Source organism: Engystomops pustulosus, chromosome 10 (assembly GCF_040894005.1).
Source record: "Engystomops pustulosus chromosome 10, aEngPut4.maternal, whole genome shotgun sequence".
Lineage (NCBI taxonomy): Eukaryota > Metazoa > Chordata > Amphibia > Anura > Leptodactylidae > Engystomops > Engystomops pustulosus.
This window is the reverse complement of record NC_092420.1, coordinates 85,085,415-85,192,254: the sequence shown is the minus strand read 5'-3', so window position 1 is coordinate 85,192,254 and position 106,840 is coordinate 85,085,415. Positions and strand designations below refer to the sequence as shown.

The 106,840-nt window shown below is 44.6% G+C and overlaps 5 protein-coding genes and 1 pseudogene across 5 annotated transcripts; all 6 read right to left on the bottom strand.

The window, feature by feature from the left end:
- Positions 1-5,668: 5,668 nt before the first annotated feature.
- On the bottom strand, positions 5,669-17,553 carry LOC140104759 (cytochrome P450 4A4-like). The gene is made up of 12 exons (XM_072128430.1): positions 17,062-17,553; positions 15,236-15,380; positions 14,756-14,800; positions 10,091-10,218; positions 9,895-10,019; positions 8,973-9,124; positions 8,609-8,715; positions 8,076-8,266; positions 7,380-7,513; positions 7,216-7,280; positions 6,828-6,910; positions 5,669-5,996 (listed from the first exon to the last, which is right to left on the bottom strand). The coding sequence occupies exons 1-12, from the start codon at positions 17,320-17,322 to the stop codon at positions 5,807-5,809; spliced, it is 1,626 nt and encodes a 541-aa protein (XP_071984531.1). The 5' UTR covers positions 17,323-17,553; the 3' UTR covers positions 5,669-5,806.
- Positions 17,554-18,341: 788 nt separating this feature from the next.
- LOC140104760 (cytochrome P450 4A4-like) lies at positions 18,342-33,056 on the bottom strand. Its single transcript, XM_072128431.1, has 12 exons — positions 32,795-33,056; positions 30,748-30,892; positions 29,379-29,423; positions 29,112-29,239; positions 28,490-28,614; positions 27,951-28,102; positions 27,363-27,469; positions 24,492-24,682; positions 24,199-24,332; positions 24,014-24,078; positions 22,644-22,726; positions 18,342-19,340 (listed from the first exon to the last, which is right to left on the bottom strand). Exons 1-12 carry the CDS (start codon positions 32,975-32,977, stop codon positions 19,175-19,177), a joined length of 1,524 nt encoding a protein of 507 aa, XP_071984532.1. The 5' UTR covers positions 32,978-33,056; the 3' UTR covers positions 18,342-19,174.
- An 8,101-nt stretch (positions 33,057-41,157) lies between these two features.
- Positions 41,158-62,787, bottom strand: LOC140105242 (cytochrome P450 4B1-like; annotated as a pseudogene).
- An 890-nt stretch (positions 62,788-63,677) lies between these two features.
- On the bottom strand, positions 63,678-73,985 carry LOC140104761 (cytochrome P450 4A6-like). The gene is made up of 12 exons (XM_072128432.1): positions 73,739-73,985; positions 71,649-71,793; positions 70,709-70,753; positions 70,459-70,586; positions 70,174-70,298; positions 69,661-69,812; positions 66,636-66,742; positions 66,050-66,240; positions 65,634-65,767; positions 65,468-65,532; positions 64,342-64,424; positions 63,678-64,018 (listed from the first exon to the last, which is right to left on the bottom strand). The coding sequence occupies exons 1-12, from the start codon at positions 73,919-73,921 to the stop codon at positions 63,853-63,855; spliced, it is 1,524 nt and encodes a 507-aa protein (XP_071984533.1). The 5' UTR covers positions 73,922-73,985; the 3' UTR covers positions 63,678-63,852.
- An 896-nt stretch (positions 73,986-74,881) lies between these two features.
- LOC140105240 (protein kinase C theta type-like) lies at positions 74,882-77,957 on the bottom strand. The gene is made up of 5 exons (XM_072129187.1): positions 77,887-77,957; positions 76,832-76,894; positions 76,579-76,717; positions 76,272-76,463; positions 74,882-75,016 (listed from the first exon to the last, which is right to left on the bottom strand). The coding sequence occupies exons 2-5, from the start codon at positions 76,876-76,878 to the stop codon at positions 74,882-74,884; spliced, it is 513 nt and encodes a 170-aa protein (XP_071985288.1). The 5' UTR covers positions 76,879-76,894; positions 77,887-77,957.
- A 1,272-nt stretch (positions 77,958-79,229) lies between these two features.
- LOC140104762 (cytochrome P450 4B1-like) lies at positions 79,230-96,265 on the bottom strand. Its single transcript, XM_072128433.1, has 12 exons — positions 96,023-96,265; positions 94,925-95,069; positions 92,573-92,617; positions 92,318-92,445; positions 92,029-92,153; positions 91,148-91,299; positions 84,178-84,284; positions 83,250-83,425; positions 82,275-82,408; positions 82,084-82,148; positions 81,844-81,926; positions 79,230-80,092 (listed from the first exon to the last, which is right to left on the bottom strand). Exons 1-12 carry the CDS (start codon positions 96,197-96,199, stop codon positions 79,927-79,929), a joined length of 1,503 nt encoding a protein of 500 aa, XP_071984534.1. The 5' UTR covers positions 96,200-96,265; the 3' UTR covers positions 79,230-79,926.
- Between the last annotated feature and the right edge of the window lie 10,575 nt (positions 96,266-106,840).

Genomic DNA, 106,840 nt, shown 5'->3' with positions numbered 1-106,840 from the left:
TCACTAGTACAACAGGGTTGATTCTCAAATAAGTGCCCCTCCCACAGACACAGAAATAATATTGACTGCATTAAAGGGGTTGTCCGAGAGAGATAAAAATATCGGTGACGCTGAGGGGGGAGGCAGCAAAAAAAAACAAAAAACAAAACATGAATTTATCTCCACGGTCCCACCCGGTGTCCTGCACCACGGTCTCTCCATGCTGTGCCCCTATAATCAAACAGCTCAGACAGCTTGTCCCCTATCACAATGCCCCAGCATCTGATAGAGCGATGGGACAGGGGACGGGTGAGTGACCCCTTTACAGGGCTTGTCGAATATATATATTTTTTTAAATGTGACTGGGGGGGGGGCTGTAAAAGTAATAGACCTCTGCACAATCCATCAGACCACAGTCGTCTGCTACAGCAGTAGTTTCAGGCAGTAGCAGGACAGCGCCTCCGCCAGAGACCTGGCAGTGATGGACTGTGCAGAGGTTTACAGACTTATATAATTTTCTTTTGTTTATTTCTGGACAATCCCATTGTTAACAATGTTACATAACTATATACAGCTATGACTTCCACATATGTAGTGGGAAATTTTATATATATATATATATATATATATATATATATATATATATTCCCCACTATATTCTTATACAGGCACATATACATTTACACAGGGCTGGCGCCAGCACCCGTCATATCCAGGCTAGTGTCGGAGCCCAAAGGTACTGGAGGGGCCCACTGATAAAAAAAAATGCAGGCCCCCTGATAAATTGTACTTGTGTTATTTTAAGACCATGGTACAAATGACACCACGGCTGTTGGAGTTGCAAATGTTCTAAAATCCCTGCAAGTGCTCTGGGCAGCCTGAAGAGCTTTCTGCTCTTTCCGATGAATAGTTATAGCATTCATTAAGAGCAGAGGGGAGGGGCTGTCGATATATCCAACCAAAAGGATATATCTCCTACTCCTAGCAGAGGGGAGGGGATGTGGAGCAGCGTGGTGCAGGAAGCAGAAAGCTCTTCAGGCTGAAAGACCTGCCCAGAGCCATTGTAAAAGCTTCAGAGTTGGATTCTAACTTCACTTCTCACAGTCCTGTTACTACTACTACTAACAACATACATAAAGGTAAAGTAACACAGCTCTCCAGGGCCAATACCTAACACTGTTTGCAGCTTTGTATGGTCAAACCTGCTGACAGATTCCCTTAAGGATAGATGGTTGGTTCTACTGTACTTCACTGACTTTTCTCATATGTGTACGAGGCATACATTGTTAAGTGGGACACTCCCAGATTTTGAATGCTATTCCGCTGTCTGTGGAGGAGCAGGAAAAGGTGAGTATTCTTAAATTTTGTTTCCTTGATGAAAATGGGAAGGGCAGTGAGAGGTGAATGTACTATAGAAGGACTACATTGTAATCTATGGAGGCAACAAACCCCCACCTTTCAATTTTCAGACATATGAAAAAAATAGATTACAAAAAAAAAAAAAAAAATGTAAATATTGTGTTGTGGAGCAGCACATTTGCTGCCAGTCCTGGACACTTCCTGGGGTCTTGCCCTATCCGTCCCCAACCTTCGGGAAACGCCAGCACCTAGGGTTCTTGGGAGAAGCGTCCCTAGGTGTGAGCAAAGCTTCTCCACGTTTGATGATACCGGTGCTTCTCAGCGTGGGCACTGGCACCCAGATTCAGGTCTCTGCCTTCTTGGTCTCAGGCTCCGCGGGGAACTTCGTGGATGCCGCCTTGGTCTCCCGGTATCACCTTCCTGTGGTCCGTCTTGAAAGGCCGTTGGTCATCTCCTCCGTCAGTGGACAAATCCTTTCTGACCCGGTCCACTACCGCACCAAGCCACTGTCCGTGCAAGTCGGTGTGCTGCACAAGGAGAACCTGTCCTTTTATGTGCTTCCACGTTCCACGTCCTCCATCCTGTTGGGTCTACCTTGGTTGCAGTTCCACGCACCCGTTCTTGACTGGAAGACGGGGGAGATCCTTCGGTGGGGACCCGACTGCCAATCTCGCTGTGTGGATTTGCCTCGTCCTGTGCCTGTTCTGGCTTCTTCTGTGTCCCTTAAGGCCCTGGAGGGTCTTCCGGCATGTTATAAGGACTTTCGTGATGTCTTCTCAAAGAAGCAAGCTGAGACGTTGCCACCTCACCGTCCCTACGAATGTCCTGTGGATCTGTTGCCGGGCACTTCCCCCCCACGGGGTCGTGTGTATCCGCTTTCTGTACCAGAAACCACAGCCATGTCGGACTATATCCAAGAAAATCTGCAGAGGGGATTTATTCGGAAGTCTTCCTCTCCGGCTGGTGCAGGTTTTTTCTTTGTGACCAAAAAGGACGGGTCACTCCGACCATGCATAGACTACCGCGGTCTTAACAAAATCACGGTTAAGAACCGTTATCCGTTGCCATTGGTCACTGAGTTGTTTGACCGCCTTCGTGGAGCCAAGATCTTCTCCAAATTGGATCTTCGTGGGGCTTACAACCTCATTCGTATCCGCCAAGGGGATGAATGGAAGACCGCCTTTAATACCCGTGATGGACACTTTGAATATCTGGTGATGCCGTTCGGACTCTGTAATGCACCAGCCGTCTTTCAGGAGTTCGTGAATGACATCTTTAGAGACTTGCTTTATGTCTGTGTGGTGGTCTATCTGGACGATATCCTCGTGTTTTCTCCGGACCTTGAGACCTTGAGACCCACCAAGTACGGCAAGTACTCAGTCGATTAAGGACCAATCGTCTCTATGCCAAGCTCGAGAAGTGTCTGTTCCATCAGCAGAGTATTCCATTTCTCGGCTATGTCATCTCGGACAAAGGCCTTCGTATGGATCCTGCCAAGCTGTCGGCGGTTCTTCAGTGGCCTCGCCCAGTGGGACTGCGCGCTATACAGCGATTTCTGGGCTTTGCGAATTATTACCGTCAGTTCATCCCACGTTTTTCCTCGCTGGTGTCTCCAATTGTGGCGCTTACCAAGAAGGGTTCCAATCCCCGACTCTGGCCTTCGGCAGCTGAGGAGGCCTTTAAGAACTTAAAATCTTTGTTTGCCTCGGCTCCAGTCCTGGTGCGTCCCGACACTGAAAAGCCTTTTCATCTGGAAGTGGATGCCTCCTCAGTAGGGGCCGGAGCAGTACTTACGCAGAAGGGTCCCAAAGGCCGCACAGTCACCTGTGGATTCTTCTCCAAGTCTTTTTCCTCCGCAGAGAGGAATTACGGGATAGGAGATCGAGAATTATTGGCGATCAAGCTTGCCCTAGAAGAGTGGCGTTATCTCCTGGAGGGAGCTCGGTTTCCGGTCAGCATCTATACAGACCACAAAAACCTCCTCTATCTCCAGACCGCTCAGCGACTCAACCCACGCCAAGCTCGTTGGTCACTCCTCTTCGCCCGGTTCGATTTTCTCATTCATTTTCGTCCGGCCGAGAAGAACATCAAGGCAGACGCCCTTTCTCGTGCTTCGGATGTCATTGGGGAAGAACCGGTTCCTCGCCATGTTATCTCTCCTGACCGACTTGTACTGGCCGCGCCAGTGGATCTTCGTCTCTTACCTCCTGGCAAGACATACGTACGACCTGCGCTACGGAGGAGAATTCTGTCTTGGGGACATTGCTCTCGTGTGGCTGGGCATCCTGGGGTGCAGCGTTCTATCGCCCTCATCACCCGATTCTACTGGTGGCCAGACCTGGCCAGGGATGTCCGGGATTTTGTGGGTGCCTGTACTTCCTGTGCCCGGAATAAGCCTTCACGTCTTAAGCCTGCTGGTCTTCTTCTGCCGTTGCCGATACCCAGCTGTCCATGGACTCATATTGCTATGGATTTCATCACGGATCTACCTTCTTCTTCAGGCAATACCGCCATCTGGGTGGTGATTGACCGGTTCTCTAAGATGGCCCATTTTATTCCTCTGCCAGGTTTGCCAGCTGCTCCATGTCTTGCCGACCAGTTCTTTCACCACATCTTCCGACTCCATGGACTTCCACGACATATAGTCTCTGACCGTGGAGTACAGTTTGTCTCAAAATTTTGGCGTTCTCTCTGTAACCAACTACAGGTAAAGTTGGACTTCTCTTCCGCTTATCATCCCCAGTCGAACGGGCAGGTGGAGAGAGTTAACCAGACTTTGGGATGCTATCTACGCCACTTTGTTTCTGCCCGTCAGGACGATTGGTCCCAACTGTTGCCTTGGGCGGAGTTCTCCTATAACTCCTTGGACTCTGCATCAGCGGGCTCTGCTCCATTTTTTATCAACTATGGACTCCATCCTCGCCCGCCTCTACCTCTACCCGTGGCTTCTGATGTTCCTGCTGTTGAGGAGTTGGTACAGGACTTAAAAACCATCTGGGAGCAGACCCGCCTTTCCTTGTTACAGGCTTCAACTCAAACAAAAATTCAAGCCGATAAGAGACACAGGCCTCCCCCCTTCTTCTCTCCTGGTGACAAGGTTTGGCTGTCCTCCAAATACGTCCGGCTTAAAATTCCTGGCTACAAGCTCGGTCCTCGTTTCCTGGGTCCCTTCGAGGTGATGCATCGCATCAATCCAGTCTCATATAAGCTGCGCCTTCCTCCCACCATGCGCATCCCGAACTCCTTCCATGTCTCTCTGCTCAAGCCTGTCATCTTGAACCGCTTTTCCCGACAGCTGTCTCCTCCTGCTCCGGTGGCCGACTCTTCTGACATTTATGAGGTAAAGGAGATCCTTGATGCCAAGACTATAAGGGGTAAGCGGTTCTTCTTGGTTGACTGGAAGGGGTTCGGGCTGGAGGAGAGATCCTGGGAGCCCGAGGACAATATCCTGGACCAGGACCTCCTGCAGAGATTCCTCCAGCCCAGAAAAAGGGGGAGGCCGAAGGGGGGGGGTACTGTCACGGGTGGTCCCGCGATCCCCGCCGCGGATCACGGGCTCACCCGTGCTGTCGGTCCCCCGCCAGCGCGCCGCCAGCGCTACTTACGGGTCCCGGCTCCTGCCCCGCTGGCATCGGCTCCGTCTGAGGCTGCTCCGTCCCCTTCGGCTGTGCGCGCGCGTCCCCGACAGCTAGGGCGCGCGCGGGGCAAGTTCTGCAAATTTAAAGGGCCAGCGCGCCACTAATTGGCGCTGGTCCTTTCCCTTTAAACTATTTAACCCTGCCTCTTCCTGTTACCCTTGCCGGATCTTTGTGCCTTGCGCCCTAGAGAAAGCTGTATTTGATGCCTTGTGCTGTTCTTGAGATTTCCCGTTGTGACCCCGGTTCTGTTTCTGACTACGCTCCTTTGCCGCCTGTCCTGACCTGTTGCTACGACTCTGACTACGAACCTGTGCTGCCCTTCCTGACCTCCTGCCTGACCCCGACTACGAGATTGCCTGCCGATTCTGTACCTCGACCTTGGCTGCCACTGCGGACAAGTCACGCCTGTGGAACGACCTGGTGGTACCACGCCGCAGCAAGTCCAACCCGCTTTGCGGCGGGCTCTGGTGAAAACCGGGTGCCACTTAGACTCCGGTCCCAGGTAGTGGCTTGTGCCATCGTCCGCAGTGGTTCAGAGGATCCACAACCTCTAAGCCTGACAACAATAAGTATCAGGGATCTCATTCACAATTAGGGTGCAGACCTCATGTTATACCCAACTCCCAGGTCTATAAAGTTGTGCAGAAAAAGAGAAGCCGCAATCCTGGAAACTTTATTGATGTTATTCAGTCTTGGTGCAATGTTTCAGATTCTCAAGGAACAAAATTTGAAAAAATTATTTTTTTAAAAATAAATATTTAGATTTTACAAAATATATTACAGAGTTACAAAATATACGGTATATCGGTAGAGTTTAAGCTGCTCCATTTTCAGACTTTCCTCTTCTTGGCGCAGTCTATTCTCTTTAGATGGAGGTGAATCCCATTCATGGAGCGTAGAACTATCTGAAACAGTATCAATGGCTCCTTCCCCGGGACCGTGTGTAACTCGTATCTCTGTAACGTCAGAGCCACCGCAACTTTCATTTCATTCATCGCAAAGTTCTGACCAATGCAGTTCCTGCAAAAAGAGGCAATGACACTGTGAAATATCTCATCTACTCCAAAATGACTAATAGATATCACCAATATTTTATCCTCATGTTCAGCAGAGGAGCCCGTACAATGCACCAACAGTGACACAACTAATCGGAATAGATGTGTTATCATTATGTACATTGTAGTATTCTATATGTGCATGAGCCCCGCCACGGAAAGTTCTACTCTACATGCAGAAGAACATAAGTTCCTGAACTTTTATCCTGCTTTAAAGCAGATCAACTATATTGATGATTTCTAGAAATCATGTTATAGAGCAGGAATTGAAGCTGATTAAACGGTACATATAGAACAGTGTTGAAAATCTGGTAAGCTCCTCCTGCTCTATAACATTCTTCTTGCACATAGTATTCAATGTACATGGTGTCCTAAGTAAATTATTCTGAGCTCCTCGTGCTCTATAACATTCTGCTTGCAGATAGTATCCAATGTACATGGTGTCCTATCTGCAAGCAGAATGTTATAGAGCAGGGGGAGCTCAGCAGAATTTACTTAGTATCTAATGTGCATGGTGTCCTAAATAAATTCTGCTGAGCTCCCCCTGCTCTATAACATTCTGCCTGCAGATAGTATCCAATGTACACAATGTACTAAGTAAATTCTGCTGAGATCCTCCTGTAAGATTCTGCCTGCAGATAGGACACCATGTACAATCTGCTCAGCCCCTCTTGCTCTATAACATGTTGTCTGATGAAGGTGGTGAAGAGCAGCTAGGAGACATTTGTGCCCTTTCCTACCTGGATTCAAATTTAGTATTAACATTAATAGAAGTAATTAATAGACAAGGATTTACCTTCCCCCTGCAGAGAAGGGCAGGAAGGCGTGGGGGTGCCTATTAGATGTATTTTCCGGAGAAAACCTCAGAGGGTCGAAAACCTAAAGAGAAATAAGATAGAATGTTAATATCAGCCTTTATGATGGTAACTACAACATTTCAGCTGCTCATCCTCCTGCAGCCTAGATTTACCCTTTCATAAAATGATACCGTAGTATAATATAATATACATTAATATTCCTGCCATGAAAATAAAATAGAGATTTGGATCACTCATACTTTGTTTTGGGGTATTTTCATACCATCTGGGCCACTGGGGGGCAGTGTAAATTCACCAAATTGTGCATCCCTAGGAATGAGATCCAATTATTATTCTCCAAAACTTTGAGATTTTGAAGTTACTTACTCCTGGATTTTCCCAGATACTGGAGCAGCGGTTTATAGCGTAGATACTAATAAAAACGTCCACCCCTGTATAGAAAGAAGAAAGATTGTCCACATCCTCCAACACATTGGTAAATCCTGATAATAGAAATGATATCTGAACTGATATTCGGTAAAATGACCGACCTTTGGGAAGCCTCCGCCCATCAAAGAACGTGATTGGTTCCTTAAGTTCCCGAGCCACTCCTGGTACAGGCGGGAAGAGGCGCATGCTCTCCTTAATGCACATGGTGGTGTATGGCACCTTTCCCAGGTCCTCCCTGACACATAAAAGCCAAAAACATTGACTATTCCATAAAACCTCCACACTATAAAAACTCTGAGACATCCATCCAGATTATGAAGTTGATCGGTATTTGTAGGATATAATAGACTATCAATGTGTGTCTAGTCTAAAAATATCATGAAGGTTAAGCATGTCATACTGCGGCTTATTTACCAAGGATCACACTTTCCTCAGATTTTCAATATTTTCAGGATTTGGCACCGCTGTGACAGGTATTTAACTGGGGATTGTGTCGCACACGATCAGATTTTGGCACGGCTGCACCGGCTTTCATGCAACAGAAGTGTGGGGACGGGCTGTCCGACCATCCAGACTGAGCGCGGGGTTTAACTTTCAAATTGTGACGCAAGATCAATCACTTACATGCACCAGGAAGAAGAAGGTGAACTCTGGCGGACCTGAGCGGGGAAGCGACACATGCAGGATATCGGGCGCACAATCCTTGTGAATCGCGGCACAGTGCATTCCGGTCGGACAACGCACTTTCGGGGATTGCGACAGGACAGGTAAGTAAATGTGGCCCACTATGTTCTTACCATTCTACTATGTTTCTCCCTTCCAGAACTTCTCTGATCTCCTCCCGGCATTTCTCCTGGTGCTCCGGGTTTTTGGCCAAGCAATAAAATATCCAGGAGATGCCGCTGGCCGTTGTGTCATGTCCCTCAAACATAAAGGTGTCCACCTCAGCCCGGAGGTCTTCATCAGACAGACCCTGACCATTCTCATCCTATGAATGCAAGAACATGGCACGGCTGCTCATTGTCCAACATTATTTTTATTCTAAAATGAAGACCATTTCTTTAGGTATGGACAAAGAGTGATCTAGACAAGACAATGGACTCCCTACTAACCACAATGGTCATGATACAATTGACTTGGGTTAATAAAATATATTTGATTAGGCCATGCTGATCCTGGACTTCACCATTTGCTCCATCGGACCTTGGGCCCATTCAGGCCTTGGATTCCTGGACACTCAACATGTAGCTAGTCTGATGGCTACAAACCTTTTCTTTAAGTTTGCTTTAATATTATGTAAAGAGAAGCTATTAATGCCACCATAACCCACCTTAGCACAGAGGAGGATATCAAGGAAGTCCAGGTGCCTCTTCTTCTGGATCTTCTCCAGCTCCATCTCATCCTGTAGGGATTGTTTCCTCTCTTGAATTACTTTATCTGAGTGATGTAGATATGAATAAAATGACGGTAAAACATCCTAAAAACTATGACTCCGATTTTAATAATCAACGTTATTATAATTTACTCCACAATAGTAATTTTATCATATCAGAAGACATCAGCCTCACCCGTGTGCTCATGCACTTCCTAAAATCTTGTACCTCATAGACTCTGGTCTTTATTCATTGGTAACATCACATAGTGTAGCATTATGTATTATTTGTATCCATAATACCAGAGGACATCAGCCTCACCCGTGTGCTCATGTGCTATCCTCAATGCTCTTCGAAAACGGTATCCATGAGGGCTCAGGTGAAATATCAGATCATTATGGTAGGGGAGACAGCAAAATCTGTAGTCCGCCAGATAGGAGAGATCAAAAACAGCCTTGATGTAAGCACTCTCACTGTGAGGATAGAGAATGAGTATGAGTGTCCACTTAGATAACAGAGTATTCTCTAAAGGTTTGCCCTAATTGGGATAAGGGTTGATTATACCTAAAACGGTCAGTTCATCGGTGACCATAAACTATTCGCCTGTGGTCAATATTTGAAGGAGTTCTTAATTTTTTTGTACGAGAATATGAATAACTAAATTTCTGTTGCCTAATAAATCATATAAACCAGGCAATGCCCCTTGAGATCGAAGTAGCTTTCCACAAATATAAAGGCCACTTCTTAGCTACTCAAAAAGTTAAGGTCTAAAAGGTTTCAAAAGTTAAGTAGCACAGCTACTACTAATATGTCCAAGCTCAGGATAGACCTGGAATTATCTAGACTGGATACAATCTTATCCATACGACTGCTGTAGGCCAAGGGCTAGGAAGCCAATTGGATATATCTTATTATAATCAAAAAATATCAATGAGTATCAGGGATCCAAGCACAATTAGGGTGCAGACCTCGGCTATACCCAACTCCCATGTGTAGAACGTCAAGTAGAAACAGAGAAGTCGCACTCCTGGAAACAACATGGATTTTATTCAGCCATGGTGCAATGTTTCAGATTCTTCAAGGATGAAAATAGCTCCATGGAGGACTGAAACGTTGCACCATTACCATAGAGAATTTAATCACTGAAGTTTCCAGGGGTGTTGCTTCATATTATAGTCATATACATCTTATGCTGCTCAGTCAATACCTGCAGGAGTCATTCCCAGTGGATGTGTCCCCTTACCTGTCCATCTGGCAGTTACTTTGGTAGCTGAAGGCACATTTCATGATGGTGTCCAGGGTCATGAGGCTGACATGATGGAAGAGCTCCACTGGGTTCTCATCTGGGATAAGACGTTCCCATTTGTCCTAAATGTTGAGAAGATCAATAGAAATGACACTCATAAAGGAATACTATGAAATACTATGTATAGAATTACCAGCATGATGGTGACACAGTCGGACATCAGTGTGACATAAGGCTTCAGGACATCGTAATGGAAACCTGGAGTCAGTAGACGGCGGTGACAAAACCACTTCTCTCCTGATAACACCAGGAGCCCCTTCCCTAAATTGTAAAAATTTTATGTGGATTCACACAAGAAAATGGATTAGAGTACCCCAAAGTTCTGTGCTGGGACCACTATTATGTAACTTGTTTAGTGTTATAGAGGTTGGAATAAATGGTGTCTATTTTTGCAGGTGACGTCAAGCTCTGTAGTGTGATACAGTCTATGGAAGATGGGAGTACTAATACAAGCTGTGTAGTGTAATACAGTCTATGATAGGCTGCAGGGTGACTGAGTGTTTGGGCATCCACTTGGCAAATCAGGGTTAATGTAGATAAATGTAAGGTTATGCACTTAAGGACTAATAATCCACATGCAACATATGTCCTTGGGAAAGTAAATCTAGGGAAGTGTCTTGTCGAGACCTGGTTGACTACTAGATCATAGATTAAGTAACAGCATGTAATGTCAATCAGCTGCCTCTAAAGCCAGTAGGATCTTGTCATGTATCAGCAGTGGTCCGGACTCTCGGGATAAGGATGTAATATTACCGCTGTACAAGGCATTGGTTTGGCCTCACCTGGAATATACTGTCCAGTTCTGGGCACCGGTCCATAAAAAGGATGCCCTGGAGCTGGAGAGGGTTCAAAGTAGAGCCACAAAAATGATAAGGAATAAGGAGGGTCTCCGTTATGAGAAGAGATTAAAAGAATATATTTAATCTTGAAAAGAGACGACTAAGAGGGGACATGATTAATTTATATAAATATATGAATGGTCCACACAAGTGGAAAGCTGTTTCAGGTTAAATCAAAAGACAAGGGGGCACTGTCTCCATCTGGAGAAAATGAGATTTAATCACCAGAGTAGACAGGGCTTCTTTACTGTAAGATCTATGAATCTAGGAATAGCTGAGCTCAGGTGCTGGTCACAGTAGGGAGAGCAGAGAGCTTCAAGAAGGGTTACATTTAAATAACTTTGATGATTTGTTTTAATATAGAATTGTTTCCCTTACATCCCTTCCCATTCTTTCCTTTGTTGAGCTTGATAGACGTATATCTCTTTTCGACCATGTTAACTATGTAAGAGTACAAGGACCAGTTATCAATCTTAGAGTTATTCAGTTTGGTAAAAAGATGGGTACAGAGGGAACAATAAATGGACAGTACAGAGATCTTTCTAATGATCTTCTCACACCTAGGCCTGTAACAATGACAATAACCTAGAGGAGAGATGTATGGATGGGATTCTTTACTGTAAGAGCAGTCACACGATGGAACTCGCCCCCCACAGGTTGTTGTGATGGCTGATACAGAGTCCAAGCTAAGGATAGACCTGGAAGACCCTTTTGAAAGAATGAATAACACTTTTTATGCGTACTTGGGATGGGATGTTGATTCAGGAAATTATGGTAGTAATGATAATTATACTATAGACTTTGAGGGTAACAGGTACTTTGAGCATGCTGCATGAAATGAATTGCAGGCAGTCCCCGGGTTACGTACAAGATAGGGTCTGGAGGTTTGTTCTTAAAGGGAACCTGTCACCTGGAGACCCATTTTTAGCACTCCCCCAGTCCCCACAGAGTCCCCCCTACCCTTGGGAAACTGCTTCTCCATGTGACCTTTTCAAATATACGAAAACACCCATCACTCGGGATTGGGTGTAGAGGCGCAGGGGGCGTCGCTAAGCCAAGAGATGGGTGTTTTCATATATTTGAAAAGGTCACATGGAGAAGCAGTTTCCCAAGGGTAGGGGGGAAACTGCTCCTTTACAGCCACTCCCAGGGGACGAGTGCCTAGTCACACACCACATGGTATTGAAAAGTGCTATATGACATATCTTTTTTTCTGTAAAACCTATTTTTTTATACAAAAACACTTTGGCAGTGTATGTACTATGCTCTGTGGGGACTGGGGGAGTGCTAAAAATGGGTCTCCAGGTGACAGGTTCCCTTTAAGAACAAACCTCCAGACCCTATCTTGTACGTAACCCGGGGACTGCCTGCAATTCATTTCATGCAGCATGCTCAAAGTACCTGTTACCCTCAAAGTCTATAGTATAATTATCATTACTACCATTAATGCACATTGCTAGCCTTTCTTTATCATCGGCCATGAACAACAGGTGGAGGAGGGTCCAACTCTAGGAAAACTCTTTAGTCATAGATGGAGATACAAGCGAGTAGCAGACTGTGAAAGTATCTACATGAATCCTGTCAACCTGAATACATCATCACCAATAATCTGCAGATTTGTCTAATGTAAGAAGAGTGTGATGGAATATTAAACAAAAGTGTGTACAACTGGTAAACTGAAGGGCAACTATCGTCTTTTGAAGGGTCCAGGAAGCTTTTAAGACATCCTGGAGTTTTTACAGCTTGAAAAACTCTGAACTGAAGACTGATATTCGCTATGTTCAAAAGACACATAGACACCCCCCACTCCACCTACCCTTCCTCCATTAGGACTTTAGTGACAAACAGCTTTTTAAATATTCGTTAACTCTCCCCTTCATTATAGGGGTTTGTACATGAAAGAAAATTCTCAAATGATAATCTCCTAGCAAGGGTTACAAAATAAAGATAATTTTTAAACCTTTACTTTACAATTTTACTCAGTTTTATTGCTGTTTTAGCCCCTATCACTCAGTGATGGTCATTGTAAGATTCCAGAGTGTGAGCGGGGACTCTCTAAGCAAACGCTTCATGATTTCTCTAGTGCTATGAGATGCTGTGTGCTGACAATGTGCTTAGATCATCAGGCTCCAGGGTTTATCTACACTTTTATTTACCTTCTGAACATTGTACTAGTATCTGACACATAGAAAGAGAGATGAGACAGATCAGAGATGAGAGATGATGAGATCCATGAGATAGATATAACACACAATGACTATTTCAGCTCTGCTAGCTCACCTATTGCACCCACAGTTAGCTCTGCTATATGCTTCCTCCCCCATGCGATAAAGATCTTATCTTGCCTACAGCTTGTAGAGTAAGTCTGTGCACACTGCTTGCCCCGCAGGAAGTGTCCATGTGTGTGTGAACTCGTCTTGTAATACAGTGGGGAGGGGCAGAGATTACACTGCATGGAGCAGACAGGAGAAGCTATTCATGAGAATAATCTGTCCTGCTTAACTATAAAAATCAAAATATTTGCAATTGGATCCTGGGGCAACCGAAATTGTACACACCAGGACTGATAGAGGCAGCCTGGAATTATATGTGAAATGCTGTATATTTGTTTATAACAGTATTAGAGAATGTGTTACAGGCAGTCCCCGGGTTACGTACAAGATAGGGTCTGTAGGTTTGTTCTTAAGTTGAGTTTGTATGTAAGTCGGAACTGTATATTTTATCATTGTAATCCCAGCCATAACTTTTTTGGTCTCTGTGACAATTGGATTTTAAAAATGTTGGGTTGTCATAAGAATCAAGATTAACAATAAAGCTTCATTACAGACGCCTGTGATAACTGTTACATCTGATCATTGTAGCCTAGGACTAGATACAATAAATTACCAATATCCAGAGGTCCGTTTGTAACTAGGGGTCGTATGTAAGTCGAGTGTTCTTAAGTAGGTGACCGCCTATATTTTGTTATCCTGAGTATATATGAGAATCTTGTCCCTTTAACCCTTTGGTTAATCATGAAAGACACTGTTGACTAATTAATCAATGGGAGGTTATGCAATCTGAACCAAACAGAGAACATATATAATAATGTGATATATGGAAAACAAATGTTCACATGCTGGAGGCAACTTTACAATGAAAATATTCCATATTTCGCCAACCTCCAAGGAAATCAGGATTTACTTTAATTTGTAAGTTTCTGTTATTGTTCTCCTTTTTACTGTTCTGTTGTGTGTCATTTAATTTTTTGCTTTTTAACATTTTTTTTAAGCACTGAACTTTTTGTATTTTACTTTAATGTTGTGTAATGTAAAGTGTGGTTAGCTGTGTGACTTCTAGTGTGCTGAGCGTGCATGTCTAACGGGGCAACACGGTGACTGCTTGAGAGACAAGAGCGGATGTAGAGTGTGGGGCCTATTCATCCCAGTATTAATCGAACAGGTGGTGGCAGCATATATTCATAACTGGAGAGTAGGGACTGGTTGGGGTGTGATTTCTGTCCATCTTGTGTCCTGACTGAAAGGTGAGCGCAAGATTGAGTGAACTGAATAACTTGAAAGACATCTACCATCAGGATGAAGGATTGTAAACCAAGCATACTAACATATTGGTGTGTGCCCCCTCTGGCAAGATCTGCTCTTCTTTAAACTTCCTATGGCCATGTTTTTAAGAAAAATGCTTTAAACTAATATGCAAATAGACCAGTGGGGCTCCAGGTTGCATTACCACCTATGGAGCCTGGAGCCCCTCAGGGTGTATTTGTATGATTTTAAAAGCCTTGTTTTGCAAAAACCAGGGAATGAGTAGCTAAAAGAACAACGGATCCTGGCAGAGGGGTCACACACCAGTGTGTCAGTGTGCTTGGTTTACAATCCTTAATCCTGATGGTAAATTTCATTTAACCCCGTACAGTCGGGGCAGTTTGTCACTGTGACAAAAAGTTTAATCAAATTACATACCAATCCATGGAGTAATAAAGTAGTAGCCAAGATTATCCTTTGGATCTGTACAAAGAGAAGATTTTGCATTACAATTACGGTAAGTCCGAACTGTTTGTAAGACAGTTTTAACGTAAAATTCACAATTATGGGGCGCAAATATGCAACTTTTTGTGATGAAAGTAGTAGGAGGGACTTAGCAGAAGGGAGATTATAGTGAGATAGTGGATAGTAAATGTAAGAACGTTTCCATGGACACACATAGCGGTACAATAGCCGTGCACAGGAGTTTCAGGTAGGAATAGAAAACATTTTTTAATCAAAATTATTTTCAAAGTTGCTTTATTTTCTACTAGAGATGTATTGTGTCAGTATGATTGGTGGACGTTGAGGCTTCAGTAAATGTTATTAGATAGATCCCCTTTACAACATTAACAATAGAAATGATAAATAAACAAATGTGTAATAAAATACATTAGATTCCCCCACTTATGTTCTTACCTTGTCTGGACAGGACGGCCTTCGCATATTCCGGATGACATATGATAAGCCATGCAAACAGGTTTCCCAGCCATATGGGAAAGGCGTATGGATATTCCTCAGCATATCCAGCTATAGTGTCCAAGAACTTCCCATTTCCACTGAACTACAGATCAAATAAAATAATACAAGCTACGAATACATCAAGAGTTTGATTCAGGATAAAAGAACATGACTTATCTGCCAGAAACCTCCTTGAAAATATTGTACATTTATCTACAGTAGCATGTTATAGAGCAGGAGGATCTGAGCAGATTGTACATAGTGTCCTATCTGCAGGCAGCATGTTATAGAGCAGGAGGAGCTGAGCAGATTGTACATAGTGTCCCATCCGCAGGCAGCATGTTATAGAGCAGGAGGATCTGAGCAGATTGTACATAGTGTCCTATCTGCAGGCAGCATGTTATAGAGCAGGAGGATCTGAGCAGATTGTACTTAGGGTCCTATCTGCAGGCAGCAGGTTATAGAGCAGGAGGATCTGAGCAGATTGTACTTAGTGTCCTATCTGCAGGCAGCAGGTTATAGAGCAGGAGGATCTGAGCAGATTGTACTTAGTGTCCTATCTGCAGGCAGCAGGTTATAGAGCAGGAGGATCTGAGCAGATTGTACTTAGTGTCCTATCTGCAGGCAGCATGTTATAGAGCAGGAGGATCTGAGCAGATTGTACTGTACATAGTGTCCTATCTACATGGAGCATGTTATAGAGCAGGAGGAGCTGAGCAGATTGTATTTATGGTGTTATCTATAGGGATATTTACTTACCTGTCCGGAGGAGTTCACCGAAAGTGCATTGTCCGTGTATAACGCACTGTGCCCTGATTCACTAAGATTGTGCGCCCGATATCCTGCATGTGTCGCTTCCCCGCTCAGGTCCGCCGGAGTTCACCTTCTTCTTCCTCATGCATGTAAGTGCATTGTCTGGTGACACAATTTGAAAGTTAAATACCGCGCTCAGTCCGAATCAGTCGGATCGTCCGACGGACCCACAGCCCCCGATTTTCGCCACATGAAAGCATCACAGCTGCGCATCAATCCAATCGCGTGCGCCACAATCTCAGCGCACACACCTGTTTTATACATGTCACAGCTGTGCAAAACTCGAAAACATCAGAGAATCCGACGAAAGTGCGTCTGCGTACCCTTAGTAAATAAGCCCCAGTGTGTTTGAAACTCATACACGCATCAGGTTTATCACATCGGTTAGCACTATAGCTTTGCAGCCCTGGGGTCCTGGGTTCTAGTCCCATCCAGGTCAACATATGCAAAGAGTTTGCGTGGGTTTCCTCCGGGTCCTCCAGTTTCCTCCTACACTCCAAAACATTCTAGTAGGTTGATTAGATTGTGAGCCCCATGGGGACAGGGACTGATGTGGCAAGCTCTGTGCCACCCTGCTAAATCTATATAAATAAAGGGATTATTATTAATATTAAATGGGATACCAGACAGATCATGGGGATCCTACTGTTGGCCCCCCTCCCCCTATTCATAAAGACAGTTGAACATTCATTGTCTAAGGGACTAGAGATAGCAGAGTACAGCGCTCAGTTATCTCCGGTGGTAGCATAGAGAATGAATGGAGTGACAGGGCACATGCTTGAGCTGCTACTTCACTCTATCTTTTAGGATATACCTGGACCTACAATAATAAAGGATAGGCTAAAAGTCTATACAAATATAGAGCACCAGTAATGGCAGTGCAATGCTGTTTAAACAGTACAAAAATCTTTAGATTATAGTTATAGTTTACGTAACATAGCGTAGAAACCTATACATTACACATATTTTACCTCGTGGGCATTACCATACAGCCAGTGACGCTTAGGACCTTCAAAGGGCCTCAGGGCTTTATCCAGTTGCCTCCATGTCAGGTAGAGTTTAGAGGCTTTTACAAGCACATAGAGGAGCCCGAGCCAGAGCACCCAGGACCACAGATCAGGGACACCCAGTCCATAGAGTACAGGAGGTGACATGACGGGTGCAACCTGAGCTCTGCTACATGGGGCGGTGAGTAACAGGAGGAAGAGTCTGCACTGATCAGACAGGTTCATAGGACATTGCACAGATGAGGAAGAGGAGGAGAAGGAGGGAAGAGGGCGGAGAGCTGGGACAGGTGCATATGGGAAACATGAGACGTCACCGACATATATCTTTGGAATGATTTGGTGTTTTTTTTGCTAACTTTATTGAGGCAGGTTTTGCAGTATACTCACATGGAGGAGAATGGATATTACAGGAGTTTCAAAGAGTTAGGATAGATTCTGTATATAGATATTGTATTTAGTTAGATAGATAGATAATAATTCCTTTATCTATATAGCGCACACAGATTACGTAGCGCTGCACAGAGCTTGCCAAATCAGTCCCTGTCCCCAATGGGGCTCACAATGTAATCCACCAATCAATGGGGCACATTTACTTACCCGGTTCAATCGCGAACCAGCGGTGCGTTCTCCGACGCTGATTCGGGTCTGCCGGGATTCACTAAGGTCATGCACCAGATATCCAGCAGGTGTCGCTGCTGCGCCAAGGTCCACGGGAGTTCACCTGCTTCTTCCCGGTGCATGTAAGTGCTGATCTTGAGACACAAATTATTTTTTAAATTCCACGTTTTTTCCGAATTCCTCGGTTGTCCGATGGCCACGCCCCTGATTTCTGTCGCATGAAAACCGGCGCCAATGCGCCAAAATCCGATCGCATGCGCCAAAATCCCGGGGCAATTCAGGGCAAATAGGAAATCGTCGGGAAACACGACGAAAGTGCACGATTCGGACCCTTAGTAAATGAGCCCCAATATGTTTTGGAGTGTGGGAGGAAACCGGAGGACCCGGAGGAAACCCACACAAACACAGAGAGAATATACAAACTCTTTGCAGATGGTGACCCTGGATGATTGACATTAATAGACAGACATCGTGTTCTGCTTCTCCCATACATATTGAGACACATTTACAGCTCCCGGCCCATGATGGGTTTGTGCTGACTTCCCTGGTGGCCTGAATTGGAAAGAAATTCATGTGGACATCGCTGATTTAAAAAATTAAATAATTGATTTCTCATCAAGTTTCTTATTTGGTTAACAACTTCATTTTTATTAAAGGACAGTAAACGCAATATAGTGCAACACTAGAAAAACACATAAATCTGTAAGCTTTTTTGCGGACTGAGCCTCCTATCTTTCACCTCAACAGCCAATCATCCACATATTCCTGACCATAAAATGGCTGCAGATTGAGGGTCATGTGACCTCTATCTGTCGATGAGCAATCGCCCTGCCAGGACCTTTGGATAGTACAGGCGGTCCCCTACTTAAGAACACCCGACTTACAGATGACCCCTAGTTACAAACGGACCACTGGATGTTGGTAAAATAAACAGCTATAACAGTTATCGAATGTATCTTTAATGAAGCTTTATTGTTAATCCCGGTTCTTATGACAACCCAACATTTTTAAAACCCAGTTGTAACAGAGACCAAAAAAAAATTTGCCTGGAGTTATAATTATAAAGTATAAAGTTCAGACTTACATACAAATCCAACTTAAGAACAAACCTGCAGAACCTATCTTGTACGTAACCCGGGGACTGCCAGTATTCATGAATGTAAGATCAAGGTCCTGGCAGGGCGATTGTTCATGGACAGTTAGAGATCACGTGACCCTCCATCTGCGGCCATTTTATGGACAGTAATGTCTGACTGATGAGGTAAAAGACAAGAGGCTTCTCTTTACATATCAGGAAAGCGGAACAGAACTATTACTAGATGTATATTGGTAAATTCCTTACTATCTTTACATACACATTACAAAATGCAGAGCTTCCTGTGGAGTATAAACATAAAAATTGAAGGCTTATAGGTATAAACTGGATTCTTAAAAATCCTAAATGATCAAAATTACAAAATCACAGCTTCTTCAGATTGATGTAAATCCCGTTCAAGGAGCGTAGGACTAATTGTGAGACAATTTTGGGTTCTCTCTTAGGGTCCGGACGGAGCTCAAATCTCTGTAAGGTCAAAGCGACGGCGACTTTCATTTCATTCATCGCAAAATTCTGTCCGATGCAGTTCCTGGGAGTGAGAATACACACATGTGAGGGAGAAATAGATGTAATATAGGGAATAAAAAGGTTGTACGGGCCAATAGTACCAAAGGATCCTCCAGTCGGCCCAGGCTGTTGAACAGTAATGGTCCCCAAACAGAAGGCTACACCGACTAGAGGCGATAATAAGTCGTCACTATGGTCTATAATTTATTGGTTACATTACAAAGAACTAATTTAGCCTTATTGATGTTATACATTTATCAGAAGTGTCTGAGGTAAAACTGTTCTAGTTGCCCATGGAAACCAATCAGAACTCAGCTGTAATTTTATAAACAGCTGTGGAAAAATGAAAGCTGAGCTCTGATTGGTTGTTATGGGCAACTAGAACATTTCTGCTCTTAGACACTTCTGATAAATCTTCCCATAGACAAAATGACAATCAGAGACAAAAACAGTCGGAGACGGAGACAGTCAGAGACAAATACAGCGATGTTCAGAGACAGCCACAGGCAGAGAAAAATCATATACACACATATCCTGTGTAGATAAGAGGATAATTTCCTGATGGGTGCATGGAGCCATGTCCAAAATTACCAAATGATCTACATTTTTCTAATAAATACAGTAAATATACATTTAAACAAACACTACGGGCACATGTATCATAGTTTTGTCTCTCTGAGGGGAATTTTAGAGACTTTTGGCGGCTAGTTTTTGCGCCTTATGTACGATCCTGTCTTTTTACTTGTGATACATGTTCAGTTTTTCCTATCCCGGCAAGTCGCAAATTTTGGCTTCTTTTTGAGACTTTTTGTTGCACATGACTCAAATCCACATTGACTTAATTTGGGATTTGAGGCCGTGTCCTGCATTTTTAAACACTCTAGTCACACCCCAGGGTGATGACGCCACATGAGGGTGAGGTCACACGTTGCGTTTTGATTGCGTTTTGAAACACATTACAACAGCTGATGAGAGGTGATTTGCCTAATTACATTACTGTTAACATTTGCATTTACAAAACGCACAGTAAACGCAATGTAAACACATGCATTAACCCCTTAGCGCTCTGCACCGTAGCTGTACTGCGCTGAGTCCCGCGAATAGCGCTCAGCGCAGTACAGCTACTGCGCAGAGACGATGCCGGTTCAGCGCTGCATAGCAGCGCTGCAAAGCATCAGATGATTGCTTGTTCATATCCCATGGTGGATCATGTAAAAAAATGTAAAAAAAAATGTTTTTCAATAAAAAATTACTTTATAAATCACTAAAAATGCCCATAAGCCCCAAAACATATAAAGAGACATATAACGCTCAAAAAATCATAACACAAACCTCACATATATAGTATCACCGCGTCCATAACAATCCATAGAATAAAACTAAATAACTATTGAACCCATATGATGAACGCCGTAAAAAAAAACCTTAAAAACCCGCCAAAAATTATGATTTTTACCTATTATATCACACAAAAATGCAATGAAAAGTGATCAACAAAACATATGTACTCCAGAATGATACCTTTGCAAAGAACAACATGTCCCGCAAAAAACAAGCCATCAACCAGCTCTGTAGCCAAAAACGTAACAATGTTATGCCACTTGGAAGACGGCGATGCAAAAATGATAGATTTTTCCCCACATTAGGGTTTTATTTGGCAAATTTATTAAAACATAAGAAAAAATATTCATGTCTGGTAATCGTATCGACCCATAGAATAAAGATAACAGGATTATTAGGATATACGGTGAACACGAAAAAAAAAAAGTACAAAATCCTGTACAGAATTGATGCTTTTCTACTCATGACCTCAAAAAAAGTTCCTAAATTTTCAACAATAGGTGATACCAACCCCAAAATGGTAACACTGGAAAAAGCATCTCGTCCTGCTAAAAAAATGCCGTCACATGGCCCAAATAACGGAAAAGCGAAAATTTTATAGCCTTCAAAAGGGGGCAACGAGAAAACTAAAATCCTGGCAGCTGCAGGGTGCTCCTTCCCTTCTGCGCCTCGCTGTGCCCCCATAACACAAGTAACGGCCACGTGTGGGAGGTCGCTGCACTCAGGAGAAATTGTAGAACAAATTTTATGGTGAGTTTTCTCTTTTTATCTTTTGGAAATGTGTACATTTTAGGGCTAAATGAGCGTATAACCGACAAAATTTGACCATTCTAAATTTCACCGCCATTTTGATTCAATTACTATGAAGATCTCAAGGGGTTAACAATCTTTGTAAATGCTGTTTCTGATAGTTTGAGGGGTGCAGATTTGAAAATGGGTTGGTTAAATATGGGGGTTTTTGTTGCTAAATATGTAAAATTTGATTTCAAACAGTATTTATCCCCAAAATAGTCAATTCTGAAAATACGGAAAATCGCTATTCGATTTGTAGGCCGCGTGACGTCAAAATAAATTCTCCAAACATTTCAAAAATTATGAAAATGTAAAGTAGACAAATGGGAAATGTTATTCTGCAAGTTATTTAGGTGGTAAATCGATCTGCCTGAAAACGCGGTGATTTTGAATTTCGAAAATGGCAAATCTTTCTAAAAATTCATCATTTTTTTCTTTTTTTTGTAAATAAACGCAAAACTTATCAGCCAAAATTTACCACTAAAATGAAGTACAACATGTGGGGAAAAAACAATCTCAGAATCGCTTTGATAAGTAACAGTGTTCAAAAGTTATAACCATATAAAGAGACGCAGGTCAGAATCTAAAAAATGGGACTGAGCCTTAAGCTGTAAAATGGCTGCGTCCTTAAGGGGTTAATGTTGTGTTTATATTGCGTTTGTAAACGCAAATGTTAACAGTAATGTAATAAGGCAAATCACCTCTCCTCAGCTGTTGTAATTGGGTTTGAATGCAATTAAAGCGCAATAAAATGCTATGTATGACCTCACCCTTACAATTAAGCAATATATTTTAAAAAATTGTAAATGCAAAAATGTCAGAATTTCATAATTCCAATTTATGTGTTAAAACAGGGTCCATGAAAAAAAATCCTTCCTTTGCACCTGCCCTGGACCAGGTGCAGATTTGCGCCTAAAAATAAGCTAAAATAGTGATACATAAGTGAAAAGTCACATGGAACATCTGTCACAAACAAGTCGCAAATACGACAAAAGTCGCAAAAATGAGACAATTTGCCTAGCAGAAATAATGATACATGTCCCACTATGTAGTCTGATCCTGCAGTCATCCTCCCTTCCCTTCTCTCTAGTAGAAGTAGAAAATGGACATGTAAGATATGATCAATATGCTTCCTCCTATTATCATTTACATGGTGTCTTATTATTTAGTTTCTTTCACAATTTTGCTTTACCTTCCCCCTGCAGAGAAGGGTAAGAAGGCGTGAGAGTTTCTTTTGAATGAATTTTCCGGAGAGAACCTCAGGGGATCAAACACCTGAAAAGACACGGGACATGTAATCCTTACTACAACACATACAACAGATTATGGGTTTACAAATTGTGCATAGGGCACCATTGACATATGTAATGTGCAATAGAATAGAGCTAATGAGCCCCATGGGGCTATATACTGTATGTTATTTAAAGATAAGGTGATTAAGGCTACACTTGCATCTCATTTTTTGGACAAGTTTAGCGTTAACCCCAAAAAGGGTATACGCTGAAAGTGTCCATAGACACATAGGGGGTCATTTACTAAGGGACCAAATCGCATTTTTACGTCGGGTTACCCGAATTTTACCGTTTTGTGCCGATTTTCCCTGAATTGCCCCGGGTTTTTGGCGCACGCGATCGGATTGTGGCGCATCGGCGCCGGGATGCACGCAACGGAAATGGGGGGCGTGGCCATCGGAAAACCCGTCGGATTCGTAGAAACCGCCGTATTTTTTAAAAAAATGTGTCGCTTGACACGCACTTACCTGCACCCGGCCAGGTTTGGTGAACTTCAGTGAACTCCGACAAAATGCAGCGCAGCAGCGACACCTAGTGGACATCAGGCGCACTACCTTAGTGAATCGCAGAAAGACCCGAATCCTCCACAGAGAACGCGCCGCTGGATCGCGAATGGACCGGGTAAGTAAATCTGCCCCAAACTGTTAGGCTACATTCACACGATGTATGCCCGCCGCACCGCTTCCATACAGGGCCGTGAGCCCATACAAGTGTATGGGGGACGTATATACCTCCCCCATAGGTCCATGTGAATGTAGCCTTAGACGGAGACCTCCTTTTGTCCTCTGTTTGGTGAGCATACGTAGCTTCCAACAGGAAACACAGGACTGAAAACAGAAATTGATTAAGCCATGGTGTAAAATAAAATGTAGATTATATTCAGCAGAGGCCATAAATGCCTTCGGCCAATGGATGTTTATCCATGACATCCATCCCAAGCCTCCGCTGAACATACATTGTAGGTGTTTCCGGTGATGTCACTGTCCATATATAGAGACACCATGAAGAAATCACAGCCTACTTCTGATTTCCAGCAAATACTGGGATATTTTGCAGCTCTTTGTTGTAAGTTTATGTCGGGGATCCTCCTGATATATGCTTACAATGGATTAATAAAACGAGATGTGAACACCATGCCATACATTCCCTATATCAATCCTTTCTTATAGAGATGATACCAATGATACCACTGGCCGTTGGCCAGACCCTGTTAAGTTGACAAGAAAACGACTTTGGGGAAGGGACATATGAACAGTGAGTGATCTGTTACCTCTGGGTCATCCCAAATGCTGGAGCACCTGTTGATGGCGTAGATACTGAGGAAAATATTGATTCCTGCAAACGAAAGAGACAATAATTGTTCACATATACAATGTATAATATACTGTATTATAGCATCACAACACACAGTTATATGTGTGTCACAAAAACAGAATTATGAATTAGATAATTGACCTTTGGGAAGGCTCCGTCCATCACAGAAGGTGATTGGCTCTTTAAGTTCCCGGGCAATTTCTGGTACAGGCGGGTAGAGGCGCATGCTCTCCTTAATACACATGGTGGTAAATGGCAGCTTACTCAGATCTTCCCTGGAAAACACAATACAAAAACATAACTTTATGAAATGCAGATAACCATAAGGATGGGTAAATTGCACCCCATAGCCATGTGCCATACATGTACTATAATAAAAGTCTGTGAAGGTGCTATGGGTCTCCTGGTAAATTATAGAAATTAGATCCTCTCACCATTCCACTGTAGTCCTCTCCCCCAGGACGTCTCTGATCTCCTCCCGGCATTTCTCCTGGTATTCGGGGTATTTAGCCAAACAATACAAGGTCCAGGAGATGCCACTGGCCGTTGTGTCGTGTCCCTCAAACATGAAGGTGTCCACCTCAGCCCGGAGGTCTTCATCACACAGACCCTGACCATTCTCATCCTAATATTAATTTTAAAAAAATTCCATATTATGCCTTAACATGAACAATTAAGATGCCTATTTATAAACACATCCACCTTGACTATATCACATGTAGATCAGAGTAGAAAAGTCGTTATCCCTGGTAAAGTTGATGCTTTCACTGTAAGTTTACATATCCTGAAACTAAGGGGCTCTAATGCTGTTATTAATAGAGGCAAATCTAGTATACAGCATCTGTGTATACTACAGTTATCAGTGTACTGAACACTTCACTTTCTTAAGAGAATTCCGCCCATGGCAACAGGGTGGGCCAGTCGTCCTGTCGGGCGGAGTCAATATGGCGGAGATAAGAGCCCAGGGTCTGATTAAGCCTCTCAACTTGTCTGTTGGACAGCAGATGGTACGCAGGTGCAGGGAGCTGCAACCACGGAAGACCCAACAGGAAGGAAGACGTGGACCAGGTAGCATATATAAAGACAGTCTCTGTTTATGTAGTGCTCTATCTTGCAGGAACAAAGGCGTTGTGCGGTACCGGACCAGATTGGAGAGGATTTAGGCACTGACAGAGAAGATGACCAGGGGTTTCTCGAGGCGGACCAGAGGGAAATGATGCTCGGAGACCAGAGCAGCATCCATGAAGTTTCCTGCATAACCAGAGTCCAAGAAGGCAGAAACCTGGAACTGGCTACCTGTGCCAGAGCTGAGCAGAACGGCAATGTTCAGCCGTGGAGAAGCTTTGTTCTCACCTAGGGACGGACGCTTCTCCCAAGAACCCTAGAAGCGTGCGTTTCCTGGAAGCTGGGGACGGAGTGGACAGGTCAGAAGGAAGTGTTCCGGGCTGGCACAATAGAGGCAGAGGTTCTACTAATCTACTAACGTTTCTGGGAAGACAGCCGAGCTCTGTCCACCTGCATCGGTTCCTCTGCAGCTGTCACGGCAGGTGGCCAGCTCCATTAACTGGATATCAATCTGAGTGGACAGAGAGATAAGATCACCCAGAGTAGTCAGCAATTCACGTGCAGACAGCGCGTCTTTAACTTGTCCCTAAAGTCCCTTTTTAAAGGTCGCAATCAAGGCTGCATCTTTCCAGGCTAGCTGAGAGGCCAAAGTACGGAAGTGAACCACATAGTCACTGACAGATGAGTCCCCTTGACGCATCTTCAGCAGTGCAGTCTCAGCTGAAGACGCCCGTGCAGGTTCCTCAAAGACAGACCGGAACTCAGCGATGAAGGAGGTAATGTCAGCATGGAGCACTGGATGATAAAGCTCCTGCACAACTTGGGATCCTCATCATACTTAGATGGCATGGAAAGTCTCAGCCTAGGTTTAGCGGCAGGCAGGCAGACCGGAGTAGCAGGAACTTGATGCTGAGTAGCCATCAATTGCTGCAACTTGGCGGTGACTTGTCCAAGCTGTTCACCTTCCGTGGCAATCTGCTGGGACTGCTGGACAAAAATGGTAGTAAGATCAGCCAGAAGTAAGATCAGGACCTTGGCTGGGTCCATGGCCGGATCTTACTTTCAGGCTTCAGGGATAGTGGACCCCTTGGACCACCGCGGACGATGACGTAAGCCGACACCTGGGACCGGAATCTAAGTGGCACACAGTGCTGCAGTGTGGTACCACTAGGTCGTTCCACAGGTACGACTTTGTCCGTGATGGCAGCCAAGGCGAGGTACACAAACATTAAGCAGGATCGTAGTCGGGGACAGGAAGGAGGTCAGGATGGGCAGCACTGTGCCAGAGTCAGGGACATAGCAATAGGTCAAGGCAGGCGGCAGAGGAGCGTAGTCAGCAACGGGACTGTGGTCACAATGGGAAATCACAAAAACAGCACCATGGCCATGAGACAAAGCTTTCTCTAAGGCAAAAGGCACAAAGATCTGTTAGGGAAGACAGGAAGGGGCTGAGAATTTTTCAGAATTGGCAGCCAGTCAGCGCCAATTATCGGCGCACTGGCCCTTTTAATCTCTAGAAACCGGCATGTGCACCCTAGGAGGCGGTCACGCGCCCGCCAGACCACGCACCCAGCGTGGCAACGCGGAGAGGTAAGCACAGTGGCGGGGGTCCGGGGCAAACTTCAGTAACATTTTCAATACTTTTTCCCTCTGTAATTTTTTCCCTCATTATTACACTTCAGTTAATTTATGGACATCTATTGCTTTATTTCTTTGCCAGTATGGACTGGACTGATTGTTACTGACGTCTGGTGAGAGGTTCTAGACAATAGCACCTTCATGAATTGACAATTGGTGATGTGTTGAATACTTATTTGATCTAGTGAAAGGCAAAATACATCCCCATCAGGGTTGCTGCCAATCCTATAGTGTGGAAAAAATACTCCTTCCCGACTCCAAAAATGGCAGCCAGAATAATTCTCTGATCAATGTCCCATCCAATAGTTCCCATACAAACTCAAGAAATGCTTGCTAGAAGGGTTTCTCCCACCAAGAGAACTAAAATAATAATAGCTGCTCCAATTCACCTGCCATTACTTGAGGATGTCTTCTCTGGCCAAGTATGAAGATGTTGTATTACACGACATCCATTCACATGAAAGAAGATCGTGTGATACACAACCACAACCAAGAGCACTCCCACTTTATAATATAATGGGATTCCCATTGGAGGACCCACTTTATATGATCATTAGCCCTGAAAGGGTTTGCATTGCATCGCATATATTTTTGTACCCTACCTTAGCGCAGAGGAGGATATCAAGGAAGTCCAAATGTCTCTTCTTCTGGATCTTTTCCAGTTCCATCTCATTCTTGAGGGATTGTTTCCTCTCTTTAATGACTTTATCTAGAAATAAATACATTGCATTTAGAGTTTAATTCCCCCTATAAACCTAATACATTAGATCATTGTTGGCTGGACCTCCAGATTGGGGCAGAACAATTCATCCATCTTACATGTATGAGGATGACCGGACCTTCCCCCTTAAGCCAGATGTTAGGAGGAAAGAATCTAGGGGTTGGATTTCAGCATCTGGTAGATGTTTTTGGCCCCTTTCTCAGCTATCGAAAGAGTTTGACCAGAGTCTGACCCATTACTAAAGGAGTAGGTATTGAAATTACACATGAGCTTTAGCTATTTTGTTGGATCTACTGTTTGGCTGTCCTTTCTCTTATGTCATTAGGAACCTTAGTTGACCTAATAACAACATAACAAAGTCCAATCTATTATATTTATCTGTAACTTCAGAGTTCAAGATTAATAAAAACACAATTTTCTCATTAAATCATCTGTAACTACAACTCCCATCATGTCTTGTAGCACTCACCCGTGTGCTCGTGTGCCGTCTTCAAGGCTTTGCGGAATCGGTAGCCATGAGGACTCAGGTGGAAAATCAGATCATTATGATACGGGATAAAGTAGAACCTGTGGTCCACCAGACGTGACAGCTCGTAGACAGCTTTGATGTAGGGGCTCTCACTGTAGGGGGACATCAGAAAGTTATACTTTTAACGAGATCTAATATACTTGGGGTTGTAGACCCATTGTAAGTTCTTCATTGTCATTGTTTGACGGCTCCTTGTGGCCAAAGTTGAGTGTCAACTAATAGACTCTAATGTCTATCCTTACAGGACTATTGAGTCTGCATTGCTCAGACTCCCTCTTATTAGTAGAATGGGAGCCCCAAACCACCATTCTGGCGGGGATTGACTTGGGTATTGGTCATGCATACAAACTCCATGGAATCTCTAAAGGATTGAGGACAATACAGTAGCTGAGCTCAATTCTTAGTTTTCTTTACATTCCCACCTATTTGTCCATAGAATATCATTGTTATTTTACGTTGTTTAGCTGAATGTTACCTACCTGTCCTGCTGGCAGCTGCTGTGACTACTAAAGGCACATTTCATGATGGAGTCCAGGGTCATGAGGCTGACATGATGGAAAAGCTCCACTGGGTTCTCATCTGGGAGTTGACGTTCCCATTTGTCCTAAAACAATAAGAATCTATGAAATATGTCTCCGATGTGAATATTCAGGCATTATGGTACATGTACAGTACTATGGGAATAAACTTGGATCTGTTCTATACTTGCGGTTACCTCTACTACAATGTCGGGACTGGGGTCAGCTTCAGGTTTCAAGAGGCCCCTTGGTGACAGAACCTCAGTAGACCCCTTTGCAGTGAACTGATGTGGAGGCATTAAAAATTCTGAAACTACAACAGTCTCCTGTTCCCTAGTTTATCATACCAATCAGCCCCCACTTTGGTTACTTTATATAAGTCCCCCTCACACCCTATCGATTCATTAGAGACAGCCCCCTCTCCCCAATGGATTCCTTATGTACAGCCCTCCTAACCCCCATAGGTTCTGTATGTACAGCATTCTGTGGGGCCCCCCAGCAGCTCTGGACCCCGGCACTTGCCCAGGTATGCCCAGTGCTGATACTGGCCCTGGTTGAGAGATTTATAATAACGTATAATTACCAGCATGATGGTGACACAGTCGGACATCAGTCTGACATACGGCCTCAGGACATCGTAATGGAATCCCGGGGTCAGCAACCTACGGTGTTGGAACCACTTCTGTCCCGACAACACGAGGAGCCCCTTCCCTAAGTGTCACAAATGGTAAAAATGGGTTTGGGGAGGATTTCTATAGACGTGTTCCATAGACATGAGGCATGGTAGAATATTCAGCAATCCTCCACTATCTACAGACACAGCGATAGGTTTTTGTTCTGAATTACATACCGATCCATGGAGTAATAAAGTAGTAGCCAAAGTCATCCTTTGGATCTGTAGGAAAAGAGGAAGATTTTGAAACTTTGAAAGGAAAACCTAAATATGCTCCATGATGAGACCTCATGAAGCCAATGATAGCTGCATAATCTATGCAGGTACACTTCTAGCTTTCATCTATGTAGTATCTCTTGTTTGGTGGAGACCTAGCTGCTGTGACTCACAGCTCTATCTTCCCTCCGCGTAGACTTATATGTAATTACTTGGACAATAAATTCTGCCGAGATTTCAGATTGAAAAACAGATTCGGGGATTCTTATGTCTGTGACAGCACCATTCTCAGGCAGTGATATGAGACTGAGGAAACGCTGATTTTGTCTCTGCATTTTATTTTATTTTTTTGTGTGAACATGGATTGCTGGTTGTTTAAGAGTTGATTGCACCCATATCCTCCTACAGTTTGCTCTGGTCTAGCAATGATAATCTATGGTGACTGACAGAGCTATAGTCCAATCAGCCTGAAGCCAGGGTTCCCATAAGTGTTCTGCTCACATTCAGTCCACTGAGTTCACCGCAGGTCATAGTTTTTCTTGACCTGCTCCTTACCTTGTGAGAAAGTCTCTGCTTGTTGTATTTCAGGGATTTCAAACTTGGCTCCTGTTTAGACCATACTCCTTCTGTGTGGTTTTTGTATTGTGTTGTTATCTCTGTTGTAACCTGGCTTGTTGACTATTCTTTTGTGTTTTTGTTCTTTTACGAGTTTGCACTTTGGCGTAGGAAAGGAACGCACCCAGATACTGGCCACAATTATGGGTGGAATGAGTAAGTAGGTAGGGCTTGTTTGGGGGGCTTAGCATCAGGGCTCACTTTTTTGTTTCCTCAATGTCCCTTTCATTACATTGTGAAGGTGGGTGGATGATAAGAGTCAAAAGTAAACTGAGAAAGAAGCAATTTTCTCTTAGAAGATTTCTTTTATTTACTTGCGATATAGAATTCCGCAAACTTTGGGGAAAGTTGGTCACACTACAGGTGAAACTAGGACACTGCTTTAACCAACTGCAGGGCAGGGCTTCAAGGGGAGGAGCATAACACTGATAGTCAATGAACCCTGACCCCTTCACACCCACTTAGTAGTAAAAAACTGATTATATTTTTGTGATTTTATCTAAAGTCCTTTGAGTTTCACTGTGACATTAAATGGGTTCTCCCAGACTATAACAATTAGTCTATCTATAATTTGATAATTGATGGACTGGCCTTCAAGACCACGATCGACTCAGAAGTAGTTTACATGGCTGCGGCCTGGTACTACAAAACTCCACAAAATAAATACATTGTGACGTGTATGAGTTACCAGCAAATCTTCATCAGGGGCTCTTACCTTGTCTGGACAGGATAGCCTTTGCATAATCCGGGTGGCACACCATCAGTCCTGCATTAAACTTTCCCAACCATAACGGAAAGGCGTATGGATATTGTTCTGCATAACGAACCACTACCTCAAAATCATTGCCATCTTTAAGGAACTGTGGTAGAATATAGAAAAATTGGTAGTCAACACTGAGACATTCTCAATCAACAGCAATGGATATGGTTTAGTGAAGGTGCCCATGACCATAAGAAGAGAAAAACAAAAACAAACATACTGAGGACAGCCCCTCGGGGATATAGATCCAGTTTAGACTCCCCTGCTGTACAGGTGCTCACCTGAAGGCCACTTGGTAAAGGCACATTGACTGCAAAGGTAAAAATAAAAGAAACAAACTCTGTGCAGCCTCACCAGTCACGGGCACGGACCAAACCTGAGGCTCACGGGGTACAAGCAGCATAAAGAAGAGCCAACTCCAGCACTCATGGACGGATTCTTCAATATTCTTCTTTTTATTGACTAAAAGCCATCATCCAGCACAACGTGACGTGTACAAAAACATAAAGCAGATTGACGCATTTCGGGGATCTTAAAAGGTATATAAAGGTAGATCGGGTGGTAGGTGAAGATAGGTGATGATAGCCCTTTTAAGGGCTACTCCTTACATCCCCACATTTTTCTGATAACTTTTATTCTCGTAATATGTAAATTTTGTAAAGAGGTTACTGGGGTGTGGAGTAGCCGGAGCTGAGGTTACACGGCGTGGCTCCTCCACGCCCCAGTAGTCTCTTTGTTCCTCCTGCCCTCATCTGACGAACCTGCTGTCTGCGCATGTGCAGAACAGCAGGCCCGCGTCTGTGCAGCTCCTGCTGTTTGCGCATGTGGAGACGGCAGGTGCGTCGGGCGAGGGTGCGCAGCTACGAGGAGCTGCGCGCTGAAAATTTCAGGTAGTAGGAACAAGGAGGCTACTAGGGCGTGGAGTAGCCACGCCGTGTAGCCTCAGCTCCAGCTACTCCACGCCCCAGTAGCCTCTTTACTAAATTTACATATTACGAGAATAAAAGTTATCAAAAAAGTGCGGTGACGAGAGGATTTGTCCTTAAAAGGGCTATCCTCATGTCCTATTGATCCACCTACCACCCGATCTACCTTTATAGGTAAATTCGTAGTGGTAGGTTCCCTTTAAACCTTAGTCTTGATCTCAATATGATTATGATAACTAGTCTTTCAACTGAGGAAGGGTCTATAGACTCGAAACGCGTTATCTCCAGATTTATAATGTGATAATATTTTTGTATACGTTTTAATAACTTACTACTGTTTAATTGGAGACTAGTTGGTGGATTATATTCTCTGTGACGAACCTCCGTCCAAGGTGATTGCACCAACTTGTTCTCTATTATTTTTTTTTTTATTTCCTTGATCCATTAACAGTCGAAACGCGTCAGATTTTGGATGAACCAGCTATTTATGTTATGGTCATCCTATCCCCAATCACAGAATAGCTATATTAACCTACACACTGGCTACTACACTGCATGTAGTCTGATAGTTTGTGAACCAAGAAGGGGAATACATAAGAGTCAACTATTAGTAGTTACAATAAAGATACTAGATAAGTAAAAAATACACAGGGATGTAAAGGTAGGTTAAGGGGCAAATTTGCAAATGAAGTGTGCATTAGCTCTCTAAGCTATGGCAGGAAAGTATGAGACAGATTATCAGACTGAACACAACCCAAGACCTATAAATAGATTGTAATACAACAGTGAAAAATGTACGTGGGTGATTTTAGGACAGATGCATATAGTACAGATTTGTGCCCATACACCACACAGAGTCCATACAAGTTTGTATTATGGTACAATAGAGCGAAGAAACAATAAAATCACAAATTTTGGTTGACATTACTGTAACATATTGTATTTATTCTAAAATATTTAACAGGTGATTGTTTCTGGGATTTTTGGAAATTTTGCCAATAAGAAGAACTTTTTCGTGGATGTGCCAAAAGAACCCCCCCCCCCATGGTCTACGTCGTACATCACACATCTCTTACCTCATGGGAATTACCATACAGCCAGTGACGCTTAGGACCTTTAAAGGGCCTCAGGGCTTTATCCAGTTGCCTCCATGTCAGGAAGAGTTTAGAGGCTTTTACCAGCACATAAAGGAGCCCGAGCCAGAGCACCCAGGACCACAGATCAGGGACACCCAGTCCATAGAGTACAGGAGGTGACATGACGGGTGCAGCCTGAGCTCTGCTACACGGGGCGGATTGTTATGCTTCTCGGATCCCACAGTTTATTAGGACATTAAGAGGAGGAGGAAGGGGAGGAGGAGGATGGGGGAACGTTAGAGGGAGGGAAGGACCAAATGTTTGCTCAGTAAAACCTGGAGCCAAAAACTGTTATTCAGTTTGTACAAAGTAACTTTTACAATCAAAAAGTAATTATATCAACAAGTATTAGCAAGTCACAGCGTAGTAGGATATCATCCAAAGCCTCAACTACTGGGATCCCTGCCACGTGTATAAGTAAGGTGGATCCGCAAGACGTGTGAATTCCCCCTGTGTGACGCTTCCTCTGTGTTAGTGCACAGTATGGGTACTGTATAGTACGGCCTTATAACTTGTATGGCTATTGCACTGCCTTATATTTTGTATGGGTATTGTGCTGTCTTATAACTTGTCTTATAACTATTGTACGGCCTTATTACTTGTATAGATATTTTACCCATACTTGTATGCCTATTGTATGGCCTTATAACTTGTATGCCTATTGTATGGCCTTATAACTTGTATGGCTATTGTACACCCCTATAACTTGTATGCCTATTGTATGGCCTTATAACTTGTATGGCTATTTTACACCCCTATAACTTGTATGGCTATTTTACACCCCTATAACTTGAATGGCTATTTTACACCCCTATAACTTGTATGGCTGTTGTACGGCCCTATAACTTGTATGGCTATTGTATCGCTTTATAACTTGTATGGCTATTGTATCGCCTTATAACTTGTATGGCTATTGTATCGCCTTATCACTTGTATGGCTATTTTACACCCATATAACTTGTATGGCTATTTTACACCCATATAACTTGTATGGCTATTGTACGGCCCTATAAATTGTATGTGTATAGTACGGCCTTATATTTCATATGATTATTGTTCTGGCTTATAACTTGTGTGGGTATTGTATGGCCAACATAACCTCATGGGCATTACCATACAGCCAGTGACGATTAGGACCTTTGAAGGGCCTCAGGGCTTTATCCAGTTGCCTCCATGTCAGGTAGGATTTAGAGGCTTTTACCAGCACATAGAGGAGCCCGAGCCAGAGCACCCAGGACCACAGATCAGGGACACCCAGTCCATAGAGTACAGGAGGTGACATGACGGGTGCAGCCTGAGCTCTGCTACATAGTGCTGGATTGTTATGCTGCTCGGATCCCACAGTTTCATAAGAAACAAAGAGGAGGAGGAGAATGGGGGAACGTTAGAGCGAGGAAATGACTAAGTAAAACCTGGAGCCAAATACATTTTTCTGTTTGTACAAAGTAACTTTCATCATTTAAATGTTATAATATGAACAAATGTTAGCAAGTTACAGAGTATATAGGATATCATCCAAAGCCTCAACTACTGGGATCCCTGCCATGTGTATAAGTAAGGAGGATCTGCAAGACGTGTGAATTACCCCTGTGTGACGCTTCCTCTGTGTTAGTGCACTCTTGTATGGGTATTGTACGGCCTTAAATAATGTATAGTTATTGTGCGGCCTTATATAATGTATAGTTATTGTACGGCCTTAAATAATGTATAGGTATTGTACGGCCTTATATGATGTATAGTTATTGTGCGGCCTTATATAATGTATAGGTATTGTACGGCCTTATAACTCCTATAGGTATTGTATGACCTTATATAATGTATGGGTATTGTACGGCCTTATATGATGTATGGGTATTGTATGGCCTTATAACTCCTATAGGTATTGTACGGCCTTATATAATGTATGGGAATTGTATGGCCTTATAACTCCTATAGGTATTGTAAGGCCTTATATAATGTATATGTATGGGTATTATATGGCCTCATATCTTGTACGGGTTTTGTATGTGTCACTCATGCCCCCGTGATCCGTGACATGGCGCACCCTTGCCCCTCTCCGTGGCGCTCCACCCCCTGGCCTGCACTCACCTCTCCACGCTCCTGCTCCCATCTCGGCTAGTACGGCTTTAATACATTTAGCACATCTACAATATAAGTCTAGCACTGCTCTCTAATGATAAGTGGATCTGAACACACGTCATTACTTGGGATCCGGGTCCGTGTTCAGGAAAACGTACAATGCTGCCAATCAAGCAACTTCCAGCCACTTAGCAATCACAAGTATATCCTCTGTAGGCATGCCTGTGATTGGCTGAGCTGGACATGTGACTCTGCTGTAAAAGAGAAGGGTCATCTGTCCAGACTTATCATAGGGTCACTCAGCTAAGCAGGGACTTGTAAGACAGCAGTCATTGCCCTTTTCAGGGCACTGGGGTTTATAGAAGGGGTTCCTTAATTAGGAACAGGCAGGTGGAAATCTGAAATAATTGCTCTTATAAGTGCACTGCGAATAATTTCATCAGCGCAGGGATATTCTTACCGATTATTCAGGATTTTACAGCAGTAATGTTTACACAAGCAATAGTTGGCACTCTCTGCAAATGTAAAACTTAGGTTTTTTTTATTTGAAAAAAACGACCACCATGAGGGGTCTAAATAGCAGGGATCAATGTAAAGGAGTTGCTTTGCACTACACAGAGCGTTCATCTTGCCTAGTTAAGACCATTGCTGCTATTGAGTTAGAGCACCCCCCGAATATCAAGTCACTGCCTCAAATGTACTAAGGCCCACAAGGAATTTCTCAGAGATCAGATTATTGATAGCGCCCCTGACTATACTATACGAATTATACAGCAATACTTTCAAAGACCAGACCTGATTATTAGCATGTTCTGCATCATCCATAAAGATCGTGAAGATCCTGTCTCTGTATAGTATTCAGCCACAGAAAAGTCAAAAATCCTAATCAATCACACTTTATGTGCAAAGTTATTCCTGTCAGAGAATATTGCTTTTTATACCTAGTTCAAAAAAGCATGGTCAGAGAATATTGCACTTTAATTTAAGGTTCAGAAAAGTGTGCTCAGTGAGAATAGCGACTTTCCCAGTAAGGGCCAGGGATTTTGGGTAAGATGGGTCAAACTTCTGCTGGGCTGGTGTGGACAACAGACAACAGAAGCAGCAGAGGGAACCACAAGCGTTTCCATGTTTTTTTCTTTTTGTGTCATCCACTGCAGCTCACGTTTTGTTTGATGGGGCCATACACGTGGTTCTCAGATTGTTGTTTGCTACAGGGACTGTTGCCCCAAACCCCTGAGGACGCCACGTTAGGTGGTGAAACATGTTGGGGGGGGGACAATAGGTTTTAGCACAGAGACAGAGAGGAACCTAATGGAATAGAGAGTCAGGTCAGGCTCTAATACGGAAGACAAACACCTAAGAGAGGTAGCTCAGAGAGAGGAGGGGAAAAACAGCAGGTATGGGATACCGCAGATGGATGCAGTGGGATGTATGCATGTGCAACACCCTCGCCGATGCAAGGCAGAGGAGTGGTTGCGAATACGTCCCACCATGTAGCTTGCAGCCTGTGTAGGGTCTAGTCAGCCCCACAGCATGTCACTACATCACACTACATAGTCCTTATAGGACACAGGGGAACATTGCAGTGGTAGATCCTGCCTGGTAAGGCAGGAGTTAACTGTTTTATGTGATGTCATATGTGTCAGCCAATCACATGTGTTACACCTTATGCCTGTGAGCTGAGAGGTAATTGGAGGAGCAGCCACCACCTGACCAGTGGGAGTAATAAAACCCCTGGCCAGGAATGTTCTAGAGAACACTTCTAGTAGTCAGTCAGACCTAGGAGTCTGCAGAAGCAGACTGGAGTCACTCCAGTACAGACTCTGCGGAGTCTGAGCAGCTAGCATACCAGATCTGAGCAGGAAGAGCCTAGCCCCTGCCTGAAGAGTGGAACTAATAGCTAGTTAGTGAGGAAAGGGGTATCATCCTACTTTCAAGGGTGATACCTGAAGCAATCCAGGATAAAGCTGAAGCATCCTTCCAGGACACAGCTACCTCCCAGCCTGCCATCGCATCCAGGCTGGTGATCTACATCCTGTGGCTCCCTCCAAGTACCTCTCCAGTACTCCACCATTCTGTTAAAGGCACGTTGCTGATGTTCCTGTCGGTTCCAATAAAGAACTGTAAGTGTTTCTGTTCAACCTCTGCCTCTGTCTGGTCCCTGCTACTCCGGCTGTCACCATCACGGGCACCCTGTCCACTACACAGAGGCTCATACTCTAGACACCAAAGGGTTGCCCCAGGGAGATCCGCTATAGCAGCCTCTCCCTCATCATTTCTTGCCAACACCACCCTGCTGGAGACCTGCCAGGCTGTAGGACAGCCCTCCGGTTCCCCATACCAAGCACCGTGACACAAGCGTGCTTAGGCCGCAACCGCCAGCCACTGAGGTACTGTGGGCCCCGGCTTACTCCAGGCCCCAAGAAAAAGGCTAGGCCCCGGTGGGGGATGTTGCACATGGTGTGAACTACCCTACCCCAATCCTAAATTTTCCCCTACCCTACTAATACCCTCTGTTTGAAAGCTGACCAGAATGAAAGACTAATACTAATCAAAGCATCCTGAAAGGAATGTGATAGATCAACAAGCCAAAACAGGTTAACCTCCAGATCTCTGATAATTTTAGACAACCAAATCGGGTCAGAAACATCGTTCATTCACACACTTTTTGTCTTTTCACTCTATATTTTTAATGCATGAGAATTAAAAGTTAAATTTTAAAGAGCAAAAAAGGGTTTAAGCGGCCGAGTGGCCCTATTCTGTCTTATATCTACAGGGACTGTTGGCACAGAATGCCAATGACACATTTAGCCTTTTGAACATTGCTGTAAAGAAATCCTGTGGCAGGGAGATGGTTGGTGGTAGCAGGACACGTCATGGCTATGGGCTGCTTGATGCGCCTTTCCACTCTTCCGCAGCTTCTGCTGCCTACCTCGGAACTATCATTGCTTTTGAGCCATGTTGGGTCTAGGACAGTGATGGCGAACCTTTTGGAGACCGAGTGCCCAAGCTACAACAAAAACACACATATATGTGGCAAAGTACCAAAATGACAAAGAGTAACTTATTGATCCTTGCTGTATCACAGGTTTTAATCGTATACAATAGAAAGATGGGGAAAATTGTATTGTAGCTTTTCTCCAGGGTCCCCTGAAGAGGAAGAATCAGGGGAGCCAGGGCAGGAGCTTCAATGACAATCCATCTCTATCCACATCTTCTCGCTCTTCCTGTAGTTCTGGCAGCCAAGGATGTTGCTTTAAAATAGCACTGGGCATGGCACTTTCTGGTCTGTATTGGACCACAGAAGAAAGTCTTGAGTCCTATCTGGCAAACTGTGTTGGGTTGAAGGCCTGGGTGCCCACAGAAAGGGCTCTGAGTGCCACCTCTGGCACCCGTGCCATAGGTTCGCCACCACTGGTCTAGGACATGGTCATCACCTTAGATCTTATTCTACCAATCTCTCACTAATGCCCTCCTTGTCAGGCTCCACATTGTAGAAAGCCAACACTTTGTTTTCATCAAAATCATGGTAGATGTCCTGCGGCGGTCAGCTGTCCACATCCTCATTCTCCAACACAAGTTGTTGGGAATCTTGCAACTTGGGCAGGGCAGGTGGCTGGACCATGGAATTCCAGGAAGGAGAGTTATAAAAGAGCATTAGTGACTGCTCCACAACCTGTGGCTGAGAAGTCCCTGCTGGTTTGAATGGAGATGAGGTGGAGGGCTTTGCGCAAAAGAGGTGGGGCAGGTTGATGACAATCCAATGAGGCAATTTTTGCGATGTAATTAACCAATGCCTTAACTTCGTCTGGCCTCTCCCTTCTGGGAATACACCCGCAGTACTTGATACTGCCTTAAAAAGGCCACTTATTTCAAATTTCTAGCTGCCCCTCACTGTCATTCTAGTTTCCTTCTCCACCACAGAGAGTGCTGGTAGGGTCTACACATCACCACCCATACTGTCTTCTACTGCTGTGACATTAACAGCATTTTTTTGTTTCTTCTTATCTTCTTCTTATTTTTTATTATTTCTTTGTTTATTTTTTTATGTTATGTCATTTTTTCAATTGCCTTGTTATTCTCACCATTTCCCAGCCCCCTAGCCTGTCAGGGTTCGGGGTCAGTGGACCCTCTGGATCACTGCGGGAGATGGTACTAGCCGACACCTGGGAACGGAATCTAAGTGGCACCTGGTCTTCACCAGAGCCTGCCGCAAAGCGGGATGGTCTTGCTGCGGCGGGGTGCCACCAGGTCGATCCACAGGTTGACTAGCCCACGGTGGCAGCCAAGGGTACAGTACCGAATCGTAATTCAGGCTCGTGGTCAGAAGCAGGCTTGTAGTCAGGGCAAGCAGCAGAGATGCAAGGTCAAAGTCCAAATCCGGAGTCAGCAACGGTAAATCACGCAGGAACGGGAACGGAAACACAGGAACGGAACGGAATGAAGGAAGCTTTCTCTTCTCACCATGAAGTTCAAAGATCCGGCATGGAATGATGGGAACAGCCGGACTTTAAGGAAAACCCGGAAGTAGCCAGCGGCAATCAACAGTGTGCTGGCCCTTTAAATCTTCGAGTGCCGGCGCGCTCTCTAGGGAGCAGGTACATGCGCGGCCTAGCCTGGACGGAAGCAGGATCTTGGAGAGGTAAGTGAGGGCTGGGGGTGCTGTGCCACCAAGATGGGCACCTGAGACATGGATCGCGGGGGCACCCGTAACATAGCCCTTATTGGCCCCATTTTATAGCAATTGTAGGTGTTAAAATCCATTGACTTCATTGTTTTCAACTGAACGTCCAGGTCCCGAACCGAATTTTGTTGTGAAATTCAGACAAATTTGTTGAACCCAAATTTTGACCAACTCGATCATCTCTACTTCTGTCCACTGCTATTGGTTTTCAGCAATTTGTGCATCTTTTAAAGAAGATCCCCCATCCCCATCATAACTGACCGAATGGTGTAACAATCAAAAATGTTACAGAATGAACTCAATGGAGTACATTCACTTACCCGTCCCTCTGCGTTGCCTGAGGTGCGTTCCTTGACGAGTATGCACAGTTGCCGCGATTTACTTACATCGTGGGCCCGATATCCTCCATGTGTCACTCCCCGCTCAGGTCCGCCGGAGTTCACCTTCTTCTTCCCGATGTATGTAAGTACATGGCTTGCGACCCAATTTAAATGTTAAATCCCGCGCTTAGTCCGAAACAGTCGGATCGTCCGAAGGCTCGCCCTCCCGATTTATGTTGCATGAAAGCAGTCGCCGATGCGCCAAAATCGATGGATATTCTGCGAACCCTTAGTAAAGGAGCCCCAATAAGTTGCAGAACAAGTCAGAATTTGGAGCTCCAGGATTTAAATATTTTCCACATTGTGCCTGTGGGTTAACTGGTGGTTTTCTTAAGTGGTTCTTATTGAAAATTTTGCATGAAAATAGTGGTCTTTGCTCAGATGGGGCAGTGTTTAAATCTCTGCTTTTAACAGAATCAGAATTTCCTTGAAAGCCTTGAAATTGCTAAACTGAGATCTGTTTTTGTGAGAGGGACTCATCACCAAAAGGTAATAGCAGATTATTATACAATCCTATAGTCTATATTCACATGGATGCTGATACTATAAAATACTGCAGATCTTCTGCATGAAAATACAGACTAAGGCTGCATTCACACTAACGTATGGGGGACGTATATACGGCCGATATACGTCCCCCATCGGCAGCAATGTCATGGCATGGCATGTTGCACCAGAGATTCTATAGCTGGTGCTGTCTCAAACGTGCCTTCTTCTAATAAAGAAACTATGACTATCTCCTCTACGTAGTGTGTGCCTCTGGCTTATAACTGCACATGATCATGGGCCTCCCCTTTAAAATAGGCCAAGACCCACCATATACACCATGAATGCCTCAGGAGAAACCTTGTCAACACGCATGTGGGTATGGCAGAGGCCCAAGACCAGGAGAGAGCTACCATGACATCCATCAGGCAGACACTCATCTCCTAGGAGTCACATCTGCTCCCCGATATCCCTAGGCAATGGTGGGGTGTGGTGCACTAACAACGGTAAAGCACAAGTAAAGAGGCTCAGACCATAAAAGGAACCACCCTAGTTAGAGAGACATGAAAGAGTTAGTTAGAGGGTGCCAACTGCAATAATGTATGTTCATAGACGACACCCTTAACAACAGAAGCCAACGTACAGATGTGAAGAGGAAAAATAACAACACAATCTCAAGGTGAGGGACCAGCTTCAACAAGTCTATTCACACTTGTTGAGCCTGGGATATAGAGACCAGGAAGAACCTACAGAAAAGAGACCATAGGGAATCCAGAAGACCTACAAATAGCAAGTGCTAAAAGATCTTAGAGAAAGAGAGAATACTGAGGCTACTACAGGACCTGTGGAGGTGCAACATCCCCACCGGGGGGCCAACAGTATATGGAGGCAGCTGTAGACGAGGAACTGAGTGGCCAGCTTGATGATGGGGACTGTGTGACAGTAATAGTTCCCCCTCTGGCACTCCTGGTGTAGGTGACAAAGCCTTGGCTGAAGGTAAAAAGTGATAGTAGGGGCAGGCCAGGGATGCACACTGAAAATGGAGATGATGTGAACTCACGGTATCTTTATTAGCACAACTTGCATGAAACAGTCCAACAGAGGCAGGTAAAAAGAATGGTCAGAACTCCTTCTGCCGAGGGCAAGTAGAATTGTTATTTGGCTGGCTGCGGCAGGGTAATAGTCCAATGGACAAGACAAATTTGCAGTAAGTACCTCACCCTTGATAAGGGGTCAGCTAGACTGGAATCAATCTCCAGGCAGACGATTTGCATCTGCTGCGTAAGAAGCACGACTACAGCAACCTGTCACCAGGTATATCATTTTAAGCTTGGGCAGGTTCCAATACTCTATAGTCAATCTAGTCAAAAGTCTGCTGGGCCTAGTAGAGTAATCAGTCCTACTGAGTCCATTAAGCAAGAACTCCGGGCTTATATTTAGGAATGGCCAACTCCAGGACATAAGAGAGGGATTATCCAATCCAGGATTGTGTCTCCCTGTGCATATTGACAGCATAAACACATGGACCTTAAATATACAGGACCATTTCTGTGCCTCCATTTTAAGGACAAATTTAACTTTAAGTAAATTGAGCCATGAGTTTGCGTGTTGGATCACCTCTCCTCCTGATCCTTATTTCTATCAACATCAAGTCCACCCCAATTGCCCTGAATTTTCAGTGGACTGAGAGATAACATACAAGTCCAGTGTTTGCCTGATCATCCTACACCCCCTCTTTACAGGAGTGAGCCCCAAGGAGCCAGAATGTATAATATATTCTGTTACTGTATATCTATAACTTAGTGCATAATAGGATAGATGTATCATAACCCGTCAGTGCCAAAGACCAGAAGTACCGGAGGAACACAGGAGATATTGATGGAAAATTCTTTGGCTTAGCCAAATATTTGAATAATATTAACCTTTCATTTTAAGAAATTTTTGTAAGCTCCGGAGCGCCCTCTAGCTGTTGCAGCAGGTGACCAGAATTTCTTTCGGAAAACCCTTGGAGGTGGTGAAAAGTCATATGTAACCCTATTGCCAGGCAGAGGATTTATAGCCTATAAGATTTTAATCTAGATTTTCCTCCAGGCTTACCAGTATAACATCTTCTAGGCTTTATTCCAGAATTTTAAAAAAACATAATGGGCCACATTTATCACTTGTTTTTTCTGTTGTTTTTGCGCCTTTTCGTTTAGGCGCACCGTTTTTGCGCCATTTTTGCGATTAAACGTCAAATTAGCCGCGCAGCTAAAATAACCACCTTTCCCTCATCTATCGTTCAATTCCAGATGTTTTGCTGCGCCTAATGATATTCATCACGTGCGACTTTTGCATTTAGGCGCAAAAACGGGCGCAGAAACACTCCAGCCCAAAGGTGGCGTTATCTGAGAAGAAAGCACTGAGCCACTTTGCAGACCAGCTCATTTCTAGCAGCAGAGCTCAGCCAGACACTGGAACATATAATAGATACATGAGATACTCTGCAGACACTGGAACATATAATAGATACATTAGATACATTGCAGACAGGAGCTGCAGACTCTATTTACAGTTCATCACCTTCTATTTACAAAATATTCTGCAAAACGCTGAGCTCACAGCAAGAGAGAGGAGAAGTTTGCAGAACTTTGCAAAAGTTTGCAGAATGTTGCAGATACTACATACAAGTGTCCCCCATGTAATTCTGCACAGTATCTGAGGGGATTACTGGCCCGAATTACAGGGGTGCAGCAGGAGACCGGCACTGGGGGATCCCCTCCAGGAGAAGCCCCTGCTAAGGAGATCACTGGGTGCAGGGTGTCACACACCTGGGTGCTGCTGTGAGTGTTATCTTCATTCTTGGCTGTGGGAGAAGCAGAGAGGAGCTTGTAGGAGGATCACATGTAAGTGCCCGAATCTAACATTGCGCCTAAACTGCGCCTAAACTGTTTTAAAGTAAAGTGATTAATAAGAGGCAGGAAATTACCTTATCACAGATGGTTGTAGCTTGTAATAATTCTGGCAAAACAGTGTGCCTGAATTTAGGCGCAACTACTACACTTAGGCGCACAGAAAAGATAAATGTGGCCCAACATGTACACAATCAAAATAAAAATTGACGCGTTTCGAACAGAATTACAACCTTAATTGTAAAGATCAGACATTTTTCTTCTGGTCACAACCTCCTCAAATTAAGGTGAATCCCATTCAAGGAGCGTAGGACTAATTGTGACCGCTTTTTTGGTTCTCTCTCAGGGTCCGTACAGAGCTCAAATCTCTGTAAGGTCAAAGCGACGGCGACTTTCATTTCATTCATCGCGAAATTCTGTCCGATGCAGTTCCTGGGAGTGAGAATACAATGAGGTAAGGGACAAATAGATCTCATACAAGGAACAAGCAGAAATATTCATAAGGGTCAGACTGGTCTAAAGGAGAAACAAAGTATCTTCCAGTTGGCCAAGACTGTGACACAGCAGTGACCCCAAAAGAAGATAACCCCAACTGGAGGTGACTTTGGAGTCAATCTCTAGTCATCACTGGGGTCATTGAATTATTGGTTGAATCCCAAATAACTAATTCAGCCATATTGATGATATGCTCTATGTGAATGTTGGTAAAATATTGTAGATATATATTTCCTGTACAGGTTCCTGTAAGGAAACCCAGTCCCAAATTACCATAATTTCTTAATTTTCCTACTATATACTGTAAATTTATATATTGATATTATGAAAAATATTAAAGCACATTTCCTCTGGTTTTGTTTCTACTGCTTCAGTACAAATCTATTTGTCTCCATGGTAACAGACAACACTTTGTAGTCTGGTCCTGTAGTTATACTCTCTTTCGTCTGCCCTCTAAGCTAAGATGTAGAAGGATATATATGATAAAACATCTTTACACCTACCTATTCCTCATACAGAAATGTGTACATAGTGAAATGACTGTGATGTGCTAATGACCCCCCTCCCCCCCAATAAAAATTATTACAAATAATAAAAAAAAAATAATTTTATGCTTTACCTTCCTCCTGCAGAGAAGGGTAAGAAGGCGTGAGGGTGTCTTTTGGATGAATTTTCTGGAGAGAACCTCAGGGGATTAAACACCTGAAAAGAAAAAATATACATACTCGAGTATAAGCCTAGTTTTTCAGCCCAAAAAAATGTGCTGAATACCCAAACTCGGCTTATACTTGAGTAAAAAACGGCTGATACTTGGGTCGGCTTATGCTCGAGTATATACAGTATATATATTTTTTTTAAAGGTTTGCAACACTGTGGGGGTCATTTATCTTATCTCTGTTTGTTTCGACTGGTTTTTGCCTGTCTTTTTTTTGTCAGCTTTTTTTGGTAATTGATCAATCTCACTTTTTCCTTGTGCTGTTTTTTTTTCTGCATCTCGTTTTTGCAACATTTGTTACGAATGCCTCAAAAACGTTGCACAAATGTCTCAAGTCACTTCTTTCTAAGTTTTTTCTCAAGTAGGGTTTCGTCTGGATTTTTTTCCGATAAAAAAAAGTCGCAAATTTTAGACAATTTGAAAAGATAAATGTTATTTAAGACAATCAGCACATCTGGAATAGAAGATAAATATGTCTGACTGACCATAAACAAATGTCCGGCGGACTTCAGTGCATATTTCAAAAAGTCTCCAAAAAGGCTCGAAAATTGCAATGTGCCAAAGAAAGTAGAAAATAAAGAAGAAAAATTAAGATAAATGACCCCCAGTGTTTTCTGAACGATGACTAAGTTTGCATTGAGCACCAATAAAATATGGAACAAGACATGCAGTACAGGAAGTACCCGGGTTATGTACAGCATAGGTTCTGTAGGTTTGTTCTTAAGTTGAATTTGTATGCAAGTCGGAACTGTATATTTTACAATTGTAGGTCCAGCCAGAATTTTTTTGGTCTCTGTGACAATTGGATTTTAAAAATGTTGGGTTGTCATAAGAAGCAGGACTAACAATAAATCTTCATTACAGACACCTGTGATAACTGTTATAGCTGATTATTGTAGCCTATGGCTAAAGTACAGTAATTACCAACATCCAGAGGTCCGTCTGTAACTAGGGGTCATCTGTAAGTCAGGTGTTCTTAAGTAGGGGACCGCCTGTATATGAGCAGTACTAAGGAGCTGTGCGTGACTACATACTGTATGTAACCAACAAAACTGTGACTTACACAGTTCCATACAGGGACCATGTAAAACATTTCCTATAAAAATAGGGCCAATGATATCTGGTTGAGTTCCCGGTTACTTGTGAGTGCCAGACCCGGATAAGTCAACCAGAAAATAATCATTGGAAAAGAATGGGGTGACAATTTGTTACCTCCGGATCTTCCCAGATGCTCGGACACCTGTTTATTGCATATATACAGAGGAGAATATTGGTTCCTGTAGACAAAAGAAACTCAATTTTAAAAAGTTACTCACAAACAAATACTGTACATATAACAGACAAATAGAATATACAATCAGTTACGGTAACTAACCTTTAGGTAGGCTTCGTCCATCACAGAAGGTGATCGGTTCTTTGAGTTTACGAGCCACTTCTGGGACGGGTGGATTAAGACGCATGCTCTCCTTAATACACATGGTGGTGTATGGAAGCTTACTCAGGTCTTCCCTGGAACGTATGATATAAAGATTTACCTTTCAAAAAGAAGGATGGGTAAATAACACTCCTTAGGCAGCGGTATATGTACTATAACAAAAGCCTGTGCTATGGGCCACCTGGAGAGAGATGGCCAAGGCAACGTCCTACTAGACTTATAAGACCAAAGGAAAATGACCATAGATGGAGGAAAAGTCAATGAAACTAACAATCAGATTTACGATATAAAGTAAATTTATGACTCCCACAGTTGATACTTATATATATGCATAACAAAAAATGTAGATACTGAAAGAAGATCCTCTCACCACTCTACGGTAGTCCTCTCCCCCAGGACGTCTCTGATCTCCTCCCGGCATTTCTCCTGGTGCTCGGGGTATTTAGCCAGGCAGTATAATATCCAGGAGATGCCACTGGCCGTTGTGTCATGTCCCTCAAACATGAAGGTGTCCACCTCCGCCCGGAGGTCTTCATCACACAGACCCTGACCATTCTCATCCTATTATTAACAATCATTATATGACATGTTACATCTCAAGATGAAGGAGTGAGGCGCCCACTTATAAATACAAGTCCTCCTTTGTCATATCAGATGAAGGTTAAAAAAATCCTGGGGAAAACAATTATGGCTTTTGCCTTTTTCTACGAACAGGTCAACCGAGACTATTACTGATACTAGACAAGAGGGATATCCCATTTAATCAACTAAAAAGGAAGTCTGTAGAGATAGAAGATATCCCTTCACATAGAAAGGAGATCCAGGATGGGAACAGCCTTTATTCCAACAAGAATAACAAAATGGGATTTCCATAGGAGGTGGTGATAAGCCCTAAAAAGTGTATGGAAAAGGTTACGTTGTATGGTATATACAGTAATTTTTACCCTACCCTACCTTAGCACAGAGGAGGATGTCAAGGAAGTCCAGGTGCCTCTTCTTCTGGATCTTCTCCAGTTCCATCTCATTCTTGAGCGATTGCTTTCGCTCTTGGATTACTTTATCTAAATAGGAGTATAGATAATTAGTGGTTAATTTCCCACACAAAACTGGCGTACACATTAGATGATTGGTACCATGTAACCATGTAATATGTATGAGACTTTCCCCTAATGTCTGATGTTGGGAAGAAAGTATCAAATGGTTGTATGTAAGTTGATGGTAGATGATTTTTTACCTCCTTTTGTTTGATACGATAAAAGGTATCCATACATCTATCACCAAGTGTCGCTGTCACTGGTGCTCCCGTGCTCCATGTCGCGGATCGCGGGTACACCCTTGCTCCGCTGCCTGCCGGTCCCCGTCCCCCTGCCCTCACTTACCTCTTCTGGCTCCTGTCTGTGCTCCGGCTCCCGGCATGTAGGCCGCACGTCTCCCTCCCTGCAGTCGCGCGCGGACTTTTCAAGCCTTAAAGGGCCAGCGTACTCCTGGTTGGAGTTCGCTAATCCTGCTCACCCTTTATAATCCGGCACCTCCCTTCCTTCCTGGCCGGATCTTCAGCATTTGTTCAGCATTGTGGTTTACAGCATTTGTTGTTTCAGCATTGTTGCAGCATTCTAAGGAACTTCCATGGTTTCCACAGCGGTACCTGTTGAAGAAGAAAGCCCATCACTGTTCCCAGACGCTCCTGTCTCCAAGCGTTCCCAGACGCTCCTGTCTCCAAGCGTTCCCAGACGCTCCTGTCTCCAAGCGTTCCCAGACGCTCCTGTCTCCAAGCGTTTCCAGACGCTCCTGTCTCCAAGCGTTCCCAGACCCTCCTGTCTCCAAGCGTTCCCAGACGCTCCTGTCTCCAAGCGTTCCCAGACGCTCCTGTCTCCAAGCGTTCCCAGACGCTCCTGGTGGTTCCTGTCTTCCAGCGTTCCCAGACTCCCCCAAGCCACCAGCTCTCCTCCAAGGACTTGTCCGTTCCTTCCCGCCTGGGTCCTGTGCCAGCTACTGCCTGCTTGCCTGCCGTGAGTTTCCAGCTCATCCTTCCAAACCGCACTCCAGCTGTCATCCCAGGCTCGGACTGTGTCCTACATCCCTGGCTGCCAGCACGGGCCTAGTCCCGCCGCAGCAAGACCATCCCGCTTTGCGGCGGGCTCTGGGGTTCATATTCTTTTATACTTTCTCTATTTGGTTCAAGTGATTAATTAGTCAAAGGTGTTGTATGGAAACATCTACAATGTGTTCTTCACACATATTGTTCTTCATATACTATTGTGAAGAACATCGTTCTGCACGCGTGTCTTCCGATCAGTTAGCAGATGTACGGAACATCTGCAATGTGTTCTTCACTGTGTTCTTTCAATGTGTTCTTTCAGTGAAAACATCTGCAAACATCTGCAATGTGTTCTTCTTTAGCGTTCTTTCAATCTGTTCTTTCAGTGAAAAATGCTCGAGTCTCCCATTGACTACAATGGGGCTCGTTATTCGATACAAGTACTCGAGCATCGGGAAAAGTTCGACCTGAGTAACGAGCACTCGAGCATTTTAGTGCTCGCTCATCTCTAGTATTGAAATTTTGAGGGGGTTGGCTTTCAACAGATACACAGTAAGTTGATGGTAGATGTTTTTGGCCGCCTCTCCAAGCTTTCAAAAGGTTTAATCAGATAAAGGATGTTAAAACATCTTCTCACCCAAAGCAGTGTATTGAAAGTTAACATGGCTGAGCCTTTATAAGACACACGGTCAGGTCTGCCCTGTATCAACATCCGTGCAATTCAGTCTAGAAGATCACAAAGTCCAATCCATTATATTTACCTACAACTCAAAGGTCAAGACTAATGTAAAAACACACATACAGCTACAATATGTGTAATTATGCCTATACATGTAGGTAAGATCACGTAGTTTTTCTCTTTGACTACAACTACAACTCCCATCATGTCTTGTAGCACTCACCCGTGTGCCCGTGCGCGATCTTCAAGGCTTTGCGGAATCGGTAGCCATGAGGACTCAGGTGGAAAATCAGATCATTATGATACGGGATAAAGTAGAACCGGAGGTCCACCAGACGTGACAGCTCGTAGACAGCTTTGATGTAGGGGCTCTCACTGTAGGGGGACATCAGAAAGTTACTCTTCTAAAGTGAATACGGTTGAGGGGACTGTAGGCCATTGTTCATTTCCTCCTGTTTAAGGCTTCCTAGTGGCTTAAGCTGAATGTTATCCAACAGACTCACAGGACAGTGAGTGAGCACCTCTAGGACCCCAATTGTAGTCCCAATTGAATTGGAAATTGAATTGGGTATTAGTCATACATACAACCTCCTGTCAATCTCTAAAGGAATGAGGACAATACAGTAGCTGAGCTCAATTCTTAAAAGATGACTTTTTGAAAACAATTTGTGGATTAATTATATTTATGTTTCATTTTTTACTTACCTGTCCAGCTGGCAGCTGCTGTGACTACTGAAGGCACATTTCATGATGGTGTCCAGGGTCATGAGGCTGACGTGATGGAAGAGCTCCACTGGGTTCTCATCTGGGATGAGACGTTCCCATTTGTCCTAAACCAATCAGATTCTATGAAAATTGAGGCAATATAATACCTGTACAGTATAATGGGTATAAATTTGGATCTGTACTATACATGCGGCTATCTCTACTACACTGTCTGGACCTTTCCCTATCACGTGTGGCTCACAGTTTCCCTGCAGAAGATCAATAATTATGTAGAATTACCAGCATGATGGTGACACAGTCGGACATCAGTGTGACATACGGCTTCAGGACATCGTAATGGAATCCCGGGGTCAGCAGCCGGCGGTGATGAAACCATTTCTGTCCTGACAACACCAGGAGCCCCTTCCCTATGTGTCACAAATTGTAAAAATGAGTTTGGGTAGGATTTCTATACACATAGAATATTCATCAATCCTCCACTATCTACAGACACAGCGGTTATATGTATTTGTACAGAATTACATACCGATCCATGAAGTAATAAAGTAATAGGCAAAGTCATCCTTTGGATCTGTAGGAAAAGAAGAAGATTTGAAACTATTGAGAGGAAAGCCTAAAATCGGATCTATGATGGCCGTCCCTCCCTGTGAGGCAAATAACAGCTGAATGGTAGGTATAGTACCTGCTTTACTACGCAGTATCTGTGTTGGTTGGGGGAGACCTAGCTGCTGTGACTCACATCTCCCCCTCCCCCCTGCATAGACTTCTATGTAATCTGATATCTCAGTGACCTTCTGTCTGTCTTACTTGGGAGACGGAATTCAGGAAAGATTCCAGAGTGAAAAGTGAATTAGGAGGGAAAGAATGAGGATGATAAGAGTGGAGAAAGAAGCAATAGAAGGGTTTTCTGTACTTGTACTATACATTTATGCAAACTTTGTTACCAAACTTAGAGACCATTTAAATGAGCACTCATTAACCTAGTGCATGACTTGAGGGGGGAGGAGCATGACACAGGAAGTCAGGGAAACCCGATCCCTACACTTCCACTTATGTTTTCCCATAATGTTTCTTCAGGTTTTTTTAATAAACAAACATCCTGATATTTTCATGACTTTATCTAAGGTCCTTTGAATGTCAGTGTGACATTAAAGGGGTTCTTTAGGACTATAACAATAGTAGTCTATCTATGATTCATTATTGGTGGCCTGACCTTCACAACCACCACCGATCGAGTAGTTTAAAAATGTTTTTTTGAACTAGGAACTCAGATCACCCCTCAACATAAATTCATTGTGACACATTAAGGTTGGTCAACAATCCAAGGTTTTACCTTGTCTGGACAGGATAGCCTTTGCATAATCCGGGTGGCACACCATCAGTCCTGCAAAAAACCATCCCAGCCATACCGAATAAGCGTATGGATATTGTTCAGCATAACGAGCCTTGATCTCCAAGTTATTGCCCTCTTTAAGGAACTGTGGTGGGAAACAAGAGAGGAAAAGAGAGTCAATGCTGAGAGATTCTCAATAAACAGTAATGTATGTAGGGGATTTAATGTGCCCATTCCCAAAAGAAGAGAAGAACAAAAACAGAGAAATAGAGGAGGGCGATTCAATTGTGTGAGACAGGGTACAGACCCCCCCCCCCCATGCTATAGAGCTGACCACATGGTAAATGCACATCAACTCTGAGGATAACAATAGCTGGAATTGTCTCCAAGAGTAATCCCTGTGTTGCAGTAGTAATTGAGTGACCTTCCTAAATGGAACCTATGACCAGGGACCTAATTTTCACTAAAGACTGGTTGCAGAAGCCCATTACAGTTGGATTATAAATCTGCCTTTCTACCTTTTCGGAGCATTTCCATTACAATATAATTGTGTGTTTTAACTTACTATGCAAGTGTCCTGTTCTGAGTCCCAGGGCTTGGTTTGGGTTTGGATGCCTTTTACAAAAAAAATGTGACTTGTCTGTGCTGCAGACTGCTCAGCTCTTGGCACCCACCTTTGTGCTCCTGTACTGCTCCTCCCTCCTGCTCCTTTACTCACACAGGGACAGAGCTCACAGTCTGGTGACATCAGTAGGGGAGGGAGGAGCTGTACAGGAGCACAAAGGTGAGGGCTGAGAGCTGAGGAGTCTGCAGCACAGACAAGTCACATGTTTGTTTTTTTTAAAAAACATCCAAATCAAAGCCAACCCCTGGGACTAAACAGAGGATTCTGTCAGGGTGCAAGGTAAATTATATCACACAATTATATTGTAATGCAAATGCTTAGAGAAAGCAGAAAGGCATCTGTGCAATGCAGATGTAATGGACTTCTGTATCCTGTCTTTAGTGAAAATGAGGTCCTTGGTGACAGGTTCCCTTTAACCCCATATACTGATTATCCAATATAAGGAAATATCAAGGAAATGGCAAAAAAATATCACACAACCAGGCACCATTGCATAACGCGTTTCAGTTCTATAGATCCTTATGATAACTAGTGCTTTGTCTGAGGACTTTGTTATAATCATATTTTTATAGTTTTTATCAAATCAGTAAAGATTTATTGGAGTCAGTGGATTTTTTTCCCTGTTACGAACTTCTGTCCAATGTCTTAGCACCCGGTTTTGCCCTGATATTCTTGCTCAGAAGAGGCTATGTACAAGGCAAGACAGTCATCCTATCCCAAACTGAGACACCTGACATAGGGGACAATGATTGCACTAACCTACACACTGACTACTATGCTGTAAGTAGTCTGATAACTAATGAACCATGGAGGTGAAGATCTGGTCATCAGCCAGTAGTAACTACAATCAAGATACTAGATAAGTAATAGAGATGAGCGAACATGCTCGTCCGAGCTTGATGCTCGGTCGAGCATTAGGGTACTCGAAACTGCTCGTTGCTCGGACGAATACTTCGCCCGCTCGAGAAAATGGCATCTCCCGCCGTTTTGCTTTTTGGCGGCCAGAAACAGAGCCAATCACAAGCCAGGAGACTCTGCACTCCACCCAGCATGACGTGGTACCCTTACACGTCGATAGCAGTGGTTGGCTGGCCAGATCAGGTGACCCTGGGATAGACTAGCCGCTGCCCGCGCTGCTCGGATCATTCTGTGTCTGGATGCCGCTAGGGAGAGAGCTGCTGCTGGTCAGGGAAAGCGTTAGGGTGTTCTATTAGCTTACTGTTAGGCAGGAGTGATTCTACAAGAACCCAACAGCCCTTCTTAGGGCTACAATAACGTTCTACTTTTTTTATTTTAATTTGCATCTAGTACCATTTTGGGAGGAATTAGCAGGGGGACTTGCTACCGTTGTGTTTAGCTCTTAGTGGCACACATATCCATAGCAAAGACCGAAGTGGGAAAATTTAGTAGGGGTTGGATTTCAATTAGGCACTAACTCAGTGTCATCTCATCTGGCATAGTAGTGTGCTTTGATACTTGGCTAGAAAATAGCCATAGGAGAATACAAAGAGCTTACTTACGCCTACAGTAGCGTTCTATATATTTGATTTCTGGTTGATCTGCTGGTGGCTGTACTTTCTGCAGTGCATGTACTAGCCAATTCTGAGCAATTTGTAGTGAGACTTGCGACCGCTGTGTTCTGCGCTTAGTGACGCACATATCCATAGCAAAGACCGAAGTGGGAAAATTTAGTAGGGGTTGGATTTCAATTAGGCACTAACTCAGTGTCATCTCATCTGGCATAGTAGTGTGCTTTGATACTTGGCTAGAAAATAGCCATAGCAATAGGATAGCATTGTTTGGTTTTAAAAACTCAAAAAAAAACAAAAAACACAAAAAAAAACAAAAAACACAAAAAAAAAACAAAAAAAAGTTAAAAAAAAAATAAAGTTATAACTCTCATTTTAAAAATGTTTAACCCGAGGGCTAGGGGTAGAGGACGAGGGCGGGGACGTGGGCGTCCAACTACTGCAGGGGTCAGAGGCCGTGGTCCTGGGCGGGGTGAGACACCACCTGCTGATGAGGGAGCAGGGGAACGCCGCAGAGCTACACTCCCTAGGTTCATGTCTGAAGTTACTGGGACTCGTGGTAGAGCACTGTTGAGGCCAGAACAGTGCGAACAGGTGATGTCGTGGATTGCTGACAATGCTTCGAGCAATTTGTCCACCACCAGTCAGTCTTCCACGCAGTCCACCCATGTCACCGAAATCGCCACTCCTCCAGCTCCTGCACCTCAGCCTCCTCCCCCCCAGTCTGCCCCCTCCCAGGAAAATTTGGCATTTGAACCGGCATACTCTGAGGAACTGTTTTCTGGACCCTTCCCACAGTCACAAACCACTTGTCCGGTTGCTGCTGAGCAATTTTCCGATGCCCAGGTTTTCCACCAGTCACAGTCTGTGGGTGATTATGACCTTCTTGACGTAGTGGAAGTGTGTAAAGAGGTGTCCGACGATGAGGAGACACGGTTGTCAGACAGTGGGGAAGTTGTTGTCAGGGCAGGAAGTCCGAGGGGGGAGCAGACTGAGGGATCGGAGGATGATGAGGTGACAGACCCAAGCTGGGTTGAGAGGCCGGGTGAACACAGTGCTTCTGAGACGGAGGAGAGTCCTCGACCAGAACAGGTTGGAAGAGGCAGTGGTGGGGCCAGACGGAGAGGCAGGGCCAGAGCTGGTGCATCAGCGCCAAATGTGTCAACTAGTGAAGCTCCCGTGGTGAGGGCTCTTGCGGCGAGGGCTAGATCTTCAGAAGTCTGGAGGTTCTTTAAGGAAACACCGGATGACCGACGGACTGTGGTGTGCAACATTTGCCAAACCAGGCTCAGCAGGGGTTCCACCACTACTAGCTTAACTACCACCAGTATGCGCAGGCATATGAATGCTAAACACCCCACTCAGTGGCAACAAGCCCGTTCACCTCCGGCCGTGCACACCACTGCTCCTTCCCCTGTGTCAGCTGCTAGTCAGCCCCCTGCCCAGGACCCTGCCACAAAAACCCCATCGTCGCCTCCACGATCCTCCACAGCATCCACCAGCGTTCAGCTCTCCATACCCCAGACGCTGGAGCGGAAACGCAAATATAGTGCAACCCACCCGCACGCCCAAGCCCTTAATGTGCACATCTCCAGATTGCTTAGCCTGGAGATGCTGCCCTATAGGCTAGTAGAGACCGAGGCCTTTCGCAACCTCATGGCGGCGGCCGCCCCTCGGTATTCGGTCCCCAGCCGCCACTACTTTTCCCGATGTGCCGTCCCAGCCCTGCACCAGCACGTGTCAGACAACATCATCCGTGCCCTGACCAACGCCGTTTCTGACAAGGTCCACCTGACCACGGACACGTGGACGAGTGCTGCCGGGCAGGGCCACTATATATCGCTGACGGCACATTGGGTTAACTTGGTGGAGGCTGGGACCGAGTCTGACCCTGGGGCTGCTCATATACTGCCGACGCCGAGGATTGCGGGGCCTACCTCGGTCCAGGTGTTTCAGGCCTACTATGCCTCCTCCTCCTCCCACCCCTCCTCCACCTCCTCCTCCGAACTACCATCCGTGGGCACGGCGCCATCAGTCGGTAGCTCTAGGCACAGCAGCAGTGCCGTCGCTAAGCGACAGCAGGCGGTGCTCAAACTGCTGAGCCTAGGCGACAAAAGGCACACCGCCCAAGAGCTATTACAGGGCATCACGGCGCAGACTGATCTGTGGCTGGCACCGCTGAACCTCAAGCCGGGAATGGTTGTGTGTGACAACGGCCGTAACCTGGTGGCGGCTCTGCAACTCGGCAGACTGACACATGTGCCATGCCTGGCCCATGTGTTAAATCTGATAGTTCAGCGTTTCCTCAAGACATACCCCAATCTGTCTGATTTGCTCACGAAGGTGCGCCGCATCTGTGCGCATTTCAGGAAGTCCAGCCCAGATGCTGCCACTCTCAGGGCAGCGCAGCGCCGCCTCCAACTGCCCGCTCACTGTTGTGCGACGTGCCCACGAGGTGGAATTCAACACTGACCATGTTATCCAGAGTTTACCAGCAGCGCAGAGCGATTGTAGACTGCCAGATGTCAACTTCCACCAGAACTGGTAGTCAGGTCAGTCAGCTTCCTCAAGTCTACAATGAGGAGTGGACGTGGATGTCTGATATCTGTCAGGTGCTGAGTAACTTTGAGGAGTCAACACAGATGGTCAGTGGCGATGCCGCCATCATCAGCCTCACCATCCCGCTGCTTGGCCTGTTGAAAAACTCTCTGGTCAGCATGAAGTCGGAAGCTTTGCGCTCGTCACAAGAGACAGGGGAAGAATATTCCCTTGTTGATAGCCAAAGCACCCTCAGGTCTGTTTCTCAGCGCATATCGGAGGAGGTGGAGGTGGAGGAGGATGAGGAGGAAGAGGAGGAGAATGTTGGCGAGACACAAGAGGGGACCATTGTTGAGTCCTTCACTGTTCAGCGTGTATGGGCAGAAGAAGAGGAGTTGGAGGAGTTGGAGGAGGAGGAAATGGACAGTCAGGCCAGTGAGGGGAGTGAATTCTTACGCGTTGGTACTCTGGCGCATATGGCAGATTTCATGCTAGGCTGCCTATCCCGTGACCCTCGCGTTCAAAGAATTTATTCCAGCACCGATTACTGGGTGTTCACTCTCCTGGACCCACGGTACAAGCAAAATCTTCCCACTCTCATCCCTGCAGAGGAAAGGAGTGTGAGAATGCATGAATACCAGCAGGCCCTGGTGCACAAGCTGAAACAGTATTTCCCTTCTGACAGCGCTAGCGGCAGAGTGCGTAGTTCTGCGGGACAAGTAGCGAGGGAGAGTAGGCGAGCAGGCAGCTTGTCCAGCACTGGCAAGGGTACGCTTTACAAGGCTTTTGCCAGCTTTATGTCACCCCAGCAAGACACTGTCACCTGTCCCCAGTCTCGGCAGAGTAGGGCTGATCTTTACAGAAAGATGGTGAGGGAGTACGTAGCTGACCATACCATCGTCCTAAATGATCACACAGCTCCCTACAACTACTGGGTTTCAAAGCTGGACATGTGGCACGAACTGGCGCTGTACGCCTTGGAGGTTCTTGCCTGCCCTGCCGCTAGCGTCTTGTCCGAGCGGGTTTTCAGTGCAGCTGGTGGCATCATCACCGATAAGCGTACACGCCTGTCGACTGACAGCGCTGACAGGCTGACGCTTATTAAAATGAATAAAGGCTGGATTTCTCAGAATTTCCAATCTCCACCAGGTGAAGGAAGCTCAACCTGAATAATTGATCCACTCCTCCTCCTCCTCATTTTCCTCCTTCTCCTCCTCTTTGTACAGTAAAGCAGAGGAAAATGGCTATTTTTTGACAGGGCCCACTGGCTCTTGCTATAGTACTTCATGCATTTAATTTTTCTGGAGGGCCACCTACCCGGTCCTCTGTTTGAAACAATTTTTGTGAGTGCCACATACAGGCACTCAATCTATTCCATTTTACTGGAGGGCCACCTACCTGCTCCTCTGGTTTGAAAAATTTTTGGGACTGCCACATACAGGCACTCAATCTATTCCATTTTACTGCAGGGCCACCTACCTGCTCCTCTGGTTTGAAACATTTTTGGGACTGCCACATACAGGCACTCAATCTATTCCATTTTACTGGAGGGCCACCTACCTGCTCCTCTGGTTTGAAAAATTTTTGGGACTGCCACATACAGGCACTCAATCTATTCCATTTTACTGCAGGGCCACCTACCTGCTCCTCTTGTTTGAAACATTTTTGGGACTGCCACATACAGGCACTCAATCTATTCCATTTTACTGGAGGGCCACCTACCTGCTCCTCTGGTTTGAAAAATTTTTGGGACTGCCACATACAGGCACTCAATCTATTCCATTTTTCTGGAGGGCCACCTACCCGGTCCTCTGTTTTAAAAAATTTTTGGGACTGCCACATACAGGCACTCAATCTATTCCATTTTACTGGAGGGCCACCTACCTGCTCCTCTGGTTTGAAAAATTTTTGGGACTGCCACATACAGGCACTCAATCTATTCCATTTTACTGGAGGGCCACCTACCTGCTCCTCTGGTTTGAAAAATGTTTGGGACTGCCACATACAGGCACTATCCAAATTAAATTGTCTCCATAGCAGCCTCCACACGTTGTCTCCATTGCTACCTCCAAAAGTCGTCCATATAGCTGCCTCCATACATCGTCCCTTTATCAAACGAGGTGTGTCAGGCAGAAATTTGGGTTGTTTTCATGGATTCCACATCAAAGTTGTTAACTTTGTCGCCACCCTGCTGTGTTATCCACAAAATATACTGGCAAACTTTTACCATTTAGGGATATTATTTCAGCGCTTCTTGCGCATCTGTTTACATTCCCCTCACCCGCCATATCCCAAACTTATAAGAACGCTACTACACTTAACTTGGTGCAGGCTGGGACCGAGTCTGACCCTGGGGCTGGTCATATACTGCCGACGCAGAGAATTGCGGGGCCTACCTCGGTCCAGGTCTCAAAGGCCTACTATACCTCCTCCCACCCCTCCTCCACCTCCTCCTCCTCCGAATTACCATCCGTGGGCATGGCGCCATCAGTCGGTAGCTCTAGGCACAGCAGCAGTGCCGTCGCTAAGCGACAGCAGGCGGTGCTGAAACTGCTGAGCCTAGGCGATAAAAGGCACACCGCCCAAGAGCTATTACAGGGCATTCCACATCAAAGTTGTTAACTTTGTCGCCACCCTGCTGTGTAATCCACAAAATATACTTGCAAACTTTTACCATTTAGGGATATTATTTCAGCGCTTCTTGCGCATCTGTTTACATTCCCCTCACCCGCCATATCCTAAACTTATAAGAACGCTACTACACTTGATCTTATACAAAAGGTTCTTAGAAGTGCTGTTTGGGGAGTAGCCTAGAGACAGGGGCTTGGATTGGCGAAAGCTCGCCTGGCAGCAGAGCGCCAGCTCCATCCCAAGATCCAACTAACATAGTTGCAGCACCTTTAATCTACTACTAGTTCACTGCCTCCATAATAATAATAATCTTTATTTATATAGCGTCATCATATTCTGCAGCGCTTTACAAATCATAGGAAACAAATACAAATGTAATGTAACAGAGCACAACATTTGTATGGAACAACAGGAGTGAGGTCCCTGCTCGCCAGAGCTTACGGTTTATGAAGATGATGGGGTAACACGAGGTAAAAGAATATTTAATGGTCAAGCCATTCTTCTTAGGGAATAGAAAAAAATATAATAAATGGAATTGCTGTCGCTTGAACCACTCAGCCGTCATCTTATATACCAGGTCCAGGGTGAATGGGACTGCAGAGAAGTCTGGTGCCTGTTGGTTGCTGGATAACAGATGGGAGGACGACACAGGACGGGTTAGTAGAAGAGTTAAAACTTCATGCAGTTAATGAGTGTTATAGGCTTGCCTAAAGAAATGGGTTTTAAGAGCACGTTTGAAACTTTGGAGGTTAGGTATTAGTCTGATAGTCCGGGGCAGAGCATTCCATAGAATTGGTGCAGCTCTAGAGAAGTCTTGGAGACGCGAGTGGGAGGTCCGCACTAGGGTAGAGGTTAATCTAAGATCACTGGCGGATCTAAGAGCACGGGTTGGGCGATAGACTGAGATAAGAGAGGAGAGGTAGGGGGGTGCAGCATTATACAGAGCTTTATGGATGAGGGTTATTATTATTTTAAACTGTATTCGAAAGGAGACTGGCAGCCAGTGCAGCGACTGGCATGAACTGTAAGCATACATGGTCCCCTTATCAAACGAGCTGTGTCAGGCAGAATTTGGGGTTGTTTTCATGGCTTCCATGTTAACTTTGTCGCCACCCTGCTGTGTAATCCACAAAATATACTGGCAAACTTTTATCATGTACCGATATTATTTGAGCGCTTCTTGCTCACCTCCTTTGGTTCCTCTCTGACACCCATTGGTTTGAAGCCTGAGTCCATTTAGAGTATGTCGCCATGCCACTCTCTAGCCTGCTGCCGCTGCCTCTGCATGCCGTCCCCTATAGTGTCAGGGTCAATTATTGGATGTTTTAGATGCTATCTAGCTTCATTCTGTCACTCTGTCATGGCCATGCTGTTGCCCATAATTTTGGCATAATGGTGCGATTAAGCAGCCTCAGAGGCATCCATGCATGCTGCCCCTGCTGTTTCCTGTCCATTTCCGTGGTGTTTCCATCCTTTTCTGAGGTTCCCAGGTGTTTGGCCAAGCTTCCCTGTGCAGAGCCTTGGTCCCCTTGAAAAATGCTCGAGTCTCCCATTGACTTCAATGGGGTTCGTTATTCGAGACGAGCACTCGAGCATCGGGAAAAGTTCGTCTCGAATAACGAGTACCCGAGCATTTTAGTGTTCGCTCATCTCTAATAAGTAACAAAACGCAGCAACATATATCTGGGTTAAGGGGCAAATTTGTATATGAAGTGTCCTTTATCCCACATAGAATATGGCAAGGAAATATAAAACAGGCTGAACATGAATCAGGGGCCATGGATGGAGCTGTCATTTTAATACAATACAAAGGTATGTAGGGGATTTTGGGATAAAGATGCATAATACCATTTGTATTATGGTACAATAAATTATGGGGCAGATTTACTTACCCGGTCCATTCGCGATCCAGCGGCGCTTTCTCTGCGGTGAATTCGGGTCCGGCCGGGATTCACTAAGGTAGTTCTTCCGACGTCCACCAGGTGGCGCTGCTGCGCTGAAGTTCCCCGAGGCCCGCCGGAATGCACTGCAGTTCACCGGCCTATTCCTAGTGAAGGTAAGTGCAAGTCCCGCGACACTTTTTTAAAAAAATGCGACGGTTTTTCCCGAATTTGTCAGGTTTTCGTTCGCCCACGGGACACAAAGAGGAGGAGGAGGAGGGAATTCTATCGGGAGGGAATGACCTAATGTATAGATTGTATAACAAGGAAGCACATGCATGTATTCAATATGTATCATTTTATCACTAAAATTTTATAATATGAACAAGTTTCAGCAAGTCACAGGGTTCTAGTAGGATATCATCACAAGAACCAACTACTGGGAGTCCCTACAAATGTGTAAGTAAAGAGGATCTGCAAGACTTACCCCTGTGTGGCTCTTTGTACACTCTTTAATAGAGATGAGGGAATTTGTTAAAATTCCGTTCGTCCCGATTCGCCAAATTTTTTGAAAAAATTCGACCCAAATCGAATCATGACGAATCACGTTAAAAAACAGAATTGCTTCACTCTTCACTTCCATGTGCACTTACAGAGGCCAACTTCCCCAAATAAGCGAAGCGGGAACGCAGCCTGACAAGGTAAGGTCTGTGCCAGCTCGAAAGGACCGAGGTGAGGGCCAAGATCCCACTATAACATCAAAGAGTGCACTCTTCTTACACTGACATCAGATGATTCCATAGATTACGACAGAACCTGTTCTGTTAAACGCGGATACATGTGGAAAGCCCCCCAAAAGAGTGCAGAGGATGTCGGCAGTAATTCTGCATTGACGTCACTGATCATTTTGCCTTTCTTTTCACGCGTCAGTGTAAGCTTTCAATCGGTCAATAATCCATCATTATTGCTAAAGCCAAAAACAAACAGGAGTGGATCCAGAAAAGAGATGACCAGTAAATGGGATACTTGCATGTCCTCTGTGTTCTGTATCCACTCCTGCTTTTGGCTATCAATCCTGAAGCTTTTCATCCTTCTGACAGTTGAAATGAAGGGGAAAACCAAACATAGTGGCAACGTCATAGAGTGGTGGAGGGTGAAAACAGCATTATGGAAATCCCAGGGTGTTCTAGGGAGACAGCGGTCAGTTGGCAGCAGCATGAGTAGGCTGCAGAGTGGCACAACGACAAATTATGGAGGTGGCGGAAACATGGTAGGCCACAGAGTGGCACAATGACAGAGCATGGAGGTGGCAGGGGCAGCAGCAGCAGCAGGAGGAGGAGGCCACAAAGTGGCACAATAATAAGAGTGTGGAGGTGGCGGCAGCAGAAGCAGCAGGAGCCCACAGGTGGCAGCAACATGGAAAGCCACAGAGTGGCGCAATGAGGTGGTGGCAGCAGCAGGAGCCAACAGAGCCCACAGCAGAGGAGGCCAAATGGTAGTCCAATGACAAAGTTTGAAATCAATTTGTTCCATTTTAATTTGAAGATTATAGACGCCACATGCATCTTGCAGAACAGTTTTCCAGAAAATATCTGGTCTTTGTCCAAAAAGAACTGCAAAGGTAGCACCAGCAGCAGCAGCAACAGGAGGAGCAGGAGGTCAGAGGTGTGGAGGTGGCAGCAACATGGTAGGCCACAGAATGGCACAATGATATAGTGTGGAGGTGGAGGCAGCAGAAGCAGCAGCAGGAGCCCACAGAGCCCATAGCAGAGGAGGCCAAATTGTGGTCCAATGACGAAGTTTTAAATGAATTCAAAGTTGAAACTTTCCATTTTAATTTGAAGATTTGAGACGCCACATGCATCTTGCATTACAATTTTCCTGAAAATATCAGGTCATATCAGTTCGAAACATGGGTCGCAGGAGCCCCCGTGACAGAATCTATTGACAGATACAGACTGTCCCGATACTGGTGATATATTGCTGGAATCCAATAGCAGGGACTAGACAGGACACTAGAAGCACCAAGGGTGGACACAGGAGGTGCAGCGTGTAGGCTGGGAACAGTAGTACTACAACAAGCAGGAAAGTAGAACGTGCAAAAGCCAGGTGAGCAATCTGGAAGAAGTAGTTCAGCAAGGTAAATCGCAGAAGGGAGGAACAATCCGGAGAAGGAGTTCCAAGCAAGAGCTAAACACAATACTCAAGCAATGTCTACTGAGCAGGAAATATATAGCAAACAGGAAGTAAGATGGCACCCGGTTGAGACAACATCCACCATCTTAACAGAGGGCAAACTTAAGGGCAAGGCAAACTAGATGAGGAATAGCAGCGCCATGCCTGACACGGACATAGATAAGGTATCACACACAATGAGGCCTATTTCCTTTACTTGGTGGTGCTGTCGTAGCATAATATCACCATGCAGCATAACCAGGAGGATTATGATCCAGGGAATGATGGGGAAGGGACCTAAATAGCAGGATACCAGATCTGCAGAGCCCAGTAGAGTAATCAGTCCTACTGAGTCCAATAAGCAAGAACTCTGGGCTTATATTTAGGAATGGCCAACTCCAAGACATTACAGAGGGATTATCCATCCGGGATTGTGTCTCCCTGTGCATATTGACAGCATAAACACATGGACCTTAAAGGGGTTTTCCCACAAACTAAACTTAGGCTCTATCCACGGGATAGATCAGTGTGGGTCAACATCAATTCCACCCCAATTACCTTGATTTTTCAGTGGACTGAGAGATAACATACAAGCCCAGTGTTTGCCTGACCATCCTACACCCCCTCTTTACAGGAGTGAGCCCGAAGGAGCCAGGAGCCTCCGGAGAATCTGCATGTAATTGTATATCTATGTGCATAATAGGATAGATGTATCATATCCCGTCAGTGCCAAAGACCAGAAGTACCGGAGGAACACAGGAGGTTTGGGGACATCCTTTCCACTTCTAATAGATATAGATGGAAAATCCTTTGGATTAGCCAAATATTTGAATGAGGATAGTCTTTCATTTTTAGAAATTATTGTAAACAGTGTGCAGTAAGCTCCTGAGCGCCTCCTAGCTGTTGCAGCAGGCGACCAGAATTTCTTTCGGAAAACCCTTGGAGGTGGTGAAAAGTCACATGTAACCCTATTGCCAGGCAGAGGATTTATAGCCTATAAGATTTTAATCTAGATTTTCCTCCAGGGTTACCAGTACAACATCTTCTAGGCTTTATTCCAGAATTTTAAAAAAAACACAATGGGGGTCATGTACTAAGGGCCTGATTCGCGTTTTTCCAACGTGTTACCCGAATATTTCCGATTTGCGCCGATTTTCCCTGAATTGCCCCGAGATTTTGGCGCACGCGATCGGATTGTGGTGCATCGGCGCCGGCATGCACGCGACGGAAATCGGGGGGCGTGGCCGAACGAAAACCCGATGGATTCGGAAAAACCACCGCATTTAAAAACTAAAAATGTGTCGCAGAGCTTGCACTTACCTTCACTCAGCCCGGCTCGGTGTATTCCAGTGCGTTCCGATGATCTTCAGCGCAGCAGCTGGTGGACGGCGGAGGAACTGCCTTAGTGAATCCTGGCCGGACCCGAATCCACCGCAGAGAAGGCGCCGCTGGATCGCGAATGGACCGGGTAAGTAAATCTGCCCCAACATGTACACTTACAAAATAAAAATTGACACGTTTCGGACAGAATGACAACCTTAATTGTAAATATCAATTAAAGAAATTTAAACTTAATACATTGAACACTTCAATATGTAAACTGGTTTTATCCTGAATGAGAATAATTATAGAAAATAATAAAATTGAGGCACTAATTAGATCAGACATTTTTCTTCTGGTCACAACCTCCTCAAATTAAGGTGAATCCCATTCAAGGAGCGTAGGACTAATTGTGACCGCTTTTTTGGTTCTCTCTCAGGGTCCGTACGGAGCTCAAATCTCTGTAAGGTCAAAGCGACGGCGACTTTCATTTCATTCATCGCGAAATTCTGTCCGATGCAGTTCCTGGGAGTGAGAATACAATGAGGTAAGGGACAAATAGATCTCATACAAGGAACAAGCAGAAATATCCATAAGGGTCAGACTGGTCTAAAGGAGAAACAAAGTATCTTCCAGTTGGCCAAGACTGTGACACAGCAGTGACCCCTAAAGAAGATAACCCCAACTGGAGGTGACATCTTTACACCTACCTATTCCCCATCCAGAAATGTGTACATAGTAGAATCACTGTAATGTGAAGTTGACCTCCCCCCCCCAAAAAAAAAAAAAAAATTCTCCCTCACTTAGTGTTTTTTATTTGCTGCTTTCTCTTTAATTTTATGCTTTACCTTCCTCCTGCAGAGAAGGGTAAGAAGGCGTGAGGGTGTCTTTTGGATGAATTTTCTGGAGAAAACCTCAGGGGATCAAACACCTGTAAAGAAAAAAATATATATATATACTGTGGGGGTCATTTATCTTATCTCTGTTTGTTTTGGCTGGTTATTTCCGGTCTTTTTTCCATTTGCTACCTTGGCAGTTTATCAATCTCACTTTTTCCTTGCGGTGATTTTCTCGCATCTCTTTTTTATGTTTTAAAAATGTTGCACAATTTTTTTTTAACATTTTCCAAGTTTTCCTTAAGTATGGTTTCGTCTGGAGTTTCTAGCGCCAAAAAAGTCACAAATTTTAGACAATTTAAATTTGCGACATTCAGCACATATGGAATAGAAGATAAATATGTCTCACTGACGATAAACAAATGTCCGGCGGACTTCAGTGCACATTTCAAAATTTCCCCAAAAGCGCAAAAATTACAATGTGCCAAAGAAAGTAGAAAAAAAAGAAGAAACATTTTGACAAATGACCCCCTGTGTTTCCTGAATGATGACTAATTTTGCAGCAATAAAATATGTAACAAAACCTGCAGTATATGAACAGTACAGACGGTCCCCTACTTAAGGACAACAGACTTACAGATGACGCCTAGTTACAGACGGACCCCTCTGCCCCCTGTGACCTCTGGTGAAGTCTCTGGATGTTACTATAGTTCCAGACTGCAATGATCAGCTGTAAGGTGTCTGTAAAGAAACTTTCCTTGGTCCCATTGAGGCAAAATATTTTGAAACTCCAATTGTCACTGGGGCAAAATATATTTTGTCTGGATCTACAGTTCTAAAATATACAGTTTCGACTTAGATACAAATTCAACTTGAGAACAGAGCTATGGAACGTAACCTTGTAATCTTGTACGTAACCTGGGGACTGCCTGTACTAAGGAGCTGTGCGTGACTACATACTGTATGTAACCACCAAAACTGTGACTTACACAGTTCCATACAGGGACCATGTCAAACATTTCCTATAAAAATAGGGCCAATGATATCTGGTTGAGTTCCCGGTTACTTGTGAGTCCCAGACCCGGATAAGTCAACCAGAAAATAATCATTGGAAAAGAATGGGGTGACAATTTGTTACCTCCGGATCTTCCCAGATGCTCGGACACCTGTTTATTGCATATATACAGAGGAGAATATTGGTTCCTGTAGACAAAAAAACCCAAAATTTTAAAAAGTTACTCACAAACATAAATACTGTACATATAACAGACAAATAGAATATACAATCAGTTACGGTAACTAACCTTTAGGTAGGCTTCGTCCATCACAGAAGGTGATCGGTTCTTTGAGTTTACGAGCCACTTCTGGGACGGGTGGATTAAGACGCATGCTCTCCTTAATGCACATGGTGGTGTATGGAAGCTTACTCAGGTCTTCCCTGGAACGTATGATATAAAGATTTACCTTTCATAACACTCCATAGGCAGCGGTATATGTACTATAACAAAAGCCTGCGCTATGGGCCACCTGGAGAGAGATGGCCAAGGCAACGTCCTACTAGACTTATAAGACCAAAGGAAAATGACCATAGATGGAGGAAAAGTCAATGAAACTCACAATCAGATTTACGATATGAAGTAAATTTATGACTTCCACAGTTGTTACTTATATATATAAAAGTACAATAAAAAATGTAGATACTGAAAGAAGATCCTCTCACCACTCTACTGTAGTCCTCTCCCCCAGGACGTCTCTGATCTCCTCCCGGCATTTCTCCTGGTGCTCGGGGTACTTAGCCAGGCAGTATAATATCCAGGAGATGCCGCTGGCCGTTGTGTCATGTCCCTCAAACATGAAGGTGTCCACCTCCGCCCGCAGGTCTTCATCACACAGACCCTGACCATTCTCATCCTATGATTAACAATCATTATATGACATGTCACATCTCAAGATGAAGGAATGAAGCACCACTTTATAAATACACGGCCTTCTTATCATCTCAGATGATAGAGAAGGGTTAGAAAAATCCTGGGAAAAAATTATAGCTTTTATCTTTTACTACAAACACGTCAACCGAGACTGATGATAGCAACTCCAGTGATACTAGCTAAGAAGGGATATCCCATGTAATCAACTGAAAAGGAGACCAGTAGAGTTAGAAGATATCCATTCACATAGAAAGGAGATCCAGGATGGGAACAAGAATAACAAAATGGAATTTCCATAGGAGGTGGTGATAAGCCCTAAAAAGTGTATGGAAAAGGTCACGTTGTATGGTATATACAGTAATTTTTACCCTACCCTACCTTAGCACAGAGGAGGATGTCAAGGAAGTCCAGGTGTCTCTTCTTCTGGATCTTCTCCAGTTCCATCTCATTCTTGAGGGATTGCTTTCTCTCTTTGATTACTTTATCTAAAATGAGCATAGAATAATAAGACAGCCCGCATACCATAACTGCACTCCATCATACACTTACCCAAACCTCCCCTTTATTTAACCAAATAATGCTCAGACACCAAAATAAGTTAACTCTGTAGTATGACAAAATGGGGGTCTTTATTAAATCTGTTTTAACCATAACTTCTACTCATAGAATAGTAACTGAAGAATTCTAATATACAGCACCTGTATGCCGGCCTGGTTAAAGGGCATGTAGGTCAAAAGCCCAATAAAAAGACAAATTATACAAAATACAATGTAAGGGAGGAAGGGCGGGAAGATTCCCGGGAAGAGGGCGAGCGCAGGCAGAAACCACTTATAAGCACCCCATAACTCTTCCCCAGGGGGCCACCTTCCGTTTATGACTTCCCCCAAGCACGTAGCTCTCGTCGGACCCAAAATTAATCCATTACAACCCAGTTAAAGGGGAGGGGTCCATCATCAAAGACACGCCGCTGGCCACTGCTACACCCTGCTGGCAGTCATTAGCCCCACGGCTATACGTGGTTAATTTCCCATATAATACAGCCGTACAAAATAGATGATTGGTGGCTGGATCTCCCGAAAGGACTGGTCAACCATATAATATGTATGAGGATGTCCAGACTTTCCTCTAATGTCTGATGTTGGGAAGAAAGTATCAAATGTCTGTAGGTAAGTTGATAGTTGGTAGATATTTTTGACCTCCTTTTCAGGATATGGAAAGTGTTTGATAAGATAAAAGATATCCATACATCGATCACCAAGTGTCAAATATGCGCTGCCTCGTCCTGTGACTTGGGGTGCATTAGCTTATTCAATCTTGAGCTCATCTCTCACTCAGGTCACAAAAGAGCATAATTCTTACCCATAGATAGTCCTCACAGGCATTGCCACCACCCATAGCGTTCAGGGCCAATAAGCCCCCCCACTGCAGGTTTCTGTCAAGCAGTCACCTTGTTTACCCTCCAGACATGCACGCCCAGCCCTCTAACAGTCACACAGCTAACCACACTTTACATGGCTATGGATTCTCAGAGCATACAGGGACCATCGGTAAAGAAAAAGTTTTAGTACAAAAAGATATTAAAAAGATACAAAATAAAATGACATTCAACACAGCAAAACATTTACAAAGTAAAAGGAAGAAAAATAACAAATGGTAAATTCTGGTTTCCTTGGAGGTAGGAGAAACATGGAACACTGGGCTGCCTCCAATGTGTGAACATTGTCTACCTGTATATCAGATTCTTTTATACTTTCTCTATTTGGTGATTAATTAGTAATAAGTGTCTTTCAGGATTGGACAAAGTGTTAATTAAAGGAAATCAACCACGTAAAAAAAACAACAAATACAATGGGCCACATTTATCACTTTTGTGCGCCTAAGTGTAGTAGTTGCGCCTAAATTCGGGCGCACTGTTTTGCCAGAATTATCACAAGCTACAACCAACTGTGATAAGTATATTTTCTGCCTCTTATTAATCTCTTTACTTTAACACAGTTTAGGCGCAGTTTAGGCGCAATGTTAGATTCAGGCACTTACATGTGATCCTGCTACAAGCTCCTCTCTGCTTCTCCCGCAGCCCAGAATGAAGATAACACTCACAGCAGCACCCAGGTGTGTGACACCCAGCACCCAGTGACCTCCTCAGCAGCACCCAGGTGTGTGACACCCTGCACCCAGTGACCTCCTCAGCAGGGGCTTCTCCTGGAGGGGATCCCCCAGTGCTGGTCTCCTGCTGCACCCCTGTAATTCTGCACAATATCCCCCTCAGACACTGTGCAGAATTACATGGGGGAAACTTGTTTGCAGTATCTGCCAAATTCTGCAAGCTTCTGCAAACTTGTGCGAAGTTCTCTTCTCTCTTGCTGTGAGCTCAGGTTTTGCAGAATATTTTGTAAATAGAAGGTGATGAACTGTAAATAGAGTCTGCAGCTCCTGTCTACAGTGTATCTAATGTATCTATTATATGTTCCAGTGTCTGCAATGTATCTAATTGTATCTATTATATGTTCCAGTGTCTGCAGTGTATCTAATGTATCTATTATATGTTCCAGTGTCTGCAGTGTATCTAATGTATCTATTATATGTTCCAGTGTCTGGTTGAGCTTTGCTGATAGAAATGAGCTGTTCTGCAAAGGGGCTCAGTGCTTTCTTCTCAGATAACGCCACCTTCGGGCTGGAGTGTTTTTGCGCCCGTTTTTGCGCCTAAATGCAAAAGTCGCACGTGATGAATATCATTAGGCGCAGCAAAACATCTGGAATTGAACGATAGATGAGGGAAAGCTGGTTATTTTAGCTGCGCGGCTAATTTGACGTTTAATCGCAAAAATGGCGCAAAACGGGGGGGGGGGGCACGAAAGGCGCAAAAACAACAGAAAAAACAAGTGATAAATGTGGCCCATTGAATTCAATCAAGCTGTATCACTCCAAGATGTCATTAAAACTGCCTGGGCACTTCATGAGATGCTAATCGCCCTTCTACCAATTTCTACCACTTTAATTTAATATTTCATCACACCAAGGGATTAGGTATTGAAATTTTGAGGGGTTGGTTTTCCACAGATACACAGTAAGTTGATGGTAGATGTTTTTGGCTGCCTCTCCAGGCTATCAAAAGAAGTAATCAGATTAAAGATGTCAAACATCTGTCACCCAATGGCAGCTGGCTGAGCCTTTATAAGGCAAATGGTCAGGTCTGCTGTGTGCCCTATATCAACATCCGTGCAACTCAGTCTAGAAGATAACAAAGTCCAATCCATTATATTTATCTGCAACTCAAAGTTCAAGACTAATGTTAAAACACACATACAGCTACGAGTATGTGTAACTCTGCCTATACATGTAGGTAATTTTTCTCTTGAAATCATTTGTAACTACAACTCCCATCATGTCTGGTAACACTCACCCGTGTGCTCGTGTGCTGTCTTCAAGGCTTTGCGGAATCGGTAGCCATGAGGACTCAGGTGGAAAATCAGATCATTATGATACGGGATAAAGTAGAACCGGTGGTCCACTAGACGTGACAGCTCGTAGACAGCTTTGATGTAGGGGCTCTCACTGTAGGGGGACATCAGAAAGTTACTCTTTTAAAGTAGATATAGTTGGGGGGCTGTAGGCTTGTAAGTATTTCATTGTTTGAGGTCTCCTAGTGGCTTAAGCTGAATGTGATCCAACGGGCTCTACTGTCTATCCTTGCAGGACAGTGAGTGTGGACCTCTCGGACCCCCGATAATCACTATAATGGGAGTCCCAATGCCACATTCTGGAGGAGATTGAATTGGGTATTGGTCACACATACAACCTCCTGTCAATCTCTAAAGGAATGAGGACAATACAGTAGCTGAGCTCAATTCTTAAAAGATGACTTTTTGAAAACAATTTGTGGATTAATTATATTTATTTTTCATTTTTTACCTACCTGTCCAGCTGGCAGCTGCTGTGACTACTGAAGGCACATTTCATGATGGTGTCCAGGGTCATGAGGCTGACGTGATGGAAGAGCTCCACTGGGTTCTCATCTGGGATCAGACGTTCCCATTTGTCCTAAACCAATCAGATTCTATGAAAATGCCTGTACAGTATAATGGGTATAAACATGGATCTGTACTATACATGCGGCTATCTCTACTACACTGTCAGGACCTTCCCTATCACATGTGGCTCACAGTTTCCCTGCAGAAGATTTATAATTATGTAGAATTACCAGCATGATGGTGACACAGTCGGACATCAGTGTGACATATGGCTTCAGGACATCGTAATGGAATCCCGGGGTCAGCAGCCGGCGGTGATGAAACCACTTCTGTCCTGACAACACCAGGAGCCCCTTCCCTAAGTGTCACAAATGGTAAAAATGGATTGGGGAGGATTTCTATAGATGTGTTCCATGGACATGACGCATGGTAGAATATTCAGCAATCCTCCACTATAGGTTTTTGTTCTAAATTACATACCGATCCAAGGAGTAATGAAGTAATAGGCAAAGTCATCCTTTGGATCTGTAGGAAAAGAAGAAAGTTTTAAACCATTGAAAGGAAAACCTAAATCGGATCTATGATGGCCGTCCCTCCCTGCGAGGCAAATAACAGCTGAATGCAGTATCTGTATTGGTTGGGGGAGCTTTACTAAGCAGTATCTGTGTTGGTTGGGGGAGACTTAGCTGCTATGACTCACATCTCCCCCTCCCCCCTGCATAGACTTCTATGTAATCTGATATCTCAGTGACCTTCTGTCTGTGCTACTTGGAATACAGAATTCAGCAAAGATCCCAGAGTGAAAAGCTAATTAGGAGGGAAAGAATGAGGATGATAAGAGTGGAGAAAGAAGCAGTTTCCTCTGATGAGATACATTAGAAGGTATCTTTTTTTTTACTATACATTTATGCAAACTTTGTTACCAAACATAGTGACCATTTAAAAGAACACTTCAGACAAAAGTGCATTAACCTAGTGCACAACTTCAGGGGGGCGGAGCATGACACAGGACGTCATAGAACCCCAATCCCTATACATCCACTTAGGTTTTCCCATATAGTTTCTTTAGGTGTAACTTTATCTAAAGTCCTTTGAGTTTAAAGGACATCTACCAGCAGGATGAACGACTGTATGCAAATGAGCCTCAGGAGCTCCAGGCTCCATTCTCACCTATGGAGCCTGGAGCCCCACAGGCTCATTGTCCTTTAAGTGTGAGATTTCAGGAGTTCCAGGAGTTTCCAGAACTATAACAATTGTAGTCTATCTAGGATTCATTATTGGTGGCCTGACCTCCACAACCACCACCGATCAAGTGGTTTAAAGATGATTTCTTGAACTGGGAACTCAGATCACCCCCCCCCCCCCCCCAACATAACTTCATTGTGACATATTAAGGTTGGTCAACAATCCAAGGTTTTACCTTGTCTGGACAGGATGGCCTTTGCGTAATCTGGGTGACATATTGCCAGTCCGGCAAAAAACCTTCCCAGCCATATCGGATAAGCGTATGGATATTGTTCAGCATAACGAACCATAATCTCCAGGTCATTGCCATCTTTTAGGAACTGTGGTGGGAAACAAGAGAGACAAGAGGGTCAATGCTGAAAGATTCTCAATAAACAGTAATTCATGTGCCCATTCCCAAAATAAGAGATAAACAAAATCAGACAAACAGAGGAGGGTGATTCTAGTGGGTGAGACATGGATCCATTACAGACACCCCCCCCCATGCTATAGAGGTGACCACTTGGTAAAGGCACATCAACCCTAAGGATAACAGTAGCTGGAATCCTCTTCACGAGTAATCATTGTGTTGCTGTAGGAATTGAGTGACCTTCCTAAATGGAACCTATGACCAGGAACCTCATTTTCACTAAAAACTGGTTGCAGAAGCCCATGACAGTTGGATTAGAAATCTGCCTTTCTACGTTTTCTGAGCATTTCCATTACAATATAATCGTGTATTTTAACTTACTCGGCGAGCATCCTTTTCTGAGTCCCAGGGTTTGGTTTTGGTTTGGATGCCTTTTAAAAAAAACCATGTGACTTGTCTGTGCTGCTCACTCCTCAGCTCTCAGCCCCCACATTTGTGCTCCTGAACACCTCCTCCCTCCTGCTTCTCCACTCACACAGGAACAGAGCTCACAGCCTGGTGACATCAGTGGGGGAGGGAGGAGCTGTACAGGAGCACAAAGGTGGGGGTTGAGAGCTGAGCAGTCTGCAGCACAGACAAGTCACATGTTGCTTTTTTTAAATGCATCCAAAGCCCAACCCCTGGGACTCCCCAGAGGATTTTATCAGGAAGCCAGGTAAGTTAAAGCACACAATTATATTGTAAAGAAAATGCTTAGAGAAAGCAGAAAGGCAGATGTGCAACACAGCTGTAATAGGCTTCTGTAACTAGTCTTTAGTGAAAATGAGGTCCCTGGTGACAGGTTCCCTTTAACCCCGAACACCATATACCGTATTTTCCGGGCTATTAGGCGCACCGGAATATAAGGCGCATCAGTCCGATGCGCCTTATATATGTAATAATTCCATATATAAGGCGCATCGGACTATAAGGCGCAGGGTCCGGGGGCGTGGCGGAGGTCCGGGGGCGGAGCGGAGACCCGACGAGAAGAGACGCGACGCGACCCGAAGACGAGACCTGACAAGACCCGACGAGACGCGGCGACGCGGGGAAGGTGAGCGGGGAAGGTGAGGGGGAGGTGGAGGAGGGCAGCGGACCATACTTACATAGGTCCCCGCTACCGGAGACAGCAGATCTCCAGCGGGAACTGCAGACCGACGCGGCAGAAGTTGTTCGTGCCGCGTGGTCTGCAGTTCCCGCTGGAGATCTGCTGTCTCCGGTCTCCGGTAGCGGGGACCTATGTAAGTATGGTCCGCTGCCCTGCGCCATACATAGGGCGCACCGGACTATAAGGCGCACTTTGGATTTCCAAGGAAATCCAAGGCTTTTATGTGCGCCTTATAGTCCGGAAAATACGGTACTGATTATCCAATATAGATGTCAGAGGGAAATTTCAAGGAAATGGAAAAAAATATTGCACAACCAGACACCATTGCATAACGTATTTCACTTTATAAACCCTTATGATAACTAGTGCTTTGTCTGAGGACCTTAAATGCATTTTCTCTTATGATATAACATTATATTATGTTATATTTTTAAATCAGTGCAGTTTTATTGGAGTCAGAGGATTTTTTTGTTCATCATGCTCTAAGTAGTCTGATAACTAATGAACCATGGAGGTGAAGATCTGGTCATCAGCCAGTAGTAACTACAATCAAGATACTAGATAGGTAACAAAACGCAGCAACATATATCTGGGTTAAGGGGCAAATTTGTATATGAAGTGTCCTTTATCCCACATAGAATATGGCAGCGAAGTATAAAACAGGCTGAACATGAATAGATTATGAGTCTCAGTATGGTGCGAATCCAGCCACTCAATCCCCCCAACATCTATCACCCATGGTCAATGCCCTGCAGAACTTTACTCTTACCTCATGGGCATTACCATACAGCCAGTGACACTTAGGACCTTCAAAGGGCCTCAGAGCTTTATCCAGTTGCCTCCATGTCAGGTAGAGTTTAGAGGCTTTTACCAGCACATAGAGGAGCCCGAGCCAGAGCACCCAGGACCACAGATCAGAGACACCCAGTCCATAGAGTACAGGAGGTGACATGACGGGATTGTTATGCTGTAAGTGACAGCAGGAAGAGTCTGCACTGATCAGACAGGTTCATAGGACACAAAGAGCAGGAGGAGGAGACAATTTTATCGGGAGGGAATGACCTAATGTATAGATTGTAAAACATGGAAGCACATGCATGTATTCAATATGAACAAGTTTCAGCAAGTCACAGCGTTCTAGTAGGATATCATCACAAGAACCAACTACTGGGAGTCCCTACAAATGTGTAAGTAAAGAGGATCTGCAAGACTTACCCCTGTGTGGCTCTTCATACACTCTTTAACACCATATAGCACTATTATTTGGACACTATGGGGCAGATTTACTTACCCGGCCCATTCGCGATCCAGCGGCGCGTTCTCTGCTCTGGATTCGGGTCCGGCCGGGATTTATGAAGGCAGTTCCTCCGCCGTCCACCAGGTGGCGCTGCTGCGCTGAAAGTCATCTCATCGCGCCGGAATGCACCGAGCTGGACCAGGTGAAGGTAAGCGCTCCCCAAGCGACACTTTTTCGGTTTTTAAATGCGGCGGTTTTTCCGAATACGTCGGGTTTTCGTTCGGCCACGCCCCCCGATTTCCGTCGCGCGCATGCCGGCACCGATGCGCCACAATCTGATCGCGTGCGCCACAATCCCGGGGCAATTCAGGTACAATCGGCGCAAATCGGAAATATTCGGGTAACACATCGGGAAAACGCGAATCGGGCCCTTAGTAAATGACCCCCTATATGGCAGATTTATTTGAACAGATCCATGAATTTCTTAATTCTTAAGATACAGCAACGTGTGAGCGTTGTATAGAGGTATAAATTAAAAAAGCAAAATCTGGGTACAATATAAGAATCACTTTACACTGCTCACCTCTGAAATGAAATGAAAGTCCGGGTCAGCTCGCTGGTTCTGAAGAAGTAGAAAATTCCTCCTTCCTTTTGAATTGTGGTGTTAATAGTCATCTAGTATGATGACTTGGGTATAGTAAGGCCATATAACTTCTGGTGATCCTTGGCCATTACATTAAGTTGTAGTCGCCTTTCCTCGGTTGGTCCTTGACTGGTAGGTGATGGATCATCCGCTTCTTTCTTTGTGTCCTAAATCGGTAGTATTTGTCGTCTTCACAACTTTTGTAGATGAGCTTTTCTAGATGGTTTCATAGCAGGTATGGTTGAAAAATGTTCTTCAAATCCAACCTGGTAATTACTTGCTATGATGATCCAGAGGAAGGCGAAAAACCTCTGAGGACCATGTGTTGGTTTGTCCTTATATAAGAGGAAAAAATTCCTTCCTGACCCCATAGATGGCGATCGGAGTAAATCCCTGGAGTTAGAAAAGGAGAAAGATGATTAGATATTAGATATAGATTTCTCAGGGAAAACAGTGGGTTATACTACAATGGGCCACATTTATCACTTGTTCTTTCTGTTGTTTTTGCGCCTTTTCGTTTAGGCGCACCGTTTTTGCGCCATTTTTGCGATTAAACGTCAAATTAGCCGCGCAGCAAAAATAACCACCTTTCCCTCATCTATCGTTCAATTCCAGATGTTTTGCTGCGCCTAATGATATTCATCACGTGCGACTTTTGCATTTAGGCGCAAAAACGGGCGCAAAAACACTCCAGCCCGAAGGTGGCGTTATCATTTCTAGCAGCAGAGCTCAGCCAGACACTGGAACATATAATAGATACATTAGATACATTACAGACACTGGAACATATAATAGATACATTAGATACATTACAGACAGGAGCTGCAGACTCTATTTACAGTTCATCACCTTCTATTTACAAAATATTCTGCAAAACCTGAGCTCACAGCAAGAGCAAGAGAAGTTTGCACAAGTTTGCAGAAGCTTGCAGAATTTTGCAGATACTACAAACAAGTGTCCCCCATGTAATTCTGCACAGTGTCTGAGGGGGATATTGTGCAGAATTACAGGGGTGCAGCAGGAGACCAGCACTGGGGGATCCCCTCCAGGAGAAGCCCCTGCTGAGGAGGTCACTGGGTGCAGGGTGTCACACACCTGGGTGCTGCTGTGAGTGTTATCTTCATTCTGGGCTGCGGGAGAAGCAGAGAGGAGCTTGTAGCAGGATCACATGTAAGTGCCCGAATCTAACATTGCGCCTAAACTGCGCCTAAACTGTGTTAAAGTAAAGTGATTAATAAGAGGCAGAAAATATACTTATCACAGATGGTTGTAGCTTGTGATAATTCTGGCAAAACAGTGCGCCCGAATTTAGGCGCAACTACTACACTTAGGCGCACAGAAGTGATAAATGTGGCCCATTGTCTCTGCAACCTAACATTTCCATACTCCTGCCATTATGCTTCTTTATCTACTACTACTCACCCCTTCTATAAAGCTGATGGCATGAGGGCACATTCCCGGCATGAAAACAGGAACATCTTCCCGCAGTGACCAATAATAGTCCTGCATTGAGCCTTGGCCATAGTATGGCTGGTCACCTACGCTCATCATAAATAGGATGACACCGAGGGAAAAGGAGTCCACCAGATGGTTGTAGAGCTCCCCTTCCATCACCTGTAAGACATAAACAGTGGATAAGCAGATATATCTGGGAAGGGAATTACACACAACACTATGAGGACGGCTCTGAGATAGGAACCGTGTATATATAGGGGATTATGTTCCTTACCTCTGGAGCTATGTAACCTCTAGTGCCTACGATGCCTCTTGTTCTTTCCCCCTTAAACACATTTACTGCTGATAAGCCAAAATCAGCGATCTTGATGTGACCGTTGGCATCTCGGAGGATATTTAAAGGCTTCAAGTCACTGTAGAAGAAACAAACACTTAATCAACTAATAAAACTTTAAATAATATACATATATATATATATATGAAGACAACTCGTGGAGTCTCAGGAGATACGTTTCTGCCTGACTTACCGATGTATGACGCCATGATCGTGAAGATATTCCAGTCCGCACACCATCTCTGCTGCAAACAATCTGTGGAGCAGAAAGTAGATGATTGATCAGTGATCACATACATAATCATTCACACAACATAAGATAATAACACATGTCCTATAATACATGATCATACAACATAAGATAATAACAATGTCCTATAATACATGATCATACAACATAAGATAATAACACATGTCCCATAATACATGATCATGCAATATAAGATAATAACACATGTTCTATAATACATGATCATACAACATAAGATAATAACACATGTCCAATAATACATGATCATACAACATAAGATAATAACACATGTCCTATAATACATGATCATACAACATAAGATAATAACACATGTCCTATAATACATGATCACACAACATAAGACAATAACACATGTCCTATAATACATGATCACACAACATAAGATAATAACACATGTCCTATAATACATGATCACACAACATAAGATAATAACACATGTCCTATAATACATGATCACACAACATAAGACAATAACACATGCCCTATAATACATGATCATACAACATAAGATAATAACACATGTCCTATAATACATGATCATACAACATAAGATAATAACACATGTCCTATAATACATGATCACACAACATAAGATAATAACACATGTCCTATAATACATGATCATACAACATAAGATAATAACACATGTCCTATAATACATGATCACACAACATAAGATAATAACACATGTCCTATAATACATGATCACACAACATAAGATAATAACACATGTCCTATAATACATGATCATACAACATAAGATAATAACACATGTCCTATAATACATGATCACACAACATAAGATAATAACACATGTCCTATAATACATGATCATACAACATAAGATAATAACACATGTCCTATAATACATGATCATACAACATAAGATAATAACACATGTCCTATAATACATGATCATCCAACATAAGATAATAACATATGATTTTTCTGCAAGTGAAATGTAGATTTCTCTGTACTTGCCCTGCGTTGGCTCCTAGTTCCAGCATCGCAGCGTCTTCTGGGAAGGTCGGCCCGTCTCATATACAGGGATACAGTGAGTTGCCAAGAAAATGGGAAGCCCTGAGTTCTGCTCTATACTGCCCTCTGGTGTACAGAAACTTTATTGGTTAGATGGCTACTATGCCAAAATGTTCAACTTCAAGGTACCTCACTTGTAACCAGTACTAAATATAATCCCCAAACCGCCAAATAAATACTGCAGCCTACAAAAAAGACGAACCACCCTTGACAATGAATATTAATATGGTCTCCAAATCAGAGAATTACTAATGATTTATACCCCTAAATAAGAACAATAATAATTATGCAGATGCCAGACAAGGCAAAAATAACTCAGAGCAGACAATGAATAAATGACATAGTCTCCAGAGCAGAGAACAGAGAGGGATGTAGACCCCAGATTAGACAATGGATAGTAACGGAGAACCCCTGGCAGGCAATTGCTAGTGACAGAGACCCCAGACCAGAAAATAAATAAATACTCGCCTCTAACTCCATCTGCTTCACACTTGATCTTCAAGGCACCAAAGAAGAGCAGTACCCTCAGCAGCAGAGGACCGGGGACCTACCTAAGTACTGCCAACAACCAACCCAAGCAGGGTGATTTTTGTTGATTTGAGCCTCATCTTTCTCTCTCTATGGAATACACTACATGTGCTACTGTATCCAGCACTACAACACATTGGGGGTCATTTACTAAGGGCCCGATTCGCGTTTTCCCGACGTGTTACCCGAATATTTCTGATTTGCGCCGATTTTCTCTGTATTGCCCCGGGGGCAGATTTACTTACGCAGGCCATTCGCGATCCAGCGGCGCGTTCTCTGCGGTGGATTCGGGTCCGGCCGGGATTCACTAAGGTAGTTCCTCCGACGTCCACCAGGTGGCGCTGCTGCGCTGAAGTTCCCCGAGGTCCGCTGGAATGCACGAGCCTATACCTGGTGAAGGTAAGCGCGAGTCCCGCGGCACTTTTTTTTTTTAAATGCGGGGTTTTTCCGAATCTGTCGGGTTTTCGTTCGGCCACACCCCCCCCCCATTTCCGTCGCGTGCATGCCAGCGCCGATGCACCACAATCCGATCGCGTGCGCCAAAATCCCGGGGCAATACAGGGAAAATCGGCGCAAATCGGAAATATTTGGGTAACACGTCGGGAAAACGCAAATCGGGCCCTTAGTAAATGACCCCCATTATCATTCTATGGGATAGCATTTCAATCATTTGCATAGCCACGCTATCCTAAAACAAGGAATAAAACTGTCGTTTTTAGAACTTAATTTTATTGAAATGATGACATGAAAAACGCAGATAATAACAGCAGAAGTTTCAAAGAAGGTACTAAAGAGAAAAGGTCGGTCCCAGGGTTAGGGTGCGCCTTGCAGCCCATTCGGCAAAGATGCCCCCGCCTAATAGCCATGGCTGTGATTGGTCAGAGGGGGGGGGGGCACTCCTAGCCAATCACAGCCAATGCTAATAGGCAGGGACATCAATTTGCAGTCCGTCAGTTAGTTCATACGTCCAGGATGCACCCGAAATTAGAGTTGGGGTCGGTGCGTCTCTTGTTATAAATACTCTGCAATGGTTCAACTGGAAAATCACAGAAGGATAAAATTCCATATTATTTTCTGAGGCCTCTACTTCTCCAGAGCAATCCTTGCTAATAGTTTCAGCAGCCAATATGCATAAAGACCTTATACTGTCAGATGGGTGGTCCTGGGATGGAGAACACAGCTAAGCATCACCTTGTTGTAGAGCGAATAATTAGAATAATAGGTGCTAAAACTTATAAAAATATTTGGGAATGGAAGGAGAAAAAATTCTGTTTGTCTGTGGAGCGACCAGTAGACTAAGTTTATACAGGTCTTGCTGCGGAGCTTGGGATAGATAGACATGTAAACTAGTTGTATCCTTAAATATCAATAAATTAAAATAATAATAATTATTAAATATAATGAATTTACGAAATCAAATCAAGAAATGTATCAGAATAGACATTTTCTCATCACAGTCTCTTCAGTTTAAGGTGAATCCCGTTCATGGAGCGTAAGACTAGAAGTGACTGTTTTATTGGTTCTCTCTCAGGGTCCGGACGGAGCTCAAATCTCTGCAAGGTCAAAGCGACGGCAACTTTCATTTCATTCAGTGCAAAATTCTGTCCTATGCATTTCCTGGGAGAGAGAATAGGAAAATGTAAGGGATTTATACAGGGAATACAATTAATTAAGGCGAAGAATAAATAAGGGTTGGACTGGCCTATCTGAGAACCAAAGGATCCTCCAGTTGGCCCAGGTTGGGACATCAGAGATTTTTTGCAAGAAAGGGTTAAACCACTCTACAGGCGCATCTTCCAAGAGTATAAAAGATTTTTTATTCTTGTTCATAATACAGGTCTGCAAACAACAGATACATACATTGGTTTTACCTGATGAAGGCATTGGCCGTTGGCGTTGTTTGCAGACCTGTATTATGAACAAAAATAAAAATCCTTTATACTCTTGGAAGATGCGCCTGTAGAGTGGTTTAACCCTTTCTTGCAAAAAATCTCTGATCTCCAAACGGGCTAAAGCTGTGGACTACTCCTTTCCCGTAACTCCAAATCCACTGTGAGCTGCACTTCCTACCGCAAAAAAAGATACTACCTATATGCCTATTATCTCAATCATAAAGGTGAGCATTCTACTACTCCTTTACTAAATTGGTTGTACCTACTCCTGCAGTTGAGTCTTTTCGTGCTGGTCTTTTCCTCCTTATACCCTCTAGTCCAAACGCCTACCAGGTTGGGACATGGTAGTGGACCCAAAGGTCCAGTAGAAGATAACCCCATCTGAAGTCAGTTACTAGCTGTCACTAGGACTGGGGTTCCTCGGTCCAGAAGATAAATTATTCTGGGGGCACACCTTCTAATACTACTTAGGAAACAGACCCTTGTAGGCTACAATATGGGTTGTCTTCAGTGTGACCTTTGGGATCTTGCACTGGGTTAGAGCATGGGTAGAATCCTCCGTACTGTGGTCAGTCAGTCTGACATTTGTAACTACGGTCTTAGGCTACATTCACTTATGCTCACCCCCGCCCTTCTCCATAGAGAAACAGGGGGCACGGCGCCGTATGTCTTATCTTTTCACGGGGTATGGAGCGGTACGGTGCCTCACTTGTGCTGAACCGTACCGCTCCCATACAGCGCCCTTTGCCCATTGCCGTCTATGTGGGACGTATATATGCCGTATATACGTCGGCCGTATATACGCCCCCCATACGGCCGTGTGAATGCAGCCTTAGTTATGGGTCAGATCAAATTACAGAGTTTGAAGCAAATTTTCTCTTGTTCAGTTTCCATGGAAAACAGATCTGTGCATCTCCATGGTAACAGACAACAAACAAACTCTGTGTAGTCAGATCCTGGAGTCAACCTCTTCCATCTCCTTTTTATATTAAATCAGCAAATTATAAAAAAGTATGGGGCAGACATTGGGCCACATTTACTTACCTGGTCCTGTCGCGATCCCGCGGTGCGTTGTCCGATGAGGATTCAGGTCCGGCGCCATTCACTAAGGTTGTGCGTCTAATTTCCTGCATGTGTTGCTTCTGCGCTGAGGTCCGCCGGAGTTCACCTTCTTCTTCCCGGTGCATGTGAGTGCTTCATCTTGCGACACATTTCGTTTTTTAAATTCCGCGGTTTGTCCAAATCCATCGGGTTGTCCGACGGCCACACCTCCCGATTTCTGTTGCGTGCAAGCCGGCGCCGATGCGCCTCAATCCGATCGCGTGCGCCAAAAACCTGGGGCAATTCGAAATTCGGAAATATTTGGGAAAACCCGACGGAATCGCGGTCCGACGACCCTTAGTAAATGTGCGCCATTATGTTATGCTGCCTCATTTAGATGATTTTTTAAAGGTGTTTTTTCCTTTTTGGCATTACCTTCCTCCTGCAGAGAAGGGTACGTAGGCATAGGAGTGTCTTTTGTATATATTTTCTGTAGTGAACCTCAGGGGATCAAATACCTGAAAAGACACAGGACATGTAATCCTTACCACATCACGTGTAAAACTTATATGACAATTTTGCAACGTTGGATTAATCAACACATGTTCACAAATTTCCGATTGGCCACTGGGGGACGCGGAAAGTTTGTGACTGCATGGAGTTTCCTAGTGTTACCTCTGGATCTTCCCATACAGTGGGGCACCTGTTTATAGCATATATACAGAGGAGGATATAGGTTCCTGTAGACAAAAGAGACAACAATTGTTCGTATATACCATACACAGTATTGTAGGGTCAGCACACACACAGATATATAAGAGATAGATACAATGTTTCCAATGCTCTTACAAGATTAACTCACTGACCTTCAGGAAGGCTCCGTCCATCAGGGAATGTGATTGGTTCTTTGAGCTGGCGGGACACGGCTGGTACGGGCGGGTAGAGACGTAGACCCTCCTTAATACACATGGTGGTGTACTGCAGCTTATCTAGGTCATCCCTGACACATATAATATAAAACATAACCTTCTCATAGACAAATAACCTCTATGGATAAGCAGGACTATCCTTCACTGGGGCACGACAGGAAGCCGGGCCCAGTCACGGTCCCACCAGTCTTATGTTATATATAGTTGATATTCTGATATTCTGATATTTTATGAGAGAAACACGAACAAGTGAAATTATTTATAGAAGCCGAGCATAACAAGCAGAGCTGCAGTATAATGTACAAAGGGAAGAAAGAATCATAGATGGAGAAAGGGTTAAAGGAAATCTACCATCAAAATCCAACTTGATGAACCAGGGGAACTTACTCAAAGATCCAGGCACCGGGACTGTGGAAATCTTCTTATATCTGTTATCCATGGCCTCCTTCCTTCTAAGATCAACTTTTAAAAGTATGCTAATGAGCCACAAGGGCTACACTACATCTCACCGTACCCCTGCTCCCTCAGCACTTCCTCCCTCTTTGTGCTGTATTCTCATGGCAGCAGCACACAGGGTTTAGGGAGCAGGGTTTAGGGAGAAGAACAGTGTAACAGTTTCTAAATCTACAGGAAGGAGGATCTCTGGCAACTCCCTCCAGAGGTCTTCCTGCTCATTAGCATAATATTTAAAGTTGATTTTAGAAGGAAGGAGGCGATGGATAACACATATAAGAAGATTACCACAGTCACGGTGTCTGGACCTATGAGTAATGTCCCTGGTTTATCATGATGGATTCTGATGGCAGATTTCCTTTAAATGATCCTTTATGAATGTTTTGTTGGCAATTTAATTGTAATATAGGTAACAGAATATAAAGTATAGCACTAATACAATAAACAAGATCCTCTCACCACTCTACTGTAGTCCTCTCCCCCAGGACATCTCTTATCTCCTCCCGGCATTTCTCCTGGTGCTCGGGGTACTTAGCCAGGCAGTATAATATCCAGGAGATGCCACTGGCCGTTGCACTGTGTCCCTCAAACATGAAGGTGTCCATCTCGGCCCGGAGGTCTTCTTCAGGCAGACCCTGACCAAGTGAGACGGCCATTAATAAACACACGACTCACATGGTGGAGAAGGTTAGAGGCAGGGCCGGCGCAAGCACTGGGTATACCCGGGCAAGTGCCAGGGCCCAGGGATCCTAGGGAATATTTTAGGGAACAGGAGACTGTTTTATTCTGGAATCTTTAATGCTGCCACATGAGTTCACTGCAAAGGGGTCCACTGAGGCTCTGTCGCCCAGGGGTCTCCTGAAACCTGAAGCCGACCCCGGTTACTGGAGTCATACTCCCTGGTATAGATGCCAGTGTTGCTGTAGTCCTACATGCCCGGACTATGAGACAGCCAAAATTGTGACCATGTGATCCTATTAATAGGAAAGACTCCATATCTATGTATACCACACTTATCCCAGTAGTGCAGAATCAGACACATATGAGTTCTATTCAACCTATTTCCTAAAGTCCAACCTATACATTATATTGTGTTGATCCAGAAGAAGGCAAAAAACCCTGCAAGGCTGATACCAATTGGCCCAGAACAGGGATACATTTCCTTCCCGACCCCTAATATGGTGGTCAGAATAACTCCCTGGATCAACAGAAACTACTAACAAGGTAACCAACACTATAGAAATAATGCCAGTAGGCCCAATGCAGGAAAAAATCCTTCCAAACTTCATATATGGCAGTGAAAATAATTCCCAGGATCAACACCTAATCCCTAGAACCTAGAATAACTTGTGACTTGGAAGACCCTCAACTAAGCGGTTTTATCTACCTTAGCACAGAGGAGAATATCAAGGAAGTCCAGGTGCCTCTTCTTCTGGATCTTCTTCAGTTCTGTCTCACCCTTGAGGGATTGTTTCCTCTCTTGAATGACTTTATCTACATGTAGAGTAGATGAAAAATAGAGATGATGTCCCAGTTACGTTGGCGATTAGATTAATATCAGCTAATTTATGGGTGCTAGCTAGAGATGAGCGAACACTAAAATGCTCGGGTACTCGTTATTCGAGACGAACTTTTCCCGATGCTCGAGTGCTCGTCTCGAATAACGAACCCCATTGAAGTCAATGGGAGACTCGAGCATTTTTCAAGGGGACCAAGGCTCTGCACAGGGAAGCTTGGCCAAACACCTGGGAACCTCAGAAAAGGATGGAAACACCACGGAAATGGACAGGAAACAGCAGGGGCAGCATGCATGGATGCCTCTGAGGCTGCTTAATCGCACCATTATGCCAAAATTATGGGCAACAGCATGGCCATGACAGAGTGACAGAATGAAGCTAGATAGCATCTAAAACATGCAATAATTGACCCTGACACTATAGGGGACGGCATGCAGAGGCAGCGGCAGCAGGCTAGAGAGTGTCATGGCGACATACCCTAAATGGACTCAGGCTTCAAACCAATGGGTGGCAGAGAGGAACCAAAGGAGGTGAGCAAGAAGTGCTCAAATAATATCGGTACATGATAAAAGTTTGCCAGTATATTTTGTGGATTACACAGCAGGGTGGCGACAAAGTTAACATGGAAGCCATGAAAACAACCCAAAATTCTGCCTGACACAGCTCGTTTGATAAGGGGACCATGTATGGAGGCAGTGAACTAGTAGTAGATTAAAGGTGCTGCAGTTAAAACTATGTTAGTTGGATCTTGGCATGGAGCTGGCGCTCCGCTGCCAGGCGAGCTTTCGCCAATCCAAGCCCCTGTCTCTAGGCTACTCCCCAAACAGCACTTTTGTATAAGATCAAGTGTAGTAGCGTTCTTATAAGTTTAGGATATGCCGGGTGAGGGGAATGTAAACAGATGCGCAAGAAGCGCTGAAATAATATCCCTAAATGGTAAAAGTTTGCCAGTATATTTTGTGGATAACACAGCAGGGTGGCGACAAAGTTAACAACTTTGATGTGGAATCCATGAAAACAACCCAAATTTCTGCCTGACACACCTCGTTTGATAAAGGGACGATGTATGGAGGCAGCTATATGGACGACTTTTGGAGGTAGCAATGGAGACAACGTGTGGAGGCTGCTATGGAGACAATTTAATTTGGATAGTGCCTGTATGTGGCAGTCCCAAACATTTTTCAAACCAGAGGAGCAGGTAGGTGGCCCTCCAGTAAAATGGGATAGATTGAGTGCCTGTATGTGGCAGTCCCAAAAATTCTTCAAACCAGAGGAGCAGGTAGGTGGCCCTCCAGTAAAATGGAATAGATTGAGTGCCTGTATGTGGCAGTCCCAAAAATTGTTCAAACCAGAGGAGCAGGTAGGTGGCCCTCCAGTAAAATGGAATAGATTGAGTGCCTGTATGTGGCAGTCCCAAAAATTGTTCAAACCAGAGGAGCAGGTAGGTGGCCCTGCAGTAAAATGGAATAGATTGAGTGCCTGTATGTGGCAGTCCCAAAAATGTTTCAAACCAGAGGAGCAGGTAGGTGGCCCTCCAGTAAAATGGAATAGATTGAGTGCCTGTATGTGGCCGTCCCAAAAATTGTTCAAACCAGAGGACCGGGTAGGTGGCCCTCCAGTAAAATGGAATAGATTGAGTGCCTGTATGTGGCAGTCCCAAAAATTCTTCAAACCAGAGGAGCAGGTAGGTGGCCCTCCAGTAAAATGGAATAGATTGAGTGCCTGTATGTGGCAGTCCCAAAAATTGTTCAAACCAGAGGACCGGGTAGGTGGCCCTCCAGAAAAATGGAATAGATTGAGTGCCTGTATGTGGCACTCACAAAAATTGTTTCAAACAGAGGACCGGGTAGGTGGCCCTCCAGAAAAATTAAATGCATGAAGTACTATAGCAAGAGCCAGTGGGCCCTGTCAAAAAATAGCCATTTTCCTCTGCTTTACTGTACAAAGAGGAGGAGAAGGAGGAAAATGAGGAGGAGGAGGAGGAGTGGATCAATTATTCAGGTTGAGCTTCCTTCACCTGGTGGAGATTGGAAATTCTGAGAAATCCAGCCTTTATTCATTTTAATAAGCGTCAGCCTGTCAGCGCTGTCAGTCGACAGGCGTGTACGCTTATCGGTGATGATGCCACCAGCTGCACTGAAAACCCGCTCGGACAAGACGCTAGCGGCAGGGCAGGCAAGAACCTCCAAGGCGTACAGCGCCAGTTCGTGCCACATGTCCAGCTTTGAAACCCAGTAGTTGTAGGGAGCTGTGTGATCATTTAGGACGATGGTATGGTCAGCTACGTACTCCCTCACCATCTTTCTGTAAAGATCAGCCCTACTCTGCCGAGACTGGGGACAGGTGACAGTGTCTTGCTGGGGTGACATAAAGCTGGCAAAAGCCTTGTAAAGCGTACCCTTGCCAGTGCTGGACAAGCTGCCTGCTCGCCTACTCTCCCTCGCTACTTGTCCCGCAGAACTACGCACTCTGCCGCTAGCGCTGTCAGAAGGGAAATACTGTTTCAGCTTGTGCACCAGGGCCTGCTGGTATTCATGCATTCTCACACTCCTTTCCTCTGCAGGGATGAGAGTGGAAAGATTTTGCTTGTACCGTGGGTCCAGGAGAGTGAACACCCAGTAATCGGTGCTGGAATAAATTCTTTGAACGCGAGGGTCACGGGATAGGCAGCCTAGCATGAAATCTGCCATATGCGCCAGAGTACCAACGCGTAAGAATTCACTCCCCTCACTGGCCTGACTGTCCATTTCCTCCTCCTCCAACTCCTCCAACTCCTCTTCTTCTGCCCATACACGCTGAACAGTGAAGGACTCAACAATGGTCCCCTCTTGTGTCTCGCCAACATTCTCCTCCTCTTCCTCCTCATCCTCCTCCACCTCCACCTCCTCCGATATGCGCTGAGAAACAGACCTCAGGGTGCTTTGGCTATCAACAAGGGAATATTCTTCCCCCGTCTCTTGTGACGAGCGCAAAGCTTCCGACTTCATGCTGACCAGAGAGTTTTTCAACAGGCCAAGCAGCGGGATGGTGAGGCTGATGATGGCGGCATCGCCACTGACCATCTGTGTTGACTCCTCAAAGTTACTCAGCACCTGACAGATATCAGACATCCACGTCCACTCCTCATTGTAGACTTGAGGAAGCTGACTGACCTGACTACCAGTTCTGGTGGAAGTTGACATCTGGCAGTCTACAATCGCTCTGCGCTGCTGGTAAACTCTGGATAACATGGTCAGTGTTGAATTCCACCTCGTGGGCACGTCGCACAACAGTCGGTGAGCGGGCAGTTGGAGGCGGCGCTGCGCTGCCCTGAGAGTGGCAGCATCTGGGCTGGACTTCCTGAAATGCGCACAGATGCGGCGCACCTTCGTGAGCAAATCAGACAGATTGGGGTATGTCTTGAGGAAACGCTGCACTATCAGATTTAACACATGGGCCAGGCATGGCACATGTGTCAGTCTGCCGAGTTGCAGAGCCGCCACCAGGTTACGGCCGTTGTCACACACAACCATTCCCGGCTTGAGGTTCAGCGGTGCCAGCCACAGATCAGTCTGCGCCGTGATGCCCTGTAATAGCTCTTGGGCGGTGTGCCTTTTGTCGCCTAGGCTCAGCAGTTTGAGCACCGCCTGCTGTCGCTTAGCGACGGCACTGCTGCTGTGCCTAGAGCTACCGACTGATGGCGCCGTGCCCACGGATGGTAGTTCGGAGGAGGAGGTGGAGGAGGGGTGGGAGGAGGAGGAGGCATAGTAGGCCTGAAACACCTGGACCGAGGTAGGCCCCGCAATCCTCGGCGTCGGCAGTATATGAGCAGCCCCAGGGTCAGACTCGGTCCCAGCCTCCACCAAGTTAACCCAATGTGCCGTCAGCGATATATAGTGGCCCTGCCCGGCAGCACTCGTCCACGTGTCCGTGGTCAGGTGGACCTTGTCAGAAACGGCGTTGGTCAGGGCACGGATGATGTTGTCTGACACGTGCTGGTGCAGGGCTGGGACGGCACATCGGGAAAAGTAGTGGCGGCTGGGGACCGAATACCGAGGGGCGGCCGCCGCCATGAGGTTGCGAAAGGCCTCGGTCTCTACTAGCCTATAGGGCAGCATCTCCAGGCTAAGCAATCTGGAGATGTGCACATTAAGGGCTTGGGCGTGCGGGTGGGTTGCACTATATTTGCGTTTCCGCTCCAGCGTCTGGGGTATGGAGAGCTGAACGCTGGTGGATGCTGTGGAGGATCGTGGAGGCGACGATGGGGTTTTTGTGGCAGGGTCCTGGGCAGGGGGCTGACTAGCAGCTGACACAGGGGAAGGAGCAGTGGTGTGCACGGCCAGAGGTGAACGGGCTTGTTGCCACTGAGTGGGGTGCTTAGCATTCATATGCCTGCGCATACTGGTGGTAGTTAAGCTAGTAGTGGTGGAACCCCTGCTGAGCCTGGTTTGGCAAATGTTGCACACCACAGTCCGTCGGTCATCCGGTGTTTCCTTAAAGAACCTCCACACTTCTGAAGATCTAGCCCTCGCCGCAAGAGCCCTCACCACGGGAGCTTCACTAGTTGACAGTGGCGCTGATGCACCAGCTCTGGCCCTGCCTCTCCGTCTGGCCCCACCACTGCCTCTTCCAACCTGTTCAGGTCGAGGACTCTCCTCCGTCTCAGAAGCGCTGTGTTCACCCGGCCTCTCAACCCAGCTTGGGTCTGTCACCTCATCATCCTCCGATCCCTCAGTCTGCTCCCCCCTCGGACTTCCTGCCCTGACAACAACTTCCCCACTGTCTGACAACCGTGTCTCCTCATCGTCGGACACCTCTTTACACACTTCCACTACGTCAAGAAGGTCATCATCACCCACAGACTGTGACTGGTGGAAAACCTGGGCATCGGAAAATTGCTCAGCAGCAACCGGACAAGTGGTTTGTGACTGTGGGAAGGGTCCAGAAAACAGTTCCTCAGAGTATGCCGGTTCAAATGGCAAATTTTCCTGGGAGGGGGCAGACTGGGGGGGAGGAGGCTGAGGTGCAGGAGCTGGAGGAGTGGGGATTTCGGTGACATGGGTGGACTGCGTGGAAGACTGACTGGTGGTGGACAAATTGCTCGAAGCATTGTCAGCAATCCACGACATCACCTGTTCGCACTGTTCTGGCCTCAACAGTGCTCTACCACGAGTCCCAGTAACTTCAGACATGAACCTAGGGAGTGTAGCTCTGCGGCGGTCCCCTGCTCCCTCATCAGCAGGTGGTGTCTCACCCCGCCCAGGACCACGGCCTCTGACCCCTGCAGTAGTTGGACGCCCACGTCCCCGCCCTCGTCCTCTACCCCTAGCCCTGGGGTTAAACATTTTTAAAATGAGAGTTATAACTTTTTTTTTTTTTTTACTTTTTTTTGTTTTTTTTTGTGTTTTTTTGTGTTTTTTGTTTTTTTTTGTGTTTTTTGTTTTTTTTTGAGTTTTTAGAACCAAACAATCCTATCCTATTGCTATGGCTATTTTCTAGCCAAGTATCAAAGGAAGCACACTACTATGCCAGATGAGATGACACTGAGTTAGTGCCTAATAGAAATCCAACCCCTACTGAATTTTCCCACTTCAGCCTTTGCTATGGATATGTGCGCCACTAAGCGCAGAACACAGCGGTCGCAAGTCTCACTACAAATTGCTCAGAATTGGCAAGTACATGCACTGCAGAAACTACAGCCACCAGCAGATCAACCAGAAATCAAATATATAGAACGCTACTGTAGGCTTCAAGAAGCTATTTGTATTCTCCTATGGCTATTTTCTAGCCAAGTATCAAAGGAAGCACACTACTATGCCAGATGAGATGACACTGAGTTAGTGCCTAATAGAAATCCAACCCCTACTGAATTTTCCCACTTCAGCCTTTGCTATGGATATGTGCGCCACTAAGCGCAGAACACAGCGGTCGCAAGTCTCACTACAAATTGCTCAGAATTGGCAAGTACATGCACTGCAGAAACTAAAGCCACCAGCAGATCAACCAGAAATCAAATATATAGAGCGCTACTGTAGGCTTCAAGAAGCTGTTTGTATTCTCCTATGGCTATTTTCTAGCCAAGTATCAAAGGAAGCACACTACTATGCCAGATGAGATGACACTGAGTTATTGCCTAATAGAAATCCAACCCCTACTGAATTTTCCCACTTCGGTCTTTGCTATGGATATGTGTGCCACTAAGAGCTAAACACAACGGTAGCAAGTCCCCCTGCTAATTCCTCACAAAATGGTAAAAGATGCAAATTAAAATAAAAAAAGTAGAACGTTATTGTAGCCCTAAGAAGGGCTGTTGGGTTCTTTGAGAATCACTCCTGCCTAACAGTAAGCTAATAGAACACCCTAACGCTTTCCCTGACCAGCAGCAGCTCTCTCCCTAGCGGCATCCAGAGACAGAATGATCCGAGCAGCGCGGCCAGCGGCTAGTCTATCCCAGGGTCACCTGATCTGGCCAGCCAACCACTGCTATCGACGTGTAAGGGTACCACGTCATGCTGGGTGGAGTGCAGAGTCTCCTGGCTTGTGATTGGCTCTGTTTCTGGCCGCCAAAAAGCAAAACGGCGGGAGCTGCCATTTTCTCGAGCGGGCGAAGTATTCGTCCGAGCAACGAGCAGTTTCGAGTACCCTAATGCTCGACCGAGCATCAAGCTCGGACGAGCATGTTCGCTCATCTCTAGTGCTAGCCAATCATTTAATATCCCTCTGACTTTTTTGGGGCAAAGCAGATTTGGGTAATTGGATTTCAACCTTTTGTTCTTGGGAGGATAAACCTACACTAGATGTGTCTGAGAATCTAAAGTTGGCGAATTTTGCTTAAATGTAGATCCTAGAGATTAGACTCACCCGTGTGCTCATGTACAATCTTCAAGGCTCTACGGAATCGGAAACCATGGGGACTCAGGTGAAAAATCAGATCATTATGATATGGGATGAAGTAGAACCTGTAGTCCACTAGATGTAACAGCTCGTAGACAGCTTTGATGTAGGCGCTTTCACTGTTGGGACAGATCAAAAAGTGATGGAATGTCATCCTTTGGATTCCTTTTGTTAAAGATGGGCTCATTTTCTGGTACCCCTTTAAATCACTAGAATGGGTGTAGTCTGTCCACATTCTGGAAGAGACTCAATAGCAACCGCCAAATAATGGACTGATGAAGATACAGAAGCTGATCCAAGTCCCATAGTCTAGTCCCATTGATATCACATGAAGGAGCAGGATACATGTATACAAACCCATCTGTATTTGTGGCCCCTGTTCTAGGGATCATGGGACCACCAGCACAAATTTAACAGCTATTCTGCATAGAAGTGTTTAATACTTTGTCTAGGTTTAGAAAATCACAGCGCCGAACCCGACCTAGAGCACAAATAAGAGAAAAATCCCCAGCCGACTACAGCAACAATACAAATGGGTAACACATGACCCATGAGGCTCCCCAAGTCTTCAAGTAAAAGATTAAATTCTTTATTAGGAGCAGTTAAAATCCATAAGGCATAAATAGTTGAATACCGACGTGATTCAAGCTCGTTAGTCACAAAAATTGTGGTTGTGTGTGGTACTGCAGCTGAACATTAATGCACTTGGAAGAAATCAACTTTCTTCTTCTCTACTTCCTATATTAATTTACATTACTGAATGTTTACTTGTGTTCCGAAAATATGTGACTTTTTTTTACAGTTTATTAATTTTTATTTTTTGGTTAAATTGTTTTTTTTTAACACACCTGTCCAGCTGGCAGCTGCTCTGACAGCTGTAGCCGCATTTCATGATGGTGTCCAGGGTCATGAGGCTGACATGATGGAAAATCTCCACTGAGCGCTTGTCTGGGATAAGACGTTCCCATTTGTCCTAAAACAATGATAGTCCGTGAGAAAGACCCAGCAAAATATTTCCAAATACAGTTCTTTATTTTTTGGATAATGGGGTGCTACACACCTGTAATTGCTAGAGACAAGATGTGGCCTATTTCTACTGAAAATTCTCCATTATATTATTGTATTATGTAGAATTACCAGCATGATGGTGACACAGTCGGACATCAGTCTGACATACGGCGTCAGGACATCATAACGGAATCCCGGGGTCAGCATCCGGCGGTGACGAAACCACTTTTCTCCGGATAACACCAGGAGCCCCTTCCCTATGTGTCACAAATGGTAAAGATGTCATTTTTGGAGAAGAGGTGGTACATAAACATAAAACGTGTTTTGAATTTAGCCATTGTCTATATACACAGCGATTATAGGTATTCGTGCGGAGTTACATACCGATCCATGGAGTAATAAAGTAATGAGAAAAAGCATCCTTTGGGTCTGTAGAAAAAGAAGAAGATATTCAAACTTTCAGAGGAAAGCAGAATGGAACACTCAGGGCGGAACTGATACATTGTATCAACATACTGAGGGGGAGGAGCATGACACAGGAAGTTAGATATCCTCGTATCATGCACGCCCCCTTATGCTTGGCCAATGTGAGTATTTTAGTAGAAGACGCTATCCCGATATTTTCTTTGAGTAGGTGAAGGAATAATTGGACTATCATTTTGATGGTCTATCAATGACTGATCTTTAGGACCCCCACTGATCAACACAATGAAGTAGTTCTCAACAGTGCTCATCGGTTTACGGCCCTGATACTCCCCAAGGACGGCACAATTGGCGAAATATGTCGGGGTGGAAGGAGTTCTGTCTTTCAGTGTTGATTTTTAATCTAGCTTTTCGAGGTAAATGGGTGATATAAAAATCTTACTAAGTAAGTGCAGTAGAACTGCAGTGACGGTGCTGGCGCACGCGATCATGTACATTACTCAGAATAAATGATCATTTCTAATGAGAATGGAGAAAAAGCACTTCAGAATCGTGTATAATATTTAATAGACAAGTGAAAACATCAGTAATTAGGAAGAATATAAGTGTCTGGTGGTTCTCATGTTCAATCACTTTCCCCATATAACCCCCAATGAAAATCCCATTTTTACTCCTTCTCATACCTCAAGAAAACCTACCACCACGGATCTACCTATTAAGGTGGATCCGGTGGCAGGTTCATCTAATCTATAGTAGTATAGCCCTTGTTATGGCTAATCCTTTAGTCCCCCATATATTTTATCATTTTTAATTGCCTTAAAATGCAAATACAGGCGGTCCCCTACTTAAGGACACCCGACTTATAGACAACCCCTAGTTACAAATAAGAGGAAAAAGGAGTAGATCGGCACTCACTGGGTCCGTTTAAAATTCTTCAGTAATTTTATTGATCCGAGATGAGGACAATACACATAACGGCAGGTACAAAGATAAGGTGCTGTACACAGGTTACATCTAACGCGTAAGATGTAACCTGTGTACAGCACCTTATCTTTGTACCTGCCGTTATGTGTATTGTCCTCATCTCGGATCAATAAAATTACTGAAGAATTTTAAACGGACCCAGTGAGTGCCGATCTACTCCTTTTTCCTCTTATTTCCTGCTACAAGAGTGGAGACCCTCTTTGGATTGAGCACCTGGTGGTGAGCGAGCCTAAATTTTCTTCTGCTTTTCGTTGTAAACCCTAGTTACAGACAGACCTCTCTGACAGATGTGACCTCTGGTGAAGTCTCTGAATGTTTTGATTTAGTCCCAAACTGCAATGATCAGGTCTCTAATCATGGTGTCTGTAATGAAGCTTTAATGATAATCCTTGTTCCCATTACAGAAAAAAAAATTGAAAATCCAATTGTCATTGGGATAAAAAATGTTTTTTTTTTTTGATGGAGCTACAATTATAAAATATACAGTTCCGACTTACATACAAATTCAACTTAAGTGCAAACCCAAGGAACCTATCTTGTATGTAACACGGGGACTGCCTGTATACTAAAGAGGCTACTGGGAAGTGGAGTAGCTAGACCTGAGGCTACACGGCGCGGCTACTCCACGCCCCAGTAGCCTCTTGCTATCCACCTACCAATCCATCTTCAGCGTGCAGATATGAGGAGCTGCGCGCACTCATCCACAAGGTCTTGGCTAGGATGCAGATCCCGGCTTTGCGGCCTGAATTGGTAAGTGGATTGCAAGAGGCTGTTGTGGCGTGGAGCTCCGGCTACCCCACGCCCCGGTAGCCTCTTTAGTAAATTTGCATATTAGGGCAATTAAAAATTATATATAAGAGAAGGGGGACTAAAGGATTAGCCCTAACAAGGACTATCCTACTATAGATTAGGTGAAGCTGCCACCGGATCCACCTTAATAGGTAGATCCGTGGTGGTAGGTTTCCTTTCACTTTTCTCCTCTCCAATCAGTACTCTGTGGATATTGAACTTAACCCATCACTTCACCTGTGTAATTTTTAATCACTAACTGTGTATATTCTCACTTATGAATTATGTTAATAAAAAGTATGAATAAAGGTTATATTTGATACTTGACCAAATGGTTCTATCGGTTGTCACTACACAACGATCAGTTTGTGATATAAGTTTTTGGACGCTGCCAAACCAAGTGCTCTAGAACATACAAAATTTTTTATTTAGCCTGATTTTCCTCAGTTTCCATATACACAGCATGTAGTCCATATAAGTGACCGATCAGCACACTCCATAGATATCCAGCAAGTCATCATCATCATTCAGGGCTCTCACCTTGTCTGGACAGGACGGCCTTGGCATATTCAGGGTGACATACTGCAAGTCCTGCAAAGAAATTCCCCAGCCATATTGGATAGGAGTATGGATATTGCTCAGCATGGCGAACCATGATGTCTAAATCACTTCTTTCTTCCAGGAACTGTGGTAGGAATAAAGAGACAAGCAGTGAGTCCTGACTCCATAGAAGGTTATGCTACTATATAATAGGCTTTCTGTGTGTCTCACTATGGGGTATTACCCATGGCCAGGGCTGGATTAAAGGAGGGGCTCATGGGGCTTAAGCCCCGGGGCCCCCACCACTTTCACTTTTTAGGGGCCCCCACCAGTTGGCAGGCACCATACTACAGGGGGCTGGCAGGCTACATATTACAGGGCGCTAGCAGGCTACATACTTCAGGGAGCTAGCAGGCTACATACTACAGGGGGCTGGCAGGCTGTATACTTCCAAAAACATTGTTGGAAGGGCCCCCATCAGTTTGCGCCCAGGAGCCCCCACCACCCTTAATCCAGCCCTGCCCATGACTAAGATATGATGTAGTGTTGTGTCTATATAACATGGCCTGGATACAGGGGTGAATCTAAACTCTCCCCTGAATGAGCCAAGCTATAGAACAGTGCCCTCTCTGCCCCATCTAATAGAAATGTATCAGGTTATATTATAAGTATGTGGGTTCTCCACACAATGTATCATACCCATACTGATAGGTGTGAAGAGACTGCATTTTTTTAAACAGGAGGTTCTGCTTTGCAACATATAACTGTACCCATGGCCAGCATCAGGGAGCGGCAAACTGGGCATTTGCCCAGGGCCCCCTGTCCCAAAGGGGCCCCCTGAATGTGAGCTTTTGTGGGCAGAGGATGTATTGTCTCCTTTAGCCCCAGATGCCCGTTTGCAGAGCCCTTACGCCAAACCTAGACAGTTGAATACATTTGATAAATTGTTAGAATATCAGATGTTAGAATTATTACGCTTTACAGTAACATTACCATTAAATAGTTTATTGTATAGATACAAACAAAATGCAAATTTGAAGACAACTCTAACTTTGCATTTCTAACCACGCTGAACGCCGTCCCTAACACATCTCTTACCTCATGGGCATTGCCATACAGCCAGTGACGCTTAGGACCTTCAAAGGGCCTCAGGGCTTTATCCAGTTCCCTCCATGTCAGGTAGAGATTATAAACTTTTACCATAACATAGATAAGGCCAAGCAGGAGCACCCAGGACCACAGATCAGAGACACCCAGTCCAAATACAGGTGACATGATGGAATCCAGCCTGAGCGCCGCTACTTGGGACTGGATGACAGGAGAGAGATCCTGCTCTGATCAGACAAGTTCACAGGGCACAAAGAGGAGGAGGATGATGGGGGAATAATCAGGGGAGGGAAGGACCTAATGTTTGCATAGTAAACGATGGAAGGAGATGTAACTTAATAAATAATAAAATAACTTATCACACAGTACTACTAGGATATCATCATAAGACTCAACTGCTGGGATCTCTGCCAAATGTATCAGTAAGAGGATCTGTAACAGCAATGAATTTCGCCTGCGTGACGCTTCTTTGGTCTGTACAAGAAATATTTATGGATAATGTTCGGGACCTTCCTAGAGTTTCGGTATCATTTACCGATATGATAGATAGATAGATGAGACATCTCCTACATTGGACAACCCAGTCTCTGTTGTTCCTGATTCTCTTTTGGGCTGCCTCTCTTTTTAGGTTTGATGTCTGGTGACCTTCAGATCTGGAGGAAGAGACATGTCTTGGTCTTTTTTGGAGAGGTTCTTCCATCTCTAACTCTGTGCTGATGATGTTTCTCCACCTTTTGAGGAGTGTGTCTTTGTTTCTCCTCCTTGTAGCAGGGACCAGTTCTCCAATTTTCATCATGGCGATAAGAATGTCCCTCTGAAGATCTTCATCAGTGGAGTTTTCAGAGTGAGACTCCAGAATGTTCTCCATATTCCTTTTTTGGTTAAGGATCTCATGTCTCTTGGTCTTTCTTGTTTTCTCCAGAGTCTGTCTTTTAGATGCCATTTTTGAGCAATTATCAAGACTATGGCCCCTCGCAGACGAATGATTGTATACAGTTACTTAGTTCCGAAGGGCTGTTTTTTTTTGGAAGGTCATTCCAGTGAGTGAAATAATAATGTTCCTTTGGCCCCTTGTACAAGGCTGTGTGCTCACCCAGTCTTTACCTTGGTGTAGCATGTGACCAGGTGCGGGAGGACCCTACCCTCTCCATAGGAAGCCATAGGACATGTCCTTAAAAACTAACATTTGAATGACCACCAGCCGCCCGGTCTACTATGGAGGAGCACTCGCCCCCTCTCCCGTCTGCACCCGGCCATATGCTACAGGCCCTTCGGCACTAAATAACTGGCACCAATAACAACTTTGGGGAAAAAGGCTTCAGCAGCCTGTATTTATTAAAAAACAAATATCAAATATATGAATAACATTCACAATATTTTACCCATATGGTAAACAATATACTCATAACCAGAGGGAGGCACGTTAGAAGGCATACCTGGCCATGTGCAAACTCTTGGCACACGGACATTCGGAAACAAACGCACAGCCTTGGAGACCTAAATCCATCCTAGGGCACTGCCCGCAGGGATCAAACATTGACTGGATAACCCCTCAGTCTTAAAGTGCAAAACCAACTCTGAATAAACCAGTTAATTATAATGTCATACATGCCTCTGAGCCCTCTCCCTCATCCAATATATCATATTGTATGGAAAAAAATTGGGGTGGGTGACTTCTGCAAATCTCTACCACCTCCTAAGCTGCTCTTTCCCACCTCTACTTCCCTGGTTTATAATTTCACCAAACTTTTCCCTTTGGTGTACAAGCCTTAACCCATAATTTCCCAGAAAATCTACCATTAAAATATAAACCAGGGATAAACCAAGGACACTTACTTATAGATCCAGGCACCGTGACTGTGGTAATGTTCTTATATTTGTTATCCACGACCTTCTTTTTTCTCTGGGAATGTGACTGAAGCAGATTCGCTGGCTGTTATAATGAGCAGTACATGTCTCAACCAAGACCCTGCTTTCTCCCTCCTTTGTCTGTGTGGAGACCTGCTCTGCTCAGTGTAACAGCCTGTATAGTTACAGCATGCAGGGGCTCTGGTAACAGCCCCAGAGCCCTTTAGACTCATTAGCCTAATTATAAAAGTTGACTATTGAAGGAATAACACATATAAGTGTCACTGGTTTAGCCATGCAGGATTTTGATGGCAGATTTGCTCTTAGGATTTCACTACCGGCGTCCTGGATAAACAGGATCAGACATGGCTGATGGCAGTAACACTGTTGGTATTGCTTTAAGGGTTTGTCTCTAGACAACAACCTTTCTTCTAAAAATAAAAGACGTTACAGCAGTCAGCTGATGTTGCCTGGGGACATGTCTTTATAAAACTGTTGTAACCTTAATTCCTGACTCCCAGAGATGTGGCCAATTCCACATCCAATTTCCACATCCACTTACTATGTTGGTCACCTACCAGCAGAGGGCATTAGACTGGCATGTACAGTGCATCTGTCAGGGGCGGAAGTCCCGGGATGTACGAATATTACAGCCCTTACAAGTCTGGAATCACTTCCTACATCTGGTACTAGCATCAGCCTCTTGGGGAATGGGGGATGTGTCCCTTCCGCTGCTTTCATCCGTGGTTTCAGGACCGTTGGAGGACTACAGCCTACGACATATCACCCACTGCCTGGGAATTGGACAGATCTGAAAATCTGGGACTGCCCCACTCAATCTGGGATGTTTGTGAAGTATGTTTGTGACTTCTCCAATAAGTTCTTGTGAACTTGTGGCTAAAAAGAGTGTTGTGACCCATTATACATCTTTCATACCGATACTCAATGATAATCTTATAAGTGAAGCTCCTTGCACAATATAGTGGTGGCACCAAAGAACTGCAATTTGGCTCCTATTCACCTATATACTCCTCTTATCAATCCTAAATATTTGGGAGGTACACTGTAATTATAATTCACTATATATCCCACCCAAGTCAATAGAAATGAGCAGTTACTTAAGGCACACAGATGGATAGGAAAGTGCAGCCTTGCTATGTCTCCCCCGTTCTGTGCACGCAGCTGCTGCTGTGCAGTTATATATTCACCCCAATGCATGTAATAGTTAAATACACTCAAAACTCTAAAATCAATTATGAAATAATTAGGCTTTTTTCTTCTTGTCTATCTTCTTCATATTGAGGTGTATCACATTTATGGAACGTAGGACTAATATGGATCGTTTTATCGGTTCTCTCTCAGGGTCCGTACGGAGCTCAAACTTCTGCAGGGTCAATGCGATGGCAATTTTCAAATCATTCATTGCAAAATTCTGTCCGATACAATTCTTGGGAGTGAGAATACAAAGAGGTAAGGGTCAGCTACATGTAATACAAGGCATAGTAAATCATATACACGTTCCTGCTATGTGGGTGCACTCCATATGGGACTCCATGGGGGCACAGCACTGAAGCTGCTAGACTAATTCTAATTCTTGGAGTTACCTTGTTCCTGCAGAGAAGGGTAAGTAGACATGAGAGTGTCTTTTGGATACTGGAGAGAACCTCAAGGGATCAAACACCTAAAAACAAACAGCTAAAGTTACCACGTCATATATTATATTACTATGACAAGTATATAAGACCCTTTAGGGTTTTAGGGTACATCCACATCAGACATACATGCTGCTGATCTTTCATTGCAGAAAATCAGTTGAAGGGGTTGTCGACTATAATTGATATAGTTTGTGTAATGAAAATTATACAATTTCCCATTATACTTTCTGTATCGATAGGTGGTAGATAGATGGACAGTTATGAGCTAGATACACAGAAACATAGAGACAATCTCAAAAATTAGGTGACTGACCATCAGAGAAGGTCTTTAAGTTGGCGAGCCACTCCTGGTACAGGCGGGTAGAGGCGCATGCTCTCCTTAATACACATGGTGGTGTACGGCAGCTTATTCAGGTCCTCCCTGGTACACACAATAACATTCAGGCATGGAGATAACTTCAAGGAAGGACGGGTGAGCAAATTAGGCACATTTATGATATCCGTCACCCATAATATCCAATTGTTTCAATTTAATTTATATTTTTGGGTTCTATAGAACATCTTGGACTTTTACACTATGATTGTATGTTACTCACTAAAGTATGGATGAATATACAGGCGGTCCCCTACTTAAGGACACCCGACTTACAGACGACTCATAGTTACAGACGGACCCCTCTGCCCACTGTGACCTCTGGTGAAGCTCTCTGGATGTTATTATAGTCCCAGACTGCAATGTCCAGCTGTAAGGTGTCTGTAATGAAGCTTTATTGATAATCCTTGGTCCAATTACATCAAAAAATTTTTTTACTCCAATTGTCACTTTGGCAAAAAAAAAAATTTGTCTGGAGCTACAATGATAAAATATACAATTCCGACTTACATACAAATTCAACTTAAGAACAAACCTACAGAACCTATCTTGTATGTAACCCGGGGACTGCCTGTATATCATATAGGAAGTCTAAGGAGGGGTAACTGAGCTCCTGTGGTTATTAACATACCATTAGGGTCTTCTTCACAGATTGGGCAGCACTTTTTTTTGCTTGCCCCCACGGCTGAGATATCAGTCCTGGTATCTGACCATTATAATGTAGACCATTATAGTATTCCAACATTTTATACAGTCCAATCACTATACAATTTTAGAACAGTGTTTGCATATTTCCTTGAAACCTCTAAGAAATTGACTGTATATTTGCAAACAACATCCTGACCCCACGATCGTCTATGCTTCTATAAGCAGGGGGCTACTGCCAGTGAAAGGGGCAAAAGTCCCTGCCACTATAACCTCTGGACGGTGGAGGTACCAGAAGTTTATATACTTATACTATTAGCTATTGGATGCTTTGTGATAGGAGCTATAGCTTTATACATACTCCATTCACATCCAGAGCTGCATTTAGAACAATAGATCTTTAGCAACTTATTTTAGAACAGTAAGTATCCAAGTTATTCTATTTCTGAAGATTATCCATGAATACAAGATGTTTGTGCCAACATTAGAATAATTGGACTAATAGGTGTAATCCGTTTGGATCTGACTGCAGGGGGATCGGGCCTGACATGCTGGGGCTATCCTGCGTGTACATTTACTTTTATAATAAATTTATTCTCTGTGGAATTGGACAAATAAAGTCGCACCTCGCCACCTCCACTTCTGCCACTAGTGGCCTCTGTAATCCAACAAGTCGTTCACTATTTAACACAAACAGCTCCATACGTCCAGCAGTGGCTCTAACTGGTACTGCAGCTTATATCAATAAAAGTGAATGAGACTGAGCTGCAATACTGGACACAGCCACTATTCCAAGTATGGGGCTGTGCTGCGGTATATGGGGACACCATTCTCTAGTCGGTCAGCTGATCGATAGTAGGGGTTTAGTAAACTTGGGTTATGCGACATCTGTATAATGTATATAATCATCAATCATCTTTCTATTTATAGGCGCTAATATAGTAAAAGATGATGATATACTCAAAATATTAATAATGATAATTCCTTTATTTATATAGCGCACACAGATTATGCAGCGCTGCACAGAACTTGCCAAATCGGTCCCTGTCCTCAATGGGGCTCACAATCTAATCATCCTACCAGTATGTTTTGGAGTGTGGGAGGAAACCAGAGGACCCGGAGGAAACCCATGCAAACAAAATATTTGAGTAAATGGAAGATTTGAATTAAATGTGCCGTGTCACTTGTCATAAGGATGAGTGCACACTTGGCCGTCCTAAGAATCGTGTTTTGCACCTACCTGGCTTTGTTGAAAATGGTAAGATTGTGAACTTGCAGTACTTAAAGGGGGTTTCCCCTGAAACAAGTTAGGTCCTATTGCTGATCGCTGGGTGTGTCAGTGATGGGATCCACACAGAACAAGAGAACAGGTGGTCTGATGGGGTCCAATGTATCCCAATCAGACCCCTTGTCGCTCCTTGAGATGAGCGGAGCAGCAGGACCCGAATGTCCCGGCTGCCCCGTTTCCTCTCCATCTCCGTCATATCCATAGAGATGTATGGGGAAGCCCGGCCATGTGTGAGCGTCTGCTCCACTCATCTCGGGGAGCGACAAGGGGTCCGACTGGGGTACAAAGGACTGTGGGGATCTCATCACTGAGACCTGGGAAAACCCCTTAACGCTCTGCACCGTAGCTCTACGGCGCAGAGGTATAAGGAGTGTATGAAGAGGGCTCACGGGCTGAGTCCTCTTCATACAAAGGTAGGGGTTTTTTGCATATTGCTGAAAACCTCCACCGCTAATAACAGCGGTCAGTGCTTGCACCGATCGCGGCTATTAACCCTGTACATAAACATAGAGAAAGATGACAGCACTCACCGGTTCCAAAAGCAGGAAAAGCGTCCTTTATTGGTGGGGAAGCATGCAGGGGGGTAAACAGACAGGTTCCGGCCGGACTTTCGACGGATTTACAACGTTTTCGGGATTTGCGCCGCTGTGACAGGTATTGAACTGGGGATTGTGTTGCACGCGAACAGATTGTGGCACAGCTGCGGCGGCTTCCATGGGGGGGGGGGGGGCGTCGGACGATCCAAGTGATTCGGACTGAGCGCGGGATTTAAGATTCAAATTGTGTCGCAAGACAATGCACTTACATGCACCGGGAAGAAGAAGGTGAACTCCGGCGGACCTGAGCGGGGAAGCGACACATGCAGGATATCGGGCGCACGATCTTAGTGAATAGCGGCACATTGCATGATAGTCAGGCACTCTGTACTTCGTGAACTCCTCTGGACGGGTAAGTAAATGTGCCCCAATGGGTCTGTATAGCGTAGGTGAGATCTTGTAAGTGTCTCCAGAGCTGAAATCTCCAGACATGCTCTGCTGGCTGATGTAATCTTTCTGCATCTCAGCAGGATGATCTGTTGTCTATCATAACTTCTCCTGTGCACATTACAGGTAAGATTGTGATGAACCCAACAAGACCCCCAGGAGATGATGTTCTGGGATCACTCAGCAGAACTGCTGCTGACGGATCGTTCACTGTGTCTGGGGTCGACCATGCGGAAACAGATGTTTATCCATACGGAAGAGTATGGCTGACAGCATAGCCTTATCCTGGACTGCACCTGGTGACGTCCTGGACTATGGAAGTCATACAATATTTTATGCAGCGCTAGGGAAAACGTAAAAAAAATAAGCGGTACCGCTGTTGCCTTGCAGTAACGGGGTCGTGGATTCTGACAATGGACAACATCTGCTTGTGGTTTGTATGTCCTCCCCAGCTTTTCCTGGCCTCTGCATAACTAGGGAGATGTATTATTGCAGAATCTAAGAAAGGGAGGTGACTAATTACCCAGAAATCTTTTTTTAAAGGGAGTCTATCAACAGTTATGACTGTAGAACAAAACCAGTGTTGGGTATTGTCCCTGGAAATATGTCTAATCATAACTTTCCGTGTGTTAGTAACAGCAGGATTGTGAAAAATGGATTTATATTCCAGGATTGTAGCTGGACACAGGATAGGTTATAACTTGCTGATCAATGGGGATCTCAGTGATGAGACCCCCCACAGATCTTGAGAATTGGGGGTCCAATGGGGTCCGAGGTACCTCAGTTGGAACGCTCGTCGCTCCCAGAGATGAGCGGAGCAGACGGCTGCACATATCCATTCTGCGCTGGTCATCTCTATGGAGCTGGCAGAGATTGGAGAGCACCACGATGAATGGAGCAGAGCAGACAAAAGTGGCCGTCTGCTATGCTCATCTCTGGGAGTGACTAGCGGTCCAACAGAGGTACCTCGGACCCCATTGGACCGCTCGTTCTCGGGATCTGTGGGGTGTCTCATCACTGAGACCCCACCGATCAGCAACTTGTTTCCTGAGAAAACCCCTTTATGGAGGACTTAAGCTGTTCCTTTTCTCCTGCTTTGCCGTGGTCCATCAGTCGGACCCCCAGCAACAAGACATTCAGACCATATCCTGTGGATAAGAGATTAATATTGAAGCCCCTTTCATTGTCTATCCAGGACACCCCCTTTAAATGTGCCCCATAATGATGTACCATGATTATCCATCATACACATTTCTTGCACAGGGGCCCTCTACTCTTCTATCCCCCGCAGCCATAGCTTATCTAATGCACCAGCTACTACAGAGACTGCTAACAAATAATTTCACTGGAATTTCACATTTAACTCTTTCTCAGTTTTCTACAAAGTAGCGCCAAAGTGACGGAAAAGAACAGTAATTACTGAACACACCACTAGATGGCAGTAGAATGCAAGACATTTACAATGTAACCAACAGACAACACAAACCATTGAATAAGTATCTAATAATTTACAGTATATATTGTACAGTGTTTAGCCAATGTTCTTCTTCTATGAGAGGATGCTGAGATTACCCCTGGAGGCAGGATGAGGCCTCTCGTTGCTTATTAGCAATCCTTCTATCCCATACACAATATACACATCACATCTGAAAAACATAAATTCCGTGGATCGCTTACTGCAGCGATGCCAAGACGAGAGGGGCCCCTATCCTAAACACTGGCTGCAATCTTTCCATAGAACTGATAGTGATCACGGCTCAGCTGTCATTTGGCTCATGTTCAGGGATTGATGATTTCCATATCCGGCTCTGTCATATCGAACCCATTGACCCGACTGCATGAGGCGATAGTGCAGTACCCCACCATATTAAGAGGGGTACGGCTATTAGATTTATTATCAGACTTTGAGAACTACTACAATTTATTCATACTTTGTATATAAACACTCAGTCCCTGATTGATGATTTTTAGGATCTTGTTTTGGGCTGGACTGGGGGGACCAAAGACTCTCTAGACACAAATACAAGTCTGTTTTTAATTAATTTGTAATCCTAGACAATGTATGTCATAGGTGTGAACTCTACAACACAACATAACAAGCTGAGCACTGGGGGCCCGACTGCTGGGACCCCAATAATCACTAGAAAGGGTCCCTCTGCTATATAAAGATTGGTGGTGCAGTTCTAACTGATGGGTGGAGCAGCAGGCCGATCATGCTCAATAGTAGGGTGACATGCTCAACCTACCTTTCCACCCACATAGCTCTCAACCATCATGGATTCCAGGACAATCTCCCAACCAGCCAGGACAGCAGTGTAAAATCAGGACTGTCCTGACGTCCCGGGTGGCTGAGAGATTGTCCCGGACTGCCCCGTCTCACCCTGGTCCCATACACTACATATACATATAAGGCATATGCTGCCTCCATACACATCTGCTTCTCTTTGGCAGACAAGTGTGGGGTTAGCTCCTCCCCTAGTCTGGCCCCACCCCCTTCTCTGAGTCAACTTAGACCTGGAAGAAGAAGCAGAACTGTAGGTTGGAGGACAGGGGGTCACAATATGAGGGGGTGGAGGGCAGGAGGCCACTATTTGAGGGGGATGGAGGAAAGAGAGCCTCAATATGGAGGGGAGGAGGTAAGGAGTACAGAAAGCTATGGCAATATGGGGGGCTACACACAAGGATAAATTAAAATTAAGATGGGGTATTATATGGGTCAGTATGCGGGGGTTGACAACAAGAAGGGGGCATTATACTATGTGGGGAGCCATTAAGGTTGATATGCCAGGAGGGTGGGGCAATAGACAGGACAATGTGTGTGGTACACAGCACAAAAATTTTTTTCGTGGCGCACTATGCACGCTGCCACTTTTGTCCCTCTTTCTGTCAGGCAAAAGTTGGAAGTATGCATCCATTAGTGATACCAGGACCCCCATTCTCTGGATCTCTGGAGGTCCCTTCCCCGTGGTCAGTGGTGGTCCCAATAGTCAGTCCCTTACTCAGCTTGTTATCCCCTAACCTGTAAATAGGAGATAACTTGCAAATTGGTAAAATGTTTGTAAACATGTAAACAATAAAACTAAAAAACATAATTTTAATGCCCGTCTGGCTTGATTGTATGGAGCTCTTCTCGCAGGACAGGCGTCATGTGGGTGTCTTCCTCGCCTTCGGGCATGTATATCCTCTGCCCTTACTGTGACATCTAGGATAAAACAGAAGAACAGCAAACCGAGAAACCACCTGAAAATAAAAAATTCTGTACACCTGAGGGCAGGGTGGGAGGGAGACTTCACACCTTGTTGATCCTGAAGGTAGAAGGAAAGAGGCCCCCTCCCACGTGTCCTCAAACTTTTATAGCCGTAGAGCGGCCCACTTCCCCTAGCTGAGCCCACCCTTAGGCAGCCACCCAGAAAGGAGGGGGCCAATCGCCAGATACTGCCTTTTTCAAACTGGCGAACCACTGAAATCCCCCACAGTCCCCGGCCCCTTCTCTAGGCGATTTGGGGCCATAGATTATGAGTAAGGACCAGTTGACACCTGAGATGGGGCTTTCTGTTATGGGTATGAAATATGGCAGGTGAGAAGATGCTTAAAGGGGTTGTCTAGTCATAACAAGTTATCCTTAATCCACAGGATAGGGGTAAACTTTCTTATCATGGGGTTTAGTCAGTTGTACCCTAAATGAATGGAGCGGCAGGTTGGACATGTGCGTTGCTGCTCCATTCACTCTCTATGGCACTGATGGCAGTAGACGTACGGCGCTCAGCTATGTCCATCAGTGTCATAGAGATGCAGAGAGCATGTGCAACCTGACAATGCATTCATTTGGGGGTACAACTAACCCCTGTTTTTGTGATCCATGGGACCCCCACCATTGGGATCCCCAGCAATCATGACTAGTGGATAAGTTGTTGTGATGGGACAACCCTTGTAATTGAGAGAAACCTCCCCTTTTCAACATGTCACTCTATGGGAGACATTGGGGCTCATTTACTAAGGGTCCCCTTTTCCAGGTTT

Excerpts from the sequence above, each read along its gene's own strand:
- LOC140104759 (XM_072128430.1), bottom strand. The coding sequence starts at position 17,322 with ATGAACCTGTCTGATCAGTGCAGACTCTTCCTCCTGTTACTCACCGCC. Across the intron at positions 9,125-9,894 it reads AGTAACTGCCAGATGGACAG|TGAGAGTGCTTACATCAAGG; the intron begins GTAAGGGGACAC and ends CTATCCTCACAG. Across the intron at positions 7,281-7,379 it reads TGGGCGGAGGCTTCCCAAAG|GGGTGGACGTTTTTATTAGT; the intron begins GTCGGTCATTTT and ends CTTTCTATACAG.
- LOC140104760 (XM_072128431.1), bottom strand. The coding sequence starts at position 32,977 with ATGTCACCTCCTGTACTCTATGGACTGGGTGTCCCTGATCTGTGGTCC. Across the intron at positions 29,424-30,747 it reads GGCTATCCTGTCCAGACAAG|ATCCAAAGGATGACTTTGGC; the intron begins GTAAGAGCCCCT and ends CTTTTCCTACAG. Across the intron at positions 29,240-29,378 it reads CTTTATTACTCCATGGATCG|GGAAGGGGCTCCTCGTGTTG; the intron begins GTATGTAATTCA and ends TGTGACACTTAG.
- LOC140104761 (XM_072128432.1), bottom strand. The coding sequence starts at position 73,921 with ATGTCACCTCCTGTACTCTATGGACTGGGTGTCTCTGATCTGTGGTCC. Across the intron at positions 70,299-70,458 it reads ACTGTGTCACCATCATGCTG|GACAAATGGGAACGTCTGAT; the intron begins GTAATTCTACAT and ends TGATTGGTTTAG. Across the intron at positions 64,425-65,467 it reads GCATCTGGGAAGATCCGGAG|GTGTTTGATCCCCTGAGGTT; the intron begins GTAACAAATTGT and ends TTTTCTTTACAG.
- LOC140105240 (XM_072129187.1), bottom strand. The coding sequence starts at position 76,878 with ATGGTGTGCGGACTGGAATATCTTCACGATCATGGCGTCATACATCG. Across the intron at positions 76,464-76,578 it reads GAGGTTACATAGCTCCAGAG|GTGATGGAAGGGGAGCTCTA; the intron begins GTAAGGAACATA and ends TATGTCTTACAG. Across the intron at positions 75,017-76,271 it reads CCATCAGCTTTATAGAAGGG|GACACAAAGAAAGAAGCGGA; the intron begins GTGAGTAGTAGT and ends CTACCGATTTAG.
- LOC140104762 (XM_072128433.1), bottom strand. The coding sequence starts at position 96,199 with ATGTCACCTGTATTTGGACTGGGTGTCTCTGATCTGTGGTCCTGGGTG. Across the intron at positions 84,285-91,147 it reads GATTGTACATGAGCACACGG|ATAAAGTCATTCAAGAGAGG; the intron begins GTGAGTCTAATC and ends CTCTACATGTAG. Across the intron at positions 80,093-81,843 it reads CCCTTCTCTGCAGGAGGAAG|GAAATGCATAGGACAGAATT; the intron begins GTAATGCCAAAA and ends TCTCTCTCCCAG.